Source organism: Notamacropus eugenii, chromosome 2, assembly GCF_028372415.1.
Source record: "Notamacropus eugenii isolate mMacEug1 chromosome 2, mMacEug1.pri_v2, whole genome shotgun sequence".
Taxonomy (NCBI): domain Eukaryota; kingdom Metazoa; phylum Chordata; class Mammalia; order Diprotodontia; family Macropodidae; genus Notamacropus; species Notamacropus eugenii.
The window spans coordinates 299,232,413-299,376,591 of record NC_092873.1 but is presented as its reverse complement, the minus strand read 5'-3'; the positions used below and the strand labels follow the sequence as shown (position 1 = coordinate 299,376,591).

Here is a 144,179-nt window from a genome sequence, read left to right as displayed (position 1 = left end):
TTATCTATTTCTGTCTTTTCCTCAGAGCTTAGCACAGTGCCTGAAACATAATGAGTGTTTAATAAGCTTGTTGATTTATTTATAGTGTGGAGAAGAGGTGATGATATATTGAAGTGAATAGTAACTGTGTACTTAAAAAACAGGTGACAGACATGAGGTAGGATTAACAGGGTTTGGTGATTGTAAGTGAGGGAGACTGAGGAATCAAGGATGCTGGAGTTTGTGAACCTGGGTGACCACAAGGATAGTGTTTACCTCAACAGAAATAAAGCAGTTAGGGAGAAGGGTGGTCAAACCTGTCAAACAATAACCATCTGTGAGATGGCGTAATGGATATATGTAGTTCTGGGTTGAGAGGGGAAATTATCATTTAATTCAGGGGTTAATAACTTTTTTCATGTCCTAAACCCCTTTGTCAGTCTGGTGAAACCTACAAATCCCTTCTCAGATGTATAGTTTTAAAGATATAAAATAAGGTATTTAAAGATATAAAAAAAAGGTCTAAAGTAAGATTGCAAAGGAAACCAATTATATTTAAATAGTTATTAAAACATTTTTTGAAAACTCATAGAACTTAGGGTTAAGAATCCCAGATCTAGAGGCTCCCAAAAGTTAAGATATGACCTACTCAAATGAAACTTAAAATTACTTCATTGGCATAAATGTTACTTACGAAGAAGGAATCAAAGACTTGAGTTAAGAATACTATTTCTTAATCAGGGGCTGGGGTGACAGCAACACAGTTTAAATACAGCTGAGTATACAAATCCTTCCTGAAATACCTCATCCTGCCCTATATCAACACATCTAAATTGTGCCCTCTGCTGTCTAATTTCAATATTGTGTTCCCAGAATGCAATATTTTTTGGAATTATGGATGCATCCTTGACTCTAGATGATATTTCCACAGACTTCGAAGATTCAGCTTAAAATCCTATTCCATGCAGTCAACCCCTTTCCATCATCTAAGAAATATGGAATCCCTATGCAAAATGCCACACACAATGAAAATTGGTTCCCAGACTCCTAGTACCGAAGAAGTTAGGTGGTTAAACTTTACAGTCAAAGGGCCCAGGGAGGGGATTGAGCACAGTTATCTACAGTGATTTAGAGATTACGTAGAAATAAACTTGTTTTGCCTTCCTCAGCTCAGTTTGAATTAATTCAATAAATGTGAATTGGAATACCCACTATATAAGCAAGGTGCCAAGGGGGACGATGCAGGGGATACAAATATCATTTTTTCATTCAAGTAGTTTATAATCTACCTTCCTCACAGAGTTACTCATAAAAATATCAATTCACATTTCTATCACACCTTAAGGTTTACAAAACCCACTCCTTACAACAATTTTGTGAGGCAGACAAGGCAGTATTATTAGCCTCATTTTGTATATGGAAAAGCTGAGACTCAGAGAGGCTGAGTAACTTGCCTAAGGTTACAAAGTTATTGAAGCAGCAATACCAGAAGGTGAACACAGAATTTCTGACTTCAAATTAATTAAATTTTCCAGTGTAACATACTACATCTCCGGTAGTTGTCAGGAAGATGCTCTGTAAATCTTTGTGATTCTTAAATTATAATATTCAAGCTAGCTCCAAAGAAGAAATAGGAAAACATCTTCTTTGCCAAGGTAAGGGGCTATGGGTGAGGAACATTATAAACAATGTCCCGTCTGCTCAGCTACCTTTCGGCTTTTTAGTTCTTTAGGACCTTTAACCCACTGAGAAATGCAGAGAAATTAAAGAGTAAATAAGCATGTAAATATAACCAGGAAATAAAATATCAGCATAGTCTAGAAGGGAAGAACATGAAGAAGACAAAGCAAATAAAAACTTTTTAGAAAAATGTACAGTAAAAAAAAAAAAGATAAATGGGAGATTTCAAAATAACTACTTACTGAACAGGTAAAGAGAAGGAACAAAAAAGAGGAAATAATAAAGGAAAGAAAAATGAATAATTAAAGTAAAACCTTTAAACTAGTGAGATGGTAGACAAATGGAGGTTGGGGGTAGAGAAGCAACATCACTTACTCTATTGCCTGTGGAAATAAGTAACGTGAACATAGTTTAAGCTAAATTAATCGCAGGGAGAAAGCATTGACAAGAGAAGAAAAGTATGAATTTTCAAAGTAAAACTCAAGAAACAAATACAGGTAAGCACAAGCCCAATACCTTAAATGTGTATGGATTAAACAATCTAATAAAAAGAAAGAACAGCAGCTGATAAGAAAACAAAACTTCCTGATCTGTTGCATACAAGAAACACATCTAAAAAGCAAAGATACACAGAATCAAAATGAAAGACAAAATTTATTACATGTCAGGTGAAACTACAAAAAACAAGAGATGCAATGATGCTATAAGACAAAGTAAATTATCTATTCTAATAGGAGGTAGAAGAATAGAATATAAATTCCTTAGAGGAAGGGGCTGTTCTTTTTTTGTTTGTTTTTTTGTTTTTTGCATTTCTTCCCACCTATCATAGTTTAAACTAAGTTAAAACGTCATAAAAGGTTATTGAATTGAAAGGTAATCTTAAATCTTATCCATTTTCTACTTGCTTATATTATCCATTTCCTTGCTTTCCAAAGGTCAGGAGAAAATCTTTTTATAAATATGCAAAGAAACAAATTTAAGTGCTTGATGAACTATCCTATTTAAAATGTTGCCAACAAATTGCATGGAAGCTCTGGGTTGAAAACCCTATCATCACCACATTAGGTTGGGTATCTGAAGTACTAAAAATAGCTTTTAGAAGAAACTCAACACAAATAGCAGGCTTACGGGAGCTGAGATCATGTTTCCATTTGTCCTTGAAGTACAGAACACCACACATTCATATTTTAGGTGAGAAATAACCCCTTCTGCAAAACTATGAGAAGATGGTTGTTACTTGTTAATTCACTATTAAATCTTTATTTGATTGTCTAAATATGTTTTTTTTAAATCAACATATTTCACAAGGGACTTATTTAATATCTCCAAATGCTTTTCAAATATTTGGACTCAATAAAACACAAAATATGTTTTCCCCTTAGGATTTTTTTCCATTGATATTTTTTCAAAACTATGTGTCATGTAAGGAAAACTGACCACATAAATTTCTGATTCATTTCCCTTAAATCATCCAAACATTGCTTTTTTATGAGCTATGTAATATCCAAACAGTCTCTAGAGATATGGTAATATTTTTCAAAGTGTATTTTCAAGCTTCATTTCCTCTTAAAGAAACAAAACAAAACATGATATGACCATTTAGACCCATAGTGAATCATTTTAGTTTATAAAAATTTAGTGGCAGAGTAGAAAGAACATTGACCTGAGAGTTAGGACACCTGCATTCTAGTTCCAGCTCTGCCATTAATTAGCTATCTAATTTTGTGCAGATTATATTGTCTCACTGAGCCTTAGTTTTCTCATCTGTAAAAATTAAACTTTGGACTAGAGGCCTCTAGGATCTCCTTCAGTTCTGTGATTCTTGAACTTACAAACCTAAAAGTACAAGTTCTAAATTCTACCATATCTGGTTAAAAGTTCACCTGCTTATGGAAGTTATCTTGTACAGTTCAATCCACCCCCTCAGTTTACCACAGTGAAAGAATAACATTCCATTTATGGGACAAAGGACCCATTATTTTTGTTCACTTATTGAAAATAACCAATAACCAATAAATAACCGAAAATAGCCAAAAAAAACCCAAAAAACCAAAAAACCCCAATAAAATAAACAATAAATTGAAAATAATTCCAATAAATATTGAAAATTTGTATGTTGAGGTGTTGAAGATCAAAAAGTCATCCAACATGTATTAAGTACCTACAATGTACCAAATATTTTGCTAGGTGTTAGAGACATAAAGGCAAAATACAAGAAAAACTTTGTACTGAAAGAGCATAAGCTTTAAATTCTTTTGGAAGATACATGTTCACAGGTGAAGATGATGGAATAATCTCAATCACCTGCTGATCCTTATTTAGGTACATGCTGTATCCCCTCAGTAGAAGGTAAAATTCTCAAAGACAGGAACTCTTGCATCCTCAGTGCCTTCCATATTTTTGTCACATAATGCTGAATTGTGTTGCAGTAACTGACTAGTAAGCAGGCACAATGTACTCAGCTGATGCAATCACCATGTGGAAGAAACTGGGGAGGCCACTTACAGAACAGTATGATGATGTAATTAAAGGCCTTGCTCCCCAATTTGGAGCATATTCTGATATTCTGTAACTAGTTCTGGTTTGCTTACCAAGTAGTGAAAAAGAACCTTTTTGATTTACTGTTCAGCCAGAACCAGGGAGCATTCAAGAGTAACTAACCAACCAAGATGAGTCTCTTGTTCTCATGCTTTTCTTCCATGGCAGTTTTTGATGAAAAAGGTACACTAGAAACATCAGGCCTTGCCCATGTGTAGCACACGGACATGGGCATCTGTCTTTGCTTTTTGTTGGTTGTCTATAAAGAAGTGATAGGAAGGGAATAACCATTTTCACGATGCCTACTATATGCTAGGCGCAATGTTAAGTACTTTTTTTTTTTTTTACAAATATTTTCTCCTTTGATCCTCACAATAACCTTACAAGGTAGATAGTATAATGATTCCCACTTTTACAGTTGAGGAAACTGCGGCAAACAGAAGTTGTAACTTGCCCAGAGTCACACAACTAGGAGGTCAACTAGAGTCAAACTAGGAAGGGTTTGAGGTCACATTTGAACTCAGGTCTTCCTGATTCCAGGCCCAGCACCCTATTCATTGCTCCAATAGCTATCTATGCATTGAATTAGCTAAAATGAAAACAAAAGTGAGTGATGATTCAGGAGAAAGTATTAAGAACTGCCTGTAGGTATGGAAGGGAAGGAAGCTTTGACTTTGGCCTTCTGACCTAGGGCTCATCCCTTTGACCCTTTCTACCTTTGGTGGAAGGAGGACCTAGTAATCTTCAAAGGGCCCAGAGTATGATGGCCTACCCATTTTCCCTTTGGCATTTTAGCAGCCTCCCTGGATTAGCTGATGGCAATGAGTCTGTACTATGAGCCAAAGACAGAATGGGCACTCACAGCTCTGCAAGGAGGTCATTAAACACACTACATCATGCCTGAGCGAAATTCCTTAAGCCCATCATGAATAGGAGGATTGGACTTCTAGCGTCCAGGAACTATGAATCATCCTTGAGCCATATGTATCTTTGAGCTCAAGTTCACTTTACCCAAGACTATACTTCTGGGAAAATGTTTTCTATGGGGGTGGAATCAAGTTAGTGGAATTAAAGCAGAGACTTGCCACAACTCTCTCTGTAAACCCAGCCAAATACCTGTAAAAAAAATGACTCTAAAATTCTGGAGCTATAGAACCCACAGAATGATGGAGTGAAGCAAATCCACAGCCCAAGACAGCCTGGAAGACTGACAGGAAGTATCTATTGCACCACGCTATGAGCAGAGCGCAGTTCAGCATGGGCTGTGCTATCACAGATCAGACCTGAGCAGGCCTCAGGGGAACTGAATCACAGGTACCTGTGGTGGTTTTCTGATTTCATAACCCCAAAATGCTGTGGACAAATTGGAAGGTCAGTGGAAAAAACCTGTGTGAGAGAGTAGAGTGTTCAGGCTCCAGCCCCAGGGCAGTGGAGAGAGGACCCCAAGGCAGGCATAGCAACAGCAAGGGCAGTAGTAGCAGTTGTTTCCAGAGCTTTAGGCCCACAGATTGTAGGGGGATCGAGTGGCTGACAGTGTACCCCCCATTCCCACTGGAAGAGAACCTTGATAAAGAGCTAAAAAGTCAAGTAATTGTCTGGGGAAATGAGCAAAAACAGGAAAAAAAATCAGACTGTTGAATCTTACTTTGGAGACAAGGAAGATCAAAACATACAACCAGAAGGAGACAACAAAGTCAAAACTCCTACATCCAAAGTCTCGAAGAAAAATATGAATTGGTCTCAGACCATGGAAGAGCTCAAAAAAGATTTTGAAAAACAAGTAAGAGAAGTAAAGGAAAAAATGGGAAGAGAAATGAGAGTGATGCAAAGAAATCATGACAAATAAGTCAACGGCTTGCTAAAGGGGACCCAAAAAATGGTGATGAAAATAACATCTTAAAAAATAGAGTACCCCAATGGCAAAAGAGATCAAAAAAAAAATGAGGAGAAGAATACCTTAAAAAGCAGAATTGGCCAATTGGAAAGGAAGGTCACTCAAAAGCTCACTGAAGAAAATAATTTCTTAAAAATTAAAATGGAGCAGATGGAAGCTAATGACTTTATGAAAAATCAAGAAATTATAAAACAAAACCAAAGGAATGAAAAATAGCAGACAATGTGAAATATCTCATTGGAAAAACAACTGACCTGGATCTAGGAGAGACAATGAGGGGAATGATAAAAGGGAGAGCAAATGGAAGGAGGGGGTAATTAGAAGTAAACTCTTTTGAGGAGGGATAGGGTCAAAAGACAGAATAGAATAAATGGAGGGCAGGATACAATGATGGGAAATAGAGTTAGTCTTTCACAACATGAATTTTATGGAAGTTTCTTGCATGACTATATATATATATATAACCTATATTGAATTGCTTGCCTTCTCAGTGGGGGTGGGTAAACGAGGAGGAATGGAGAGAAGTTGAAATTAAAAGTTTTAAAAACAAATGTTAAAAATTATATTTACACACAAGTGAAAAATAAGGTATACAGGCAATGAGTTATAGAAATCTATCTTGCCCTACAAGAAAATAGAGAGGAAGGGGATAAGAGAAGGGAGGAGTACAATAGAAGGGAGAGCAGATTGGGGGAAGGGGTAATCAGAATGCATACCGTCTTGGGGTGGGGAGAAGGGAGAGATGAGGAGAAAATTTGGAGCTCAAATTTGAAAGTGAATGTTGAAAACTAAAATAAACTAATTAATTTTAAAAAAGAATGTCTCATAGACTTTAGTGGAGGTTTTGTTCTGTTTTTATCAGTTTTTCTTACTGTACCACTTTAGTAAATACTCCTTTCTAAAAACTGCTTAACACCAGCTGACTAAAGTGATTTTCCAATGATAATCTTGGGTGGGGGTTGAAGCCAATGGCATTAAAGAATTACCACCAATTGCTTCTGAGTGCCCCTAGAATTCCAAAAGGTAAGTGTAGTTTGAGAACCTGAGGCTTGTCTGTGAGGGTAAAAATTGGAATCTTCAGTGCTTCACTGTGCTATATTTATTCCAGTGAGTCTGTATCAGAGACAATTATGGTAAGATATATGATTTAATATCTTCTTCCACCAAATGAACAATTTATATTTAATTCATCATTATCTGTGGTAACTGGAAATCCATAAAATATCCTACTTTAATGCCTCGTTGTGGTACGGAGAGTGCCCTGGCTGTCAAGGCTCTTCTAATGAAACTATGCAAGAGAAAGTAACTCAATAAGCATTTAGTATTGACTGACTGATGTTGAATTGTTTACACTCTTTAAAATACTACTGGGCATTGACTCCAAGGAACTCAAGGAGAGAAAGACCCTCCATAAGATCCAGCTTTCATGAAGGACTTCTTTGCAGTAGGAAAAAACCAAAGTATAAATAAAGTGGATGCCACTGATTGGGAAATGGACAAAAGAACTGTATGTGAATTTAAAAAATATTATTTTCCCATAAGAAACAACAAATATAAAGATTTCAGAGAAATTTGGGAAGATTCACATGAAGTGATGCAGAGACAAGTAAGAAGAAACAAAGCAATAGCACATGTACCATCTGCAGTAATGCAAAAGATATCAGATCCAAAGACATCAGAATTGCAACCTTGACTAGAGGGGACAGATGATAAAATATATATCATCCTCTCACAAGACCTTCCTTTTGCTTTTAGAAAGATCAGGGACTACAGGTATGAAGTGAGATAAATACTATCAGGAACAGTGACTGGACTAATTATTTTTTCCTCAGAATTGCACTTTTCTGTTACAAAGGTGGTAGTATTAGGAGAGTGAGGTATTGGGAAATGGTAGAATTGAGTTTTCTTTTTTTAATACATGATTTACTTATTTTTCAGTTCTCAACATTCACTTTCACAAGAATTTGAATTCAAAATTTTTTCCCCATCTCTCCCCACCCCCCACCCCAGGACAGCATGCACCCCATCTACCCCTTCCTCCAGTCTGTCCTCCCTTCTATTACCCACCATTCTTCCATCTCCCTTCCCCTATTATCCTGCAGGGCAAAATAGATCTCTATACTCTATTGCCTGTATATCTTAATTTCCAGTTGCAGGCTAAAATAATTTTTAACATTCATTCTTAAAGCTTGAGTTCCATATTCTCTCCCTCCTTCCCCATCCACCCTCATTGAGAAAACAAACAATTCCATATAGGTCATATATGTGTAACAATGCAAAGCATTTCCATAATAGTTACGTTGTAAAAGACTAGACACATTTCCCTCTCTCCTATCCTGCCTTCATTTATTCCATTTTCACCCTTGACCTGTCCCCCCACAATAGTGTTTGCTTCTGATTATCCCCTTCCCCAATTTGCTGTCCCTTCTATTATCTTCCCTCTCCTGTCCCCTTCCGCCTTGCCTTCCTGCAAGGTGAAATATATTTCCATATCCATTGGAGTATGTATTATTCCATCCTTAAGCCAAATCCCATGAGAGTAAGGCTCAATTATTTTCTTTCATCTTCCTCCCTCTTCCCCTCCATTGTAAAAGCTCTTTCTTCCCTCTTTTATGAGAGATAATTTGCTGCATTCTACCTCTCCCTTTCTCTTACTCCTAGTACAGTCCATTCAGTACTAAATTTTATTCTTTTTAGGTATTCTCCCTTCATATTTAGTTCACCCTGTGCCTTCTGTCTATGTATATATATAATATATATATATATACATACACACATAAACTCATGTACATATACATAAGGGCAGCTAGGTGGTACAATGGATAGAGCAGCAGTGCAGAAATCAGGAGGACCTGAGTTCAAATCTTACCTCAGACACTTGACACTCACTAGCTGTGTGACCTTAGGCAAGTCACTTAACCCCAGTTGCCTCATCCTGGGTCATCTCCAGTCATCCTGATGAATAGCTAGAGGAGAAGTGAGGTTAGTGACCTGCACAGCCCTCCCTCACTCAAAACAGAGTCAATTGCAAGTCATGTCATTATTTCTCTGATGGCATGGTCTTCTTCATCAACAAAGGATGAATACACATACTTGTATACATATATATACCTACACATATATAATATACACATTCATACCCATACACACATATATATATATATAATATATATGTATTTGTGTGTGTGTGTGTGTGTGTGTGTGTGTGTGTATTCTCTCTAACTACCCTAATACTGAAAAAGGTCTCATGGGTTACAAATAGCATCTTTCCATGTAGAAATGTAAATAGTTCAACTTTTATGAGTTCCTTAAGGCTTCTCTTTCTTATTACTTTTTCATGTTTCTCTTGATTCTTGTATTTAAAAGTCAAATTTTCTATTCAGTTCTGGTCTTTTCATCAAGAATGCTTGGAAGTCCTCTATTTCATGGAAATTCCAAATTTCCCCTGAAGTATTATACTCAGTTATGCTGGGTAGGTGATTCTTAATTTTAATCTTATCTCCTTTGATCTCTGGAATATCATATTCCAAGCCCTTTGATCCCTTAGTGTAGAAGTTGCTGAATCCTGTGTTATCCTGATTGTATTTCCACTTTCTTTATTGCTGCTAGCAATATTTTCTCCTTGACCTGGGAGCTCTGGAATTTGGCTACAATATTCCTAGGAGTTTTCCTTTTGGGATATCTTTCAGGAAGTGATTGATGAATTCTTTCCATTTCTATTTTACCCTCTGGTTCTAGAATATCAGGGCAGCTCATTTTTTGATTATGATTTTCAGGTGGACCAATAATTTTTAAATTATCTCTCCTGGATCTATTTTCCAAGTCAGTTGTTTTTCCAATGAAACATTTCACATTGTCTTCTATTTTTTCATTCTTTTGGTTTTGTTTTATAATTACTTGGTTTCTCATAAAGTCATTAGCTTTCATCTGCTCCATTCTAATTCTTAAAGAACTATTTTCTTCAGTGAGCTTTTGAACCTCCTTTTCCATTTGGCTAATTCTGCTTTTTAAAGCATTCTTCTCCTCACTGGCTTTTTGGACCTCTTTTGCCATTTGGGTTAGTCTATTTTTAAAGGTGTTACTTTCTTCAGCAATTTTTTGTGTCTCCTTTAGCAAGGTGTTGTCTTGCTTTTCATGATTTTCTTGCATTGTCTCATTTCTCTTCCCAATTTTTCCTCCACCTCTCTTACTTGATTTTCAAAATCCTTTTTGACCTCTTCCTTGAAATCATTGCATATTTTTGGAGTTTTGGGATGTAGAAGTCTTTACTTTCATGTCTTCCTCTGATGGTATGCTTTGTTCTTCCTCATCTGAAAGGATGGAGGCAAATACCTTTTCATCAAGAAAGTAATCTTCTATAGTCTTATGTTTTCCTCTTTTTTGGACATTTTTCCATTCAGTTACTTGACTTTTGAGTCCTTTGTTAAGTCGAAGGACTCTAGGAACCTGTAAGTTCTCATTTCCTCCAAAGTGGCACAATCAAGAGAGAGGAGTTTACTCTTCTCCTGGCCTACACTCTTTTCTGGGAGCAACCACAAGCACTCTTTTCTGCCCTGAAACTGCCACCACCAACTTCACCATGCCACTGCTTCTCCTCACCCCAGGACTGCTGCTCAGAACTGAGATCTAAATCAGGTGCTCGATTCCCCCAGGGTCTTTAGGTCAAGGGTTTCAAAAGTGGATGCTGCTGCTGCAGTGTCTATTGCTGCCCTGGGGCTGGGGGTGGGGCCCAACTGGGCTCCCCTCTCACCCAGGTGAAAGAGCTTCCTTACTGACCTTTGAAGTTGTCTTTGGTGTTTGTGGGTTGAGAAATCTGGGAACTGCATCTGCTACCCATGATTCCAAACCCTCAGGCCTGCTCCAGTCCTATCCACTCCTCACAGCCAAGACTAGGCTGCACACAGACCATATGATAGACCTTTCCTGTTTGCCTCCCAAGCTGTCTTGGGCTGGAAATATGTTTCACTCTGTCAATTTGTGGCTTCTGCTGCTCTAAAATTTGTTCGGAGTAATTTTTTACAGGTATTTTATGGGCTATGAGGGGAGAGCTAGAGCAGGTCTGTCCTTCTATTCCTTCATCTTGGTTCTGCCCTCTAAATTGAGTTTTCAAATTCGTTTTTATTTTTATCTTGTTTTTTAATATCTCTCTCATTTTCTTTCCTTCAGCCAGAGAGTCGTTCCTTATAACAAAGAATTTAAAAAGCAATAGGAAAAGAAAGTAGTTCAGTAAAATTAACTATATTTATAGTCCCCAACTCTAAAAATAGGGAGGAAAATGCCTGCTTGTTCCTGTTCTTTAGGACAAGCTTAGTCATTAACATTTTAGAGCATTCAGTTTAGAATATTTATTATTACAATTTTTTTTGTCGTTTTCATTGTGTTCATTATATATGTTGCCTTTCTGGCTCTGCTTACTTCTCTTTGCTTCAGTTCATACAAGTCTTCCCTTGTTTCTCTGTATTAATTATATTTATCGTTTCCTTCAGTACAGTAACATTCCATTACACTCATGTGTTACAACTCATTTAGCCATTCCCTTTCTTACATCAACTTTATAATTGTGAAACCTCTGAGTTGCTTTGATTTGCTTTTCCCTTGCTACTACTGATCTTAAACAATTATTTTTATGGTTTTTAATAGTCTGAGAATCTTTTGTTTGATAATTTTAATTTTTGTTTTTGATCCTTTGACAACTTTCCTATTAGGAAATGACTTTTGGACTTATAGACTATATCTAAATGGCAGGAAGCGACTAGTTACACGTATGGCTGCCATTTCAGAATCAACTGTTTACAGTCAGATTATTAGCTGGTTAGAGGAAAGTTCAATGGAAACAGTAGTATTGCCTCACAAAACAGCAAAAAACACTTGAGGAGGGAATGAGCCTGCAGAGACTTTGGCATAAATTCCAACTACAGTGAATAACCCCAGAATCATATGTGGATCTGCCGGAAAGCAATAAAGTATAGACATGTTATGTTCATCCTTCATTGCTGAAGAAGACCATGCCATCAGAGAAATGATGACATGACTTGCACTTGACTTTGTTTTGAGTGAGGGAGGGTTGTGCAGGTCACCAGGCTCACTTCTCTTCCAGAGTCATATGAATCCAGTGACCAGATATTCATCAGGATGACTGGAGATGACCCAGGATGCACTGGGAGATCTTAGGCCCTTTAGGCCAAGGTCTTTGCAGGTACTCACTTAGGGTGAGGCAAGACCCATTCATTGAATAGGTTTATTTAAGAAATAGGCAGGGCATGACCCCTTTAATGATGTCAAGAGAGAGAAAGACATCAGGTTGAGTGGGAAACAGCAACAGTTACTAATGACTCTAAAGCTAGGAGGGTCCAGAAGACCTTAGGTAGGGGCCCATTGGTGTACCAGTTTCAGACTGCAATAGTTAAGGTTTCAAGACAGGACAGAACAGGAAAGGAGCTGTAAAACCCAAGTCAAGTGGGCATCTTTTGGCCATCCAAATTTACCTTCCTTTGGAGAGGAGAAGGGGAGGGAGAGGCAGATAGGAGAGGAGGAGTTGAATTACCCAGCTAGCTGGGTCCCCATTCAGCTGGCTGCTTCTACTCACAGGATTGTGTTCATCCTTCATTGCTGAAGAAGACCATGCCATCAGAGAAATGATGACTTGACTTGCACTTGACTTTGTTTTGAGTGAAGGAGGGCTGTGCAGTTCACCAGCCTCACTTCTCTTCCAGTGTATCTGTAGAAATATACATATCAATAGATGGATATAACATGTAGATAAAATATATTGGTATATAGATTAATCAGTATAGAGATATAACACATAGCTATCAATGGATATAAAGTAGCAAAGATCTGCCAATACTTCCATAGTGATCCAATGTAAGCATCAGTGATGATGGAATCACCACACTTGAAATTCTGACACTGTCGTACATGTGTGGATGGTAGCAATGACATTTAAGAAAGTGAAGTCAGGAAGACTGAACCTGATCCATCATCTTCTTTCCAACAGGTCCTCTTTCTCCTTCCTTCTCCCATTTCTATTCACAAGGCTATCATTTCTCCAGTTATCTAGTCTCAGAAACTGAATTATTATTAATTTTCCTTCATCTCCTCCAATACCCAAGAGTTGCAAGTTTCTATGCCTTACACCTTTGAAAAAATCTCTGGAATCTACCTCACCCTCCCCCCCACTTTTCCACTTAGCACTATAGAAACTCAGAGTTGTAAGGGATCTCAGAGACCATTTGGTTCAACGAGAAACTCCCTCCCTATAAAATCCCTAGTAAGTGGTCATGCAGCCTTTGCTTTAAGACATCCATTGGTAAGGAACTCATTACCTCTCAGGGTAACTCATTCTACCTTTGGAAAACTCTAATTATAGAATCTTTTCCCTACAATTAAGTCTTTTCTTTAACTTTTTACAAATTTCATTGAGTTTAGTCATTGAGTTCCATTCTGAAACTAGAATCTACAAATTCTGACTCCACCCTCTAGTAGAACAGGTGTGGGAGGGGTGAGGGTGTGGGCGGTTGGTAAGTTGTTATGAACTAGAAAAAATGTTCACATAATACACTTTAAAATTTAATCTGCATTATTAACATTTTATCTACCACTTTCTTAAGTCTAGACAATCAACAAAACAATAAATCAAGCCCTGCTTTGTAGCATTGTTAGATTCCTGAGGTATTAATAAATAAATACTCAAAATAAAATTTTAATAGCTAGCTTTCAGCTACTCTGAGCTGGCTCCAGCACATCCTTGAATACTTCTAATCCTTCTTCCTCAATGAAAACACTTCAAATATGTAAAAAGAGTCATTGCATCCTTGTGTCACAATGCTAATTCAAGTTCTCAATATAGTAATATTCTCCTAGGATGGGTAGGTGGCACTGTGAATAGAATGCTGGAGTCAGCATTCTGGAGTCAGGAAAGCCTGAGTTCAAATCTGGCCTCAGGAACTTACTAGTCCTGTGACCCTAGCCAAGTCATTTAACAGTGTTTGCCTCAGTTTCCTCATCTGTAAAATGAGCTAGAGAAAGAAATGGCAAATCCCAAATGGGATCTCAGAGTCAGACGTGACTGAAACAAGTGAACAACTAAAAAGTTTCCTAAGAGGCTGCAAAATCTTCTTAATACAGTTCTGATTACTTTGCTTTCCAAGCTGAAAAAGCTTTACTGATTCTCTTTTACCTATTAAATGAAATCCTCCTTAACAAGGCCCTCCACAATATGCCCCAACCTACTGTTCCAGCCTGATTTCACAGTACTGTCCTTAAAGAACATTGATTTTAAAACAAACTGGTGTGTTGATTGTTCCTGGCTACAGTCCTTTCTTCTTCAACATGTATGCATATATCTCTATCTGTCTATCTTTCTATCCAGCCATACTATCTCCCCCATGATGTCATCCCTGATCCTCTAAGCTGCAAGTACTTTTCCCCTTTTGTATGGTCTTTCCAATGCACCAATCAGTTTCTTATTTGTGATAGTTATTTGTGCACTTGTTTCACTCCTACTAGACAGTAAGCTCCTTTATGTCATGAGCTATTGCATCCCCAATGATGCCAATTATACTGATGATAACAGAACTGATGATACTATTTCCTGCAGTTCTAGTACATTCTCCCTCCTCTGCTTTTTATTTGTTTGCTTGTTTTTTTTTTCCAGAGAAAAGTCCTGTAAAAATATGAATTGGTGTTCTACCTGATTTTTACCTCCAAAGAAGACTTTCTTCTGCCTTGATCATGGTTTTTCACCATTAGCTCACCTTGTCTTTGACTATCCCCTTCTCTACAAAATCACCTAGTTATTGATTTAGCTTCAATGTGAGCTGTTAAGTGCCCAAGCAAAGAACATTTTAAGCATTTGCACATGGGTGTACACATACACAATTAAACAGTGGACCTTCAAGTGCTGGGAATCGTTCAGTTATACCTTATCCACAAAATCACTCTATTCTTGTTCTGCTCACACTAACCTTGCCTGCCCTTTTTCCATCGAAGAATGTTGTCCCTAAGCAAGATGGGTAAACCAAGGAAATATGGGAGTAGAAAAATGAAGAGCAATAGGGCTTTCCTCACGGATAATATCTTTTCTTCCTGATCACAGACCCAAAGCAGAATTGTCTGTGGGTTTACAGCAGCCTGCTTTGGGCCTGTGGGAGCAGAGATTTGTGTTCATTATTAAATTGGGTGGAATTCAGAACAGAACTGCCAAAATGACTAAATAGACTGGAGAGAGTGATTTTATGTGGAAAGATGAAAAGTGCTCAACATGTATAATTTAGCTAAATGATAGTCAAGCAAGGCTGTGATTATTATGACCAAGTATTTGAAGGGTTCAGGAACCAGACATGGAGAGGAGCTGTTGAGAAGATAATTGGGAGGAAATAGAAAAGAAAAACAAAACAAAGAGGCACCCAAACAAAGATGCCTGTATGTCTGTCTCTCTGTCAAACAGACTGGGGAAACAGGGGGCGCCCTGTTCTTTGGGGAAAAAAAACCCTAGAAAATTCTACTAGAAGAATTAAATCATGGCAGTAACCAGCCTCCAGGGGCCAGATACACTCCCTGAAGGTTTCTTTGGGCTTGTTTTTTCCACCTCATATCACAGATTCAGAGTTAGAAGAATCTTTAGAAGCCAACCCTCCCCATTTTACAGATGTGGAAACCAAAGTAAGGAGAAAGATTAGACAGAAAATAAACATCAGAGGCAGAATATGATCACAGGTCATCTAGACTCCAAATATAGTAGTATTTCCATTCTATTCCAGTGCATGTAATACCTACCATGCTCCCTCACTCATGTGGTCTCCCTTGGCCTGATCTGCATATCAGAGTGGTGACTGCATGAAGAATAAGATTCCATTCTTCTGACTGTCAAGCATCACTGGGATTTTCCATTACATCATCATCCACGTAAAGTAAGGTCTATGAGAGGAACTTTCCACTGGTTTTTTGAATGAAGGGTTGTCCTAAATAGCACCTATGGTGGCCAACGGCAAGGATGTTAGAATCTTGTAACAATCTTGATTAGCCTCAGTACTTTGCATACACCTAAGCATACCTAAATAGTCAAGATAGTTCTGGTTTAATCAATGTATAGAACACCCTACATGGAAACTCCATTTATGGAGAGGATAACCCATCTTTGACTTAGTAGGTGTAGTCTGAGAAGTTGTCTGAGGTACAAAGAACTCTATCTTGTCTAAGGGTGACACAGACAAGTGACTCAGGGGAGTTTAAGCCCAGGATTTCCTGATTCCAAAGTCAGCATTCTCTCTACTCTGCCTTTCTGAGAAGAGCTAGAGAGAGGGAGGGAGAGAGAGATACAGAGAGAAATAAATACAGAGAGTCAGATGGACAGAGAGATAAACAGAGACACAGAGAGGGAGAGAGATTATATAATTTTTTCAGTTCCATTAATGGAGTAACTTGTAGTTCTTTCCATCTCCTACACTCTCTCCCCCACCTAACTACCTAGAATTCATCATCCTATCACCTCATAAATCTATTCATTCACCTCTCTTTTGTTGTACAACCTCCAAGACACTCATGCATTCTCCTTCACTAGTATATCACGGAGAAATAACCCTGTCTGATTAGTGGGGCAGGAAGGCATGAGAAAATGTTGATAATGTGGTTACAGTCTCTTTGAGCTTCAGTTTCCTCATCTACACACAATGGCAGCAATACCCGTGTAGTACCTGTCTCACAGAATTGTTGGGGAACAACAAATGGAAAATACTTGCAAAATTTAAAGATTTTATATATACAATATATAAAATACATAATATAATATAAATATAACACATAATACATATATATCTGTCAGCTGTTATTACTATTAGCATCAAACCTGCAATTGCAATTGTTAGAATTGCAATTATAGTAGCAAAACCTAGGTATAACGGTCTATCTGTAGAGGTCCAGTGTGTGACCCTGAGGTGGCAAACCAATTTGCTCTCCAAGGATTGAGGACAAGGGCAAAAACTTTACTATGTTTTGGGCTTACAGAGCAATTTTCAGCTGGGCCTAGCCAAGTGGTAAAGAGGTATGGCCATTGTGGGAGCATAGATTCAGAAGTAGAGTAAGAATGAACAGTCCTGGAGTAAGGATGTAGACAAAAAAGTCCAAATCATAAGATCTAAGACCCACAAGGTTTAGGTAAGAGAGGTAATTTTTCGACCTGGGGTTATGTTGGCTCAAAAATCTTGCTTCTAGAATCATGGAACAAATCAGAACAGAAATGGATTGATATAAACACTTCTTTGTTTCTGTTTAGGACACAACCATTGATGCTATCCCTTGTCTCATCTCCTGTATCTAATCAGTTTCCATATGTTTTCAATTCAATCTCCACAGCAACTCTTCTATGTATTCCCTTCTCTTTACTCATACCATTATTACCTTCCTTGTTCAAGCCCTTATTATCTCTCCTCTGGATGCCTGCAATAATTATTTAACTATTCTCCCTACTTCCTATTTCCCTTACTTCCAACTGATCTTTGATATAGTAATGAAAACAATTTCCCCACACATAGAGTTCTAACAATGTCATTCCAATCCCACTTCTTCAAGTCAAACATTTTTTTTAATTAATTTATTTATTTATTTTAAGTTTTCAACATTCATTTCCACAAAATTTTGAGTTCCAAATTTTCTCCCCATCTCTCCCCTCCCCCAACTCAAAATACTGAGCATTCTAATCTGCCCTACCTTCTAACATCCCTCCCTTACCTTATCCCCATCTTCTCTTTTGTCTGTAGGGCAGGATAAATTTCCATACCCCATTACCTGTATTTCTTATTTCCCAGTTATATGCAAGAGCAATACTCAACATTTGTTCCAGAACTTTGAGTTCCAACTTCTCTTCCTTCCTCCCTCCCCACCCATCCCCAATGAGTAGGCAAGCAATTCAATATAGGCTATATAAGTGTAATTTTGCAAATGACTTTCATAATAGTCATGTTGTGTAAGACTAACTATATTTCCCTCCATCCTATCCTGCCCCCCATTTTTTCTATTCTCTCTTTTGACCTTGTCCCTCCCCAAGAATATTTACTTCTAATTGCTCCCTCCTTCCATTTGCCCACCTTTCCATCATCCCCCCACCTTACTTATCCCATTCTCCCCTACTTTCCTATATTGCAAGATTGAGTGTGCATTTTATTCCTTCCTTGAGCCAAATGTAATGAGAGTAAGCTTCACTTTTTCCCTCTCACCTCCCCCTTTTTTCCCTCCTTTGAAAAGGTTTTTTCTTGCCTCTTTTATGAGAGATAATTTGCCCCATTCCATTTCTCCCTTTCTGCTCTCATTATATTCCTCTCTCATCCCTTAATTTTACTTTTTCAGACATGAGCCCTTCCTATTCAACTCACCCTGAATTCTCTGTCTCTGTCTCTCTCTCTCTCTCTGTCTCTCTCTCTAGATATATATGTGTGTGTGTGTGTGTGTGTGTGTGTGTGTGTGTGTGTTTGTGTGTGTGTGTGTACTCCTTCCAGCTATCCAGATGCTGGGAAAAGTTTCAAGAGTTACAAATATTGTCTTTCCATGTAGGAATGTAAACAGTTCAACTTTAGTAAGTCCCTTATGACTTCTCTTTCCTGTTTACCTTTTCATGCTTCTCTTCATTCTTGTGTTTGAAAATCAAATTTTCTTTTTCAACTCTGGTCTTTTCATCAAAAATGTTTGACAATCCTCTATTTCATTGAAAGATCATTTTTACCCTGAAGCATTATACTCAGTTTTGCTGGGTAGGTGATTCTTGGTTTTAATCCTAGTTCCTTTGACTTCTGGAATATCATATTCCATGCCTTTTGATTCCTTGATGTAGAAGATGTTAGATCTTGTGTTTTTCTGATTGCATTTCCACAATACTCGAATTGTTTCTTTCTAGTTACTTGCAATATTTTCTCCTTGACTTGATAAGTCTGAAGTTTGACTACAATGTTCCTAGGAGTTTCTCTTTTTGGATCTCTTTCAGGAGGTTATCAGTGGATTCTTTCAATATTTATTTTATCCTCTGGTTCTAGAATAGCAGAGCACTTTTCCTTGATAATTTCATGAAAGATGATGTCTAGGCTTTTTTTTATCATGGCTTCCAGGTAGTCCCATAATTTTTAAATTGTCTCTCCTGGATCTATTTTCCAGGTCAGTTGTTTTTCTAATTAGATATTTCTCATTATCTTCCATTTTTTCATTCTTTTGGTTTTGTGTTGTGCTTTCTTGGTTTCTCATAAAGTCATTAGCTTCCATCTGTTCCATTCTAAGTTTTAAAGAACTATTTTCTTCAGTGAGCTTTTGAACCTCCTTTTCCATTTGGCTAATTCTGCTTTTTAAAGCATTCTTCTCCTCATTGGCTTTTTGAACCTCTTTTGTCAATTGAGTTAGCCTATTTTTAAAGATGTTATTTTCTTCAGCATTTTTTTGGGTCTCCTTTAGCAAGATGTTGACCTGCTTTTCATGATTTTCTTTCATCTCTCTCATTTCTCTTCCCAACTTTTCCTCCACCTCTCTTACTTGATTTTTAAAATCCTTTTTGATCTCTTCCATGGCCTAAGACCATTGAATATTTATTTTGGATGTTTGGGATACAGAAGCCTTGACTTCTGTTTCTTTCCCTGATGGTAAGCATTGTTCTTCCTCATCCAAAAGGACGGGAGAAGATATCTATTCACCAAGATAGTAACCTTCTATGGTCTTATTTTTTCCCCCTTTTTTGGGCATTTTCCCAACTAGATACTAGGCTTTTGGGTCCTTTGTCAAGAGTAGGGTATACTTTGGGGACCTGTAAGATCTCATTTCCTCTAAGGTGGCACAATCAAGCCTGCACACTGGTCTTGGAGCAACCAGAAAACTTTTGTGCCCAGAATCTGTGAGTAGTAGAATTTCCTCTCCACAACCACCTCACCTCCAGTTCTGCCATGCCAGCCCTTGGGGCTGAGATTCAGATCAGTTGCTCAATTCCCCCAGGGGCTTTATGATGAGGTCTCCTACAGTGGATGCTGGCTGCTGTCTGCCATGGAAACCACAGCCCACTATGGCCTCTGCTGCTGCCACCTGGGGCCGGAGCTATGGGGGGACCCTGCTCCTTTCTTGGCCAGCTAAAAAAGCCCTCCTACTGGCCTTTGGTGCCTGTAGGTTGAGGGATCTGTGCTGCTACCGAGGATTGTGACCCCAAAGTCTGCTCTGGCCCTGCTCCTCCTGGTGCCATGGCCAAGGCTGGGCTGTACTCCACTCCATGTCCCATGTGATAGACCTTTCCTGTCAGCCTTCCAGGTCATTCTGGGTGGGAATTCTCTTCCGCTCCATCATTCTGTGGCTTCTGCTGCTCTAGAATTTGTTGAGAATGATTCTTTACAGGTATTTTATGGGCTGTGGGGGAAGAGCTAGAGTATATGTGTCTTTCTACTCTGCCATCTTGGCTCCACCCCCTACAAACATTTTCAAAGGATAAAAATACTAATTTCTTAGCTCAACTTTAAGTCCCTCAATTACATGACTTCCACTTAATATTTTTTAAATTTTTATAGGCTTTACATGTATGATCATATTAAACATATTTCTACATTATTCATATTGTGAAAGAAGAATAAAAACAAAAGGGAAAACCATGAGAAAGAAAAATAAAACAACAAAAGAAAGAGAAAAGAGTCCATTTTGCTCTGCATTCAGACTCCATAGTTCTTTCTCTGGATGTAGACAGCATTTTCCTTCATGAGTCTTTTTGAATTGTCATATCATTGAATTGCTCAAAGGAGCTAAGTCTAACAAACTGGGTCATTGCACAATGTCACTGTTACTATATACAGTGTTCTTCAGATTCTGTTCATTTCCCTCAGCATCAGTTCATGTAAGCCTTTACAGGTTTTTCTGAAATCTGCCTACTCACCATTTCCTATGGAACCATAGTATTTCATTACATTCATATAGCACAACTTGTTCAGCCATTCCCCAACCAATAGGCATCCCTCTTTGATTTCCAATTCTTTGCCACCACAAAAAAAGCTGCTATAAATATTTTTGTACATGTGGATCCTTTTCCCTTTTTCTCAATCTCTTTGGGATACAGACGTAGTAGTCCATTTATCTTTCCAGAGTTATTTCAAATTACTTCCAAATGAGTCTACTGGCTAATTCTTGAATTCAACATTCCACCTTCTAGCTCCAAACACTAGCACAAGTCATCCCCCTTGCCAAGAATGTACTCCCTCCTCATCTCAGCCTTTCAGAATTCTTTTCTCCTTTCAAGGTTTATTTCAGATGCTATCTCCTCTGGGATGTCTACTCTAGTTGGTACTCTTTCCCTCTCAAATTATTCTTTATTTACTTATCTGTAGTATATACCTGTTGTATTCCCTCCATTATGTTCTCTCCCTTCTCCCCCATATAAAGTCCTTGAAGGCAGAAACTTTTGTTATTGTCTTTTTCTATTTGGGCCTACCACAGTGTCTGTCACAGGAGAGGTATTTAACAAGTATTTGTTTAATGGGAGTGAAGGCAGCAAGTTGTGAGGGAGCTAAAAGTGGAGAAGATGAGGGAAATGCCAAGCCCTAAAACCCAGGGACAAGTAGCTTTTGGGTCAGACAGGAAGGAGTCATTTGCTTTTGAGAGAGAAAAATAGTCCTGGCCAGACCATGGTCAGGAGAATGAGGATAATATATCATAGGATGACCAAATTCATCCTGTGTCATATAGAGAGCTGAGGAAACAGACACTGAAAGACTGAAAAGGAGAGACCTGGAAAAAAGTGATGTCAAGGCTCAAACAGAGAAGAGAAAAGTTAGGTAGGAGAGAGCTAAAAAAAAAATAGGCTTCTTGAATTGTAGCTGATAATGAAGACCTGTATTAGGCTACAAGAATCTTTATATAGTATGAATGGTTAATCTTGTCATCTGCTATGTATCTCCCTCTGCCCTTCTATGTTCTTTCCCCTGTATTGCTGTGTATTAAAAATCCCTTTAAGTCACCCAAGAGACTGGGATGTCATTATCTAAGAACAAGGGCAAAGGTAACCCTTGGGTACTTCTCCTCTAATGACATCTGGGATTTGGGGAAACACAAGCAAGCAAAGAGAAATGAACCTAATGATCATGTTTCTAAAACCTGGAGACCATTCCAGTGAATTGAGACCATGGCTTGCTAATGAGAAAAAAGAGTTGGGGCATAATATATTAGGAAAAGGCTGGCTATGTTCCTTTGTGTTTGTGTTTCTGTTTGTCAGGATATCTGCAAATGAGTGTGTGTGTATCTTTATATATTTATATCAGCAAATGGGTATCTTTGTGCACTTATTGTGTCTGTGCATAAATGTGCTTATCAGAGTATTTATATATCAATTTTATAATAAATAAGGAACTGATTTAGAGGAAGGGCACAAAGCTTAGGTATTCTAAAGAGGCATTTCTTTATATCATAGGTTCTTAAGCTGGGGTCCTTGAATCATCCCCTAACAGTCTGTGAATAGATTTCAAGAGATATATAAACTTGGATGGGAAAAATATAACGTCTTTATTTTTTTTTTTTTTACAAACCTTTGATTTCCTTTATAATTCTATGTAATTGTTTTGTACATTGGCAAACATTATTCTAAGAAGGCATCCATAAGTTTCATAAGACTGCCAAAGGGTTCATAACACAAAAAAATGAAGAGACACTGTTCTAGATAGAGAAATGTTAATAATAGGGTGTTGGAGGGAGACACAATAAAATCAATATTATCTATGAAACTAACATTTTAGTTGATCCCAATTTTATCTGAAGAGAAATGTTAGCATGAAGAGATGAAGTGAAAGAAGAATTAAGTAATTGAAATAAAAGAAAATTAACAGAAAAGATAAACAGAGCTTCTAGAAGGATGATTATAAGGTAAAGCACTTAAGGGTCATAAGACCATAGATTTAGAGCTTTACAGGGATCTGAGGAAAATACATCTAAACTCCACATTTTTCATTATGGGCTCTCACTTCTCAGTTACCACTGAGGAAAAATTATCTTAGAAATCAACATAGGAAGTTTAAGATAGGCAGACGTAGCCCCAAGGAAGGCATCCTCAGAATTTTGGGTCCCAGTGGCAAAATCAACAAAACCAGTTGGTGCTCACAACGTAGAAAAGTGAACTGAGTGATTGAGAGGTAAATGTAGGAGGTAACTTTTAGAAATAATTTTTCTTCCTGGTGTGGAACATCACATGTAATGGCAGATTTCCCTCCCTCCCACATTAATTCGTTTTATTTATTATTTTTTTCTTCCTTTCTTCTTCTTAAAAGTTATTTGTTATATGACTCTCTGGAAGCAGAGAGAGAGATACAGGCCAAAATCTAGGTGATTTAAAAACAAAAGTAATGAATAAAAATCTACCTTAAAAAAACTACTTTTCGATCTCTGAAAGGAGAATCTGACCAGACTTTGGAGGTGTAGAATCCAGTGGGTGACAGACTTTGACAGATTCGGAGCCCAGGTTGGACTGGAAGGTCCACGGGAAGGATCTGTTCCACGGGGGTAAGCTCCCAGCGCACAGTGCAGCGTGGTCAGCGCAGCAGGGCGGAAGGGACCTGAGAAGCCTGAGAGTGGCGGGCGAAACCAGCAGAGCAGGAGACAGGCCAAACCGAGCCGGTGAGAGCCGCTGAGTGCCAGATATCAGCGCAGCAGCCCTTGAAACCTTCAGCCTGAAGACTAAACTTCGGTAAGTCACCTACTTGAACTTCCAGGAGCTAGGATGGCGGAGTGATCAGTAAATGCTCTCTCCTCTCCCCTGATGACCTTCAAAGAACCATAAAATTCTTCACCAGATAAATCCTGGATCAGTGGGAACAGCAGAAGGGGGCAAATAGTCTCATAACACCAGAGGCTAGAAAAATAGCAAAGGGGGATTCTTCCTACTGTGGCGGAGGCGATCTGGAAGGACAGATGACCCAGGGCAGAGAAAATTCTCACGGAGACCCAGGCAAGCCTCAGAGCCGGGAGACAAGCCCCAGGAGGGGCAGGAACACGCATTAGCTTCTAGGCGTGCCCCAGCCCTCCAGGGGAAAAGGGAAGACAATAGGGAAGCTGGGATCACCATCCCCTGACCTTGCCTTTGCCTCAGGTCAGCTGAGGAGATCTCCTGAGACCAGACCACCCCTCCCACACACCTAACAAGCTAACCCCAGGGTTGATCTGGGAAACAAAAAAAAAAAAAGCCTGCTTTTAGCCTAGACACACATCAGCTCAACTTAAAGATCTGTACCTTCTGACTGAAAGAACCAGAAGCTACAACACTCAGCCAACATCATGAATCAGAAAAAGCAGACGAAAAGTGAAAAAACCATAGAATCTTTCTATGGGGATAAGGACCAAAACACAAACACCAAAGAGGTCAGAGCTGAGACTGTACTTCCATCTGAAACCTCAGATGGGACTATGAATTTCTCGCAAGCTCAACTAGATTACCTGGAACATCTGAAGAAGGATATAAAAGAAAAACTGGCCAATGATTTTAAAATTATAAAGAAAGAATTCACTGATGAGAACATCACTCTGAAAAGGAAAATTGAACAAATGGAAAAGGAAGTTCAAAAATTAACTGGAGAGAATAATTCCCTAAAAGGAAGAGTTAATCAAATGGAAAAGGAAACCCAAAACCTAATTGGGAAAATTGATCAGATGGAAAAGGAAACCCAAAACCTAACTGGGAAAATTGGTCGAATGGAAAAAGAAGTACAAAAATTAAATGGAGAAAATAGCTCCTTAAAGGGAAAAATTGGTCAGATGGAAAAGGAGATGCAAAAGCTAACTGAAGAAAACAATACGATGAAGATTAGAATTGGGCAAGTAGAAATGAATGACTCAATGAGGCAACAAGAATCAGTCAAACAAAATCTAAAGAATGAAAAGATAGAAGAAAATGTAAAATATTTAATTGGAAAAACAACTGACCTGGAAAATAGATCCAGGAGAGAAAATTTAAGAATTATTGGCTTGCCAGAAACCCATAATGAAGAGAAGAGTATGGACAATATCTTCCAGGAAATCATCAAGGAAAACTGCCCAGAAGAACTAGACTCAGAGGGCAAAATAGTCATCGAAAGAATCCACCGTTCCCCTCCCAAAAGGGATCCCAAACTCAAAACCCCAAGAAATATAGTTGCCAAATTCCAGAGCTATCAAGCGAAGGAGAAAATACTACAAGCAGCTAGAAAGAAACAATTCAAATATCAAGGACACACAGTCAGGATCACACAGGACCTTGCAGCTTCTACATTAAAAGATCGAAAGAATTGGAACCCAATATTCCGTAAGGCAAAGGAGTTGGGACTTCAACCAAGGATCAACTACCCAGCAAAGTTCAGCATAACATTTCAGGCAAGGAGAAAGTCATTCAACGAAATAAGGGATTTCCAGAGCTTCCTGACCAAAACACCAGAACTCAATAGACAATTTGATCTTCAAATGCAGGTCTCCAGAGAATCATAAAAAGGTAAACAGAGGGGAAAAAACAAAAACAAAAATTTGCTACTCAATTAGGGCAAACTGTTTACCTCCCTATAAGGGAAGATGATACCTGTTAATCTTGAGAACTGTGCAGCTATTATGATAAAAGGGATATATGTAGAGGGAACGGGTATAAAGTAAATGATGTCATGTCAAAAATATGATTTAAGTATGAGAAGGGATTGTAATAGGAGGTGTGAAAAGGGGGAAGCAGAAAATGGCAAATTATATCACAGGAAGAAGCACAAAACTATAGTAGAAGGAAGGAGGGGAGGGAGATGAGCATTGTTTGAGAGGTACTCTCATCTGATTTGTTCAAAGGAGGGAACAATAATCTTAAGTAGATAATCCTAAATAGTTCTAGGTAGTAGGAGGGGAAGGGGGAAGAAAGGGGAGGGTGGCTAAAAGGGAGGAAAGAAGCAATAAGAGTAAAGGGGAGTAAAAGGGAGGGGGGCTAAAAGAAGGAGGGGAAGGCTGCAGGAGGAGGGGGAGAAAAGTGAATACTATTGAGGAGGGGAAGGGAGACAGGAGAGCTAAAAGCACAAATGGTGGGAAAGAGGTTGGAGGGAAATACACAGATTGTAATCATAACTGTGAATGTGAATGGAATGAACTCTCCCATAAAACGGAGACGGATAGCAGAATGGATTAAAAGCCATAATCCAACAATATGCTGCTTACAAGAAACACATTTGAAACGGGGGGATACACATAGGATAAAGGTCAAAGGATGGAGCAGAATATATTGTGCTTCAGCTCATGTAAGAAAGGCAGGAGTAGCAATCCTAATCTCAGACAAAGCAAAAGCAGAAATAGATCTAATCAAAAGGGATAAGGATGGAAACTATATCCTGCTAAAAGGCACCATAGACAATGAAGCAATATCATTACTAAACATGTATGCTCCAAGTGGTATAGCATCCAGATTCTTAGAGGAGAGGTTGGGGGAGTTGAAGGAAGAAATTGATAGCAAAACTATACTAGTGGGGGACCTCAACCTCCCCCTCTCTGCACTCGATAAATCCAACCTCAAAATAACCAAGAAAGAGGTTAAGGAGGTAAACAAAACTCTGGATAAGGTAGATATGATAGATCTTTGGAGAAAATTAAATAGGAATAGAAAGGAATATACCTTTTTCTCAGCAGTACATGGAACATTTACAAAAATTGACCATGTACTAGGACATAAAAATCTCACAATCCAGTGCAGAAAGGTAGAAATAATCAATGCATCCTTTTCAGATCATAATGCATTAAAAATTACATGTAATAAAAGGCCATGGAAAGAGAAACCAAAAATCAACTGGAAACCAAATAATCTAATTCTAAAGAAGGGTTGGGTTAAAGAAGAAATCATAGAAACAATCAACAATTTCATTCAAGAGAATGACAATAGTGAGACAACATACCAAAACTTATGGGATACTGCAAAAGCAGTTATTAGGGGAAGTTTTATATCTTTGAATGCTTACATAAATAAAATAGAGAAAGAGGAGATCAATGACTTAGGCTTGCAGTTGAAAAAGCTAGAAAAAGAACAAATTGGAAATCCCCAAGTAAATACCAAATTAGAAATACTGAAAACCAAAGGAGAGATTAATAAAATTGAAATTAAGAAAACTATTGAATTAATAAATAAAACCAATAGTTGGTTTTATGAAAAAACTAATAAAATTGATAAACCTTTGGTCAATCTGATTAAAAAAAAGAAAGAAGAAAATCAAATTACTAATATTAAAAATGAAAGGGGTGAACTCACCTCCAATGAGGAGGAAATTAAAACAATAATTAGAAACTACTTTGCCCAACTTTATGCCCACAAATTCGATAATCTAAATGAGATGGATGAATATTTTAAAAAATACAAATTGCCCAGATTAACAGAAGAGGAAGTTGAATACTTAAACAACCCCATCTCAGAAAAAGAAATTGAACAAGCCATCAATGAACTCCCTAGGAAAAAATCTCCAGGGCCAGATGGATTCACAAGTGAATTCTATCAAACATTTAAAGAACAGTTAATTCCAATTTTACGTACACTATTTTTGAAAATTGGGGAAGAAGGAGTCCTCCCAAATTCTTTCTATGATACAAATATGGTTTTGATACCCAAACCAGGAAGAGACAAAACAGAGAAAGAAAATTATAGACCAATTTCCCTAATGAATATAGATGCAAAAATTTTAAATAAGATTTTAGCAAAACAAATACAGCATCTTATCACGAGATTAATACATTATGATCAGGTAGGATTCATACCAGGACTACAGGGCTGATTCAATATTAGGAAAACTATTAGCATTATCGATCACATCAACAACAAAGCTAACAAAAACCACATGATTATCTCAATAGATGCAGAAAAAGCTTTTGACAAAATACAACACCCATTCCTACTAAAAACACTGGAGAACGTAGGAATAAAGGGAACTTTCCATAAAATAATAAGCAGTATCTATCTAAAACCTTCAGCAAGCATTATATGCAATGGGGATAAGCTAGATGCATTCCCAATAAGATCAGGGGTGAAACAAGGTTGTCCATTATCACCACTATTATTCAATATGGTACTAGAAATGTGAGCTGTAGCAATTAGACAAGATAAAGATATTCAAGGAATAAGAATAGCCAAAGAAGAAACTAAGTTATCACTCTTTGCAGATGATATGATGATTTACCTAGAGAACCCCAGAGATTCAAGTAAAAAATTACTTGAATTAATAAACAACTTTGGCAAAGTTGCAGGTTACAAAATAAACCCACACAAATCTTCTGCGTTCCTATATATTAGCAACAAAGTCCAACAGCAAGAGATAGAAAGAGAAATCCCATTTAAAGCTAGGGTAGACAGTATAAAATACTTAGGAGCCTACCTGCCAAAACAAACCCAGGGATTATATGAACACAATTACAAGACACTTTTTGCACAAATAAAGTCAGATTTAAGTAAGTGGAAAAACATTAGTTGCTCATGGGTAGGCCTTGCTAATATAATAAAAATGACAATTCTACCTAAATTAATATACTTATTTAGTGCCATACCAATTAAACTATCAGACAATTACTTTCTAGAGCTGGATAAAATAATATCAAAATTCATTTGGAAAAACACAAGGTCCAGAATATCAAAGGGACTAATGAAAAGAAATGCTTGGGAAGGTGGCCTAGCGCTACCAGACCTCAAACTGTACTATAAAGCAGCAATTATCAAAACTACTTGGTATTGGCTAAGAAACAGAGAGGTAGACAAGTGGAATAGACTTGGCACTCAAGATGCAGTAGGCAAGGAATATAGCAACCTTCTGTTTGATAAACCCAAGGACCCCAGCTTCTGGGATAAGAACTCATTGTTTGACAAAAATTGCTGGGAAAACTGGATAACAGTGTGGCCGAAATTAGGCATAGACCCATACCTGACACCGTACACAAGAATAAAGTCCAAATGGGTACATGATTTAGGTATAAAGATTGATAACATGAACAAACTGGAGAAGCAAGGAATAGTGTATTTATCAGATCTATGGAGAAGGGAAGAATTCTTTACTAAAGGAGAGATAGAAAGCATTATGAAATGCAAAATGGATAACTTTGATTACATTAAACTGAGAAGTTTTTGCACAACCAAACCCAATGCAACCCAAATCCAGAGGGATGTAGTAAATTGGGAAAGAATTTTTACAGCTAAGCTCAGGGATAAAGGCCTCATTTCTAGAATGTATAGGGAACTGACCCAAATGTATAATCATACAAGTCATTCCCCAATTGATAAATGGTCAAAGGATATGAACAGGCAATTTTCAGAGGAAGAAATTAAAGCTATCTATAATCATATGAAAAAATGCTCTAAATCACTATTGATTAGAGAGATGCAAATCAAAACAACTCTGAGGTACCACATCACACCTATAAGATTGGCAAACATGACAGAACAAGAAAATGATAAATGCTGGAGAGGATGTGGGAAAGTGGGAACACTAATTCATTGTTGGTGGAGCTGCGAGCGCATCCAACCATTCTGGAGAGCAATTTGGAACTATGCCCAAAGGGCTACAAAAATGTGCATACCCTTTGACCCAGCAATATCGCTACTAGGACTATATCCCCAAGAGATCATAAAAATGGGAAAGGGTCCCACATGTACAAAAATATTTATAGCAGCACTCTATGTAGTTGCCAAAAACTGGAAGTCAAGGGGATGTCCATCAATTGGGGAATGGCTGAATAAATTATGGTATATGAATGTAATGGAGTACTATTGTGCCATAAGAAATGATGAACAAGAAGACTTCAGAGAGGCCTGGAAGGATTTATATGACCTGATGCTGAGTGAAAGGAGCAGAACCAGGAGAACTTTGTGCACAGCAACGACCACAGTGTGTGAGAGTTTTTTCTGGTAGACTTGGATTTTTGTAATAACGCAAAAACTTCTTATAAAAAAAAAAAATCCCAGTGGTGGTTCTCAAGGCAAAATGCCTTCCACACTCAGAGAAAGAAATATGGAAGTCACTCACAAAATGTAGCAGATCATGTTTGTGTATGTGTATGTGTTTGTGTATCATGTTCTGATTTGTTATACGATTTCTTTCATTTATTTTAGTCTGACTACATAGCATGACTATAGTGAAAATATACTCAGTAGGAAAGTATATGTAGAATCTATACAGAATTTTATGCAGTCGTGGGGAGGGAGGGGGTAGTGGGGGATAGGTGAGGGGGGATAAAATCTCAATTGTATGGCAGTGATTGTTAAACATTAAAAAAGAAAAAAAAATAAAAATTAAAAAACAAAACAAAACAAAAAAAAACTACTTTTCCTATATGACCACAGAAAACGTTATAATTTCATGAAAATTGGTTGTATGGGTTAATGTTCTGAAAATAATCTTTAGATACTTCATTGGATCCATGATTTCATCAGTGTGGGTATTTCATCCAACAATGCAAAGAACAAGTCATCCATTCCTACCCATTCTCTACAGCTCTTTCCATGCCTTCCTATAAATATGCTGTAAGGGACTGTACCAACATGATGTAATTTATTGTCAAGACCTCTTGCCATTGCATGGTTACCACCTGAACAAAAGGGCAGTCCACTTGCTACTCTGCAATCTTCAGATTATATATAACCTATCTTCCACCCTATTTCATATTTTTTTAATGATATGAGACTTTTTTGCATTATCATTGCACAATTTTTAGTGGCAATGTCTCGCAACTTCTCATACCTACCATACTCCTTTCCATTGCCTTTGACATAACCCTCAACTATAATTATTCAGAGAACAACTGAAAATATTTACATGATACTGTGATCTTGTGGCTTTAGAGGTTATCTCCAATTATGGGAGTATAACACATCAATACCTGCTTATCCATATCTTTAAAAAGTAAACAACTGAAAGAAATATTAACAACTATTGATCTGTATGCTTACTTTTTTGTCTGTCTCAGATTTTTAGAAGAATCTTTGACATGCGTATTGAAGGCATCTATGATGAAGGTATTAGTAGGGAACAGGCAGGTGTTTAAATGAACTACTAGGGGAAGCTGCACTTAAGTGAATCAATACTTTATCCTGGAAAAATACCTTCTGTGCTCATGGAACTTTCATTACAGGCATAGATTATGAAATTTCCATTCCTTCCTTATAGGACAACATTTAAGGAAATACTTCAACTGAAGCTAATGTTTGTTTGGTTTTTTTTAAATCAACATATAACAGTCACAACAGGATTTGGTATTCTCTACATGTTTTGGTCAACTACCATTTTCTTTAAGAGATGTAGTTTAAAGAAAATCACGGGTGAAATCCCTTTCATGTTTTAATCAATGATACCTGTGCATGAGGTCAGTTCTCCTAGCATGTTTAGTCAAGTGCTTGCTGAGCTGATTTAATTGGCAGTAGGCATATAGGTCAGTAGTTGCTGATATCTTCTCAGTTATACCTTCTGTTAATATTATTTCCCCCTCTTCCTTAGTAACTCCTTCCCTGTGAGATATCTCTTCAAAACTGTGTTGCCTTCAACAAATTTGTTCTGGGTTGTGTTAGGTCTGGGGAGCTTCTCTAAAATTTACCATCTTAAGTATTATTTATACTTCTTCATATAGCAATGAGATACTAAGGACAGCACAAATGTGGTAGTTACACTGTCATCTTCAATCAGAATAGGATGTTTTAAGAAGCATTGACAAATCTGTTCCATTTTTGTGTCTCTGTTGTCTTCCTTCTAACAATCTAGAAATGCACTTGTAATAATAGTAATAGCTAAATTTGTATAAATTTAAGGTTTGCAAAGTACAATATGTATGTGTGTATTCTGTGGGTATACACACACACACACACATCTTCTGGTTCATTTTCCTTTCTATTGCTTTTAAAAATATCACTCATATTCCTCTGTCTTCTTCCTCTATAATATTTTCTGTATGAATTTGAACTTCAAATCAGTTTTACCATTACTCGTCCTTTTCTCACTTGGCATGATGATAGAGTGTTTTCTGGCTAGTGTGATTTCTGAACACTTGCCCATTGTGGCGATTGTTTTATATCTGTGAAGCTCTTTTAAGAAATGGTGATATGTCTTTGATTTCATTCATTTTTCATAGTTAACAGCCTATTTAAATAGGTCAGTTTTCAGTCATTAAAATTGCATGGAATGATATCTTTTCATCTCTTTCTTTTTCCTTTTTAATTGGTGTTGATTTTGATCTTGTGTGTTATAGTCAAACACATTTTTTGTGATGTTCCTTGGCAACAATATCCTACCAGCTCTCTCCCTATAAAGTGTATGCACGACATTCAGATTTGAATTCTCAAGATTTTGTCCCTTTTATGACTTAATTTCAAACCATATTTTCCTACATATATTTCATCCTCTTCCTCTGTGACCATCTTTATGTTTAAGTTTGTAGGTATCAAGATATATGTTCATTTGGATTGGAAGATCTTTTCAAGTTCTTCACAAAACTTCTCTATTCCTTCATCCTCTGCAACAAATGTTGGCAAATAAACCTTAATTACCTTCAGGATGGTCTTTTTGTTGATATTCATTATGAGTAGTACAAATAAAAATGACAATCCCATGAAATGATAGTTTTTGTTGCCTTTTGGGCATAAGTAGAAACCAGTTCCACTACATGTTTCATTTGCCTTTTCAGGAGAAATGTACCCCCACTAAAGAACTACCCTAATGACTCATCATGGATAGAAGTGAGTCTAGGCTTTAGGCCACTTGAGAACTGCTCTCATAAATCTTACTAATCTGTTTAATCATGTTAACAGTTCCTTACTGAACTGTTCAATTTAGTCCAAACTGTCTAAATATGATCAATATAATAACAGTTGTACACTCCCATGGCTCCAAATCAGACTTCCATAAAACCATGAAGAAATTCACTTTGGGTCTATGAACAATGACATTAAGTCTCCTGCTCTTTACTGGTCTATTTTACGTGGTCTTTCCATGAATGGTCAGTCCTGCTGAGAAACCATGGACAGTGAGCTCCTTGGGGAGTTCCCTTAAACTGGAGAAATGTCAAGTACAGCCTCAGTGACAAGTTATATATGCTGTACCTAAAAGGCATACTAACAACTAGGGTGTTAATACGGTGCTTTACAGTTTATGAATACTTTAAATGAATCACTTCATTTGATCCTGACAACAACCTGTGAGATAAATAGCATTTATTCCATCTTTAAAGATGAGAACAGGCAAAAGAAACTGGGTTACTTGCCCAGGGTCACTCAGCAAACAAGTGGCAGGCCTAGGATCCAAATTGTCTACTGCCCTCAGATAAAATCCTTTGTCCAATATGCCACAAGGTTGCATTTTCACAAGATACAGCACAGTCAATAAATAAGTACGGTTCAAGTTTTAAAAGTAAGGCATGTATGATAGCTGCAAAATAAGTTTTCTCAGATAGACACAGAAATTTTTAGGGGGGAGGAAAGGCACACCCAACATTTTAAGGTTGACATCATGAAAGGAAATTAGGACATTCTTTTTTCGATTATATTTTTTTTTCACTTATCACTTTTTCTCCCTCTGCCTTCTGCCCTTCACTGAAAAAAAAAAAGGGAAAGAAAAACAAAACTCCTACAACAAAAATGCATAGCAAATAAAAACAAATTCTAACATTGGGCATGTCTAAATTTGTGTCTCATTCTGTATATTTAGTTCATTGTTGTCTATCAGGAGGTGAAGTTGAACTTTTCATCATGGGCTCTCTGGAATGATGGTTTGGTCGTTATGCTGATCAGAGTTCTTAAATCTTTCAAAATTATTCATTTTTACAGTGATGCTGTTAGTTGCTCTAACTATAACCTTTCTACATCCTTTCCCCCAATTCCACTATCAGAAACAGAAAAACAAACTAGTTGGACCATGGACCTGATAGAAAATGTTATGGGTTAAGGATTACATGAAAAAAAATTGTGCTAATGAGACTCCAAAATCATTACGGGTAATACAAAAATGTAAATAACTGTGAGTGATTTCCAGCTGGGACCCAAAGAATTCCAAGTAGGACAATGTCCCCAAATACCCTAACGCACTTATGGCTTTACAAGAAAACTTAGGGCAGCTAAGGTGGCCCAGTGGATAGAGCTGGAGTCAGGAAGACCTGAGTTCAAATCTGGCCTCAAATCTGTGTGACCTTGGGCAAGTCACACCCTTTGTGTCTCAGTTTCCTCATCTGCAAAATGAACTGGAGAGGGAAATGGCAAATCATTCCAGTAACTTTGTCATAAAAATCCTTAATGGGGTCACTCAGAGTCAGACATGATTGAGACAACTGAACAACAAATAACAAGGAAGCTACACTCTTCTATTTTAATGATAATGTTCAAGTAGATGTGATGAAAATCTATTATGTCTGACTCTGAGTGACCCCAAGTACTACAGCATATTAAAAAGAATTCCAGTCTTGCAGTGAGAAATTTGGGGGTTCACATTCCCATTAGGATCCTATTATTCATGTGATCCTAAGCAAGTTTCTTTTCTTCTCTGAACCTCAGTTTTCTCATGTATAAAATTAGGATATTTATACTATATACACACAGAATTTAAAGAGCCTTTAAACTTTAAAGCATTTCATGAATATGAGTTATTATTTAGTTTATCTTGACACCAATTGCAATGAACCCCAAATCAAAATCATTTTCGAATTTCCTACAATACTTTCTAAGTATTGAAGCATATAGTCATAGGCGTAGAGGCTGTATATGACCTCAGGAGGTTATCTAGTCCAGTCATTGTATCAAACTCAGATAGAAACAGGGTTACTAAATCATATATAAAGATTCATGCCTGGGGCATATTTGCCTAGAAAGCCACATATTATTAACATCATGTATGTTTATGGTATTTTTATTTTATTAAATATTTCCCAATTCAAGATGGCTGCATATTTGACACCTCTGATCTAGTCCATCCCTTTTAGGCTGTTGTTTGTCCTTTATTCTAGAGGAGGACCATGACACCAGGAAGGTGATGCCATGACTTGCAAGTGAATTGGATTTAAGCGAAGGACCTCTGTACAAAGTCACCTGCCTTGCTTTGTACTCCAGAGCCATCTGGGTCCAGTAGCAAGATATAGAACAGGAGGACTGGAGATAGTCCCATCCCTTGAAGCAGATAAACACTTAAACTATCCTCACCAGATGAAAGTAGCCTTTTTTTAAATTATGGTTTCCAAGGAATTAGTCTCCCATTTCCCTTGGCTACTTGCTCCAATGTGCTACCACCCTGACTATCAGAAATTCTTCCTCTTGTGATTATCAGATCAAATTGACAACATTTAATGAGCACCTATTATGTGCAAGGAACAGTGTCATTACAATCAATTACAGTGCAGAGGTGGTGGAAGGTATATGGGGGATGAGGAAGACAGGAAAACAAATAAATTTAATACAAGGTAAGATGGAAAAGGTTTGAACAAAGACCTTAGAAGAGAGGGAGGTCACTTCTAGTTAAGGGGGTACTAGAGAAGACTTCATGAAGACATCTGAGTATTAAATGTAAACATAATGCTACCAGTTTATTCTTTTCCTTTTGTTTTGTCCTCTAGAAAGACAGAGAATAAAAATCAGGTAAGAGACTAAGGGACAGAGAGGTAATGTGACTTGGCCCTTCCTTTTTTCTTCTAAGGCCAGGCAGAACAGACACAATCCTTCTTCCCATGACACGCCTTTGGATATCTGAAGGCAACTATTATGCCTTTTCTGAATGACCTTTTCTCCAAGCTAACCATACCCAGTTCTATTATCTTATTCTTATATGATATGGTATCTGGCATCCTCCTCATTCTCATCATCTTTCTCTGGCTGCTCTCCAGGGTCCTTGCCATTCTGGTCAGCTTCTTCTGGCTACTCTCTAGCCATCCAATGTCTTTCATAAAACATAATGCCCCAAACTGAATCCACTGTCACATGTGTCATCCTGGTTTGCACATTAGCAGCAGCCCCTTCAGGATACCCAAAGAACACTGGCAAAGGAAATGGGGTATTAAGCAGCCTCGTTGCTTGGGCTGTCCCTGTTCTGGAAATAACTTCTATTTGGGGGCCTAAATCACTAAGAAACCCTTTGAGTTTGCTGACAAAATACTGTTTTTTGTTGCTATTGTCCTGTCATTTTTCAGTTGTGCCTGAGGCTGGATTTGAACTCATGAAGATGAGTCTCCCTGATTCCAAGCTCATTGCTCCCTCTGTACCACCTAGCGGCCCACAAATACTTTAAGAGATCCATAATATTATCATTTTGGGTAGTCCCTCCATAGTGGATCATATAAGCTCTTCATTCTTTCCTTAATAAACAGTTTCATGAATTTTGGAGACCAAGAAGTCATCATTTGTACCATCAGTTGGTTTAGTGTTTTGGGTTTCAATCAGAACCAAATGAGACTCTAGTAGACCAACTAAGAGTTAAGAAAAATGTGGTTTATTTAGGCTTAGCAGAGGAAGGATATGCAGCATGGATACAGAATCAAGTTCAGTTCAGTTGCACTGTCTCTGTATATGCCATGCTGCTGCAGAAGCCAGAGACCTGAGGGAGTCAGCTCCTCATGGGCTGGCTTTGACCAAAGGCCTCCTTTGGCAATGGTCAAAGCATTACTCTCTAATTAATTGAGCCAATTAAATCTCAAAGATGGCTTTGATACATTTTAAGACTATATGGCAGATGCTGATTTTACTGCAACTTGGCAAGCAATTTTCTTACGAGTCTCTTGACATTAATCGAGGTTAGTGCTGATATGACAGGTACAGAGGTTTGCCAGTCCACCTTCATGGCCCTTCTAATTTGTTCAGATCTTCCAAAGGCCCTGTTTCCAGGGTCACTTCTTTGATACGATAAGTTTGTGAAGCAAGGCTCTTGTGGAGGGCTCACTAAACTAAGGGAGAAGAAAATAAAAGGGGAAATTCCACTATCTCTTAAAAATAATGTTAAAGAGCAGCTTTGCTCTGGAGCTGGGATGAAGGCTAAAGGGTGAGTAAGGGGTTTCTGTCTCACCTAGATAATGATTATAGGAGCCCCATAAGGAGATGGTTAAATCAAGCAGTAAAATGACTGCTCTTAAGAGGGGGAAAATATGTCAATCACACTTTGCCTTTGACACAAGGAAATTCCTTGAAACTGAGAATGGAGAGGGAAAGGGAGGGAGAATGTCTCGTCATGTGGGTGGCCAGGAAACTGGAGGCCAGAAACGCATAAGAGGAGCAAGAGAGAAAGAGACAGAGGGGGGAAAAAAAAACACAAGATTGAATTCTAATCAAAATGCTGTGAGGCGTTCACACCAGGCCTTGAGAGAATATTAACAAGGTTACCAGAGGGGGGGCCTTTAGCCCCAGGAATTATTAGTGAATATGGAATTATATTTGCACAAACACAACCAGATGCAAGCAGCTAAATGTCCTGCAGATGTGGAAGGAGACAGAGTGTGTTCCAAATGGGCAGCAGCTTTATTTGCTTTACCCTTTCTCCCCTTGAGCCTGGCTGCACATTTTCAGTGGGTTACATTGCAGAAATGGCTCCGATGCACCAGGCCCCCTTAATTTCCCAGGGGCAAATTAGGATGGCCTGGGAAGGTGTCCCTTCCCAGTGCCTTGCAGGGTGATTCGCTAGTTTTCCCAGGCAGGCCGACTTTCCAGTAAAGTCTAAACCTCATAGGGAAGGAGCATTTGCATTCCAAGAAGAAAATCTTTAAAATGGCAAAAAGCTTGGATCTCTGTAAGCCCAACTATGACCTTCTAACTCAAATATAAAAAGATATATGGTGGTAGAAAAAGACAATTAATTACAAAAGGAAAAAGATTCCTTTACCTCCCTTTTATACTCTAAGCCTCACATCTTGCCTTTGAGACAATTCAATCCAAGAAATATGTGTCAACAAATATTATATTGTGCTTATTACTTGCAAGGTGCTGCTCTAGGAACTGTGATGAATACAAATGTCTATCTATATATATATGTATGTATACACACACAAGAATATACATATATATGTACATATACATCTACAGTAAGCAAGACTGCTCTTATCTTTAAGAGGTTTACTTTGTACATCACAAAAACCTTTTACCCTTTTAGTTTTGCAGATAGGATATCTCCAACTACTTCTGGATTATTGTTATATTATTGGTCTGGACTTGTGATTTCATTGGTACTGGGAGTTTCCCTGTGAAGAAATTTCCTCTGTCATTATAAATCATGAATTGTCTTGAAGCTTCATCAATTGTCTGGGGGCACTGATTGAGTGACTTGCCCAGAATCTCATGGCCAGTTTGCATCAGAGGGGATTTGCACAAGTCATATTAACTCAAAGACAAAGGTACTGTTGAACCGAGATTAGAAATGAGATAAAACACATTCTCATCATCTTTCTCTGGCTGCTCTCCAGGGTACAAGTACAACTGGACTGTTCTGCCCCTGGAATTGTCCTTTGGGCTGATTCTCAATACTGTATTGAGCTTGGTTTTGTCCAGTGGTAAACAATCCCCACTGCCTCCTCCTGCTACAGGCATAGTTGCATAGATTTCACAGTCTGCATTTCTTCCTTATTACTCCTAACTATTCACTCTTGGTCCCCTAGAGCAGTTCTTAGATCAAAGATTGAGGGCTGGAAGGGACCATAGAGGTCATTATTTCTAGAATCAATCACAGAATCATGGAATTTGAAATGAAAGTCAACTCAGAAGCCATCTGGTCCAGCCCATAAACAAAAGGAATCCTCACTATTACACACCAGACAAGTGGTCACCCAGCCTCTGCTTGAAGATCCCAAAAAGGGGGATCCCATCAGCTATCAAGGCAGCCCATTCCACTACTGGACATTCTAATTGTTAGGAAATTTTTCTTGACATCAAACCTAAATTGACCTCTTTGTAACTGCCATTTCTTTCTCCTGGTTTTGCCGTTGGGGCCAAATAGACAAGTTTCACCCCAGACAAATTTCTTAACCTCAGTGACCATGGTTACCCTTGAAGACTGTAGGTTGTAGACAAATTTCTAATCTGTAGTGAGGGGAAGGATTTTCCATATCAGGAAGATCTCCATACTGAAAAATCATGTATCTGCCCTTCTGCCCCAATCCACACGTGCACACACACACACACACACACACACACACACACACACACACACACACACACACCTCAAACCCAACAACAACTGAGGGTATTATAATATTAACATAAGACTTCCCACTCAGTGCACAATACAATTCTTCCTTACTCATGGGGAACTTATGAGTGTTTGAGAGTGATTAATGGGTGGAGATCTTGTGTTGTTCCATATACCACAGTATCCTTGCTGCTCTTTTTAAAAGGAAGGATGAATTAGTCTTTGTGGTATAAAGGCAAAAACCCTATGTCTAGAATGTTATGGGCTTGGTTCCTCCACAAGAAACTAATCGATGGTCCTGGCTCCCCCAAGGGGTTGCAGAGGAAAGAAAAATGCCTCTATCAGTAAAGTAAGGTTGATGTTATTTCTCGCCCACTTAATTCACAGAAGCCTCATGAGAGAAAACAGATTAAAGTGATTAATAACTAAAATTCTTAGAAAAATAAAAATTGCTTAATAAACGTAAGCAACTTTGTCCACTTACATTAGTCATAAGTACTTTTCCAAAACATGCATTATTACATTGTGCCAAATTTTAGGGACAAATAGTAAAAACTGTGAAAATTGGTTTACCTCAAGTAGCCTAACAAGGAACATGAGAAAAACAAACATAATCAGTACAGTGCATAGGTACCAACAAATCAGTGCTGATATTTTTTTAAGGATCCAAAAAACTAGAATAATTGGGAGGAATGCAATGTGGCAAAATGACAGTACTAGCTTTGGAGTTTTAAGTATAGTAATTATAACAACCTTCTCCTACAGCTTTAAAGTGTGGATGTCATATTATTTGTTATTGACATTTGAACTGAAATTATATTTGGGGATAGGGACAAATGGGTGCTATGGAACTTGAAGGGGCATGGGTATCTTAAGGTAGGGGTGGGATAGTCACTAGAGTACTGGACAGAGTGGGTTAAAAATCCCACTAGTGACACTAATTGGCTACGTGACTGTGAGCAAGTAATTTAATTTCTTTGACCCGGTTTCATCTTTAAACTGGAGATAATAATATAGTATTTGTCTTACAAGGCTCTTATGAGTCTCAAATGAGTTAATCTATGTAAAGCATTCTTCACTGTCAAGTATTATAGAAATTTAATTCATTATTTTATCATTCATGAGGGAAGATGTTTGCCCTCAGATTACCTGGTCTGGAGAGAAGGTTCTCCAAAGGGAGATCCTGGAATTTCCTGAAATTAACCCCTTTGTGATATTATATCACAGTAGTAAAAATAAAATATTTTAACAAATACAAAATTACAAAGAATTACTGGTTTAATCATTGATAGCATTTTAAAGAGCCCTAATGTTTGCAAAATACTTTGCATGCATTATTTCATTTGATCCTGACTGGTTAGATCTCACTGAGGGTCATCATATTAATAGTACAGTGTCAGACTGAGGGATCACATTCTTTTGGGGAGTGATTCTCAACTTTTTTGGAGCTGGGACATGTCATATGTTTGATTTGACAGTGAGTACTCTCTGCTTCTAAAAGTACCATATGGCATATTGTTTTTAGAAAAAAGAATATCAATTTACTTTTAAACTATTTAGCAATACCCCTGGAGATAAGTAAAAACTTCCTGGAACGCTAGGAATCAATACCAAAAATGCCAACTAATGTCAAGTGTTAAATGCTAAATGCTGAGAACAGAACAAGATGGTACCAAGATGAAATATTCTCACTTACATGGTGCATGCTTCAAGACTTCAAATGATCCATCACTTTATTGGTGTTGGCACTCTCCAATGATAGATATTGTAACCTCTTTATCTTTCATGGGATTTTTTTCATGAGTTGTGGACAGAAAAATGAATTAATTACCTTTTGATCAACCTTCTGGTGATGAATTTCTCCATATGTAGCTAGGTTGGTCTTCAGATGAAAGACACAGAACTCCCTCTTGGAGCCTCAAATAATACTAATTGTCATAACTGACATTTACATAGTGATTTAAGGTGATGTCAAACTCAAAATAGAAACAGAGGTCATGAAATCATACCTAAGAATTCTTGGGGTCACATAGTATCTTAGAAAACCATATATAATGTTTTATTACATTTTTATATGTTAAATATTTCCCAATTACATTTTAATCTGGTCTGGTCCACATCAGGAATGTTATGGAGGAATACATAGGCCATGTGTTTGCACCTCTGTTTTCATAATAGTAACAACTATCCTATAAGGTAGGTCCTGTTTTACACATGCAGAAACCCAGGCAGAAAAGGATTAAATGCTTTTCCAGGTTATAAAACTAGTTAAGTATCTGGATTTGAGGTAGCATCCTAAGATGTGGAATTTGAATTCAGGTCTCCCTGATTCCAAGTCAAGTACCATCTATCTACTGTCTCCCTTACCTACCTCTGCTCAAAGACTGTCCAACTTTGGGCCTCTTAAAGCTTGTCATCCACAGGCATACCCTTCTGTTGAGAACTCCTCAGTCACTCACTGGAAGAGAACTTTGGTAGATATATGGATTCATAGAATTTACAGTTGGAAGTAACTTTGGAAGTTATCTAGCATAATTCTTTCATTTTAAAGACCAGGAGAACAAGGACTTAGAGGCTAAATGGCACGTCCAGCACTTTGGTTGTAATAGAGTAGTATTTCAAACCCAGGTCCTCTCATTTCAGATCATGTTCTCTCCACAATTCCACCAACAATGTATTAGTGTGACTATCATTCCACAACTCCTCTAATGTTGAGTACTGTCATTCTTTTTTTCTTTTTTGACAATTTGCAGGGTGAGATAAAATCTCAAGATTGTTTTGATGTTCATTTCTCTTATTTTTAATAATTTAGAATTTTGTTCATGTGATTGTGTATACTTTGCAATTCTTTTGATAACTGTTCATATCTTTTGACCATCTATTTATTAGAGAATGGCTTAGTCATACATGTGCATATGTACATATATATGTGTGTGTATATGTGTGTATATATACTATTGTTTATATATTTTAGATACCAAACCCTTATCAGAGAAATATCATACAAAGTTTCATTTATTTTTTCCTCTTCAACCATTTTCCTTTCATCTTATGTGCACTAATTTTCTTCTGTGAAGAAGTTTTTGAATTTTAAATAATCAAAGTTATATTCATTTTTTGTAATTGTCTCTATTTTTGTTTGGTTAAGAATACATCTCTTAACCATACTTGTTAGAAGTATATGATCTGTTACTCTTCCAATTTTTAAAAAGTATAATCTTTAATATTAAGGTTATATATCTATTTAGAATTTATTCTAGAATACAGTTTAAGATGTTGGTCAAAGCCTAATGTCTGCCAGACCCCTTTCCAGATTTATAATAATATTATATTCACATTACTTTTCTAAGTAATTTATATTTTTCAATTTATTAAACACTGGGTAACTGAGTTCTATTGTTTCTTATTCTACCTTGTCTAGTCTGCTCAATTGATCTATATACTTTTAAAAAAACCATTATCTGATTAGAACATAAATTCCTGCTTTCTAATATAGTTTGAGGTCTAGAAATGCTATTTCCCCTTCATCTCTACTTCTTTTCATTAATTCCCTTGATTTTCTAGATCTTTTCTTTTTCCAAATAAATTCTATTATTTTATCAAGTTTAGTAAACTATCCCCTTAGTGGTTTGATTAGAACAGTATTAAGAATATAAATTAATTTTGGTAGTATTATAATTTTTATTCTATTGGCATGGCTTGACCATGAGGGCTGAATATTTTTCTACATATGTGTTGCTGTTGTGCAGTCATTCTGTTGTGTCCAACTCTTCACAACTCCATGGACATTGCAGGCCAAGTCCTTCCATCCTCCTCTATTTCTCAAAGTCTGTTTGAGTTCATGTTCATTGTTTCCATGAAGCAATCTCTCCATCTCATCCTCTGTCATCTTCTTTTTCTTTTGCCTTCCATCTTTCCCAATATCAGGGTCTTTTCCAAAGGGTCTTGTCTTCTCATTTTGTGACCAAACTTTTTAAGCTTCAGCTTTAGTATTTGACCTTCCAGTGATTAGTCTGAATTAATTTAAGTATTAACTGATCTGATCTCCTTGTTGTCCAAGAGACTCTCAAAAGTCTTCTCCAGCACTACAAAGTGCTGAAAGTGTTGATACTGCAGTGCTCAGTTTTCCTTACAGTCCAACTCTCATAGCCATGCATTGCTACTGGAAAAACCAGAGCTTTGAGAATATGAACCTTTTTTGGCAAGGTGATGTCTCTGCTTTTAAGTATGCTGTCCAGATTTGCCATGGCTTTCCTTCCAAGGAGGAAGTGTCTTTAAATTTTATGGTTGCAATCACTGTCTACAGTGAAATTTGAGCTGAAGAATATAAAATCTGACACTGCTTCCATTTCTTTTTTTTTGCCAGGAAGCAATAGGACCAATGGTCAAAATTTTAAGTTTGTTTTTTTTTACACTCTCCTCTGTAAATTTCATCAAAAGGTTTTTCTTTACTTTCTGCCACCAGAGTTGTATCATCTATAAATCTGAGATGGTTGATATTTATCCTGGCTTTTGATTTCAGCTCTTGATTCATCCAGTCTGGTATTTTGCATTATGCACTCTGCATATAAATTGAATAAATAAGGTGACAATATACAGCTTTGTTGTATTCCTTTTCCAATTTTAAACCAATCAGCTGTTCCATGTTCAATTTTAACTCGGCCCACATAGTGGTTCCTTAAGAGATAGGTAAGAAGATTTGGTACTCTAATCTCTTCGAGGACTTGCCATATATTTTTTGTGATCCACATAGCCAAAGGCTTTAGTTTAGCCAACGAAGTTTTTCTGGAACCCCCTTGCTTTCTCTATAATGCAGCAAATGTTGGCAATTTGGTCTTTAGTTCCTTGGCCTCTGAAAATCAGCCTGCTTTTCTAGTAATTCTTGGTTCACATATTGCTGAAGCCTGGCTTGTAGAATCTTAAGCATAATCTTACTGGCATGTGAAGTGGACTCAATTGTTCAGTAATTTGAACAATCTTTGGCATTTCCCTTTAGGACTGGAACATAAACTGATCTTTTCCAATCCAGTGGTCACTGCTGAGTTTTTCAAATTTCCTGGCATATGGAGTGCCACACTTTAACAGCATCATCTTTTAGGATTTTAAATAACTCAGCTGTAATTCCATTACCTTCAGTAGCCTTATTGTTAGCAATGAATCCTAGTTGTTCCTTACTTCTTTAAGGATCAATTTGTCATTGAATCTATACAAGTCTCTTGTGTGTCTTTGTAGGTCAACCTCAGATATTCCATAATTTTATAGTTATTTGAAATGACATTTCCATTCTATGATTGCTTCTTTTGTTTTGTTATTATTATATAGAACTGTTTTTGGTTTTTGAGTATTTATTTTGTAGCCTGCAACTTTGCTGAAGCTATTGTCTCAAATAGTCTCTTTACCTATTCCCCAGAATTTTCTAAGTAAAACTATTATATCACCAACAAATAGGGATAGTTTTATCTCTTTGTTACCTATCTTTATGCCTGTAATTTATTTCTCTTGTCATCTTGTTGTTGCTAGGATTTCCAGAATTTTATTAAACAATAGTGGGGAGAGTGGGTATACTTGCATCAATTCTGTATTTATTAGAAAAAAGTCTCATTTCTCAGATCATAATGCAATAAAAATTATATGTAATAAAAGGCCATGGAAAGATAGACCAAAGATTAGTTGGAAACAAAATAATCTAATCCTAAAGAAAGAGTGGGTTAAACAACAAATCATAGAAACAATCAACAACATTCAATGACAATAATGAGACAATCTACCAAATCTTATGGGATACTACAAAAGCAGTTTTTAGGGGAAGCTTTACATCTTTGAATGACTACATGAATAAAATAGTGAAAGGGGATATCAATAAATTGGGCATGCAGCTTAAAAAGCACAGAAAAGAACAAATTGAAAATCCCCAAATAAATACCAAATTAGAAATACTGAAAACCAAAGGAAAGATTAATAAAATTGAAATTAAGAACACTATTGAACTAATAAATAAAAGAGTTGGTTTTATGAAAAAAACAATAAAATTGATAAACCTTTGGCCAATTTGATTTAAAAAAAGAAAGAAGAAAACCAAATTACTAATATCAAAAATGAAAGGGGTGAATTCACCTCCAATGAGGAGGAAATTAAAACAATAATTATGTATTACTTTGCCCAACTTTATGCACATAAATTCAACAATCTAAATGAGATGGATGATTATTTTTTAAAAAATATAAATTGTCCAGATTAAGAGAAGAGGAAGTTGAATACTTAAACAACCCCATCTCAGAAAAAGAAATTGAATAAGTCATCAATGAACTCCCTAAGAAAAAAATCTCCAGGGCCAGATGGATTTACAAGTGAATTCAATCAAACATTTAAAGAACAGTTAATTCCAATACTATATAGATTATTCATGAAAATTGGGGAAGAAGGAATCCTCCTAAGTTCTTTTTATGATACAAATTTTTATACCTAAACCAGGAAGAAACAAAACAGAGAAAGAAAATTATAGATCAATTTCTCTAATGAATATAGATGCAAAAATTTTAAATAAGATTTAGCAAAAAGAATATAGGAATTTAACATGAAAGTAATACATTATGATCAGGTAGGATTCATACCAGGAATGCAGGGCTAGTTCAATATTAGAAAAATTATTAGCATTATTGATCATATCAACAACAAACCTAACAGAAACCACATGATTATCTCAGAAGATGCAGAAAAAGCTTCTGACAAAATACCAAACCCATTCCTATTAAAAACACTGGAGAGCATAGGAATAAAGGGAACTTTCCATAAAATAATAAGCAGTATCTACTTAAAACCTTCAGCAAGCATTATATGCAATGGAGGTAAGCTAGATGCATTTCCAATAAGATCAGGGGTGAAACAAGGATGCCCATTATCATCACTATTATTCAATATGGTACTAGAAGTGTTAGCTGTAGCAATTAAGAGAAGATAAAGAAATTAAAGGAATTAGAATAGGCAAAGAAGAAACTAGAAAAGAGTCTCATGTATCTCCATTATATATGATGCTTGCTTTTGGTTTTAGATTGATACTTTTTATGATTTTTATTTAAAGGTCCTGTCATGCTTGTACTTTGTAGGATTTTTCTGCATCTATTGATATGAACATATGGCTTGGGAATATTTTGATTTTTAATATGGTTATGTTGATTTTTCTCTCCTGCTTTTATCTAGTTATAGAATTCTTCCTCCTTTTTTCCTCAGTCAAGTACATTTCCACTTCCTCTCCTCCCCTTCCATTAGCCCTGTTCATTTTTTTTAATGTCTCACTCTTCATTATCCATCCTCTATCTTTACTATATAGTCTCATTTTCTGATTCATGATCCCTATAATTAAGTGTTTTCTCTCTTTTCTTTGGATTCCTCATACAATCAGTCTTCTAAAATATACATGTTAGATTCTCCCCTCAAGGTGATTCCTGTTACTGCCTTATAGAGACATGCTTCATTGATTCCCCTTTTCCATTGTGCCTCACTCCCAGAACAATGCCAATTATTTCAAGTGATAGAGGAATACTACCTGGTGATAGGGCTCCTCCCCCACCACATCCCTGAATATGCAGCCCACTACTAATCTATACCTTTCTACCCTCCATCCTCAATTTGCCTCAAAATCTCATGTTCAAAGTTCAGAAATTCTAGGCACAGTTTCTCTTTGGTAATTTGTATTTGCAATTAGCAAATCCAAGGTCATTCATAATGATTGATTCTTTCATTTCCAAATGCTCACAATCTCTGTACTTGTCAGAAATATAATTTTGCCAGAGATTGGAACTGACTTTACTGGCATACAGTTTGAAACATCTATTTTCTTCTTTTGAAAATAAGAACAATAATTGCCCTCTGCAAGTTGTGTAGCCCTTCTGTTATTCTCCAAAACTTCTAAAAGTTCAACAATTACATTGAAAAGTTCTTTAGGTACCTTGGGATGTAGTTGATCCATGCCTAGTGACTTGGGTACAATTCATAGTATTTCTCTACTGCTTCAGCCTCTTTAATAAATGGCAGTGCCTAAGCTGTAGTTATTTTTATGGTTGTCTTTTTGTAAATACTTATTATGAGTATTACAATATGAGATGACCAAACATCCCATGAATTTATACTTTGTGTTTCTGTTGGATTTACAATAAAACCAACTCTTCCAACTCTTTCATTGGGGGGTTCAATAATAATAGAAGCCCAGGAATAACTAAAATAGCATATTTGCATTGTGTTTACATCACTAAATTTCCATAGAAATGATTTTACCCACTACAGACATGCCACTGGCTCCCAAAAGGATTTGACATAAGGAAAAAAGTAAGGGAGGAGGATGGTAATAATATTTTGGATTTGCATACAATGAGTTAGTCAAACACAAATTACAAGAACCTTTAACTTATCGGATATTTTTAAAATGCACTGGCTTTCAAGAGAGAGAAATAGACTACAGAATAAGTAGGTTTGTATTAGGATTTTACACAAACAAATCAATCAAATCAACAAATCTTTATGAAGTGACTACTGCATGTAAAATTAGCCATTGAAAAACATAGAAAGAAGCAGATTTAAAAATGAACAGAATTCAAATCTCTATTCTACCATTTACTATCTATGCAACCTTGGGCAAATTATTTAACCTTTCTAGACCTCAGTTTCTTCAGATGTAAAATGAGGGAGTTACAATAGAGTAGAGAACCTTTAAGACCTCTTTCAGATCTAAATCTCTGATTCCATGAAGGTATTTAAAGAACTGTCTCTGTTCTCATGGATCTTAGGGTCTGCAACAAAAATAACTTCCAAAGTTTTATTGTTGGATCAGGCTATAATTAATCTTCTCTCCTATACTTTCTCTTCATCTTTGATCTTTCATTTTCCACTGGTTCCTGTTTTACTCCCCTACTTTTAGAACGGATTCTGTTTATCTCACACTCATCTTTAGACATGATTCTATCACTCCTTCTTTTGACTCAGAATGTTTCTACTAAATGGACTATCTATATACCCTCTACTTCCTGTCCACTCATTCCCTTCTTCGGACACCCCATAGAATTAAAGAGTTGGAAGAGACCTACAGGGTCATGTATTCTAGCTCAAACCTGAAGCATGACTCTGTATGAAAATCTCCAACAGTAGAGGTCCCATTTTGCACACCTCCCACAAAAAAATCTGATTTCACTACTCAAGAGCTCTAATTATGCTACTACTCATGTGTAGTGTAGTGTATAAAGAACTGAATTTGTTGTCTGGATAACCTGCGTTCAAATCTTGCATGAGACACCAGCTATGGGGCCCTATACAACTCACTTAAACATTGTTTCTCACTTTTTTTATCTGAATAAATGAGATGGGGGGGAGGTGGAAAGATGGTACTAACTTGATGGCTGCTAAAAAACCCTCTTAGCTTTAAACTAATGATTTTATGATTTTCTACATGGCATCTCTTCAAATACCTGAAGACAGTTATCCTATCTTCCTCTAAATGTCCTTATCTGCATGCTAAACATTCCTAGTTTCTTTAACAGACTCTCATGTTGGTGTGATTTTAAGAGCCCTCCCCATCCTTGTTGCATGCTCTGTGCATGTTCTCATCGTTTCGGGGTCATGAAGTTTGGAAACTGCCACAGGTGCCAGAGATTCAGTCACTCCAAGTCCTGTTCAGGTCCTGTCTGTGCCCATGCAGTCCACACTGGACTGGGCTCTGCTCCCAGCATGGTGATAGATATTTCCTATTGGCCTTCCAGGCTGTTGTGGGCTGGAGGTTTGCTCTCCTCCTTCATTCTGTGAGTTTTGCTGTTCCAGAATTTGTTTAGATTCATTTTTTACAGATATTTGGCTGGATTTGGGGGGAGAGCTGTAGTAAGTCTCTGCTTTTACTCTGCCATCTTGGCTCCACCCCCAAAGGTTTTTTTTAACACAAATTTAGGACTTTATTTTTACTAAATACAAAGTTATTAGCTCTTATTAGCTTCACCCACAATTCTAGCCAATTTGGCAATTTGATCTTTTTTGATCTTGACTCTTTCATCCACCACTTATCCTTCCCAGCTTGTCATCATTTGTAAATTTAATGAACATGCTTATCTTGGACTTCATTCAAGGCACTGATAAAAATGTTGAACAGAACATGTCACTATAGACTTCAGTCCTAGTTGAAATAAATTAATCAACACTTTTTTGAGTCCAATCAGTCAAGAACTTTGAAACCCACATCACAGTATATATTATATAGACTATATCTTTCTACCTTGTCTACAAAGATATCAAGAGATACTTTGTAAAATTGTGCCTCAAATTCCAAAATATTATACCTACTGCATTTCTCTGATCTAGTAACCCTGTCAAAATAGAAATTAGGCTAGTCAGTTTATGACTTGTACTTAATGAACTAATACTACTCACAAGTATTGGTTTTTACATTTTTAAATATTCATAAATGATTCCTTTAATTTTCAGTTATAAAATTTTACCAGTAATTGACATGAACTTAGTTGGGCATTAGCAAGTCAGTTAGTCAAACTTTATTAAACATTTACTATGTGTCAGCAATTGTGCTAAGCACTGGGGATACAAAAATGGCAAAAACAGTCCTTGACCTCAAGGAGCACACATTCTAAAGGAAAACAACATGTTAAAAAAAAAAAAAACAACAGTGGGTACATGCAAGATATATACAGAGTAGTTGGAAGGCAATCTCAGGCACCAACACCCAAAGGGATAGGGAAGGGGTCCCTGTAGAAGGGGAGATTTGAGCTAAAAAAAAAGTAGTCCAGAATGGCTGAAATAGGGTTCATGGAGAGTAGCAATGCATATATAAAGGCAGATTGTGAAAAGTGTCCTAGAGGTAATAAGAAATCATGGAAATTACTGGGGAAGCTTCTAAGGTTTTTTCCTAGTATGAATAATGCTAGTTCTTGGTCTTAGATAAATATTGTATTCATATTAAGAAAAATATTCATTCCTGTCCATTTATGATTTTTAAAAATGCTCAGTTTTTCTGTATCTGGTAATAAAAGATATCATCTTACTGTCATTTAAAGTGCTAATTCTTTATCTCACATTTTTGTTATTGCTTAGTGATTTTCAACTCTTCATGACCCAATTTGAAATTATCTTGGCAGAGACACTGGAGTGATTTGCCTTTTCCTTCTCTGCTCATTTTCCAGATGAGAAAACTGAAGCAAATAGAGTTAAGGGACTTGCCTAGGGTCATACAACTAGTGAATGCCTAAGACCAGATTTAAACTGTGGTCCTTTGGATTCCAGGGTCAGTACATTATTTAACTCACCACCTATGCCCTTACCTAACAAATCTATCTTAAATTCTTGATATAATTCCAGCTTGGTTGTATTGAATAAGTTTTTGTATTGCCAATATTTTAAACACTATTTTTGTAGCAATTTCAATTAATTAGTCTAGCTCTTTCTCTAATTTATTTTTTCTTTGGTTTGGGAATCAAGACTATTTGACTCTCAAAAAAAGGGTTGGGTAGAATACATTCTTTATTTTTTGAAAAGTTTTATTTTTGAAAACAGAATGAAAAAGAAAGTTTGAAAGAATTCCATTCTAAAGCCATCTGGAGAGTTCTGGTATTTTTTTTTAAATTCTATGTGAATTCGTTAATGGCTTGTTCATTTTGACGTAGTTATTTCAGGTCTTTTTCTTGCTTTGTTAGTTTTGGTCTTTTTATTTTTGTAAGCATTCATTGCATTTAGATTTTCAGTTTTCATAACCATGTAATTCAATATAGCAATTTCTGATTATTTTCTTTAATTCCTCTCCATTTATTATGACTTCTTTTAAAATTTTGGTTGTTTTGCTTTTAAAAAAAATCAAATTAGCTCTCATCACAACATATATTTTTAATATTCCTTTTTTTCCTTTAAAAATATTATTTGTTATATAGGATGGCTCTCTGGAAAAGGGAGGAGGAGAAGGGACACTGGGAAATATTCTTGTGATGTAAAAAACAAAAGATATCAATAAAATTTATTTTAAAATAAACAAAAATAGTTAAGCTTCTTAAAAAAATCCATCATGTATAACTACATTTACTGACTCAAAAGAGCAGGGAGGAAATAAATCCCCATTTCCCCTTTCCTATATTGGCTACTCCCAGCATGGATAGTCTCTTTACCAATGTGATTCAGCAAATGATCTCATTAACTGCTAATCTTTGAGAATTATTGGGGGGGGGGGGGTAGGTGATTGGCTCATGGCCACATTGCTAGGTACAATTTTAGCCCAGGTCTGCCTAACTGCAAGGCTGAACCTCAAACCATTGGCACATGCTAGCTCTTATTCAGTCTTAAATCCTTGCAAATTATCTAGCACAGTGACATATACAAAGTAGATTCTCAATAAAATACTTATTGATTTTTAGAATATGGCCTAATCAAAACTTAATGCTGGAAACTTTTTCGATAATAATCAAAGAAACAAAAACTTTTTTTTTTGATTAACAATGTACAAAGCATTAATGATAAAATTCAATACAAAAAAATACACTTTCCCTCAACTATCTTCATGACTTTAAGATTTCTTTGGTTATTCTGGGTGCAGTCTTGTACCATGCCAAGCCACAAAGAAAGCAAAATCCTTCCACCTGGCTTCTTTACTGAAATTGAGTGATTTTTTGATGGGAAGCTGGCATCTTAGAGGCATGATTACCAACTCCAATACTTTCTTCCCCTACAAATTTCAGAAAAATACATAGTGATATAGCAGGGAGGTAGGGATAACTGATCTGCTTCTTGGAATATGAAAAAAAGTAAGGATAGACACCCATGCCTGGAATTCTCTCTTTCATGGCTTCCTCAGCTTCCTGCAAGTCTCCCTAAGATCCACTTTCTGCAGCAGCCTTTCCTGGTTTCTCTTAAGGCTTGTGCCTTCACTCTGTGATTATCTCCAGTTTACACTATCTATATCTTTTTTGTGTATCATTGTTGGCATGTTGTCTCCCCAATAGTGTGAGCTCCTTGAGGGAAGGGATCATTTTTGTCTTTTTGCTGAGTACATAATAGTAGGTACCTAATAAAAGTTCGTTGATTTGACCTGTTTCCTACCTCCTTATTCACTGGGAAATGAAAATTTATTAATATGTTGAGAATCACTTGGCTCAAAGGGACGGGAATTTACTATTTTCTCTTTCACATGTCTGTGGGGCTTTCTTCTACAACTTTAAGTTGGGGCCATGAAGCTAAAGGGCCAAGTCAGAGAAGATCTAACCCTACATTCAGTCATTTACCTAAGTGGATGGTATTATTTTCATTTTACAGATGGAGAAACTGGAACAAAAAGGTTAAATGCTTCATAAATGTCACATATGCCTTACCATTAAATACGAAAAATATAACCGATTGCAACTCCTAGCATATTTTAGGTGAGCTGATAAAATTTAATCAGCTGAAACAGTTTGACTCCAATACTGGGGTTGAAGTCATTATCAGAGGTTTGTTTAGAGAGATAGGTGAAGAGGGTCCCTACTATACAATACTTATCCCTCTTTATCTTTCCCTCCCAGTAACACTGTTTTAGACATATGTCAAAGATCAAATCTTCTGAAACGCTGACAGTTTGAGAAGCAACTGAATGACCCTGATAGGCATGCATTATGACTTGGAATTTGCTGAGTGAGCCCAGCAAAAGGTGACAATAGCCAAAGAATTCCCTCATCCCCCAGTAAGAGGACAAATATGTCTACTCCTCTTATGATGTCTCCTACTCCATGTCTGAGACGAATATACAACGGTAGATGAAAGGTCAGAGTTAGAATGGTTTATGCTTGAAGTCAGTTTTGAACACAGATGCCATCCACTCCTTTCGAGTCTGAAAAATTCTTCTAAGTGGATAAATGTGTATGGAAACTCTCTCCATTACCTTGATCAGCATCTGAATGCCAACCTGACACTTTGAATTGAATTAGAGAAACAAAACTGGATACCTTGGGACTTGAGGGCTGTACATAGTACCCAAGCTTAGAGTGTATTTAAACTCTTTCCTTATCCCATTTAAATCTAAGTCAGTATAAACTCTCCATTACTGAGGAATAGAGGTGTGTCTGCAGAGGTACACGTTTCCCTTGATGTTCTCAGGCAAAGAAACCCAATCCTTTCTTTTGACACACATGGTTACAATAGAAACCTTTCCCCCTCTGCCAGTCTGGTTTTAATCCGATTGTTCAAGGAAGCTAGGATTTACAGTGAATGTTAAGAGAGAGAAAAACTACCATAAGTTACAATAAAATAAAATGATATTGATTAAAAACCCATATTACATATATATGTATTATATTTATATACACATACATATATAGTGTATTATATGGCTCTATATTCCTAAATGCATCTTTATATTGGCATATTGACATATGCCAATGTAGTTCTTTTTTTAAATTTTAAGTTCTTTGGATAGTTGTACATTTGTCAAATTTTTGTTGTGCTTTGTTATTGACGTTGTTGGGAAATGAGATGTTGCATATAAGTAGATGACCCAAATAACTGAATTTCACCATTTTAAGCACCAAATTTTAAAAAAAATTAAATAGAAAATTTTGTAAAATTTGTTAGGCCCTTCTTCTTGCTTAGAATAGGATGAATACAATTTATGCTTTTTCTTTAATGACTCAGGAACAACTGAGGTTTATTAGAATGTTTGCTCCTACACTAAGTGGGCCTAAGTGCTGTGCTGAAAAACTAGAGTCTAATCTGCTTTTTAAATAAACTTTCTGTCCCCTTCTATTTGATTAGCTATTATTTCTAACTGCTTATTGTTACCTATTGACAGAATCTATTTCTAAAAGCCAAATATTTATTCAAACTATACTTAGAGTTGTAGGGTTATAGAATATGGCTCCCAAATTAAAACTTTAAATTATATATCACCAATCCAACACTCTTATTTTAAAGATGAAGAAAATGAGGCCTTCAGTTCAGGGACATGGACTTCAATTTGGTTTAGTTTGAGTTGCAAATAGTCAAAGTATGACTTTAGGATCAGAGAATCCAGGTGATCATGTAGTTCATCTCATTTTACGAGACAGAAATTTCAAAATTCTGAGGCCTATCAAGAACTGGAAATTGAGGGGATGCCCATCAGTTGGGGAATGGCTGAACAAGTTGTGGTATATGAATGTAATGGCATACTATTGTGCTTTAAGAAATGATGACTTCAGAGAGGCCTGGAAGGGCTTATATGAACTGATGTTGAGTGAAAAGAGCAGAACCAGGAGAACTTTATACACAGCAAAAAGCCCAGTGTGTGAAGAATTTTTCTGGTAGACTTGGCCCTTCACAGCAATGCAAGGACCAAAAAAATTCCCAATGGACTCTTGAGGCAAAAATGCCTTTGACCTTCAGAGGAAGAACTATGGAACTGGATCGCAGAATGAAGCAGACCATTTTCTCTTGTGTTATGTTTTGTTTTGTTTTGATGGTTTCTCCCATTCATTTTAATTCTTCTATGCAACATGACTAAGGTGAAAAGGTATTTAATAAGAATGTATGTGTAGAAGCTATATAAGATTGAATGCTTTCTCAGGGAGGGAGGAGGGAGGGAAGATGAAAGAGGGAGAGGGAGGGGGAAAAATCTAAGATATATAGAAGTGATTGTTGAAAACTGAAAACAAATTAATTAATAAAAAAAATTCTGAGGTCTAGAAAGGTTAAATAACTTACAGAAGGACCAGAATTTGAATCTAGGTTTTCTGATTGCAATTTTCATAATCCCTGAACTTAAAGTACCGTCAAAAGTTATTTGTTGTAGGAATGTGAGATAAATGAAAAGTTTGAGAGGCAGGGTTTCTGGGTAATTAATAATCAATTTACTAGGCTAGCAAATAATAAATTAATGGTCAGTAGTCTTTCTAAGTAATCAAAGACAAAACCATGGAGATCACGGAATTCTTCAATACCTTTGGAAAAGGAGGTGTCCCTGACCTGAAAATCAATCCTGACTGGTGAATAATTAATTAGGGGGTGGGCACATTAATGAGATAATGGGCTAAAAGTCTTCAGTTTCTCATGCTGAGGATGTGACTTGATCATAAGATTCAGCTGATTCTAGCAATCTGGACAAAGAAATCCATCTGTACCCAGATCACTCTGGTTGGTTCTCTCCTTTATAAACTGGGTTACCTTAACCTCCAACCCGGGGCTGCAAAGGCATAAACTTCCTATGAGCAAGAATTTGTCTAGATTCATAAGGTCTTCTGATTGAATGGGGTCCTGCCCATGATTGCACAGCATGTACCTAGAGGACTTGGGCAATCTCATCTATCAGTAATGTCCTTCACAGACTGACTGAATCACCTGTGAGGGTTGATCTCTGAATGAGGAAACAGAAAGGGAAAAACCTCAATCCAAATTTAACAATTGACAATCAATAGAATAGAGTAATTTCTCTCAAATGTATGCTTAACTTTTATTCCTGGAAAAACTCTATAAAAACAGCATTAAGGGGGTGAGTTGCAGGGAAGCCCATGATCAATAAAAGCCAGCATGGCTTCCGAAAGACCAGGTGATGCCACAGTAACCCCATTTCCTTTTTCGAGAATTGCTTAGGGTAGATCAATGTCTCATTCTCATTTTTCTATGGAAAGCTTCCTAGGAAGAAAGCTTTGCTAGAATTTTGTTCAAGGCCCTTATTTTACATGAGGAAACTGAGGTGCAAAGAGGTAATGAAATAATTTCCCCGAGATCCCCATTAGTAGGTGAAACAGTCAGGATACAACCCAGGTACTGTCAGTTCAGTCTTGTTTTCTTCATGCCAGTCTGCCTCAGAAGACTGTATGTGGGCCAAGAATCATACCTAGCTCACCTGTCTAGAAAACAGTTATGTTTCCTATATTATCACTAAATTAGCAGAGAACATGAAGCTGGGAGGGAAGCTAAAATGTTGGACAAAGAAGTCAGATGTAAAAAGATTTGGATGAGCTAGAATAAAAATTAACAATAATTGTACACATCTACCCTTGGGTTTAAAAAAAATCACCTTCACCCCTTTCAAGGGGAAAGAACAGCTAGATAATAGTTGTGTGAAAAAGTATCTTGGAAGTTTAATATGAATCAGCAGTGTGGTTAAGTGGATAGAATCCTGGACTGGAAATCAAGAATTTCTGAGTTGGAATCTTGCCTCTGATACCTAGTTGTGTGTCCTTAGATGAGTCACTGAATGTCTCTCAGCCTCCGTTTCATCTGTCAAATAGATATAAAATAACCTACCTCACAGGGTTATTTTGAGGAATAATCTACACTCAGGCACACACACACACACACACACACACACACCCTTTGTAACTGTTACAATGCTATGTAAATATTAGTTATTATTATATAGCAGCCAATATTCACTAATACAATCTTAGGCCCCATTAAGACTTTCAGTGCTCCCTGCCCTAGTCAGAAATTATTTAGAGAACTAAAGATTTAGATGATCTAGGTGCATCTAAAGGAAAGCAACCAGGATAGTGACAGATCTGGAATATATGCATGATGAAGACTGATTGAAAGAACTGTGGGTGTTTAATTGGGATGAAGGAAGATTCAGGGAGGAAAATGATAGTAGCCTTCAAACATTTGATGTACTATCATATGAAAGATTTTGTTTTGATCATATGAAAGATATTGTCCTATCTAAGAGTTTTATGGATAGAATCTGCAACACATGACAACTGATTGAATATGGCTGGGGTGGAGTGGAAAAAGTTAAAAATAAAAGTAATGATGGCTAAAAATCTTATGTGTCAGGAACTTTGCTAAGCATTTTATAAAAATCTCATTTGATCCTCACATAGCCTGGGAGGTAGGTGCTATTATTATCCCCATTTTACAGATGAGGAAATTGCAGCAAAGAGAGGTTAAAGTAACATGCCTAAGATCTGAGGCCAGATTTGAGTTCATCACAAGTCCTCTTGACTCTAGGCCCAACGTTCCATCCACTGAGTAACCTGGCTGCCTATTGACACTGTGCTAAGGGCACCAAGTCCTCTAATATTGCAGAATCTCCTAAATTAAACCCATAATCACTCAAAAAGTTTGGCCTAACTCTCCTTAGAGGAAAATCCAAGTGAGCTGAGGATGTCTGTGGTCCAAACCAGGATATGCAGTTAAATAGCCACTGGGCTGTCTCCTCATCTTGAACAGTCCCTGAAAAGATGGTTATATAGGTCAGAATTTCACAGCATTCAATTTTGATTATTTTATTGTAATGCTCATTTACTGCATCACAGTTTTGGGGTGTGTTGTTTTTCTGGATCTGCTTGTTTTGCACTGCTTTATGTTGTCTTTCCATGCTTCATCATGTCCATAGTTTCTTACAACACAATAATATTCTATTACATTCACGTATGTACCACAACTTGTTTGGCCATTCTCCAGTCAATGGACATCTACTTGGTTTAAAATTCTTTACCAGCTCAAAAAGTGCTGCTATCAATATTTTAATGAATATGGAGACTTTTTGTCATTGACTGCCTATATACATCTAATTTTAGAATTTGTGGATCAAAAAATGAACATTTTAGTCACTTTCTTTGCATAATTCCAGATTGCTTTTCAGAATGGTTTTAACAATTCACAGCTGTACCAACAATCCATCACTCTGCCTGTCTTTCCACAAGCCCTATGACATAACTGACCTACCTTCTTTTCTACTCATATCTCTCGTGTGGTATCAGTCAGTCTTCAAGCATTTATTATTATTGTACTTTACGTTGGGAATACCATAAAAAGAAAAAAAATCCATGGTCTCAAAGAATGTATATCTTAATCAATATATTATAGAATATCTTTTATTTTCATTAGTATTACATTTTCAACATTGCTTCTTGTGTACAACTCTTTATTTGATAGCATATCTACCATAGTTCTCATCATTGCCTTCCCACTATAAATAATCCTTAGGAAAATGTACTATTCCATAATTTACAGTCATATGGTTTCCCTGCAAGTATCTTTCAAAGGGTGAGCCTTTATTTCAGGAACAATTTTACGTTGATTAAAAACCCTGTAGATTCCCAAATGCAATGTAACAGGCTAGGCTCCATGAGAAGGCACCTCCTCTGCTTCTTTCAAAAAGCAGGGGATCATAGATGTCCATAAAATATCAGACCTATATGGTAAGTTGTTTAGATCTGCAGAATTCTTTTTCCCTTCCTTTTCTCACTCCTTATTATATGGGTTGGTTCTTTGGGGAAAAAATATGATGGGAAATCTAGGTGATGTAAAAAAAAAAAAAAAGACAGCAACAAAAACTGAATTAAAAAAGTGGGCTTCCTGTGAAAGAGTTAAGGAAAGCCATGAATAAGGGTTGCACAGAATAAAGTATAGATAGGTACAACATGCACCAAAGGAGGAGGACTCATATCAATGGGATAATAATGGCTAGCTAGCAGATACATTAAGGTATTATATTCTTTCATACATGAAGATGATGCTCCTTGAGAGCAGGGATTTTTTTTTTCTTTGTATTGCCAGCACTTAGAACAGTGCCTGGTTCACAGAAGGAAAACTGGGGCTAAAAAGACAGATTTAGAAGTCATTTAGAGATATGGCTGAATCTGATGAAATAGACTAATGAGTATATAAAAAGGAGATGAGAGGGGCTACAAGGAAAGGGGCCTCAAATATCACTTTCAATTGCCTTCTTGGATTTTTGTCCTTATCATACTTCTATTATTAGAGTAGGAGTTTTTCCAAAGTAAGATTGCAAACCCTTGAGAGCAGTGTCTGAGTTCTATTTCTGTGTTTAAGACAGAGCTTTGAGTTTAAAATGCTGCATAAAGGTTGAATTCAAGAATAAAACACTATGTTCCACAAGATTCTGGGATTTAGATGATTTTCCCTAATGGTACAAAAGGAAAAAAATGCCTTTGAAGACAAGCAAAGAATTAGAAAAATGCTAACAAAAAAGGGTACTGGAAAGACTGTTGTACTTAGCAATTAGATCACTTAGTGTCTTTTGTTAGTATGGTGACAAAGTAAGCAAGATTCTAACAGTTGAATGGATGGATCCAAGCAGATGGATAAGGGTAAGTAGATACATCCTTAGCAATGTGAGATAGAATGGCAGCTAGAAGGAATAACATACTCAAGGAAGGGGCCAGTGAGGATGGAGATGGAAGATGCAAGAGGAACGGTTAATGAAAGTATCACAAGAGGTTGAGGGGGATAGGAATCAAGGTCAGGTGGAGGGGCTGGCCTTGATCGGGAGGAGAGGACAGGTATGAACAGTTGTGGAGGTGAGTTAAATACGAAAAGGCATAGCAACTGACATGGCTCTGATTTTATTGGTAAAGGGAATTCCTGTATAAAGGAACTCCCTTTAACAATTCAGGTTGACCCCTTTTCTGCAACCTAAAAGTTTTAGCAGTTGTCAAGAGCATGGAGAAGTGACTTGTCCTCGGTTACATGTGTCAGAGGTAAGCCTTATACCCAGGTCTTTCTGGTTCCAAGGCTAGTTCTCTACTCACTTGGTCATACCTTCTTCAATGTGAATTCAAGGTAATTAAATCTAATGAATTTGTCTTCTCAATATCATTGCCAGCCAGATCGTTTCCTAGGAAGAAGCCGAGGTACTAGTGTACCTGATAGAGGAAAAAGTATTTCAACCACCCCTTATGATAAGGGGGTATAAACAGTCAATAAGATATGAGCAACAGGTATGCTGAATAGCATGAGTTCTCAGTCAGGGGTAAAGATAAAGAATAATTATTGAAATTTTCTGACATTCTCCAGTCAGGGAAGAAAGCGGGTATAAGGGTGATTTCTGCGGGGTTGGGGACTAACAGGGTCATCAAAGTGATCTGAGACTGTAGAAAGGTACCAAAGTTGACTATAACTGGAGTTCATACAGGACAGGGAATAAAACAAAGGCAAATCGGGTGTGTAACTTGTTAATACAAAGATTGCCAATACTTAATGTAAATGGCTGACTTATTTTTCATAACTTCCAAACACCGTGTACAACAAATCACTCTGAACTTTCTTTATTACCTCCTCTAGGTCCTGTATGTTCTAGTACTACAGCTTCTTTCCCGAGACTATCATCTGTTAGGGGTCAGTGTCTTATTTACAAATCACCTACCACGGGGCTTCAAGTGTCAAATATTAATGCCAAATTACATTAATGTCAAACTACAATAAAAAAAATTCCTATATGTTAGCTTTTATTATTATTATTGTGATAAACTGAACAGGTGATTATTGGGTCCCTACTGTCAATCTGACCCACAGTGCTCCCCGCCCCCCCCCCAAAAAAAATCTTTGCAAGAAAGCTGGATATTCCTACTCTGTCAGCTGCTTCTGGATTTCCAATCAGGAAACACAGAAATCTGTGTACTGATAACACCTTAGCAAGTCCTATCTTCAGACTCCCCTCTGGGAAATACCCAAGGGTCCTCCTCCACCTTGGACTAAAAGCCAACGGGAGGGAGGATCTATTACCCCCGAGCCAGTTCCACTCCACAGTGCCTCTAACTGGTTTTTCCCCCTTGGCAACTTCCACCCGCGGCCCCAGGACCCACGCCTCTAATCCCTTTGGCACAAGCCGATCTTCAAGAACCTGAGCTCAGATTCCTCGCGTCCCCCCCAATTCCCCAGCCCCCAGTCTTCGTTCCTCCAGACCAACCCCTCGGTCCTTTCCACCGTGCGGCTCTTTTTTTTTCCCTTTTCTTTCTACATCGCTCCCAGCTGCTTTTCTGAAAAAAGGTCCAGGGAAAGGTCTTCCGCGAGGCCTGGTGAATGAGACTGAAGCGCAAACTCGAGAAGACTCAAGAGGATCGGAGGGAAGTATAGTAGCTGACACGGAGCACGGTGGGGGTGGGGGGAAGGGTTGTCCGAAACTAAACTTCCGGCGCTGGCCGGATGACGTCACCCAAGGCCGCTGGCGCCTGCCTCTCTCAAGATGGCGTTGCACCTGGTGCGGAAAGCGCGTGGATGCCGCAGCTTCATTCGGGCATTACACGGCGGAATCGTGGCGGATCCCGAGCCCCAGGTAACCAAAAAAAGCCTCCCCCTACCAGTTGTCGCTGCCACGGCCCCTCCCTCCCTTCCACGACTCTTCTCAGTTCCTTCTACCTCGCTTTTTCTGTGGGAAAGAGAGGCAGTGGCACAGCGCAGCCCTGCGCTTGTGCTGTAACCTTCTTTTTGGAAGAGTGACCTTTGACCCGGTGCGTGGCGACGTCACGTGACGTGCGGACGTTTAGACCGCGCTTGCTCGGGGCCCTGCGCCGACGCTATCACGTGATCATAGCTCTTGCCTCTAGTCTACCCCTCTGCTGGAGTGGTCGGGTGCGGTGATCCTCGAGTGCCTTCCCCTCCTCCTGGCACTTCCGGGCACGGTTTCTTCTGTTGTTGGAAACCAGAAACTGTTGCTGGAAGGACCCTTAGAGGTCATCTAGCCTAGACCCTTCTTTTGCTTGTGGAGAAACCGAGGACCAGAGGAATTAAGGGATTTTCCCAGGATCACCCCTCTAGCTATCCAGCGGTCTAGGACGGATTGGAATCCAGATCTCTGTGTTCCAGATCCAGCACTTGCATGTATTTTACCCTCTAGCCTTAGGCCTGAGTCTGGGTAGACCTTTACTATGCAGTCGTGCCTTCCCCTCCCCCAACTGGGAGGCTCAGTTGCATCTCCCAGAAAATACGATTGAAACATCAGGTTAGAGCTGGAAGGGACCTGCTCTAAATGCCTTCTTTTACCGAAAAGGAAACGGGTCAGTAGGCTTGTTTACACTGTTAAAGGGGTAGAGCCTAGATTCAAGCTTCAGATTCCAAATCCAGATGATTTCCCACCATACCAAGCTGCTTAAATCTCATAGGAATTTTGGGGTCAGGTGGCAGCTCCCATAGTGGGAAGGTTAAGGGAAATATGAGTAAATAAGATTTTTATCTGATATGTTTACTCCCCCAAACTCGCCCTTTACTGGTACTTGACCCTCAACTCAGAACTTTCCCTCAGTTAGATCTTTCACCCCATAGCCAATGCATTGTCTTCTCCCTGGATTGAGGTGTTGGAATCGTGGATAGGAAGTGTTCAGCATCCAGAGCAGTGATCATCATACTTTTTTCATTATCTAAGAAGATTCATGATTTCAGCTTTATGAGAACTGTACACTCAGGTAAAAGGAAGCCAGTTAGTATCCAGTCACCAGTAACCCAAACCTTACCACTTGGTGGCTAACCTTCTGGTGAAGAATCTACACTTACCCAGGTTAATTCTTGGACAATGTCCATGTTTAAAGGGTTTCCAGCTTAACAGAATTTACCTATGGGAACTTGACAGCCTTCAAAATGCTTAGGATTATCTCCATTCGGTAATGAAATATTGAAGTAGAAGTTAGTTGGAGAAGCTCCTGCTATTGTAATGAGTGCTGGGAATTGTGTTCGTCCTTCGTTTTTGAAGAGGACCGTGACATCAGAGAAATGATGACATGACTTGCACTTGACTTTGTTTTGAGTGAGGGAGGGCTGTGCAAGGTCACCAGCCTCACTTTCTCCTCCTGAGCCATGTGGATCCAATGACCAGATATTCATCAGGATGACTGGAGATGGCCCAGGATGCAATGGGAGACCTTGAAGGCCTTTTCAGGTGCTCACTTAAAGTGAGGTAATGTCCATTCAGTGAAAATACAAATACTAACGAGAAAGTCCCTGCTCTCAAGGAGCTTACATTCTGAAGGGTGGGGAAGAGAAATATAGCATATGAAAGGAAACTGAAAGGTGAGGGGTGGGGTGGGGTGGGGTGAGAGGCAAATTACTGGTACCAGAAACAGGACTTGGTTGAATCAAGACTGCAGAATCTGGGGAGGATTGATGATATGGATGACTTAGACAATCTCTTTAAAATGGAAGTTCTAGGAGGAAGTAGCCAATAAATGGGAAAGGCCCCAGGAGTGGAGTGTGCTTCTGTTGTGAGAAGTCTGGGGATAGACTGAGTTTCCAGACTGAAGAGATTACTTTTGTATGGCTGTTTGGTTGTTATGCTTCATTCTCGAAGAGAACCAAATGATGTCTCTATGCTAGAGTCAAGTTTCATTGTGTCTGACTGTGACTGATCAGACCAATATGAGTTTGGAATATTCTACTACAGATTGGGCACAAATAATCCATGTGAAAATTTGGGGTGGATTCTCTAAATTTATGCATCTTGTGTTGCTTTTGAGCTATTTCAATTCTGCTTTGCTCATAGAGCACACCTTTTCTGATGTGAGCATGCCGTGCTGAGTGGTTCTGTGCCAGTGTCTCTCATATCACACAATTCCAAAGTTCTTTTTTTTTAAATATTTAATTAATTTATTTGTTTTCAGTTTTCAACAATCACTTACATAAATTTTAAATTTTCTTCCCCGCCACCGTTCCTCCCTGCCCGAGATAGCATGCAATCTTCTTATATGGGTTCTACACATACATTCTTATCAAACACATTATCACATTAGTCATGTTGCATAGATGAATTAGAATGAATGGGAGAAACCATGAGAAAAACCAAACCAAAAAAAAACATAACACAAGAGAAAATATTGTGCTTCATTTTGTGCTTTGATTCCATAGTTCTTTCTCTGGATGTGGATGGCATTTTGCCTCGAGTCCTTTGGAATGTTTTAAGTCTTTGCATTGCTGTGAAGGGCTAAGTCTATCAGAAACAGTCGTCACACACTGTGGCTGTTACTGTGTATAATGTTCTGGTTCTGCTCATTTCACTCAGCATCAGTTCATATAAGTCTTTCCAGGTTTTTCTTAAATCCAACTGTTTTTCATTTCTTATAGCACAATATTATTCCATTACATTCATATACCACAACTTATTCAGCCATTCCCCAATTGATGGGCATTCCCTTGATTTCCAGTCCTTGGCCACTGCAAAAAGAGCTGCTGTAAATATTTTTGTACATGTGGGACCTGGTCTCATTTTTATGATCTCTTTGGGATACAATCCTAGAAGCAAGAAAGCTGGGTCAAAGGGTATGCACATTTTTGTAGTCCTTTGAGCATAGTTCCAAGTTGCTCTCCAGAATGGTTGAATCAACTCATAGCTCTACTAATAATGAATTAGTGTTTCAACTTTCCCACATGTTCTCCAACATTTATCATCTTCCTGTTGTGTCATGCTAGCCAATCTGATAGGTGTGATGTGGTACCTCAGAGTTGTTTTGATTTGTGTCTCTCTAACCAAGTGATTCAGAGCACTTTTCATCTAACTATAAATAGCTTTAGTTTCTAACTCTGAAAACTGCCTGTTCATGTCCTTTTACCATTTATCAATTGGGAAATGGCTTGTATTCTTGTACATTTGACTCAGTTTTCTATATATTTTAGAAATGAGGCCTTTATCACAGACACTAGTTGTAAAAATTCTTTCCTAGTTTTCTGCTTCTCCCCTAATCTTGGTTGTATTTTCTTTCTTTGTGCAAAGGCTTTTCAATTTAATGTAATCAAAATTATCCATTTTGTATTTCATAATGTTTTCTGTCTCTTGTTTGGTCATAAATTTCTCCATTCTCCATAGATCTGACAAATACAGTATCCCTTGCTCCCCTAATTTGTTTAGTATCAGCCTTTATACCTAGATTGTGTACCCATTTGGACTTTGTTCTTGTGTACGGTGGCAATTCCAAAGTTCTTACGAGAGACTTTGAGAGTGTCCTTGTATGTGTTCTTCTGACCACTATGTGAATGCTTGTGCTGTGTAAGTTCTCCCTAAAATAGTCTTTTTGGCAAGTATATATTTTTCATTCAAACAGCGTGGCCAGCCCATCAGAGTTGTGCTCTCTGAAGCAGTTTGAATGTTTGGCAGTTTAGTTCAAGAAAGGAACTCAGTGTTTGGTATCTTATCCTGCCGGGTGATATTCAGAATCTTCTTAAGACAATTCAAATGGAAGTGATTCAATTTCCTGGTATGGCACTAGTGTACTGTCCAGGTTTCACAGGCGTACATCAATGAGGTCAGCACAATAGCTCTGTAGGCCTTCAGTTTGTATGGTAGAAAAAGTCTGAAGAGTTAGGAATGCAGCCTGGAAGAATCCCATCTTTTATGAGAACTTGAAAAAATCAACAATTGGAGTTTTGCATTTTTATCAGACTGAGATAATGATGTCAGATAGTCATGTCAGGATTAATTTGGCATCATTTCACAATAGTTGGGGTGCTTCCATGCTGAGGCTGGGAATATGTAGGGAAGACATAGGGTGGAAGTGGGATTGCCCAGAGATTAGGGAGTAGAAAGACAAGAGGGGCTGCCAGCCCAGCATCTCTGCACCACAGACCCTGTAGAAATTGAGTGGAAAACTAGCTGAGGAGGAGGACACAACTCTGAATTATCCTCAGAATGTTAGAATATTATTATAGCATTTTTATTTTGACTGACCAAAAAACTCATTAATGACACACTATATTGGTAAATACTATAGGGCATTGATCCTATAGCTTTGCTTTGATTCTAGATTCCCTCTTTTATCTCAAAAGTTGCAAATGACAAAGTAGAATATAGGCCTATAATTTTTTAATCTTTGGTAGTACACATAATAATAATAGTTATAATTTACATAGCTCTTAAAGGTGCTATAGGTTTACACATGTTTATTTACCTTTATATATATATTATTTGTACATATTTTATTTTACATATTTGATCCTCAGAACATCCTTGAAAGTTAGGTGCTATTATTATCAGATGAGGAAACGGAGGCTGAGAGGTTAAGTGACTTGCCCAGGGTCACCAGCTAATAAATGTCCGAGGTTGGATTTGAAATTAGGTCTTCCTGACTCTAGAGCCAGCTCTCTATCCACTATATCATCTAGCTGCCACATTTAATAGTAGGCACTTAAATCCTTTTTAAATAAATGAATGCAAATCTTGATGAAATAAGACAATCCTATAACATATGTTGGTAAAGTACAGTCTGACTGGTATGAGGCGTTTTACTGATAATAAACACTAAAGAAGTGACATCAGCATCCTCTCCTGTGGCTTCTGTCACATTCATAGCTAAACAGCAGAACTGTTCAGGGTTAGTATTTGGTAATCTAATTTGCTCCAAGACCTAGTGCAATTAGATAGAGAGAATTCTTGCAGTCCACATAAAAAATTGGTTAAAGTTGGGATGAATTTTTAGGGAAATTAGAATTTCAGTAATGCTTCTATATAATGACATTTTGTTTTCAAGGATGAGATAGTGAATCCAAACTATATTTAAATTTGAGAGTTGTAAAAAAAGCCAAATGAGATGATGTATTTCACACCTCTTTTAAAAGTATGAGTTGCTACATAAATAATAGGCAGTATTGTTATCTTTGAGAAATTTCTAGATGTCTGAGAAGCATGTTTGTCAAATGGTGTTATTGTTAAAATGGTCTTAGAAAAGGACCCATAAAAATTTATGGCCACTTTTCCTGTATGTGCCTTCCTCTCCTGAGAAGTTTCCTTTGAAGAGCTCCATGAACAGATGCGGAGATATGTGAGGGGAAGATTAAAACACATGCATTAGACATATTTATTATATCTCATAACATGTATAGAAAGTGAAAATATTTTGTTTGAGCTGAGAACAAAGGAAAGAAATTCATATTTTAGCATTCACAGTTTTAGAAAGGCACAGAATTGAGTTTATCCTGAAATTATGTTCAGACAATCCTTCCCATAACTGAGGGTGTTCTTACTGACAAATAAAAATAAAGGGGTCATAGTGTTATTTGTATTTGTAATAACTATACATACTAAAACATTATGGTTTTTAAAGATGGTTTTACAAGTGGCTTACTAATGGGAGGTCATATTCTAAAGTAGTTAGAAATACAATGTGACAAAAGAAAAATAATTGTTACTGAACTTGTATTGTTGAAACTCAGTATTCTAAAACATAAAGGCTACATGTGGAGTTGCATCACACAATTTTTGGTAACAATATATAGGAATGGATAAAAATAGGCATAGCATTATTAAGTTATGGGATATATGCTAGGTAGAAAAAAATGGTTTCATTTTTCCAGGTGTCACCCAACAAAAAATAGTTGGGGAGGAAGTAGTTAGAAAACCAAAGGAGTGAATGTGCTTCATGGGGATAAGGAATAGGGACTGGGACTGTTTTCACAGGTCTAAAAGTTCCTATACAAGGGTAAGAAACACTCTAGCAATGAGGTTTGACACCCTTTCTGCAACTTGTATTTGTAAAGAATTGCTGAGATCACTGAGAGGTTAGCTGTTAGCACTGGGTCTTGAACCCAGACCTTGAAGGCCATTTTCCTATCCACTAAACCCCTTAGACTTTGGAAATATATCTAATAAATAGCTTACAACCAGTTGCTTGATCACCCGGTGATAAAATTATTTAGATATGATTCCCCATAAAATAAAATGGCTCAGTCCTTCTTACTTCTGCAGTGACAGTGGTCTGAAAGGGGACCAAGGGTCATTGACAAAGATTCATAGTTGTTGAGATTTTGATTTAGTAACTAAATTATCATACCACAGAAGCAGATGAATATTGACATGAACCACATGAATATTGACAATCTCTAAATGAAGTCAGAAAACAAAGTTAATCGGAAGACTGACTTAATAAGTAAACCTCAAAGAAGTAAATACAGAAATTGGAGGAATGTTCCACAATCCTTGTGGACTGGATACCAAGGTGTGATGATAAGAAATTTGGTGGTGTTTAATTGGTTGAATCCTGAGACCAACCGTAGTGTCTCATTGCTGGATATTAAATTACAGAGTATGCCTTGTTTCGTAGAGTGCCTTGGGATATTTTCTGGACATCATTTATTTTGTTTTTGTTTTTCCACCATGACCATTTTCCAACCTACTGTGGCTGGCCCTGTACCCTCCAACTTGACCTCCAGAGACTATGCCCTGGAAAATTTTTGCAACTCCAGCCCTGACTGGGCAGTACTGTTTGGTAAAATCTCTCTCTCTATATCCAGCCAGCCATTCTTTTACCAACGTACCTAGCTACTACTGCTTATATCCTTATTCTTCCCCCGAAACCATGTCAAATCAACACTTCTCTTGTTTGTTAGAAGTGTCAGTTGATTGCTCTACTGTTTTGTTTTCTGTCTCTGGGATTTCTTAAACCAAAATACCTTTTTTTCACCTCTACTTATATATATTTCCTCCCCCAAGCTTCTGTAGGACTAGGACTGGCTTTTATTTTTGTATTTGTATCTTCAATGGTAAGCATAATGCCTGACATCTCAGAGTTGGAGTAGATCCCAAGGACTATGTAGTCCAACCTCCACCCATATAATACTCATAATAAGTATACTGAACTCTTTGTTACTGTTCATTCATTTCAGTCATATCTGACTCTTTGTGATCCCATTTGAGGTTTACTTGGCAAGGATACTAGAGTGATTTGCCATTTCCTTCTCCAGTTCATTTGACAGATGAGGAACTGAAAAAAACAGGGTTAAATGACTTGCTCAGGGTCTCATGGCTAGTAAGTGTCTGAAGCTGGATTTGAATTCAGGAAGATGAGTCTTTCTGACTCCAATCCCTGAGGCTTGTGAGCCTGGGAAGATGGTAGTAGAATAATAAGGGACATTAGGAAGAGGGGAGGGTTTTGAGGAAAGATAATGAATTTCATTTTGGACACATTGAACTTAAGATGTCTATGGAACATCCAGTTAAAATAAGTATTTGCTTAGCTCCAGAATTGAAAGCCATTCTTTGCTGAGATGGTATGTGCTGGATTTAATAAGCTGGTGTTAGGTTATTTGTGGCTAAAATTGGCATAGCTGAAGCAACCTTCTAAAACCTAGATTTCTTTTCTGTAATCTCTTTGATAGCTTGACAGGACTTTGGAGATCTGGTTCCTCTACATCCTTAACTTATTTGGGAACCAGGTCAGTGTATTTGCTATAGATAACTTTGTCCTTTGACCTTGACCTTTCTCCCTGTCAAGCAATTACATCATATTCAATTTTTCCTTCTGTATCCTTCTGAATGGCCAGTGCACTGTATATTTTTTCTTCAAATATCATGGTTAGTGAACATGATCTAGATGAATATTCAGACAACAATGCTGAGAAGGAGCTAGCTGACTGATAAGAGGAGAACTAGAAGTAATGTCACAAAAATCCAGAGAAGAGAGTATTGAGGATAACAGAGTGACTGAGGGAGTTGGTTAAACACTGCTCAGGTCAAGAAGGAGGAAAATTGAGAAAAGACCATTAGATTCAATAGGAGATCCCTGGTGACTTTGGAGAGAGCAATTTCAGTTGAATGAGGTTGGAAGCCAGAATACAGAGAGTTAAGGAGAGAATAAGGGGAAAGGAAGTGGAGGGACTGATTGTAGACAGCCCTGCCAAGGGGTTTAAGGCAAGATAGGAAGAAGAGTTATAGGATGACAGCTAGAAGAGATGGATGGATCAAGTGAGGAGTTTTTATAGGCAGCAGGGAAGCAGCCAGTACAGGGAGAGACTGGAGACTAGCTAGAGAGTAGAGATGATAGAGGGGGCAGTCTTTTGAAGAAGGGATAGAATGGAATCACTTGTGCATCTAGAGGGCTTTATCTTGATAGTAGCAGAAGGGATCTGCTTGAAAGAAGATGGGACAAGGGAGCTCTCAGTGGCTGAGCTCAGTTTTTTCAGTGGAATATGACACAAGATTCTCAGCTGGGACAGTGGAGGTAGGGAGGGCTTTGGAAGATTTGAGGAGCTGTAGTGAGTGGGGTAGAGAGTTAATTAGGGAGGAGTAAAAGGATTGCCCAAATGAGATTATGTAACATAAATTTCTAGTGACCCACTAAGCACAATTTTATGATTTTTCTCTAGCTTTATTCAGCATCATATAAGTAGGAGGTAAGCCAGTGGATTATGAGAGTACCCCAGGGATAGAGTTTGGAAGGGCACATGGAGAAAAAACACAAAATAAATATCAGGTAGTTAAGTATAATTATATTATGTCATTTTTTTCAAATTAATCAGGTTTGAATTGCGTGATACTTTAAAAATCAATTTCACGTAGGCCATTTGCATGTCTTGTTATGGTGGCATGGCACAGCGAAAATTATAAATGTTCTTCTGCCTTTTCTTCTCCTACAAAGTTGTTTGGTCTGGATGAATTATGAGAAAAGAGCAAAACCTCCTCCTGTCCATATCTCTATTTGGCTGTTGCTGCCTGACTTGCTTTGTATAAAATAGAGGCTTTTAACACATGAGTCCCTAGATGCTTGTAGGAAGTTATGTTTACACACAATCCACAGCCAAGAGGTCAGCTTGAGCAGAGCCCCAAGGGCAGAAAAGAGGTGGTAAGCCCTGATGCAGATGGATTACTAGAGAGACATCCATCTAAGTCCTGCTTAGGATTTATAGCTGGAGTCCTTTTTTAAAGAAAAAACAGAGATGATGCGTAGGAAGATAAAAGAGGTAAAAGTCCCTATTTAGACTAATTCCTGCTTGGACAAAATGAAGAAAAATAATAAGAGAAAAATTCTCTTTCCAGGTAATTTTGACAGAAATATTTGCTAAATTATGGTATGAAAATGTATTACTCATTGCAGTGATACTGTATTTATATTGCCCCTAAAATTTCACTTGTATGTGGACTTTTTTGATGTTTCTTTTTTTTTAAACAAAAATTTGATTCTTTCAATTGCTAACTTTGGCTACTTGTGATTCTAAGAGCATATGTTTCAGTCTACCTTTCTAATCCATCCATTCACATGACTGCCAAAATAACTTCACTATAGTATGGTCTAGAACTAACCATATTACTACTCTACTCAGGAAACTTCAGTGTCTCCTTATTGTTTTTAAGATAAAAATCAACAATCCTTTATTAAATGTCTGTTTGCCAAATACTGGGGGCTCAGATAAAAATGAAACAGTCCCTGGCATAAGGTTTTTGAGAAGAAAACAATCTGTACATGCGTAGTTATGTACAGAATGAGGATGAGATAACTTTGGGGAGAAGACACTAGCAACTATGGGAGTGGGAATCGGGGTGGCTTATGTACTAGATAAAGAGCTGAGCAGAAATCTGGAGATTCCAAGGAGCAGAGGAGAAGAGTGAGGGCATTCCAGGCCTGGGAGTAGCAGTGCAAAGGTCAGAATTTGGAGTGTTGTGTTTGAAGAATGGAATGAACAGACTCCTCAGTTTGTCACAGTGTGACCTCAACCTCCCTCTCCAGGTTCATGGCTCATTACTTCCCTTGGCATGCTCATGTCCTGCCTGAATTGAACATATGTTGCTGTTCTGAGAACCCAACTCACCATCTCACTGCTCTATGCTTTTGCCTAGGTCCATCCATCCCCCATGCTTTCTACCTCACCTCTGCCTCTTAACCTCCTTTGAGACTCAATTCACATACATCCTATAAACCTCTCCTGATCCTCCCAGCTGTTTGTGCTTTTTGTCTTCTCAAATTATCTTGTGTATACTTAGCTGTTTACATAGGATCATAGAGGACCTTAGTGGCCTTCAAGTCCAACTTCTTTTTACAGATAAGAAAACTGAGACCCAGAGAGATATAGTGACTTGCCCAAGATCATGCATATAGTAAAAACCAGAGCCACTTTTCAAACTCAGGTCTGCTAACTCTGAATTCTGTATACTCCTTCCAATAAAGCCCTTTGACAGAACCTAAACTTCACAGTACAGATCCCCTTAATAAAAGGATTTCTTCCATAAAACTTGGATTCAGTCAAAGGGCCACACTTGAGAACCTAGAGGGCCACATGTGGCCTTGAGGCCCCAGGTTTCCCACCTCTGGATTCAGGACCTTGATCAACAGTATCAAATGTTGCAGGAAGGTCAAGGTCAAAGAAGATTGAGCAAAAATAAAAATTCAGATTTAGTAGTTAAGACGTCATTGGCAACTTTTGCAAAAAAAAAAAAATTCATTGGATTGTTGGGTTCAGAAGCCAGATGGCAGAAACTCTAAGGAGAAGATGAAGTCAGGGAGTGTGAATGATTGTTTCTAGTACTTTGGTGGTAAAGGGGCGACAGAGAGATAGGATCATAGCTTTAGGGAATATAGTGGTAAAGCAAAGATTTTGTTTTGTTTTTAAGGGAGACCTGAGAATATTTGTAGGCAGTTGTCAGTTGTTAGTAACTCCACTGGGCAAGTGGGTAGGAAGAGATGGAAAATAAAAGAGTAAGAAGGAAAGTCAAGAGGGTAACTTCCCAAAAGGAGGTGAATAGGAAGGAGAAGATACAGTGGATAAAGAGTGTGCATAGAAGAGAAAAAACATTTCATCCTCTGAGAGTAAAGCAAAGGATGAGAGGATGGGTGAAAATGTGGAGGATTTTTAGTTGTGGGATAGATGACATGAAGGAGATTATAATAGATGGCCTTAGTAAAGTAGTAGGTGAGGTCCTTCTCCTCAAGAAACCAAATTATGAAGAATACCATGTCAAAAATCTATACTGGTGGTGGTCAAAATATAGTCTATAGATGGCTTCTACACAAGTCATCATAGCTCTAGTTCTTCAGGTGATTCTGGTCAGAAAGAGAGTAATACCTCACCTAACTGATAATCCTCTAGACCATTTGGGGAGAATACAAAGAGAAAATGCTCCTCCATGGGTTTCAGAATGACTAATGTTTGACCTGGCCTATCATAGACAATGACTACAAAGTGCCCTTCTTTTGTTGAATCTGGGTTGGTTCTAGGGAAATATCACAGAGGTGCAGACTGAGATGCTCCCCTAGTAGGTGAAAAAATAAAGTGATGAGTTAACCACAGGAGACCGAGAAGCATTGTTGTCTTCTGCAAGAAACTGAGCAGGAATTTTATACCAATAAGGTGGTTTATAGAGTACAGAGACTCTATGATGAGGAATGAATGAGTCAGCATTAGTTTTAAATGCTGCCTAGTTATTCACAAGGCAGATCTGTGTTAAAGTAGGGTCGATAGTAAGTCAAGTGTCAGATGAGGAGAGGAAAAGACCAGCTTTGGTACTAAAACAGATTGAGAGATTCATTATTTTTTACCATTTTTTACCATGCTTAGAGAGGTAGTGACACAGAGTTTCTTTTCTATGTAACCTGCTCATGACCACTTTTGCTTTTTAAAGGAGCAAACGATAAGTTGTTGTAGTCGTAATAGAAGCAGTTGTCATAGGTATGGTGGTGCACTCCCATAATCCCAGGTACGAGGAGGCTGAGGCAAGTCATAGCTCCTATCCAAAGTAAGATGAGTCCTGTAAGTAGCCCTTGAACGTCCATACTTTTGGGTGTGGGGGAAGAGAGACTGAATGAATGACCCCAACTTCTGTTTCTTTCTTTTGCCTTCTGGACATATCTTCTCTTCCCCTGCTCTTTCCCTTTGTTGAGGACAGTAATATTCTGAACTATATTCTTATTTTTTCCTGAATTATTGTGTCATATCCTCTCTCCTAGAGGGAGCTCCTAAGAGTGAACCCTGGGAACATGCCTTAATTTTCTTTTGATCTTTCTTAGTGTACTGTACAATACTTATATATAGTAGCCACTTAATAAATGATTATTTAAGGAATGAATGAATGAATAAATGGAGCCTCTGCTTAGCACAGCAATACTTGAGCATATAGCCAGTGGTGGCTATATGTCTCCAAGTCAGGGAAGTGCTAGGTACAGGGGTGGGGAGCCTACAGCCTTGAGGCCACATGTGGCCTTCTAGGTCTTTGAGTGTGGCCTTTTGGCCGAGTCCAAGTTTTACAGAACAAATCTTTTTATTAACGGGATTTGTATATCAGATATAGGCTTCTCAGAATGCTTTGCAGTTTAAGTGATTAGGGGAAGAAAACTCCCTTTAATCTTCCAGTCTGTTCTCTCCTCTAATAAAATAAGCTCCCCCCCCCCCAAAAAAAAAGAACATAAATATACTTTTGTTCAGATAGCAATTTCTTAATTATTTGGTCTCTATCTCTTCAGTTTACACCATTTTAATCCCCATCCCCATACATATATGTGTATATACAGTGTCTCATAAAATTACCTACATTTGAATGCTTTGTAATATTTTTATACCCATTTCCTCCTTTGAATGTAATTTTTTTTTATCTTCTTTTCTTTCTTACATACAGAAATTATAAGAAGTACAAAGGCATGCATGTTTATGGACCCAGTCTTTAAATTTCTATCTAAGGTCTGTGCTGCAAGATTGCCTTATAAGTGAAACTTAGGCTTTATGTAAAGTGCTCTTATTAATCCTATTTTGGATAAGGTCCAAGACAGAGCCTCCTTATGCCAAATTCCTCTCTATAGCAAACAGGGTTACAGTGAAATTCTAGTGTCTACTTACAAGTTAGCACACAGTTTTCTAACCCATATGATCCATCACATTTTGATTACCATCTTTGGGAAATCCTGCAATATGATAGTGCTACCCAAGTATTAATGTAGGAAGCCAAAAATTGTACTCTATCCAGCTAAAGCAGTAGAGGAAATAGAGGAAGAGTGAAAATAATTGCTTTAGAAGAAAATTGCCCAGGATATCAAGAGTAACACTCATCTAAGCCTTGCGAAAAGTGTCATGAGAGTTTTTAATGATCAGAAGTGATCAGATATTTGGCTGTGCTTTTCAACCAGAAGATGGATTTGAACCAGATTACCACATCCATGTTTAGTTTTGAAGGGAGAAAAAAGCCAATTATTTGTCTCTTTGTTCAAAGGCTTTTTGCGTTGCAGACCCCTGAAAAGCTGGTAGAGGAGCCAGCCTTTCACATCCATTAAGGTTAGCTCAGAAACTGTTGAATTTGATCTCTTCCATTTGCCATCTGGATACAGTAGAGAAAAATATATTCTGCATTGGGTTACTGGATACCATCCAGAAAATAATATGTCAGGGGCATCAAAGGATTGAAGCACTTGGTCCAGTCTGTCTAATGATCACAAGCAGTGTCTGCTCTCCAGTTTTGTAGTATGTTTTATTTTTGCAGTGACAATATATATCCCAGGATAATACATCACAAAGATTGCTGCCAGCTTGTCAAATCTAGGATTCCTCCATCATACACTTCAAAAAAATGCACATGCTTTATTTGGGGGGAAACCTTGCTCTTATAAAACTGAATTAACATTGTTTCCCCTACCCTTTTTTTCTGAAAGAAATGGTTTACTGCTTGAAGAGGTCTCATTCATAGGAATAATCTGTCATTTCTCACTTACCTCTCCCCCTCTTCACTCCATTTTAGAGTTCCTTTCTTAAAATTTGACTTTGTTTAAAATTGCATTCATTGCCCCTTGTGTGAAGAAGACATGATATCTGTCTGGCTAGTGACCATACTGGCAGTTTTCCAGGAATCTGACAACTAAATCTCATTATTCACACCAACTGGAGCCAATTGTAGCTGCCCCTGTATTTTTCTTATTTTTTATTTCAAAATGTGGATAGGAAGCAATAGCATGCCATTTGGTCTCTCCTTAGATCAAGAAAGAGCTTTGTATAATGGAACCTGTATTTTCAATAGACCATATGCCTACATTTTAAGATGAGGCCATCCTATATGTGGGCTAAAGAGCAGGATTTTCTGCTTTGGAGCCCTGGAGAACAAGTTATGGTTCAATTTATACTTTCTGTAGTAGCTAAATTTGCAGGACAGTTGCCTCACTTTGTGACCATCACTCTTTTAGGAGGTTGATGCTGAACTTTGTGCCACAAAACTTATTTTGCTTCTGAGATTTTTGCTTTCAGTGTGTAATTCTCCACACTCTACATCCTACATTCTAAGCCAATTCTAGAACCTTTTAGCACAGACTCCAAGAACCTGGAGAGAATCTTTAAGTGCTAGACTAGTTTATTTAAGAGAGGAAATGTGCACAGTACAGGATTCCCTCCTTTTGTCAGGGGTTCCCAATCAATAGAGTTTGATCCTCAAAACCAGTAGATCTTGAAATTTGTTAGATCTCCAGACTCCCTGGCATCTTTCCTTCTCCAAAGTTTTGGGGTAAACTCTAGAATGGGAAAGCCTACATGCATGGTTGTTGTCTTCTTCATTAGAGGGGGCCAAGTTCTGCATATTCATGCACTGGGGTATGTTATTGATATCCACTTGGTACTCCAGAGGGGACAGGGTGAACTGGATCCTGAGTTCAAAGCCTTCATGTACCAGAACTACCTACTGACCTTCTTCTGTGCCAGTGTTGATCTCCAGTTAGAGTCCAAGTTCTGTGAGTCCATGCAGTGGGTAGACCCCTTTTAAGTGTAGAGTATCAGGTATGTGGCTCTGATTACCAACCATCTTGAGGGTTTTAAAAAAAAAAAAAACAGCTTAGTCCTGGATCTTGGATCTGGAATTCTGTGAATGAAGGGCCCCACTAGGACCTAGGAATGTGCCCCTAAGAGAATATCCGTTATGGATCGTACCATTCTTCTTATGTCATGGTTTTATTCCTTCTCTATGCTTGATAAGAAAAGCTACTACACTACTTAGAGTTTTGTCTGTGCCAAGGTTGTGCCAGAGCTGCAGGACCCTGTGAACAGGTACAAACCTGACCTGCTTGGATCTGATGGAAAATAGGAATCCTTTGGCACCTTCTCTGGCTTTGGGCCGTATGTACCTCTCATCTGAACTACTGCAGTAATTTCTCACACGTCTCCCACATTCTAGTCTCCCTTTGTTCACATCCATTCTATACATTTGCTGGATTACTCTTTGTATAATCCAGTTTTGATCAAGTCACTGCTCTCCTCAGACACCTTTAATAGCTCATCCTTGCACATGATGTAAAGACAAAACACTTAATTCTGACAATCAGTGTCTTCTACTGCATTTTCAACATAAGTCAGCAAGTATTTTATTAGCCATGTATTGTGTGTAGAGCATCGTACTGGGCACTCGATGCAGAATTTAGGTAAAATATGGTTTTGCCCTTTTGGGGTCTATTTTGTTATTTTGTTTAGTTGCTTCTCAGTCATATCTGACCCTTAGTGACCCCTTTTTGGGGTTTTCTTGGCAAAAATACTGGAGTGGTTTGCCATTTCCTTCTCTAGTTCCTTTGACAGATGAGGGTTAAGTGATTTGTCCAGGGTCACAGAGCTAGTATGTGTCTGAGGCTGGATTTGAACTCAGATCTTCTTAACTCCCATCCCAGTACTCTATCCATTGGCAACACCCAACTCCACTTTGGAGCCTATAGTCATTTAATAAATAGTGATTTAGACACTTGCTATAGAAAAGAAATCTATGTAGAGCTGTATTAAGTATAATTAACGTACTCAGCGATTTTGTGTATATATTTTTTTAAATCAGTGAACTAAACTTTTCAAGCTTACGAATCAGTCAGTCTCACCAGATGGAATTAGATATCATTTTCTTGTGCTAAAAACATGGCATTCCTCCTTTACTAACAAATTAATGTCAGGATTTTGGTTTTTCTTCTCAAATGACCACTGACATTGCAAGCACAAAAAAGCTTTTTCCTCTCCCTCTTTGAGATGTCATGAACTGTCACAGTGGAAACTCTGACCTCTGGAACCCAAGCATCAGCAGGTGAGGGAAGGAGGAACTGATTTTAAAAATATTTTGCTTTAAAATATTATTTGCTATGTCAAAGCCTGCAAATACCATGTGTTATTGATTGTCAGATTCTTAAACCTTTTTTCTTTTCAAAAACTTTTGTCTTAAAAAAACCTTTCTATCTCCATTTTCCATAAAAGCTGTCGCTTAACTCCATCAAGCACATCCTGCTCCTGCTGTGCTCACCCTTGTGTTTGTCCTGTCTTGTTTATGAACTCTGCTATATTCATAATATAGCAGAGAAACACTTAGCATTTGTCTTGGAGGAAGGGGTGAAATGAAGCAGGGGTGTATGTCATTGTAGGCACATGTGATGTCTCAGGGTACTGGCCTATTTCAAGCAGAATTTCTTTGCATCCTAGAGTATCACATCATTAATTAGAACATGGCCCATCAGCATATATTTACATCACAATGATTCATTAAAATATCAGGAAGTTGCCAAAAGGGGGAAAATGACCTTAAGCTGTAAGGCAAAGTTGCTACTTTTTCTTCCTGAATAAAATGGCAATTTTGTGAAGGTAATCTAAAAGTCATTTTAAATCATCTGATATCTTAATTTTGAGAATCTTCTTGTGGTGTCTGGATCAGCAATTCCTTAACCTGGTGTCCGTGAACTTGTTTTTAAAAATATCACTGGTTTCCTTTGTAATTCTCACTATTTGATTTTAGGTATTTAAAAACATTATTCCAAGAAGGGGGTCCTTAGCCTTCCATTTAAAAAAAAAAAAAGTTTAAGAACTTCTGGTCCAGATTAAATTTTAGCTTAAATTAAAATTAGAACATTGTAACAGAGCATTTTAAAAATGAAATATACCTACATAAGCGCCAAGGCATTATCAACGAAGAGATTTATATTATTTTAGACATGGAGTTCAGATTTTTACCTTCTTGAGGGCAGGCACTGCATCTCCTGCAAATGATGAATAGTTCCCAGTGTGCCACCATCTATCAGCTTGAATTAAAAAATCTTTTGGAGTGATGACGATGAATAACACCACAGTGTTACTTTGATTTAAGTAATCCTTTGGGAACAAAGCTTCTTTTAATAAAATTGGTCCTTACAACAGGGCTTGGAAGAAGTTTGGGTGTCCTTACATGTGATAAAAGTTTCATGATCTGAGAAGGAAGAGACAATGACCTAGGCAGAGCTCCAGACTCTTATTAGACTCCTACTTTCTGAGGGAAAGATCACAGTCACCTATTCATGTGTGATATGTTAACTCAGTAAATGAAGAGTCATCCAGAGAGAGTCTCCAGTGGGACAGAGGAAGCACCTCTCCTTTTGCCACCTGGGAGGAAATATTCCACTAAGGTATGGCTGAGAGAGAATCCTCCTCCTGGTAAGCATTCCCATGCTTCCTATGTTATCTCTACTTCTGGTAACTCATGATCTGAGGATGAATGTGGCATCTTTTTCATTAATGAATGTAGAGAGGTGCTATATTTTAGAAGTCATGCAGCAATGGTAAGTAAAACAATATTTCATTACTTCAGGATAATTTTATTAATGAAGAATGAACACCATTACTTCCACAGTATGTTGTAAGTGTATATTCAGATGGATCTGCGATCTCAGTGATATGAGGGCCCCTCCCAGCAAAGCAGATCCCAAACCAGACATGCCTGTCCAGATTCTCATATTAGTTCCCCCCAGAGGGTTCACCCACCATGCTAGGAACCTTTCTTCTGACATCAGGAGGAGCGAGGACAGCATGTAATCTGTCCGTTCGTTTTCTTTTACTCTTGTGATGTAATCCTCCCCATTCTATTTTTTTTTGTCAGATATTTCTCTGGTGACATCCTTTACTTTGGTTCCTTTTCTTCAGAGTTTATTCATTGTGTGTTGCAACCTTCAACCAACCATATACTTCTTCGTTGTCCTATACTCATTTTTAGTTCTTTGTAGGTGGTGCTACATAACTTGCAGACAGAAGAAAATGCATGTGTTGGTATTAAAAAAAAAAATGAGCCATTTTTTTCTGGAAAGAAGTTGAAGGTCATTAAAGGACTTTTTCAGTTTCCCCAAAGGAGTACAACATGATCTCTTCCTACTGTTTAATTTTGGACCCAATTTGTTGTGTCTATCCAAGTTATATAGGTTGCCCATCTAACTGTATGTCTTATTCTACAAAGTAGCTATTTGTCATTCACTTGGTTTTTCCTGTATGTTTGATTTTGTCAAAATTCTTTTGAGTGGTGACAGGTCTCATGTAGTGAGAAACTTTTCAGTATTCCAAGGTTTGACATGAACAACAAGAAGTCATCAGAAAACAGTCACATCTGTAAGATCTCAACATCTTTAGGGACTTTAATTCTTCACATTGGAATCTGTGTTGGATCTGATTCAGGATAGTAGTGAAGATATTTGGTGTGCATCTGTCTTTCTGTTTATGCCTCAATTTATGGTGATGAGAAGAGAATCATTAAGTACCATTATTTTTGTTGTTATATTTTTCAAGCAATCTTGACAAATTTTGATGGGTACTTGAGAGATCTTTGCTTTTACTTGCATGTGAAATTCCATCTCTGACTCCACACCTTTTCACTGTTTGTCCCCTGTGCCTAAAATTCTCTCCTTTCTCACCTATGCCTCCTAACTCCCCTGACTTCCTTCAAGACATAGCTCACATCTGAGCTTCTTCTGCCAGAGGTCTTTTCTAGTTTTCTTCTCCCTACAATTCCACCTTCACAATACTTGTGCCTTCCCTCTGAGGTCATTTCCTATTTACATTGTATATATCTGATATATTGGGTACAGTTGTTTGAATGTTTACTTCCCCTTTTATAATGTGTATTCCTCAAGGGCAGCAACCATTATTACCTTTCATTTTGTATAACTTATCCTTTTCACATTTTTATTCATTCTTTTAGTTTTATATTAAAATTTTACATTATCTTCCATTTTTTCATTCTTTTGGTTTTGTTTTGTGATTTCTTGGTTTCTCATAAAGTCATTAGCCTCCATCTGTTCCATTCTAATTTTGAAAGAACTATTTTCTTCAGTGAGCTTTTGAATCTCCTTTTCCATTTGGCTAATTCTGCTTTTGAAAGCATTCTTCTCCTCATTGGCTTTTTGAACCTCTTTTGCCAATTGAGTTAGCCTATTTTTCAAGGTGTTATTTTCTTCAGCATTTTTTTGGGTCTCTTTTAGCAGGGTGCTGACCTGCTGTTCATGCTTTTACTTCATGTCTCTCATTTCTCTTCCCAGCTTTTCCTCCACCTCTCTAACTTGATTTTCAAAATTCTTTTTGAGCTCTTCCATGGCCTGAGCCCATTGGGTGGGCTGGGACACAGAAGCCTTGACTTCTGTGTCTTTGCCTGATTGTAAGCATTGTTCTTCCTCATCAGAAAGGAAGGGAGGAAATGCCTGTTCACCAAGAAAGTAACCTTCTATAGTCTTATTTCTTTTCCCTTTTCTGGGCATTTTCCCAGCCAGTGACTTGACCTCTGAATATTCTCCTCACACCCACCTCGCCTCCTGATCCTCCCAGCCAGAGCTTGGGGTCTGAGATTCGAATGCTGCTCCCCAGCCTCGGGGCTTCGGCAGGGGCAGGGCTGCTATTCAGTGTGAGAATAAGTTCAGGTGCTCAGGTTGGGGCAGGGCCGCCTCTCAGGCTCAGTTCCCTCAGGGGGTTTATGCACAGACCTTCAACAATGGATCCAGGCTCCTGCCTGCTTGGGGAGCCCTGGTCTGCCGCTGCCTCAGCCTCTGCCTCCCGAGGGGGCCTGAGTTATGGGGGCACCCCACTCCCCTCTCGACCCGCCAAAGAGACCCTCTCACCGACCCCCGTCACCTGTGGGTGGAGGGACCTGCGCGGCCGCTGGAGATCCCGTCCCTGAAGCCTGCTCAGATCTGTTCCTCTTGGTGCCGCGGCCGCGGCAGGGCTGGGCTGGGCTCCATGTCTGCAGCGCGACGGACCTTTTGCGAGAGGTTTGCAGGTCCCTCTGGAACAGAAATCTCCTTTGCTCCACTGTGCTGTGGCCTCACTGCTCCAGAATTCGCCGTGAGTTACTTTATACAGATGTTCTATGGGTTGTGGGTTCGGAGCTATGTGTATGTGTGTCTTTCTACTCCGCCATCTTGGCTCCGCCCCCCTTTATATTAAAATTTTATATTAAATTTGATATAAATAAGTTAGAGGTCTTGTGATACACAGCTGATTCCAGAATTCATTCCCTTATCAATACTATTTCCTGTCTGTTAAAAATATCAATTCAACTTTTTCAGTGTTACTCAGTGATCACCATATCAATATTCTTTTCTCAAATGAAATATTCAGGATGCATAGGCATGAAGCTCTTGTGTAGTCTACATGTCTTTGACTTCATTCCTTATTCCTGATACACATTTTCCAATGTATTTCTTGCTGTATTCATCTATTCCTATCTTTCCACTGAAGTCAATGAGCATAAAAGTATATACTAATTCCCAGTAGATCAATGGACAAAGGGTATGAGCAAACAATACACAAATGAACAATCACAGACTTTTAACTACCATATGAAAGAATGGTCCAAATCACTAGTAATAACTGAAATGCACATTTTCCTCACTCCCAGCAAACTGGCACACATGACAAAAGATAGAACTGGTGACTAGTCAATGGTGGAGAAGCTATGAAAGAACAAAATAGACTAATGTGTAGTTACTAGAGCTGGAAATAAATACAGCCATTATGGAAAGCAGCTTGGAATTATACAGGTAAAGTAGCTAAAATACTCATACCTTTTAACCCAGAGATTTCATTTCTGGGTGTATACTTCAAGGAGGTTATTGACAAAAAAGAAAGCTCACATGCATATTGGAGGGAAGGTGAAGGGGAGAAGGATAGGTATTTATTAAGCACCTGTGCTGAGTACTTAATAAATATTTTCTCATTTGATCCTCATAACAACCCTATGAGATAGGTGCTACCCATTTTACAGTTGAGGAAGTTGAGACAGACAGAAGTTAAGTGATTTGCCCAGGGTCACCCAGCTAGTAAGCAGCTGTTGTTGTGTTTGTCCTTCATTCTTGAAGAGGACCACGGTATCAAGATGATGACATGACTTGCAGTTGACTTTGATTTGAGGGAGGGAGGGCTATGCAAGGTCGCCAACCTCACTTTCTTCTCCTGAGCCTTCTGGTTCAGTGGCCTGATATTCATTAGGATGACTGGAGATGGCCCAGGATGCAGTGTGAGACCCTGGCCCTTTTAGGCTAAGGTCTCACTACATTCTCAGTTTGAGTGAGATACACCCATTCAGTGAATAGACTTCTTTAAGTTACTCAAGGGATGGCCCCTTTAATCCAAAAAAACCCATCAAACTGGGAGGGTAAGACCCTCAGGGTTCCTAGGTAAAGGAGAATTTTTACTATTAATTACTATTAGACTTACTATTAAGTTATTACATTCACTCTGTGCTAGGTGGGTGGGGACTTGTTTTCCAGTCTGTGAGCTGCAGAGTGAATTGGCTTGATGTTTGAGCAAGAAATGTAGCCAGTAAACCCAAAGGAAAAAAAGGCAGCTTTTGGCTAGAACACCAAAGGAGTTCTAGGAGGAGAGGGGAGGAATTGCTACTCACTCACAGGTTATATTTGTTCTTGATTCTCAAAGAGGACCATGACATCAAGATGATGATATATGACTTGCAGTTGACTTTGATTTGAGTGAGGGAGGGCTGTTCAAGGTCACCAAGCTCACTTTCTTCTCTAAGTGTCTGAGGCTACATTTGAACTCAGGTCTTCCTGCCTCCAGATTCAGTGCTGTATCACTGTGCCATCACTGTATCCACTAGATACCTCAACTAGGTCGTTAAATGGACAGAGCACAAGAAAGACCTAAATTCAAATCCAACCATGGACATTTACGAGCTGTGTGACCTTGGCAAGTCACTTAACTTCCATCACCCTCAGTTTCCTCATCTGTAAAGTGAAGATAATAATGGCATCAACCTCACAGTTCTGTTTTGAATGTCAAATGAGATAGTATTTGTAGCAACACTTTGGTAGATAATTAACAAATTCAACTAGAATTTTATAAAGTTTTCTGAGTAGATGAAGTGGGGAATAAGGAACATGTAAGACACACCTAGTTACATCCATGCATTTTTCTTTGTTTGTACCCTTACAGCATCCCTCTATTTCCAACTTTTTACTGCATTTTCCCCCCTACCCTTTTCTACCCATGAGTTAATCTAATTCAAACCCTTAATTTTATGGGAACTGCTTTTGTTCAAAATATTAAAGAAAGAAATGTCTGTGAGATCTTTCTGAAGCAACAACTGTTTTCTGTGTCATTTCAGTCTCATTAATCAGTGTTTGAGTGCAGTGGGGGCTGTCCTGTCCCTAGCACAGCAGCACCTCCATCTCTACCCCTAGGCTGATGCAGTGGGGAAAAAGAGAGAGGGAAACCATCAATCTTCCCTGTCGCCCATGTCAGCAGTGATTCCTTCCCCCTTCCTGTTCTCTCTGGCTCACTCACCACCTGTGTTTAGAATTAGCACTGAAGCTGCTGCCCAGATGAATGAGAACCACTGTCCTTGTCACCTGCCCTGGTCTGAGCCACCATGACTAAGTTAAAACAAGAAATAAAAAGGGTAGTTCACACCCCTTCTCCTTCCCCCTTTACTTGTAGCACAAGAGAGAGAATCAGACACCTGGTTAGAATTCCATGGCATTGTATTTATGTCAATGTAAATATACAGACACCAGGAGGTACTATGATTTAGTGCATTGGGACTAAGGAATCCTCAGTTCTAATTCTACTTTACCACTGACGTCATAGGAAGCTTTGACTCAGATTCTCAGTGTCATTATTTTATCTGTAAGATGTATGTGGTAATATTAGGTCCATACTCACAGGATGGGGGGACTAATTTTTAAAAATTAATTAATTTAGGAAGTGTCTAGACCTATTAATTTAACTAATTCTTCCTTCAGTACTTCAAGATCTATGATTTCCTCTTTGTATGTATTCCTTTTACAGATATAGCTCGCAACTCCTCCATGCCTTAGTAAAATAATTTTACCAGTTACAAACACCAAAAAGAGTCCTCTCCTGGTGGCCAAGTTTTTGGTGAAAGACCTCCCAAAATTTAGCTAGGTTGGTCCCTAGGCAACAAATGCATAACCCATTGGAAGATCTATTCTCAAAGCCTTTCTAGCTTGGAAACACCTGCTTGAAGTTGTGATATGCAGACACAGCCTTCAAGACCACAAAGTTACCTCTATTCTGTGATAAGACCTTGGAGAAGTCAAGTCAGCAAGCTTCTGTTAAATGCCTGCTGTGTGCCAGGCACTGCATTAACCAAAGGAGAAACAAAGAAAAACAAATACCAGGGTAGGGAGGTCATAATCTAGTGGGGAAACGACATGTAACCAACCATGTACAGGCCATCTGTACACATCTATTCAATATATTCTATGTACATGTATGTGTATGCATACACATGCATGTATATATATGTGATGTATGTGTAAACATGCATGTATATATGTGTGGGTAAATTGGAGAGAGAAGTTGCTAGCATTGAGGGGGAGCAGGAAAAGCTTGCAGGAGAGGATTTTAACTGAGAAGTGAAGGAAACCAGAGAAGTTGGAAGGCAAAGACAATGAGGGAGAGAATTCCAGGCTTAGGGGCTAGGCAGTGAAAGTTCCTAGAGTCAGGAGGCCACTGTTCCTGAAGGACTTTTCTGAAGGAATAGAATTGCTATAAATATAAAATTATATGATTAAGCCTACCTTTCAAAAATCAGATAAGAAAGATTTTACTGCCTAGTTTTCTGTCTCTCTCCTGTTTGTAGCAGAATGCACTGAGCCTCTTTCCACTAAAGCTTATATCCTGATTTTGGTCCTTCTCACTTCTCACTTGGGCTATCACAATAGCTCCTTAACTGGTCTTCCTGCTTCTAGTACCTCCCGTCTCCAATTCTTCCTCCACATAGTTGTCAAATTGATACTCGTAAAACACTGATCTAGTTACTTTACTCTCCTACTGGAGAATCTTCAGTGACTCCCTAAAATGCCTTTAAGATAAAATTCAAAATCCTTAGCTTGGCATTTAAAGCTTGCTATACCTGTCTTTCAGTCTTTTTTCACATTACTCCTCTCCCCATAATTCCATTCCAATCCAAATGCTTTGCCATTTATTCTCCATGCAAAATATTTCATCTCCTCTCTCGGAACAAGCAACAGTTCCCCATGCTTCTCACCTCCACCTCACAGAATCCCTAGATACTTCCAAAGTACAACCTAGGTTCCACTTGATCCCTCCTGCTATCAGTGTGTTCTCCTTACAATGACTTTGTATTACTTGGTACATACTGGCTTTTATACATGTTGCATCCAGAGAAGAATGTGAGTTTCTCAACAGTAGAAACTTTTGTTGTTGTCTTAGCATCCTCACTACCTTGCGTAGTGCTTTACACATGGTAGGTGTTTAATTTAAAAAAAAATGTTAATTGAATTAACTTGTTGGAAATATAGTCCTAACTACTTGAGATCAGGAAATTGTTACTGAGTGCTTGGCACATAGTAGGCACTTAACTATTTATTGACTATTGGCTGATTTTCTCTCTTTTTAAAAAAATTCCCAGCACCTATTGATAGTGCCTTACACATAAACGGCATCTAGTAAATTGTTCAATAATTCAAATTTGAGACTGTATAATGACTCATCTGTGGTTCTGCAAATTGAGATTATCAGGAAGAGAAATGTTCATGGCTCGAGGAAAGAGGTACCCTGTTTACAGTAATACTCACCACACCCAAATAGATGCCCCCTATACAAATGACTTCTTGCTCTCACTTGTAGGGCCTAGAGATTACTTCTCCTAAAATAAATTTCTTTTCTTACCTTGTAATGTTGGTATTTTGGGGGAAGTTCACACTGTGTGTTAAAGAAGCCCAGAATATTTAAGGTGGGCACGAAGTTATTTCACAGGCACATAAGGAAAGTGCCATGATAGTGAATTCATTTGGTTCCAGTAAGAAAAGGGGAACTGGTAGATTTCAAGGAAGAGTAGCCTGAATATCTGATGGCAGTGATAAGGGGTGTGTAGTTGACTTTTTAGAGGCTTTGTACTTGTTTGAAGGTAGAATATGTGATGAGGATGTTATGAATTTAGGTTTTGTTCTCCTGATGTGTCCCTTAGAAATTTCTAAAAAACAAAAAAACCTCAGTTACTCAAACTTAATCAGATAACATTAAAAACTAATCAGATAACTAATCAAACCAATCAGATAACATTAAAAACATCAAAACTATAAAAGCATGAAAAGGAGGAAAATCCTCAAAAGTTCCAAGTTATAACCATCAGAACAATATCACTTCTTGTCAGTCTCCTTGACAGGTAATCAATCTCCTATGCCTTTTCACTGAGGTGATGCCAGGGTCTCTCTAGAATTACTTTGCTGTCTGTTATCGGATCAATGTTTCCCTGCTACATATCCCATGGGAAATTTATGGAAGTAGTTATTTCTTGCTGATCAGTGTCCAGGACCACCACTGGCACACCAGAGTGAGAAGGGCCATGGCTAGTAGATTGCTTCCTTTAAAACATTGAAAGGCTTCTTGGAGGAAGACTTTGAATAGGACTTCAGCAGGTAGAGAAAGGGAGTGTATTCTAGGCATTGGAAAGAGCATGAACAAAGAAAAGCACAGTGGAAGGAAGTCACATGGTGTCCACAAGACTAGCAGATCATTTCTTTTTGCTGGATCACTTGCTCAATGTGTATAGCAGTATTGTGAGATAAGGCTGAAAAGGTAGAAAGGTGCCAGATTGGGGAGGGCTTTGAATATCAGTGAGGAGTTTGAATTTTATTTGGTAAATAAAAGGAACCCCCCCCCCTCCCCCGACTTTTGAACTGAGGAGTGACATGACCATTCCATTAACCATGTAAAAAGTGGATTAGATGAAACATTAAAAGAAATACAAAAGAGAGCAGAAGTATAGACAGGGACACAGCCAAGCAGAACAGTGTTGGTACTGCTGTGTGAAAGTTAGTACATAGTTTAAGAACAAGTTGTAGAAGAAAGAGATTCATGTTTCCATATTTTCAAAATATGTGTTTTTGGTAACCTGGTTTCAGATCCAAGTTGCTTTCCAGAATAAGTGGATCAATTCACAACTCTGCCAGTGGATCTCATCCTTTGTACATCTGTCCTTCCAGCAATTGTAATTTTCCCTTTTTTTGTTATCTTTTCTAATCTGGATGTGTAATGGAACTCAGAATTGTTTTAATTCTTATTTCTCTTATTAAATAATTTCGGGCATTGTTTCATGTGATTGTGGATAGTTTACAGTTCTTTTAGAACTGCCTGTTCTTATTCTTGAACTTATTTGTCTTTTGGGGAATGATTCTTGTTCTTCTACATTTTCATCAATTCTCCTTATGTCTAGGATGTCAAGCTTTTATCAGAGAATTGCCTTGAGGGATTTCTTTTCCCCAGTTAAATGTTTCCCTTCTAGTTCAAACTGTGTTGGCTTTGTTTGTACAAAATCTTTATCCCTTGTTTCGTCAAGAGCCCCTCTCCTATCTATCCACCAAAAATACTTGATCATGGCCTTATCCTTAATTGGTTATGGGTCCATACCACTTTGATTCCTAGGCCTTGTAGTGAAGTGCCTGTAAAGAATGAAGATACACAGGATCTCAAAGTTCTGGTAAGTAGATCCCAGGTGACCTTGTATTTCAATATATAGGCTTTATAGCCTTTGAAAGAGTGAGGAGTTGGACTGAGTGACAAGGGCTATCCATATTTAGGGTACATCAGAATAAATCTGAAGTTTTCTAAGGAAATCATTGGTGTCAGTAGGAAGGTAGATACAATGGCTCAGGTATCTCTAGTCTTTGGAACCAACTCCAGTCTGTTCAATATATTATATATGGAACTGGGCCTCAATACTTAGCTATGCTGGCCTTCTCTGCAGCCTGTGAACAGCTGGATAGAAAATATCTTGAGCCCTGGTTCCTTCAACTCAGAAGTTTGATGTGGTGGGGACTCCATTGCCTGGAGAGCAGAACTAATTCAAAGAAGCCAAGCGAGAGGATAGACATGTTCTCCTTCCAAGAGCAGCATGAGATGTGTTTGATCAGCGTCTCACAAAAGGCCTCTCCCTGATTGATGATGACCTTTTGGAGAGCTGTCTCAGAAGTCACCCTTCTCTGTCATGAGGGCTCTCAGAGACCTTTGGAGAGGACTGTTGGTTACCAGTATCCATTCGCAAAATCTTTTCTAGGAGAAGAGGATGAAGAGAGATGAAAATGCTGATTTTAAACAGAAGAGTCTTCTATTTGGGGAATTTAAAACTGACATTGCTCTTATAGTAGTAAAAATTCCATTTACCTGAAAGACAAAACGTTGTAAGTAGTAGTAGGTTTAGTTAAAATGGTACATTAGTACTACTCTTTCAGCCATATTACATGTTAAGTATGGTTTAGTGAGTTCCCTGGGAACCTGACTGCCCCCCCCCCCCCCCCCCCCCCGCCCCAGTCAGTCAGTACATAAAAATTTAAGTCCTTACTGTGTGCTAGGCGCTATGCTGAGTTGAGGATACAGAGGCAAAATCAATTTCTGCTCTTGAAGAGTGTACATTTTAACGAAGGAAATATTTTAATAACTTGACATATATACAGAATATATACAGAGAAGACAGAAGGTAATCTAAAAGAGGAGGCATCAGCACCTGGGAGAAGTGGGGCAGGAAACACCTTTGCAAAGAGCTTTGCTTTGAACTTAGTCTTAATGGAAGACAGGAAAACCAGTAGGTAGAAGTGAGGGGATGCAGCAGAGTAGGCATGGTGGCCAGCCATTGCAGAAGCATGGAGCTGTAATACTGTGTTCAAGGAACTACAGGTAGGCCACTGTAGCTAGACTGTAGAATGTGTGGAGGGGAGTAAAGTGTGGAATGACTGGAATGGGAGGGAGGGGCTCTAGTTACAAAGAACTTTAAATATCAGGCTGAGAACTGGACATTTAGTCATGGAAGAAATCAGGAACCACTGCAGCTCATTGAGCAGGAGGATGGCATGGTCAAGACTGCTTTAGGAAAACCAATAAGTGTTTCTTGTTCCATTTAACCAAGTTTTAGAAGATAATAATAATAATAACTGGCATTTATATAACACTTTTAAGTTTTGTAAAACAGTTTACATGTTAGTGCTTTTGACCCTCACAACAACGGTGTGAGATGGATGCTGTTATTTTCTCCATTTTACAGATAGGGAACTGAGGCCAAGAGGCTAAGTAACTTGCCCAAGTGCCTGCGATTTGAACTCAGGTTTTCCTGACTCAAACCTAGTGCCACCCAGCTGCAACGTGTTTCTGCATTTGGGGTGATGGTGCCCATTCTGTCTCCACTTAATTTATTCTTTTGGCTTTCATCTGAGGTGAACAAGAAAGAGATGGTATTAGGGACAACATAAAAAAATTGTCATTTTAACAGAATACATGTATATATACTATATACAAACACATGTGTATATATACACATGTGCATATATATCTATAAATATTTACATAAGTACATAAATATATATATCATATATATGTTTTATATGTAAATGTATATGTGTTTTCATGCAAAATTCCTTTTTTTAATGACTTCCCCACTATCCTTAGGGAAAGGAGATGATTATTTTTAATGAAAATATTAACAATATCCAATATAGACTTCTAACCTGTGTTTTCCACTTACTTCCTAAGAATTTTGTCTGGAATGACCATTTTCCTCCATAGATGTCCGGGAAGTAGGAGTTCTTGGAATTTGGGTTGTACAGTGAGTAGGCTACTAGAGTCTAAAAATAGTTAGAATAGCCACTTGTTACCTACTAAAGGTTGAATGGAATTTACTTATCCTTAGCTTATTTATCTAAGCTATCCCTATTGCATTAAGACTATGATTAGGTTTTGTTGTTGTTGTTCTGGGAAAAGGTAGTCTCCTAAACGAGTTCAATTCAGCAAATAGTTATTAAGTTCCTACTGTGTACAAGGCTCTGTGCTATGCAACTACTTTCAAATATTTCTGTTCATTTCTGATATTTTAGCATTTTCACATTTATTCGATATCTTTCCTGTATGTAAATATTCCTCTCCCTATAAAAATAAACTGTGGAATGGTGGCTACATAAGATTTTTGTGGATATAAAATGTTCCTTACTAATTTAGTTCAGCTGGCAGTTTTAGTATAAGAATTTTTAAATCCTCTATATCATATATTTATGTTATTTTAGATATTATGTAAAATTTATTTTTAATTCCATTTCCAATAAAATCTGAGGAACTAATAACAAGGAACAAAATAGGTCTATAAAAACATTCCACTGTATAATGAAAAGGCACCATTGTGGGTGGAGGGAAGCTGCCCAGTCCAAGAAATTTGGTAGCAGTGTAAGTCTAAAGTAAATTCTTTTATAAAATAAAGCTTTATGATTCAATTCAGTTCAGCAGCTTAACTCAACAAATATTTATTAAGTGCCTACTATGTTCAACATAGGTGCAGCTAGGTGGCCCAGTGGATAGAATGCCAGACCTGGTCAGGGAGACTCATTTTCCTGGGTTAAAATCTAGCATCAGACACTGACTGTGTGACCCTGGGGAAGTCACTTAACCCTGTTTGCCTCAGTTTTCTCATAAGTTTACAGAAGTGGGAGTGTTTAGTTGTTGAAGGTATATGCTCTTTCTTTTTTTAAGGTTATATAAAACATATCTTGCTCCTCTTAAGTTCATTTTATGTTTTAGATCTAAACCTAGGTTGGGTCATCTGGGTAGTGCTAATAACTCAGTCTTCTCTTTCCTCAGGGCAAAAGCTTTGGGCAGTTTTCTGGAGGGGAGGAGCTAGAAGTTGGTCCTGGGTAGAAAGTGCCACCTTCAGAAATCAGAAATGTACTTGACTCCTCAACTAAGGCTAAAAGTTGCTGTTGCCCTACTGGAAATTCTCACACTTGACTTCATAGACAACACATTGCAGTAGCTGCCTTTAATTTCTTATTTTTTTTTCCCTTTTTTGGACATTTTCCCAACCAGTTACTTGACTTTTGGGTCCTTTATCAAGAGTAGGGTATTCTCTGGGAATCTATAAGATCTCAGTTCTTCCAAGGTGGCACAATCAAGCATGTACACTGGATCTGGGAGTAGGGAGAGATTTTTGTGCCCAGAGTCTTAGCAGAGTTTCCTCTCCACAGCCACCTGGCTTCCAGTTCCGACAAGCCAGCACTGGGGGCTGAGATTCAGATAAGCTGCATGGGTACGGCTTGCCATTCAGTGTGAGATAAAGATCAGCTGCCTCAGGGCCTCTACACAGGGCTGAGGTAATAATCAGCTCCTCAGTGCCCCCAGGGGTTTTATAATCCAACAATGAATGCGGGCTGCTGTGAGAACTGCTGCCACCTGCCCCATGTGGCCTAAGGCTGGAGCTATGGGACGGCCCTTTTCCCTTCCTGGTCAGCTGAGAAAACCCTGTCACTGACCTTTGGCGCCTGTGGGTTGAGGGATCTGCAAACTACTGATACTGAGACTGGAGATTCCACCCCCGAGGGCTGTTCAGGAGCATGAGGCCAAAGCTGGGCTGGGCTGTGCTCTGCGTCCAGTGCAACAGATGTTTTCCATAGGCCTTTCAGGTCATCCTGGGCTGGAAATCTCCTTCGCTCTGTTGTTCTCCACTTCTGCTGCTCCAAAATTTGTTGAGAGTCCCTCTCTACAGGTATTTTATGGGCTGTGTGGGGAGAGCCAGCATGTGTGTCTTTCTACTCTGCCATCTTGGCTCCGCCCCCCCTCCCGCCTTTAATTTCTAATGAGTGGTGTTGGATATGCTACCATACATGAACCTTAGACTTGACTATTTGGATCTTCTTGTCCCAGTTGCATTTGGGACATTACCACAAGCCCTGACTATCAGCTGTTTAAAAATGCTTGGCCCATCTGTTGAGACAGCTGCTGGACCATTCAGCAGATTATACTAAACAAGTGTTTAAAACTCAATTGTAGGCAAAGTAGAACTGTTTACATGTCAAATATGAAGGAGGTTGAGTCATACCCAGAATTGTAGAGTTAGAACATTCTGCCCACTTTATTTTACAGATAAGGAGCTTAAGGTCAGCGTGGTGAAATGACTTATCTTTGCTTTCATGAACCATATATGTATGTTGTCATAGAAGAACCATACCATCCCAAATCACTAGGCACCAGGCTTATTCTCTAATAAGAGAGAATTACTTTCAAAACCATTCAGAAAGATCAGAGATAATTGATGATAGAGATGGAATAGCACTTTTTATAGCAGCAAAAGACTTCAACCACACTAGAAGAAAATACCTAATACCTAAACTCTCCAGTGCCTGAGACTGGCATTGCTTGCATGTTTTGTCCTCAGATGTGGTTATGAGATACTGAATGCAGAAGCTATAGTACCAACTAACTTTCCAGAAAAAGAACCTCAAGGGGGTTCCTCTTTGTATCATCTAATGTCTTACCAGAATTATTGCAGCAAATTTGATAGCCTCAGAATTTCTTTCAGAGATTAATAGGAGAAAAGGTTTGGAATATTGATCTGATAGGTGAACATAAAATATCCAGTATTTTATATATTTGGGGCACTAGGGTTGAAATATTTTTTTCTTGTTCCATCTTTATACTAACATGCATACGTAGGAATCAAAGCTATTAAATGTATCATATACTCACCCTACACATAGGGTCAACCTATAAACAATAGCCATTCATATACATGCCCCACTGTTAGGCCAACTATCACTCTCTTGCTCACATGAGTAGAACCGAGCCAAATTTTCTTTAAATTTAAAAGCTTAACTTACCTGTCATGACCACAGTAACATGAGGGACAAAAATTCTCTCCAAAGGAAGGTAAATTTGGTTGGCCAAAAGTTGCCCAGTTGACATGGGTTCCTCTCCTCTCTTCCCCTCCCCTCTCCTCTCCTTTCCTCTCCTCTCCACTCCTCTCCTCTCTCAAAATCTTAAACCTAATACATTCTGAAACTGGGACTCCAAGAGGTGCCAAGGGCTCCTGGACCCTCCAAGCTTTACAGTGATTACCAGTAGCAACTGTTGCTGTTCCCCACCCAGCCTGTTGTCTTTCTTTTTCTTGACCTCATTAAAGAGGCCATGCCCTGGCTACTTCTTAAACAGACCTATTCAATGAATGGGCTTTGTCTCACCCTAAGTGAGTGCTTGCAAAGACCTTGGCCTAAAGGGCCCAAGGTCTCCCAGTGCATCCTGGGCCATCTCCAGTCATCCTGAGGAATATCAGGTCACTGGATTCAGATGGCTCTGGAGGAGAAGTGAGGCTGATGACCTGCACAGCCCTCCCTCACTCAAATCAAAGTCAAGTGCAAGTCATGTCATCATTTCTCTGATGGCATGGTCTTCTTTGGCAACGAAGGATGAACACGACACAAGGTAGGCAAATAGGAATATATGTTTATTCCAAGTATTTCCTAGTTAATTACCTTGTAGTAGGAATAATGGCAGGGTTGTAATAGTACCAGTTCAAATTTTAGGGTGTTTTTAAAAGGTTTACAAAGCATTTTTGTATATTATCTTATTTGTTTCTCACGGCAACCCTGTGATGTAACATGCTGTTATTATCCCCATTTTATGGATGAGGAAATAGGATTTGGAAAGATGAAGTATCTTGCCCTTGAGAATACAAATAATGTCTGATTGGGATTCCAGTAGTTGATATGCTTCTGGCTTTCGTACCATGCCAATGATACCTGGATACCTCAAATTCTTTGATTTTCCTTTATTTGTAGGCATGGTATTAATACAATTAGTGGCTGTCAAGCTTGATATAAGTACCACTGGAACTCTCATTGCCTGCAACCTGAAATTTTCATGTGGAGTCTACCTCTCTTTTAGCAGGTGTCTTTAAATGCAACTTGTCCATCTTAAATAAAGATATAAATTTTGCTTAGACATTTCAGAAAATTACATTGGGGAATTACTAATAATTTGTGAATTTTCCATTATATCATGATTTGGTATCAAAATTAAGTTAATTTTGACAAGTCTGCACCTCAGGGCAGGAATAGCAATAGCTGTCTTCACCAAATGGTTGAGTATATCAACTTCACATTTGATTACACCATTTCATTCGTTCTTCTGGAATGTATCAAATTCCAGTTCTGAGACAATCTTAGGTCCTGTGGTTTCCATTGCAAAAGTGGCATACCCAGTAAGATTAGTTTATTGGGAATGGAGTTGATCAGCAAATGCACACCTGGTGTAAAATTAAGAACAATTTTTTGAAAGACTCCATCCTTCATGCTCTTTGGACCAGCCCTTGTGGACCATTGTCTGCACATGGCTGACACTCCAAACATCAGAGTGAATGAATGAATGCCTGTGGGCTGGGCCTGAGCCTGTTTGCCTTGTGGTTTGCTTCCCAGTCCACTGGGAAGCCCATGCTCCTTTCATTTTCATTCTTTTCCAACTCTAGTGCTTTTGAACAGAGGAACCCCCCCCCCCCCATCCTCCCGACCCCTAAACTCCACATTCCAACCCCATGATCTCATGGTACCAAGCATTTCTCCCCTGCCAAGCAGCCAGGCTGCCTGCTGACTCTCACAGGGGGAACAGACGGGAACATAAACTTGCTGTAGAGGAGCAAGACAATTTCTGTATATTTTTAAGACCAAAAATCCAGTATTCATTTAGAGGTTTTATTTTTTTTAATAGCTCCTTGAAAATTCAGCAAAATAATTCATGCTGCCCTTATTTCTTGATAACATCATTCCCTTTGCACTGATGTGTAGAGTCTCAGAAACCAGAAAATGAAAAAGATATATTAGATCATGTCTAGGCCATTCCCAGTGGCCAAAATTCTTTCCCACAGTCTCCTCCAGCACTTTTCCTATTCCAGTTTTCTCAAGAATTGGAATTTCCACCTCTTCTCCTGGGAGATGATTCCTTAGGATTTCTGGGTCTCCATAGGGGAATTTCCCTGCCATTGTGTGGAAATGTTCCTTTTCTTATTTTTAGTTCAGTATTCCTTGTTTTCACAACCCTAAACAGTGTCTTTCCTTGGTCAAGAATTTTTGGATGGTACATTCACCCATACCATGATATCTAGTCTTGAACAAGGTTTAGGGTTTTCCTGTTTTTTTTTTTTTACTTAAACATACCATATAAACACACATACATGTATAAAAAATACTTACATGTACGTACCCTACATAAATGCTCAGAATCATAGATTTTGAGTTGGAAGGTTTTTCAGACTATCCAGTCATACCCATGCATGAAAGGAATTTCCACTACACTATATCAACAAAGGGTTACCTAGCATCAATTTGAACTTACCTTTCCCCATAAATCAACCTCCTTAGCCCTTTCTTACTAAATTGAATTCTTTTTTTAAAGTGTCATCTTCAGCCCTACAACCATGAAAGCCTAATCTGTTCCATTTTATAAATTCATTTTCTGTATCAGTCTGAATCAGAAATTATTTAGAGGAAAGTGATTTGGTATCTAAATGATAGTCTACCGCATTTGTAACTTGGAAGACTGTTTTTGGCTTCACTTTTCATTTATTATTTGTAAAATGGGAAAGATTATGTTTGTCACTCAGCTTTTTAAAACATATATTTATGTTTTCTCACCTCACAACTGCTACCCCCAGCACCCACACTCACCTATCCCTACCTAAAGATACCTGGTTAGAGAGACCTGAAGATGCAGCTAAAGAAACTCTTTTCTGCAGAGGCAGAGATTTGGAAATTGAGGAGATACTCATCATTGGGAGAATGGCTGATCAAGTTGTGGTGTATGATTGTAATGGAATAATGCTCTTGTGCTCTAAGAAATAATGAACAGAATGATTTCAGAAAAACCTGGGAAGACTTATAGAAACTGATGTAATGTGAAATGAGCAGAACCAGAACATTGTACACAGTAATAGCAACATTGTATGATGATCAACTGTGAATGATTTAGCTCTTCTGATCAGTACAGTGATCCAAGACAGTTCTGAAAGACCTATGATTTAAAATTCTATCCACCTCCAGAGAGAGAATTGATGGAGTCTGAGTGCATATTGAAACCTAATTTTTTTACCTTCCCTATTTTTTTTGCTTTTTTTTTTTTGCAACATATCTAATATGGAAGTATGTTTAGCGTGATTTCATATGTATAATTATGTTACATTTCTTGCCTTCTCATTGGGTGAAGGGAGAGTGAGAGAGAGGCAGAGAATTCGGAACTCAAAATTTTTAGAAAATGTTAAAAATACATAAATAATTTATTTTTTATTTTAAAATAGAGCTAAAGGACACAGTTTGGGGAGGGATAATGAAAGAGAGACAATTGAAGTTGTGTGTGATCAAAAGGTTCTTCATGTACTGTGTAGCCAGGCACATAATCCAGTAGTGGAAATTACATCCTCACTGCTTCAATCTTTATATATTCATTATTCCTTTCTCTTTCCCTTCATTCCGTGAGGAAGAGACTGCTCTCCTATTTATCAAAGCTAACACCACTACTTGGATCACGGATCTCACCCCCTCCCATTTCCTCAGGAATTTTGTTCCTTTGGTCCTTCTTTCTCTCTCAGATGTTAAATTTTCACTTCTATTGCTTCCCTTCTCCCTAAAAAAATAAAAGCTCACATGTCCCCGAATAGAAAAAAATAATAAAACTTCCTTTCAAGTTGCTGTCTCTGTTCACTGCCAACTTTTTTAAAACAGTAGTAATCCAATCAATCAATTATTTAGCAAGCATTTACTAAACACTATGGTCACTGGGAATCAAAGACAGAAGTGAAACAATCCCCTTCCCTTGCATAGCTTACAGAATAGCCCAGAGGAAGACAACATGTACACATATAGATTGATTCAGAATAGATATAAGGTAATATTGGAGGGATAGCAATGGCACAAGCGGCTGGAGCCTCTGAAAAGGCTTCATTTAGAAAGTGGCATTTGAACTGAACCTTAAAGAAAACTGGTAGAGGTGAGGAGGGAGTGATTTCTAGGCATGGAAGATGGCCAGTGGAGAAAATGGAGCTGGAAGGTAAAGTTCTGTGTGTAGGAAAAGTAAGAAGGCCAGTTTGGCTAGGTCATAATGTACATAAATGGGAGAAATTCTAATAAGGGTGGAAAGTTAGGATGGGGCCATGTTGTGAAAAGCCCCATATGCTAGAGTTTGTATTTGATCCTTGAAATAATGGAAAACTACAAGAGTATACTGAGTGGTAGAGTGACATGATCACACCTGGTTTTAGGAATATCATACTTTGTTAGTGATACTGAGGATTGATTGGAATAGGAAGACATTTGAAGTGGAGAGATCAGTTAGGAAATTATTAGTAGTAGTTTAGATGAGAGATAATGAGAACATTAATTACCTGTTGGCTGTGTGAGAGGAATGTAATGGACAATTTGGTATGTTCTAGAATTAGAAACAAGATTAGCAACTGACTGGATATGTATGATGAGTGGAGGATGATGACAAGGTTATGAACCTGGGTTACTGGAAGGATGGTGGTATTCTTAACATAAATATAGAAATATAGAAAGTATAGAAATGGAGACTAGATAATAGGTTCTGTTTTGGACACATTCACCTTGGGATGCCTATGGAATATAACAGTTGAAAATACCCAGTTTTTGTAATATAGAACTGGAGTTCAGGGAAGAGACTAGGACTAGATATATAGATTTGGAGGTCATCAGCATAGAATAATAATTAAACCTGTGAGAGCTAATAAGATAGCCCTGAGACAGTGTATAGAAAGAAGAGAAAAGGGCCCAGAAGAGGACCTTGGAATACATTCATAATAGGGAAGCATGTTATGGATGGCGATAGCCCACAACCCTGAGTCCAAGAGCCTTGTTAATAGTAGACTCCTCCCTCCACTCTACGTCACTGGCCCTCCTTCTGTTCTGGGTCCTGTAGCCATCACTGAGGTAAACATTCATAGTGGAAAAGGGGCTCAGTTTCCTTGCTACCACCAATATCAACAGCTACTGATAGGAGCCAAGAGCCCTAGAAATGGCAGCAGCCTGAAAACCACTGATCTGCTTCTAGTCCAGCCTCATAGTCATCATCCTGGGAAGCAGTCCTTAGGGAGATGTGACCTAGCCACTGTTACTGAAGATTCAGAAAAGAACTGTTTTCACAACAAAGTCCTCAGTACTGTCAAATTGTTCAACCTCAGAAATGTACGTTTCTGTTTTGTGTTGATATATGCTTTGCTGCTATTGCCTAAAGACCATGGGACCTTTCTGTCTGACACAGCTGAAGCTCCCCATATGTATTGTTCCTTAGGCAGACGATGCATTTATGTGCAACAAGTGCTTTATATGTTTACAATGTTCCAAATGGTGCAGATGCAAAGAAAGACCAAATAGTCCTTGTGCCTGAGGATCTCAGGTTCTAATGAGCAAGACTAAGGTGATAGTTCTATAAGTAGAGATAAGGTGACTTATAGAGATGTTATGAAAGCAAAGACAGTATTTGGTGAAAGACTGGACATGTGGGGTAAGTGAGAATAAGGAATTAAGAATGACACCCAAGCTGCAAACCTTGGTGACTGGGGAAATTTTGGTTCCCTTTATATAGTAATAAAGAATTTGGGATTAGGGGGAAAGATATTAAGTTCCATTTTTGACATGTAAAGTTTGAGATGTTGGAGAAGACAAGTATTATCAACTCAGCAGATAAAACCAGGGAGGAAAGATCAAGCGTATTCCAATGGTTATGGATATCCAGCCATTGAGTTCTAAGGCTCCTCATATCTACTCCTGTTCTCACAGATAAATAAGGTCCCCAGAGCAAGGCTAAACCTTCCCCTCAGTTTTCCAGGGGCACACCTAAGGAAGTGGAGTGTATCTTTTCTATTATGCCATCAGTTCAAGTTCCCATTCTTGCCTGTTTTTCCCACCAGTCACCAATAATTAGCAACCCACTGTCACTTAAACCAGTTAACATGACTTAGCTCTTATAAAGGGTTATTTACTGTGAAGAACTTCACAAAGCATTTTCTGCCTTATACCCTCAAGGCACATGCTTAGTCCTGGGAATATGGGCTCAAACTCAAAACAGTTCCAAGGTAGCATTTATCCCTATCAGATTCACTTCTGAAATCAGCTTTGATACTAGATAAATCTCTAGAACTTCTTGGCTGCCTTCAGCCTCTGCTGGAACAAGTAGGTTGTTCAGAACTTGGTTCTTCACTGTCTTGGTTCCAACAAATCTTGGCATAGATTCTTCCAGCTGCTAGACTCTGGTCCTCATGATTCTGACCTTTTGAAGCTCACAAGGTGGCATCCATCTCTAAAATATTTTCATTTAAAACGGGGACTATCTTGTTTTCTGTTTGTATCCCAGCATTTAGAACAATGCTGTGCCCTTAATTGTTGTTTGTCCTTCATTCTTGAAAAGGACCAATGACATCACAAGGGTAGTGTCTTAACTTGTGCATGAATTGGATTTAAGTGAGACAAAAGTAAACGGAGTCATCAGCCTCACTCTCTCCTCCAGAGTCAGTGAAGTCCAGTAGTGGCTTAGAATGAGTGAAAAGAGCAATGGTCTTCTGTCCTGGTCAGAAACTCTTTCCTCTCCTAGACTCTTTGTACCCTTATAACAACCACTCAACAAAGGATTTTTCTTTTATTTGTGATGATCCTGACAGACCCACAGTCTTTAACTCCTTGTAATCTACACTGTCCAGGTTCTCTTTCTACTTCTCTGACTCCTTTTTTTCTTATATCCACTAAATTTGTACATACCTCCAGAGTTCAGTTCTTGGCCTCTTGTTCTCCTTTTACACTTTTTCAAAAAGCTTTTCTACCCCCATGATTTCATCTCTACACATATGATTCCTAAATCTATTTTTTCAACTTTGATTTCTCCCCTAAATTTCAGTCCCTGAACTCCAACTTTCTTTTTTGGGGGGGAGGAGGAGGGAGGGCATTTGGAATTAAGTGACTTGCCTAAGGTCACACATCTAGTAAGTGTCTGAGGTCACATTTGAACTCAGGTCCTCTTGACTCCAGGGCTGGTACTCTATCCCCTGCGCTACCTAGCTGGCCCCCTCATCCTCAACTTTCTGCTAGATCTGAATTTCTTAGATAGCCCACTCTCATACGAAGAAGGGCATGGAGGAAGTATGGCTTAATGGAAGAATTCTGAATTTGTCTTTTATTATCTACATGAACCTGGACAAATCATTTCACCTCCTAAAGTTCGAATATTCTCCTTATCTGTGAAGCTAAGATGTTAAACTGATTTAATTTAGAGCTTCTGTTAGATGCTATCTGGCTGTAAACCCTTATTCTATTTCTGTGCCTTGGTTCATGCCATTTTTCCTATCTAGAATGTCCTCTACCCTTTTTACCTAAGTCCTGTTTTTTCAATAACGGTTCAAATCTGGCTTCCCTAATGAAATTTTCAACCTTGGTGATCACTTTGTCCTCCAGACTCCTATGTCAGCTGTTAATCTATGCCATTTATTTAACCCAGTACTGACTACCTTAAAGAGTTGTTTAGCCTTTTATGTGCATGTCTTGAATTCCCAAGCTAGACTGGAAGCCCTTTGAAGACAGGGATTGTCTCTTATAGGTTTATAGTGCTTAGTACTACCTAGCACATAGTAGGTGCTCAGTTTATTTTATCTTTTTTTACTAATAGTGAGCAATAACAGGTACTTCATTGATGCCCAAGGAATGACACAGGGTTTGGGGGAACCCCTTCAGGACTGGGGTAGATTCTTTTTGGAAGATTTGTGGAAGGATATCAATAAAAATTAAACAGTATGAAACTGCATAAATGGATATTAGTCTGCACTACTAACAGGTGTACTTTTATTAATGAGATCACAGATCTACTGAAGTATAAGAGGATGATCAAGGTATAGCAGTATATTAAATCTGTTGCTGTTATAATATTCATCACTGTACCTGGCAGTATAACTTAACAGAAGTGCCTTGGAAATTTAAGATCATTGGCTTTTATGGAGGGAAACAGTTATGATATGTTCTGGTATTTCTTGGTACTTCAAACAAATGAATGAAGCCAGGTATCAAGAGATGACTCAGGAAGATGCTGACTTCAAGTATTTGAAAGTTTGTCATATAGAAGAAAGGTGGGAGTTCTTCTGTTTGGCTCCAGAGGACAGAACCAGCAGCAGTGGGTGAAAGTTAAATAAAAGAAAATTTAGGCTTAGTGTCAGGAAAAGCTTGCTAAGAATTAGAACTATCCAAAAGTGGAATGAGTTACTTTGAAAGCTAGTGGGTTCCCCCTTCTCCTCCTCCTTGAAGGTCTTTAGAAGTTCCTTGGCCATTGGTCAGGTTGCTTTTGTGTTTGGATTAGACTAGTTAGTTGCTAAGGTCTTTACTCTCAAATTCTATCATTTTTTGAGCTGGAAAGCTACCAGCTTTGGCCTTCTCTACACCACTGTATCCCTGGGATTGGATTTGTAACCTCTCTTACTAATACATTTGTGTCATATGGCACCAGAATATACCGTTACCATATCTTTTATGTTTGCTCTCTTTCTAGCTGATGTCTTCTTGGACATAGGATGGTAAATTAAGTAAATACTTGAAACCTAAGTAGGTTTGTGAAACGTTTCTTTCTAAGCCTGCTGATCATTTGCACTGAGATTATCAGTAGTAAAGAAGATAAACTGAGCAGATGATTATGTGAAAAATAGTTGAATACCTATGTTTTCTTCTAGCAGACAACTAAGAAATGACTGATTTCTTTGAGCCATAGATTTCTCCCATATAAAATGAAGTTTTGGACTAGATGGACCCTTAAATTCCCTTCAGGTCCCTTTGTCCTGTAACTATTATATTTTCAGAATCTTCATTCATTTATCAAATATTTTTATTGAGTCCCTTTACTCTTTAAGGCACTATCAAGGATATAAAAATGCACAAAATGATACTTCCCTTCAAAGAGCTACTAGGGGAAATAAGAAATGTTTACAAGGAACCATCATACAAGGCAGGATGAAATATGTTCCATGTGAGAAGGATGACCAGAGTGGTCTAGATCACTATCCTGCACATTTGTTAAAAATGGCAGTAACAATACATTTTATTTTTGTAGCACCTTTCTTTCAGGAATGCACATTTTCTGATAAATGTTCTTTTTTATTGCATTATGAAATGCAGAATTATTCAGACAAATCAAAACCAACTGCTTTTTTATTGCCCATTTTCTTTCATGTTACCATCTTGGTTTCGACCACTAGGAGGTACAAACCAACAAAGAAACACAACCATGACCAAAACATTATAAATTGTAAACGTGCTTCAGAACTCAAATCCTTTGGTCCATAGGAAAAGAGAAATATTATCTTTATTAAAAATAGAGGAAAACTGGAATACAGAATGCAGAAAAAAATAAATAACTTGTCAAAGTGTTGCCAGAAGTAAAACTCAAGTTTCTTAACTCTAAATCTATTGTTCTGACTGTTGAGCCACAAGATTATTTAAATAACCTCAAACACATAGATAGTAGTAGTCTCTAGCTTTGATGACATGATGAAAGAATTTTTCAGGTGCCTTAGCCCAGAGCAATCTCTCCCTTTCCTCTAAATTCTTATAGAACTTGTCCATTTTGTTCATATGCTTCCTTCTGTTTTGTTTTTTTAGCCTTTTGTGTATAAACCCTATCTCCCAAACTAGATCATAAATTCCTTCAACTTGTATTTGTACCTCTTCTAGTCCTTTACAGATTGTAAATTGGCACCTAGCAAATGGCTGCTGGTGGTGGCAACACCTTTTATGTTGGTTAACAATAAAGGATTTCTGGATCTGGCTTCAAAAGCAAGAAGTAATGTTTTCCTTTGTTCTAGAATAATGGTATGCATCGGATATTCTCTGGCATCCAGCCTACAGGGATCCCTCATCTGGGCAATTACCTGGGAGCCATTGAAAGCTGGGTGAGTTTGCAAGAAGAATGCAGTTCTGTCTTATTCAGCATTGTAGATCTTCATTCCATCACTGTCCCCCAAGACCCAGCTGTTCTTCACCAGAGCATCTTGGATATGACTGCTGCCCTGCTTGCCTGTGGCATAAACCCAGAAAAAAGTATTCTTTTTCAACAGTCCCAGGTTAGTTTTACACATCAGGATTCTCTACAACCTCCTTTTCTTGTATCTGAGAAAAGATAAATTGTTCTTCTGTTTCCTGTTTGTTTTTCGGGTGTTTAAAGTTGATTTTGTCAGCTATGGTAACAGCAGCTACATGTTGTTGTGATCCTTTCCTTCTGTGATTACCATTTATTGTTGTTCAGTCATGTCTGACTCTTCATAACCCTATTTGGGGTTTTCTTGGAAAACCACTATTTGTAACTAAAATGTAGTGACTCTGTTCGGCAAATGTTCCTTTGTGATTCAATGTGTTGACAATGGAGTGAGACCTACTATTTTCCATTAATGTAGACATATCCACGTTGGGTATCCCATTCACTGGATATTATCCATTATCTCTAATTAAAAAAAAGGGGGCTTCAGGAGATCCGAGAGAGACCATCTAGGAACTTGAGGTCGTCCAGAGCTCCCAAGTTCAAGCCCAAGTTAAAGTAGACTTGTAGGCAAAGCTACTAGGGTTGCCTTAGCTTATTTTTGTGAATGATTTTAATGATTTCTTTTTGGCCATCAGATAGGCCAAGGAGCCCAGAGGTGTAGACCCTTAGAGGCTTCTAATAAAAAAAATACTAAAGTTTTTTTTAAGATAAATTTTTGTTGATCTCATTTATTTTTATGTTACCTGGGTGGCACAGTGGATAGAATGCTGGACCTAGAGTCAGGAAGACTCATCTTCCTAAGTTCAGATTTGACCTTAGATACTAGTTGTGTGATCCCCTGGGCAAGTCACTTAACCCTGTTTGCCTCTGTTTCCTCATCTGTAAGATGAACTGGAGAAGGAAATGGCAAACCACTCTACTATCTTTACCAAGAAAACCCCAAATGGGGTCACAGAGAGTCAGACATGAAAGAACAACAACTTAACAAAAACAGCATTTCTGATGTATCCTTCTGCCTTCCTTCTCCCAGAAAATCATCCATCCCTTATAACAAAGTATCACTTTTTTAAAGAAAAAGAGAAAGAGAAAAGGCCATAGGCAAAATCAATCCACACATCTGAGAAACATCTGAAAATTTGCAGTCCCCATACCTGTAGACCTCCCACCTCTGCAAAAGAATGACCAGGGTGGGTGGTGAAGGGAGAGGTGAAAAGATTCAAGTTTTGACTGGGTACTGATGTTCCTTGGTCAAATATATGTCACATAGTTTGGTTACAATGTCATCACATGATGTTAGTAAGAAATATACTAGTAATCTGGATGCTCTGCTAGATTTGAAACTTCTGCAGGTTAGAGACAACGTCTTGTAAACTTTGTATCCCTCTTAATTTCTGACACAGTATTTAACGTGACATAGATGGGCAATAAATATTTATTAAATGAATGAATGAATTTAAAGAGAAAATGCATTTATTACCTTAATATTGCTTCCTACTTTAAGGAGAATTTTATTTTTTAATAGAATCATAAAATCTTGAAGTCAGAAGGGACCTTAGAGGTTATCTAATGTGACCACCCTTCCAATTAGGAAATCCTTTCAACAACATCTCTGATGGATGGATATTCATTCAGCTTCTTCCTGAATACTCCAGTGGGAGAGGGGAAGGGGTGTCTTGACTACTTTCTGGGGCAATTCATTCTATTTTTTGAATATCTCCAGTTTTTAGAAAACTTTTTTTATGGTGAGCAATATTCTTCCTCTCTGTAACTTCTGTCTTGGATTAACTTCTGCTCTATTCATTCACCCAAAATGAATCAAATTTCTCTTTCAAATAAAAAGCCTTCAAATATTTAATGAGTTATCATGAGCTCCTTAACCCTTCACTTCTCCAGACTAAATATAAGCAATTCCCTAAACTTTTTTCACATGGTATGACTTCTGTATACTTTATTATAGTGATAAGAGCTATCCATTGAATGTCCCTCTTAAAATGTTCCTAGAAATAAACCACAGTACTACTGGGTCTGTTTGGACCCATCCATCCATGATACAGTTGGGATCATTGCCTTTAACATATGCAGCCCAAGATATGATTAGCTTTTTTTTAGTAGTCTCATTATACTCTTGACTCTTAAGATTCCAGCCAATGAAAACTTTTTCATCCTTTTTTTCACACAAATTTTTGTTCAGACCAGGTTGTCCCCTGTCCATAATGTGGTTTATTTTTAAACCCTAATGCAAAAATTTGCGTTTAACTTGACTATGTTTCCTCTTACTGTTTTAAGCACATCATTGAAAATTGATTAGCTATCTAATATATTAGCTCTTCCTTCCAACTTTGTGTCATCTTCAGATCTGTTAAGCATGCCTTTATGTTTTCATTTAAGTCATTAGTAGTAGTCAGTCTTATCATTCTTAGCTATAGAGTAATCTAGGGAGGGGAAGTTTGGATATTTTCTAATTAAGTATAATATATAGTATTTGTAATATTCTTTTAGACTTATTAAATGTTACAACTACAATCACTTTCACACCCCAAACCTCCAAATTGAAATTTACATTATCGACTTATAATTATAAAATATACATTTTTGTTCTATATATAATTGTGAAAACTCTAAGCATAAAATTACAAAATAATTGTGAATATTTTATGTGAAACATTCTGTAGAAATTAAAAGAAGGAATCTAGCAACTCATATGCTTACTACTTATCTGCAAGACTTCAAGTTAAATGTCTTCATTTTACAAAGTTTTTGACTATGCATAACATATACAGTGAAATAAATTACAACTTGGAAGATGCCTGATATAATATAATCATATATAAATTTACTTTTTATTCTTGTGCTTTATTTGCACAAAGATTTGCAATATTTGACTTAATACCAGACAAACACAGTCTTAAAAATGGTTGTGCATTGAGTTTATTTCTGTATCTTGATTTCAAACAAGAATAAAATGAGAATGCTTGCTCATACAGATACATGGAAAATGATAGAAAAAATTTATAAACTCCCTTGCTGAAAGATGGAAACTCATTTATTTAATTTTTAGCCACCTAAGCAATCAATTAAAATGAACAGCTAATTGCAGTATAAAATATTTGCTTTTCAACTGTGAATGATAAATGCTGTATTAAATGATAAATGTATTTAAAGTTCTCTTGCAAATATTGCTTCATTTTTAACAATGCTTGCATATAAATTCACCTAAGGAAAAAATGCCCCCAAATTTGACTATTTTTTTATCTGCCACTGGCATATCGCCAAGTGTCACAGAAGCTCGGTTTGACAACTAACCAGTGTCACCAACAAGTTTATTTGAAAATCTGCCAGATAGAAGACTAGTAACAAAAGCAGAAGATAAGCTTGTAATCAGAAAGCAGCCTTATATTGCAATGAGAGGTATTATAAGGTTTGTTTCTGCAGAATGTTTGTGAAGGTGTCGAGATTCTAATGCACACGCCCAGCAATCATGGTCAAACATGGATCATTTCAAGCTTCATACTGCAAGAATGCAAACATTTGTAACATCTTTCTCATGTGATTATAGAGATGATGCTGTATGATTACAGGAAAACAAAGGAGAATGCAAATTAAGGGATACACCTGTGCCTGAACATCCGTTGGGCATCAATTTGCACATGAATATAAAGTTCTGTGGCAGTTTGGAAACAATTTGGTGACAGAGTAAGAAACTGCTCTTAGAAGTAGACAGATTTGATATGATCAGCACCCAAACGCCAACATCATTGTGTGCATGACCATGATAGTTTCAAATTCCTGCAGAGACAAACCTATAATACTTCCCACAAGCCCATGTTTATTGCCATAGAGGTAAAACATGTCTGTAACATAATTGGGCAATTATTTACTGCTTAAGGTGCCGCTAAAGAATTTTTAGCATGAATACTTTAGACTATCATTGTGAACCTGCAAGGGGTTCATGAATCACTAATCTAGTCTAGCTCTCATGTTTTATAAATAATGAAATGGAATTAAATGGTAGAAGTTGAACTCAGCTCTTCAGACTCTACACACCTTTGATTTTATATATATATATACACACGTATATGTGTGTGTGTGTGTGTGTATGTATAAAATCAATACAGCTTACATTAAGACCACCCAATTAATTACCACAGTATCTCTCTAGTAGTCTTGTCTCTCCAACCTTCTAATTATTTTGTCCTTCTCTCTTCTTGTTTTTCTTGTTATGTCAAGCAACATAGATCTGGTTGATTTTTGTGAAATCTAATGGGGAAAATTCCAACCTTATTAAAAAGGTAAATGAAGGTTCACTCATCCTTCAAAGATTGGTTTCCCACCCTACTCCATAGTTCATTTATATCATAACTGTTTAAAGTTTTTTGTAGCCACTGTTAATTGATGATGTTACAAATTAAAATAAAATATCTGAAGTTATGCAAATCGATGAAAAATAATATTCACTTTATATATGACTTTTCAGGAACATAACTGTAGCGGAAAGTATGATACACCTGAAATAGTATTTTTTGCTTGGTTTGGTTTTCCTTTAAAAATAAATTTATTCCTGTATATTATTAATTCTGCACATCTTAATTTATTTCTGGAGATAATTACAAGCATAGAATATGTTTTTTTCTAAGCTATAATATGGATTTTGCCAATAATTTTTGTCTCCATTCCTTTGCATTCTTTCTGAACAGTCTGACTGGAACAATTTAGACTCATTGAAGATTTTTCTCATTATTTTCTTTTTCTCTGTCTCTCTCTGACTGCTGGTCATGTTGCTTCCCCTAAAATATGTTTGCCATATGTGGAGAATTTTACTGACTACCTCTCTTCTGAAAGGGGTGTGTGTGTGTGCATGAGTGTGTGTGTGTGTGTGCGTGTGTGTGTCCGTGCGTGTGTGTGTGTCCGTGTGTGTGTGTGTGTGTCCGTGTGTGTGTGTGTGTGTCCGTGTGTGTGTGTGTGTGTGTCCATGTGTGTGGTGTTTCCTTACCATTGCTGGAGTCAATGGTCTTTTATTTCCAGCCGGCCTGTATACAGATCCAATCTCGGATTCTCACAGCTGTCTCTGAATTACGGGTCTCCACATTTTCAACTTCTGCCTTCCCCACATTGTAATCACCGCACATGGAAGATAAAAGGTGCAGGACATAAATGGAGACACTGCCTCACCATCAGAGCCAAGAGAGATGTCCTGATCTGTCAGGCTTGTCCTTGTTTCACTGAGTCCAAAAGCAGTTCAGGCAGATAGATATGCAGGGGAGGAGGAGGAAGAGGAGAATGGAATCTGTGACTATGGATTCCTTCTGAATTTTTTCATTAGAATGGAGTCCTGCATTATTGTTCCAGAAACCAAAATTGGGAAGGAAAGTAAGGGAGAGGGCAAAGTAGAACAAGTCTGCTGTTCTGAATCATCCATAATAGACAGACTAATGAAACTAAATGTGTGAGTCATGTTGCTCATGATGGGTTAATGGAGAATTAGATGACTGTCTTTGCTTCATTCATTGTGGAATCTACATAGGATCCTAGCTTTGGAGATGGTTCACCCCTCAGAAGTTCAACCCCCCTCTTTTACAGATGAAGAAACTGAGAAGTTGAAGGGATTTGCTGAAGTTGCTGGGTATCCCATAGGTAGTAAGTGGTAAAGTTAGGGTTTGGACCTAGACTCTTTGACTCGGAATCTAGTGTTATTCAACACAGCACTGTGCTGCAAACCGTGTTAAAGAACAAAACCTGTTTTCACTTTCCATTCATCAACAAGCTTTGATTAAATGCCTACTAAATGCTAAGCCTTGGGAAAGCAGTGACAAAAATGAAACCATCCTTGCCCTCAGGGAGTTTTACAAGCTACATCCTATCCAGGCAACAAGTGTATATGCAGCACATACACTCTATTTATACTATGTACAAAATAAATGGGAGATCAAGAAACACTTTGTGTTGGAGGTGGTTCTTGAGCTGAACTTTGAAGGAGGCTAGGGATTTAAAAGATAGAGTTGAAAAGGGAGTGCATTTCAGGCGTGGGGCACAGCCTGAGCAAAAACATGGAGACGGGACCATCATGGGTATGTGAGGTGAGGGATAGCAAGAAAGCCAGTTTGACTGGACTATAGAGTGTGGAAAGGGAAAAAAATATGTAATAAGCATGCAAAGATAGGCTACTGGATCTTATGGAATAACATAGACAGACCTCTGTTTTAGAAATATATCCTTGGAGGCTATGTGAAAGATATGTCATTGGAACTGTATCTTCTGCCTTTTAATTTGGGCATCATGCTTCTATGTGAAAAGGGGCATTGGATTTGGAGTTAAGGAATGTGGGTTTGGGTCATGGCCCCAATGCTATTTTTGTGACCTTGGAAAAATCATTTAATCTTCTTGTGGCTCACTCAGTTCCTTCTTCTGTAAAACGGAAATAACTTTTAAAAAATTTTATTATCTTTTATTTTCCCATCAATGTCATTTCCCTAGCTAGGTTCCCTTCTAGCATAGAATTAAAAAGAGAGCTGGGAACTGGAGCTGGGAGTGGGGAGGAGAAACTGTTCAGCACAACTAACTTAACCAATGCATTACCTCAATCTGATAGTATAGGCAGTGCCCACACTATAGGCTCCTACCTCTCTACAAAGAAGGCAAGAGAGGTGACCCTTTCTCCTTTTACCCTTGGGGCCAGCCTATTATAGAACTTTCAACTTCTTTTTCTTTCTTTGTTTATTTTTATTTTGTTTTCTGTTGTTTCTGGTAGTCTTTCCATTTATGTTGTTGCAGACACATACATGATTTTTATAGTTCTGCTTACTTGGCATCAATCTTTTCATGCTTCTCTGGATTATGCGTATTTATCATTGCTTACTGTGGCATAATATTCCACTACATTTATGTACCACAGTTTGTTAGGCAGGAAACATTAATATTTTCATCATCCATTTCACAGGGTTGTAAAAGAAAAGAACATGGAATACCAATGGAAATGTGTCATTCAGTCAAACTTTTAGTGTAGCAGACTATTTGGAACTTTTCTGGAACTGGGCGTTTCATAAGTTTGTTGATCCTGCCTGTGAAACATCCATTTATGACCAAAGAGCAATAACCTTACCTGGAAGAGCATCAGTAATGCAACGAATTTTACTTTCCACTTTTTTTTTGATATCTCCTAAAGTAGAAGGCTTAATTATTGACTCTGTTGATTTCTAAGGTTCTGCTGTTCATACATTGTATTGTATAGAGTGGAGATCTTTTTAAAGCAAAACACTTAATCACTAATGCTATTCCAGGTGTAAGGCAAAAAAGTTTGATTAACCTTGTTCTTTGAATTGGCTTAGAGGACATTTTACTTTTTCATGTGGATTGGATTTCAGAAATAATTTAAACAAAGCTTAGTGTAGGAAAATGCACAACCTCTTATCTTCTAACTTCAGCATGATGCTGTGGAAAGAGTTCTGGATCTGGAGTCAGAAGACCTGGGTTCAGTTTTGGCAAATATTTTGCTACCCCTGGGCCTCAGTTTCCTCATCTGACAACTGAGGGGGTTGGAACACATGACCTCCAAGGTCTACTCAGTTCAAGTTCTGTGATCCAGCAATAGGACTACATTATTTTTGTTTTACTTGAATTCCTAAGAACATCAAAAATACTCCTGTGAGACAGGTACAGTGAATAGAGAACTGGGCCTGAGTCAGGAAAACCTTAGTTTAAACCCAGCCTCTGACACTTACCAGCTGTGTGACACAGGCAAGTCACTTAACTTCTGTTTGCATCAGTTTCCTCACTCATGAAATAGGGATAATAGTAGCCCTACCTCCCAGGGTTATTATGAGGATCAAATGAGATTATAACTATAAAACATTTAGCACCCATAAATATTGGATATTGTTATTCTTATACTAAACAAATGTAAATGTAAAAGTACATTCCAAAATCAAGTTAAATAACAAAATATAATTTTATTCGTTATCAGATTCAGTCTGCCATTTTTAATTATCCACCACTAAATGCTGTTATGTTAATGCAGGTAACTGGACCGATTGTACTGGAATTTTTTAGATCCATAGAAGAAGAAAAGACATGAGAAAAGACAAATCCTGAAACAGAGAAGGTAACCTTTAGTTAGGAGTAAAACAGTTGAAGGCTATTGACTGTGCAAGAACTTTGGAAGTATTGGACTTGGAGGAAATGCAAATGTGCACAAAAGATGATAAATATTGGCAAAACCAAGCAGAAGTGGGCCAATTAAAAACATTGTATATATTCAATGCGAGAGTTTATCAGTTAATACAAGAGCCTTTTAATTAAAATCAGATCCCAGAACAAGGTTCCTGCTAAGGAGATTTGTCATGGGGATGATGAGTCTAGTGAAAATAACTCAGCATGAAATTGCTCGTTTTTGAGAGGAAGTGATAAATGGGAATTTGTGAGTCTGAATAGTTTTCCAAGTATCCTTAGCCAAGCTGCAGGAAATACTTCCTGGGAAGATAATATTTACATAGGAAATAGACAAGTCCTGGGAGACAAGAAAGTATCTTAGGGCTCCCATCCAGTTTTTAATGCCCTAGGTGATTGCTTGAATGGGTTTGATTGATCCCCGGCAGCTGTATCTTTTAGCATCATCTGATATAACATCGAAGGTTTCTTTTGCTCCTCCCAGGTGTTTGGGGAAGGATCTCTTTCCCTCTTCAGTCTAATTGCCTCTTTTCAGCATCTTCTCACATTCTAAATTTTCTTAACTCTTATTCACAAAACTGTCCTTGTAAACTGGAAGATCTGCTTTCCTTGAACTCTGGGAAACCTTTGGCTCCTCATCAGAGCCAATGATTTTGTTGGATATGCTTCTTAGGTCACCATATTTCCCCCACCACCTCCTGTTTTCACCTAGAGATCAGTCTGTTTGTGATTATGAGCCATTGGCATTGGCAGAGACTGTGTCTAGTATAAGAATCAACCACAAACTACAGTCATAATTGATTTCAAAGATTACAGTGCAAACATTCATTATGTACAGATTTTCTGCCATGACGTATGTGAGGCACTCATAGGGCAGACATGACACAAATATCATTAGTTGTCTTTTTGTCCCCAATTCAGACTAACACTTCACCTTAGTACTTGGATGGATCTATGCTGTCATCAGTATGAATTCTCCCTCCAGGAGTCCAGATTGTAAGCTATCCAAAATTGCCTATGCTTCATAGATCTGATTTACATTTTCCCCTAAATCTACCTTGAAGGGTCCACTTCCACACTGAAGACCTTCCACTAAATCTCTTAAATTGCATGGATACCAGTGGAACTTATGGGTCGTCCATTGGTCATTTCTTTTTCTCCACTATGTGAGTAATCCATCTTTTTTTTCCTGGTTGTGTATTTCTTTGATAGCCTCTTTTGTGTTGTGTTGCCTAACCCAAGGGTGGGAACCTTCAGCCTTGAGGCCACATGTGGCCTTCTAGAAGTTAGGCTTTTTGACTGAATCCAATCCAGATTCTGTAAAAATTTGGATTCAGTCAAAAGGATTTAGAATGCCACAGGTCCCCCACCTCTCGTCTTAACTAGTTCCTTATATCTAATGTGCTGCAACAATTTTATATTTACTTTTCACATTGTTAGTTTGTTCATACCTAATGTGCTAAACCAAATACTGACACCGTATTAAAAAAAAAAATTGGAGGATACTCCTCCCCAAATAATATCATTTAGCCAAGTACATATTTTGTTTTTATGAAAGTCTTTTCTAAACAATACCTGAAGATTCCAAGATTCTTTGGTTTTTAGGATGATGTGATCAGACATCCTTGATTATAATCCAATCCCTTCATTTAATTTGCCATGTGGATGTCCAGAAAGTCACTTTGTCAGCTCCATACTTTCATTTTCCCCTGTCTAAAACAGTTTTGGTAGTTTTTCACAAAACCATTCAGATTGGTTCTGTGTATTAAATTCCTCTGTTATCTTCCTTATGTTCTTACAATGTATTTCAGCAAATACTCTTTTCAGACAGCAAAATTTCACATTCACCTGTGATAGAAATCTAAGTGTTTATAGTTTTGTATCAAATGTAAAATGAGCAAAGGAATCAAACCTTCTCTGTTATTTTTCTAAAACAGTTAAGAAAAACAAGATGAGAAAAAAAACTTGTCTTTGACCTTTTGCTTATTTTTCTTCATGATAATTATTTGAATTGTTGATTTCCCCTGTTTTGGTAACACCGAGAGACTCCCCTACAAAATATTAAATGAGTTTCACTCCATATGTTCAAATATAAGTTTTTTTCCAAGGAAAATATTTGACTTCATTGAGACACAGTAGTGGTTTTTTGCAATCCACCGATAATGCATCATATCTAGGCAGGAAAGAGGAAATTTTCTTGGTTTTCCCTATATTTCCATGCTTGTTTGTCTATATTTTCATTCCTTCAACCCAGCTCATTAAAGAAAAAGCGACTCCTCCCTCATTACAGCCTCCCCACCCCATACCAAGTGTTGCTCTTATTTTATTAATTTCTAATGGGAGTATATTTTGCTATAGCCAAGGCCACAGTTTTAGTCTGACATATGTTTGTTTACAGCAGCAGTTAGCAATTTGCAGACATTGTTGTCAAAGCCTCTGCCTTCAATGAAACCCAAATGCTGCCTTGGAAGGAAGGTGATGGAGACAGCTCAGTGACTTGCATAGCTTTATGAGGGAGTCCTTGTCAAACAAGTGAAAAACAACCTTCTTTCTCTGTGGCTAGTGGGGGGAAAAAAGAGAAAGAAACCCTCCTACTCCAGATGGTGAATCTTCCTTAGTGAAATAAGCTTGAGTTGAGGCAATGTCATTTCTCTCTGTTCACTTCACAAAACCCACAAAGAACACATTTGGTGTCACTTTTCAGAGTTGGAAGCAATCTCTTCTTTTATGGATAAGAAGAAGCTGCAGTTAATGAAGGTCTGGGAATCCCAAGGGCTGGGGATGGGATGCCCTGCCCTAAATAAAACTCTAGATCATCAGAAGGAATTTGTCCAGGACCCAAGAGTCACCCCCAACTTTGTTTCCAGCTTTTAACAAAATCTTTTGACAAGAACCCCCTCATAAGTTCAGTGAATTTGGGGAAATAATTTGGAGGAGGTCCCAATCCATTCCCTTGTTGACTGGGGCCCACCTCACAAGGCTCAGAGACTTTACAGCCTAAGTTGGCCCTCTTACTAGTTTTGGGGAGTGGGGGAGGCCCCAGTGAAAAGAAAAAAAGCTGCAGAAAAGAAATATTCCTTAAGGGTGGGGAACACCATCTCTGCTATTTCTCTGACTGATTCCTAGACCAAATGGCTCAAGTTTCTGTGGTTTTCATTCCAGCACCTTTCTCTAACATTTAGATGTATTAGTAAAAAAAAATTTTTTTAATATCCCTTTTTCTTCCCTGATCTGTCAATTATTGAGTATTCTAGGGGTTTGGAGATAACCCTTGATTATTCTTATCTTGTTATTTTATATATGTAAAAATATTCACAATATATTTATAATGTAATTTCTCATTTCTTTAGGTGCCAGAGCACTCAGAATTAAGTTGGATCCTTGGATGCCTGGTCAGGGTGCCACGGTTACAAAATTTACCCCAGTGGAAGGTAAATGTTTTCAAAGCAGGAAGCATGAAATGAACTTAAATGCCATCATTATGAAAATTTTTCTTTTCTGTATTCTTCTGTTTTACTCACTAAATTGGCCTGTCTCACCATATCACAAGAACATCAGCTTCTAGCTCATCTAACAAGCTGTGCTAACTTTGGCAAGTTAGTAAGTGGCATATCACCTAACATTTCTAGCCCACATTTGAAATAAAGTGGTTAGATTCTTAAAGCCTTTCAAGCTTCAGAATTCTATGAATCTATGATTTTCCTTACTCTGAATCTCAGACTGGATGACCCAGAGCTGCTTTTTGTTTAAGTTGCTAATGACCCTGAACCCTCCCTATTATGATTAACAGTCTGGATCCATTGCCCTTGAAATCTGTGTTCCATCCCCACCAGAACTAATTGATGGCAAGGCAAGAATGTGTTCATTGTGGGAAGAAGGGAAATAACATTTTTATGTAACATTTAAACAAGATGGGTCCAGGCAACAGTTCAAATCCACAGTAAAATGCAGGCTACACTTTCTCAAGGAAGCTCAACTAAATAAGTTAAGTTGGGATAATTCACAGCACTTTACTTCCATTTATTCTTGTAATATGATAGCCTAAAATTAGAGCGCCTACAACTATGTTGACACTGATCCCATTTGCAGGCATCTTTCCACCTTGCAAGCTTTCAGGGCTGCCACAGTTTCCCCTGAAACTGATGCCCCTAAACAGGAACTGCACAGAGTAAAACAAATAGTATATTGAAGTACCAGTGCTTAATTAAGAGGCAGTGTTGCCAGTCCTTTCCATATGCCTAGGCAAAAGAAAATAGCAGCGCTCTGAAGTCCTAAGGTTCAGCATGGTTCTCATCATCTCAAATCAGAGTGCCTTCCCCCTCGATAATTCTGAGATGGCACTTACCACTTCTTTACTCTTCAACTCTCCTTTTCAGTATCCCTCATCAGTCCTTACCATCTCTCAGCACATTGCCCCATAAAGCATTTCTCCTTCAATATACCAGTGTATACACAGTGCAATCCTGTCAACATGACTGCTTTCTCTTATGGGAAAGATTACACATCTTGTATTCTGATCCATGTCCTCCCATACATCCTATGTGGTCCTTATAGGTTTTGTATTTGCTTATGAAAGTGTGCGTTGTTTCCCTGCAATAGAATATAAATGCCTTAAAGGTAAGAAAAGGCATCATTTTTAGTTTTGTATCTCTAGTGGTTGGCGTACTGTAGTTGGTTAATAAATTCTCATTGAATGAATGAAGGAATGAATTTCTTGCATTTGTATTGCACTTCAGAGTTTACAAAGACTTTTCATCCACATCTCCTTGGCTCCTTATACTACAAAGCATGTGAAATAGGTAGGACAGGTTATTATACCCATTTTCACCAATGAAATAGCTGCATTTCAAGCTGCCCAAGGTGACATAGAGAGTCCGTAACAGATTTGTGTCTAGAACCCAAGTCTCATTATTCTCACCTCTTTGCTCTCTGCTTTGCTATTTCTCTGGGCTTGAAAATGTCTATAGTTCAATAGTATGATTAGCCAGATGTCTGAGCTTTGTTTCCCCTTTTGTTCTTTCTCACAGGCTAAGAATGCTAGCCAGAAACAAGAGGGGACAGTGGGTCTCTTTACATACCCAGTACTTCAAGCTGCAGACATTCTGTTATACAAGTAAGTCAGGGGTGGGGAGTTGGATCACACCATCTTGTCTATTCTATTAGGAATCTATAAGAAGACTAAAGGGTTTGGTGTTATTTTATTTTCTAATAAATATGAGAGTAGACACAGCAGTTCCATGGGACAGGTTGCTAAAAGGGATTAGAGACTTGAATTATTTTCTGATATTGGCATTAGCTTGTATCCATTTTGAATTAGTAGAAATTAAATTAGACAATACTCAATCCTGAACATGAAATAAATTGAACTATCTCAATCTGGTTTCCCAGTATTAATATTAAATAGATCATACTTACATAATGCTTTAAAGTTTATAAAACCCTTTATAAATAGTATCTTATTTAATCCTCACAACAACCCTGGGAAGTAAGCACTATTATCATTTCCTTTTTACCAATGAGGAAACTGAGGTAGACAGTGATTAGGGAACTTTCCCAGGATTACACAGCTAGTGTCTAGGGTAAGATTTGAACTCAGGTTTTCCTGGCTTCAAGTCTAGTGCTCTATGCCCTATGCCACCTTTCTACCTCATTAATTATTATTCAATTAATAAAAATTTATCAAAATTGATTCTTTACGTGGCTTTGAACAAATGACAACATTTTTGTACCTCAGTTTCCTCAACTGCAAAACCCCTGCAGTGCTTAATACTTACTCTCCTCAAATGGTTGGGATTCCAACAAATGAATTAATACTTGTTTAAAGAGTACTAGGTCAACATTTATGTAGAAATAAAAAGCAATCCTGTTAATAACCTTTATCTTGGGTCCATTGTAGCCTTAACAATGTGGGATGAAATCTAACCATTCTATCAGTAGGAATACATAAAGTAAATAAGACTTCTTATTTCATGCCTTTTAGAGTGGCCATTAACAAAGGCCAGTAGAAGTGATTCTTCATGAAGGACAATAGGGGATGATTTTAGTTCTTTGAATATGGAATAGATAATAGCTTTGAGTTGATAGTATGTCTAGGCCCTGACTGACCATGCTGGTTCATATGAGAGGGTAATCCAAGCTATATTAGTGAAGAGTTCCTCTGCTTCTATTCTGCAAATGTCCAGGCGATTAGACATAACAATAGATGCATATCAATAGGCATATACGGACCACTCCATATATTGATTATAACCTAAGAATTATATTTCCATTTAAGTAAAGGGACTCTGACTCACTCAATAATTCAGATTTTCTTGGTCTGCAAAGAGAATCAAATTGGATCCAAAGACTGGACTCCTTAGTGGACTTGGTTGTTTAGAGTGTAAAATATTTTTAGGTATCTTTTATGATCGTCTTTATATTCTGTGATGAAAACTTTATTTGTAGAACCAGTAAAATGAAGAAATCCCAGTTCAAAAAGATGGAAAACCATGAAAGTTGTGAATTCTCAAGTATTCAAGGATGTTAATGGGAGCCAAAGGCAGTGAGAAAGAAAAGTATTTATTGAACATCTATGATGTGCCTGGCATTATGCCAAGTCTGGTGGATGTACCAAAAAGTATAAGATATGGTTGCTACAACCAAAGAATTTAAAAACTGGAAAGGATCTTAAAGGTCAAATTTACTCTGTTCACCCTTCCACCTCACTCTTTTACCTAGCCAGTGAGGGGCAGAATTCAAACTGGAACCCAGGTTATTAGACTCTTCATTCTGGGGCACTGTCCATAAAGAGTTTAGTTAGGCATACATGAAACAAATAGACATCATTCTGGAACAGTTTATGTTAAAGTGCTGAATAAAATATAATTAGGCGTCAAACTGTATAGAATAATCAACCCACAAGTATTTCTTCAGTGTCTGTGTGCCATGTACTACAAGGCCTTTATCACTTGGGGATGCAAAGACAAGAATGAATAGGTAGTCTATTGGGGGTCTTATAATGTGTTCAGATAAGTAAATACAAGCTGTGTATGCAAAATCAATACACAGTGATGTGGGGAGGTGGAAGTCAGGAAGAACATCAATAACTCAAGAAATCAGGAAACACTGCTTGGAAGAGATGGGGACTGAGCTGAGCCTTGAAGGGCGTGAGAGGAAAGAGAATATCCCAGGGATGGGGGAACTAACCTGCACACATGCACAGGCTTTGAGAGCAATTAATTAATTAGCAGTAAGGAGGGATCTCGGCCAAAATCAGCTACCTGGAATTTCATAGTCCAGCGTAGCCTTTCATGATCAGAGACTAGACTGAGGTTCTGAATATGCGCCTTCCCCTTTCTTTTAAAAAAAAAATATAACAGATGTTACCACATCTGTTTACAATTTACTGTAGACATGGTTGGGTAAGCTCATACTATCTTATTATGCAGATATCCATCCTTGCCAGGCCCTATAGTTATACTTCTGTCCCCCAGGTATTAGTGTCACTTGCCAATAACGATGCCATCTTTCAGCCTCCAAAGACAAGCAAGGTTCTCACAAGAGAGATTTTGTCATGAGAAACATGTGGTATTTCTTCATAATCCCTTGTTATCAACAAGCATTCACTATGTGTCAGGCACTGTGCTAAGCCCTGGGGATAAAAAGAAAAGCAAAAATCAATCCCTGCCCTCAAGGAGCTCACGTTCTTAGGGGGGAGACAACATGCAAAAAGCTAGGTGCAAACAACATGTATACAAGGTAAAATGTTATCTGTGTACTTTACTCAGTAGCAGGATATAGCACATGTTTCTTATCTATTGTGAGTTTTCCTTTCTTCATTTTCAATAATCTGACCAGATATTAGAGTATTAGATAAGTCAGTTAAATTCTTTTTTCTATCCCATCATATCCCTGTTTTTAGAAAGAGAGATACTGGAGAGTGTCTTTCTAATACTGGAGAGATTGTATAGGATTATAGAACTTGAGGGGAGATCAGTTAGTTCAGCCTTTTCATTTTATAGAGGAGGAGGCTAAGACACAGAGAGGCTAAGATTCTTGTCCAAGGCTTCTCAGGGATTAAGTTATAGAATGAGGATTTAAACCAAGATCTTCTTACTCCAGAATGCCATTTTTCTCCATAACTACAGCTCACTTCACTAAGTCAAGGGATATGTTAAAGGAACAAATCAATTCAGCACATTCACCATGGGTTAGGAAGGGTGTTTTAGGTTAGGGTTAATTAAATCAATTCAACACATTCAGCATGGGTTAGGGTTCAGGCTAGGTACCTCAGAATAGTATGGAACCCCTATCTAACGGGAAGGAAAGGTTCTCCTGTGCATGCCAGGTTTGTACCCAAAGATGATTTTGTGGTATATAATACATAAAATATTTTCAGGACCCTGGTGAGGTAGGTAAGGTAGGCAGATTGTTTTACAGAACCCTCTGCAGAGCCTTGGACTAGGGTGAAGTCTTGTAGATCATGGAATTCCTAAGACCTGGAATCATTGGATTAGGGACTGCTCCCTTGGGTTGTAATAGGTTGAGCCAAGCTTTGAATCTGAAGACAGAGCTCTTAGAGTAGCCATTATTTTTCTCCTGCCATTTAAATAAATACCTGGTTTCAAAGATAAGAGAAACTCCCCTACTCAAATTTAAGCTTCTTTCAATCTTTTTTTTAATGAAATTAAAAATAAATATCTCCTGTTCATGTGACACACTCTGTTATTTAGACCTTTTTCTTTTCAAAATAAAATCAAAACTGCCTCTACCCCCTTCTGCAAAGGCATGCATGCATAAATGGAAATATGGTTATGGAAGGCATCTATACTGGCTTTCATTGACCTGATTCATGTCTCATGTATGCAGAACTGAGAACACTTGATTCTTACATATGTAATTTTAACACACAAGGCATAACTCAAAAATCTTCACAAGTCATTGCCAGTATACAAATGCAATTGTATCCCGTTGTCCCAGAGAAGTTGTCTCCATTCAGCATAAAGGGTCCTCTCCTCCTCCAACTGCTCCCTAATCTCATGACTAAGATTCTGAGATCGGTGTCAGAACTGGAAGGAAGCAACCCCTTCATTGTAAAGAAGCATGATAAGTGATGGCCACCTTGGCTTCAAGTTTCAGACAAGTCCTTTTTCAGTTTTGATTACATTGTTTTGGTGTTCATGATGTTTGTGGTCTTTGACATTCTTCTTTAAGTAGTCATCATGTGCAATCTGATGTTTTTGAGTAGTCTACCAGCCTTTGCACACCTTCATTTCTTGATCTTTCTTTTTTTTCTCCCAGGGTAGATTTCCCTATCTTCTCCTGTGCTTGTCTTCACACTGGAGTGAGAGCACTGAGTATTATCAAAGTATGTATTGAGATTTTATATTAGGGATAGGCAAACTATGAGCTGAGGGTCAAATTTGGCCTCTTGCCTATTTGTTTTTACATTTTGAAAAAAATCCTATTGCATTTAAAAATACAGAAATCATTCTTAGCTAAGGCAGTACTAACTTAGAGGATTGTGGGTACGGAGTTGGAAGGGACCTCAGAGGTCATCTGGTCCACACATTGCATTCCACAGATTAGGGGACTGAGCTCCAGGGAGGGTAAGTTATTTCCCCAATATCATGCAAGTAGTCAGCAACAATTGTGGAATTTGAGCTCAGGTCTTCTGATTTAAGAACCATCACTTTCAATCAGTTAATCAATAAACATTTATTAAATGTCTCCTATGTGCTCAGGCATACTGAGGATACAAATACAAACAATAAAAACATCTTCTCAAGAAGCTTATATTCTATAGGAGAAGACAGCAGGTGCCTATGTAAGTATATATGGAATAAACAAGTACAGAATAAATAAATAAAAGTTAATTAGGGAGAGAAATCAATACCTATTGAAGAGATCAGGAAAAACTTTGTATAGAAGGTGTTATTTGAGCTGTATCTTGGGGGAAAGAGGATTGGTTTAATCATCACACACTAGGAAAACAAAATGCGTGAAAATGCTTATTGCCCAATTTGTTGCAAGTAGCTGGATGGGCAGATCATTGGGTTATTATATCTCCATATGGATTTATCTTGGACAGGTACTGGAAATAGTGAGGTGAGCTCAAAATTACATAGGAGAAGATTGAGTTAAATCATATTAGGAAATTACTCAGCATTATCAATGATTTCAAGCTGCTATCTGTCCCTTGCCCCCAAAGTCCATCTCTTTAACATGAGTTTTCTCTCAGTGATGCTATAAGACTGAACTTTGATGACTGAGATCTCAGAAGAATCAAAATGGTAAATGATCTAAAGGACAGTGGGACAGATGCCTGTAACATTATCACCAATAACTTGCTAAAAAGTAGATAATCCCTGCCCTGAAGACACTTAGTTTCCCCTGGGGTGGTGCATCATATTCAAAGATAAGTAATTACAGGATTTGGAAAAATAAATATACATTGATTGGGGCCCAGGCAGTAAAAACAGTCCAAGGGTTCTAAGAGGCAGAGATAAAGGGGAGGATAACAACAGGGGAGGGGGAAGAGGGAAGAGGGAAGCCTGGGCAAAAGCAGAGAACCAGGAGGCAGAATATTGTGTACAGGGCAAGTGAGCCAATTTGGTTAGCAGGTAGAGTATTGATCAAAAGTAACGTATAATGAACCTGGGTAGGGAAGCCAAATCCAGAGTGGGAAGGGCTTTATAAATGACAATGAAAAGGATTTCTGTTTTATCCCTGAGTCTATAGGGAGCCACCAAAGATTCTCCAACTGGGAAGTGACAGGCTCAGAACTGGTCTTTAGGAATATCAGTTTAGCAGTTGTGTGGAGGGTAGACTGCTGAAGAGACAGGTTGTATGCACATAACGAAGTTAGGAGGCTATTGCAATACTTCAGACAAGAGGTGGGTGTGAGGGGGGTGCAGAGCAAAGATGGTGGAGTACAAGGACATACCTGCTCTAGCTCTACCCCCAAAGCCCATAAAATACCTGTAGAAAATGGCTAAACAAATTCTAGAGCAGCAGAAGCCACAAAACGACAGAGTGAAAGAGATTTCCAGCCCAAGACAGCTTGGAAGGATGACAGGAAAGGGCTGTCTCACTGGCTTGGAGCTGAGCACAGCCCAGCCTTGGCCATGGGCATGGCAGGGACAGGACTGGAGCAAGCCTCAGGGCACAGAATCACATGTAACAGCTGCCATTCCCAGATTTCTCAATCCACAAACTCCGAAGACAGCTTCAAAGATCAGTGCAAAAGCACTTTCACCTGGGTGAGAAGGGAACATGGTCTGGCCCTGGCCCCAGGTGACAACTGTCATTTTTGGAGCCCTCAGCCTAAAGACCCTGGGGGAATCAAGCAGCTTATCTGGATCTCAACCCTGAGTGGCGATCCTGACATGAGAAGAAGCACTGGCTGGTGGAGCTGGTAGAGGCTCTGGACAGGGAATTCTACTTGCAAATCCTGGGCAGAAAAGCTTGTGGTTGCTCCCAGACCAGAGTGCAGGCCAGAAGAGGAGTAAACTCTTCTTCCTTCATTATGCCACCTTGGCAGAACTGAGAACTTACAGGTCCCTAGAGTATACCCTCCACTTGACAAAGGATTCACAAATCAAGTAACTGACTGGAAAAATGCCCAAAAAAGGGGAAAAAAAATAAGACCATAGAAGGTTACTTTCTTGGTGAACAGGTATTTTCTTCCATCCTTTCAGATGAGGAAGAACAAAACATACCATCAGAGGAAGACATAAGAATAAAGGCTTCTGCATCCAAAGCTTCCAAAAAAAGATTTGCAATGGTCTCAGGCCATGCAAGATCTCAAAAAGGATTTTGAAAATCAAGTAAGAGAGGTGGAGGAAAGAATGGGAAGAGAAATGAGAGAGACGCAAGAAAAATCATGAAAAGCAAGTTAACAGCTTGCTAAAGGCAACCCAAAAAAATGCTGAAGAAAATAACACCTTTAAAAATAGACTAACCCAAATGGCAAAAGAGGTCCAAAAAGCTAGTGAGGAGAAGAATGCTTTATAAAGCAAAATTAGCCAAATGGAAAAGGAGGTTCAAAAGCTCACTGAAGAAAGTAGTTCTTTAAAATTAGAATGGAGCAGATGGAAGCTAATGACATTATGAGAAAACCAAAACAATGTGAAATATCTCATTGGAAAAACAATTGACCTGGAAAATAGATCCAGGAGAGACCATTTAAAAATTATGGGACTACCTGAAAGCCATGATCAAAAAAAGAGCCTAGACATCATCTTTCATGAAATTATCAAGGAAAACTGCCCTGATATTCTAGAACCAAAGGGCAAAATAAATACTGAAAGAATCCACCGATCACCTCCTGAAAGAAACCCGAAAAGAAAAACTTCTAGGAATATTGTAGCCAAATTCCAGAGTTCCCAGGTCAAGGAGAAAATATTGCAAGCAGCCAGAAAGGAACAATTTGAGTATTGTGGAAATACGATCAGCTTCTACACTAATGGATCAAAGGGCTTAGAATATAATATTCCAAAAGTCAAAGGAACTAGGATTAAAACCAAGAATCACCTACCCAGCAAAACTGAGTATAGTACTTCAGGGGGAAAAATGGTCATTCAATGAAACAGAGGATTTTCAAGCATTCTTGATAAAAAGACCAAAGCTGAAAAGAAAATTTGACTTTCAAACACAAGAATCAAGAGAAGCATGAAAAGGTAAACAAGAAAGAGAAATCACAAGGAACTTACTAAAGTTGAACTGCTTACATTCCTGCATGGAAAAATCATATTTGTAACTTTTCTCAGTATTAGGGTAGTTGGAGGGATTATATACATATGGACAGAGGGCCCAAGGTGAGTTGAATAGGAAGGAATGATATCTAAAAAATTAAAATTAAGTGGTGAAAGAGGAATGTATTGGGAGGAAAAAGGGAGAAATGGAATGGAGCAAATTATCCCTCATAAAATAGGCAAGAAAAAGCTTTTTCAGTTGAGTGGAAAAGGGGGGAGGTGAGAGGGCAAAAGTGAAGCTTATGTCACATTTGGCTTAAGGAGGGAATAACATGCATACTCAATTTGATATGAAAATCTATCTTACACTACAGGAAAGTAGGGAAAAAGGAGATAAGAGGGGTGTGGGGGGATGATATAAGGGAGGGCAAATGGGAGGAAGGAGTAATTAGAAGTAAACACTTTTGGGGAGGGATAAGGTCAAAAGAGAATAGAATAAATGAGGGGCAGGATAGGGTGGAGGGACATATAGTTAGTCTTTCACAACATGACTATTATGGAAGTCTTTTGCAAAACTACACATATATAGCCTATATTGAACTGCTTGCCTTCTCAGTGGTGATGGGTGGGGAGGGAGGAAGGGAGAGAAGTTGGAACTTAGGAATGAATGTTGAGAATTGTTTTTGCATTCAACTGGGAAATAAGAAATACAAGTAATGGGGTATAGAAATCTGTCTTGCCCTACACGAAAAGAGAGAAGATGGAGGTAAGGGAAGGGAGGGGTGTGATGGAAGGGAGGGCAGATTGGGGGAAGGGGTAATCAGAATGCATGGTGTCTTGGGGTAGGGGTAGGGGAGAGATCGGGAGAAAATTTGGAACTCAAAGTCTTGTGGAAATGAATGTTGAAAACTACAAATAAATTAAAAAAAAAATCCAAAAAAAAAGAGGTGGATGTGAGCCTGGATTAGGGTGGCTAAAGTATAAAGAGAGAGATGGAAATGAACATGGTAGATGGTGAGGACAGGTAAGACTTGGCAACTGATTTCATATGAGAGGTGAGAGAGGACAGAGTTGAGAATAATGCCTACACTGTGAATATTAGCAACTACAACAGGGGTTCTCAACTTTTTTTGTGTTATAGATCCCACTGTTAGTCTGGTATGTTGGACCTCTTCTCAGAATTATATTTATTTTATTTTATTTTTCTGGGAGATTAGATCTCCTTATTTCACTCAGGCTGGAAGTGCAGGAGTCTCTCCTAGGCCCAGCCCCAATGCTGCTCAGTGCAGAAGCTTGGACCTGCTCCATCTCTGACTTGGACTCATTCACCCCTCCATAGGGAGCCTGGCACCCCCTTCCTCCACTCCAGGGGATCACTATATTAGTGCCACACTTAGTGTGGACATGTAGTGTGCCCTACTGACATTTACAGCTGTGTGACCTGCGCAGGTCATAAAAACTCTGGCTGCTTCACTTTTGTCATCTATGAAGTAGGGATAATAATAATCGTGCCTGCCTCCTTCAGTTGTTATGAGGATAAAACACTTTTCCATCCTGAGAGCTATTACATAAATGCTAGCTATTATTGTTAGGTAGATGTACCAAGAACTCACCAACCAACCTCGATTTTCTAAAGTGATGTACAGAAGAGAAAAGCAAGGCCAGGATAAACATAAGAATGTGGCAAAATTCTGTAAAAGTGGTATCAGAAGAAGATGACGGGGTGGGATCAAAGTATAAGGAGAGGGCTACCTTATCCTCTGAGAGTGGAGCAAAAGAGGAGAGAATGGGGAGCATGCTAAGGTGACAGACACTAAGCGTTTATCCCTAGAAAGTTAAAGACAGAAAGAAAGGTCTCATGTACACCAAAATATTCATGGTAGCTCTTTGTGTGGTATTAAAGAACAGATGTGCACTGAATCAGAACTGTCTAATCAAACAGTGATACAAGAATATAATAGAATGTTGATGTACTCTAAGAAATAGGGAATATAAAAAATTTATTGAGGTATCAAAGACCTCTAAGATACCAGATATGAAGTATCAGAATCATGGCAACAGTACCCATGATTACACCAATGTATGGGAGAGAAAAACAAAACACACGAGAATGAAACTGAATACTCTGTGATGATATGACCAAGCTTGGCCCCACAGAAAGGTTGAATGAGCCTGTCTCCCTCCCTTATTTGCAGAAGTGGGGTACGAATGGTATGGAATATTGTAAACATAGGCCCATTTGATGGGTTGAATGGTTTTTCTTATTTTTCTTTCCTTTTTCTTCTTTATAACAGAAGAGTTATATTTACAAATTAAGGTGATATAAAAACAAATGATCAAGAAAACAAGATTATAAAATAGCAAATTCTGCCAGCATCCTAGATGCTACAAGAATGTGGGGAAAAGAGAGGTTAGTAAGCTGGAGTAGTGATGGAAGAATTTGTGAAGCAGGAAAGACTTGATGTTGGCATTGAAAAATGGGTGATATTGGTTAGATGGAGAAGGAGGAATATAGTATGTGGGGGGACAGGAGGAAGGAGACATTCCCAAAGGAGGGAACAGGGAATTCAGGCCAGGAATAAACATCAGCCAAAGTCAAAAACAGTAGCAAGTTTTAGCAAGTTTTGGAGCTATACTTGATTAGGCTAAATGAGACCAGATTGGAAGGGCCTTGATTAGTTCCATCAGATCATGCTCTTATAATATTATTACTCTTAGAAGGTTTCATACCTTAAAAGGTAGTATCAGTTCTTTTATGAGAGAATGTTTCCATATCCAAAGTAGACTAGAAGGAAGTTTGAAGTAGAAGTAATTGAAGAATGAGGGTTAAGTGACTTGCCCAGAGTCATGAGAGTAGTAAGTGTTTGAGACTGGATTTGAATTCAGGAAGAGGAATCTGACTCCAGACCTGGTGCTCTATCCATTGCGCCACCCAATGGCTGAAGTGCTAGATATAGAAATTTGAAGAGAAAGTCCCTGCCATCAAGGACCTTACAATCTGATGGGGAAAAACAACACACACAAAGAAGATGGAAAGGGGGAAGTATTAGACAAAGGGACATGGCAGAGAAGTCCCAAAGTAGGGTGGGAGATGAGATATCTGTGCTGAATCCCCTCTTTGAGTGGAGGCTTTGGAGTTCATGGTCCAGCCTCCAGTCAGAGGGCTGGAGGTTAGACATGAGGTATGAATACCAACCTTGCAAGATGATGAGGTGTTTGCAGTGATAAGTTTCCTGGGCCAAAGTAGTGCAGCCAGGTGGGAAATAAGGAAAGAGAGGAGTAGAGATTGAATCTATGATTTCATTGGCATAGGGAGCTCCCAGGGGAGGAAACTTCCTCTACCACTGCAGGCCAGCACCTTCTCTGAAATTTAAAGTCTTAGTTGCCTTCCCCAGAGTCACACATCCAGATAAGGAAATGTTTATGTTATGGTAAATTTTTAAAAACCTAATTAGGATGAGTGAAAGAAATAAAAAAGAAAAAAAGGACAGATGTCATGGTTGGCACCCCAGCATGCAATAATATACATGAATAATGAGTAAAGCCAAAACATCTGAGATGAAAGGAAGAGCTGAAAGAGAAAGGTTGAAAACCCAAACAATGAGCCGTACAACTGAGAATTAAACAGAGACTGAAATAATGTAAAGTATAAAAGCAGTAGCAAAAAGTGAGGGCCAACATCTGTTGTAGGAGATAAAAAGAATCACAGAAGCAGGGGAGGAAAGGAGAGGGGGAAAAAGACTAAAATAAGATGAAATGGCCAGGATGTGTGTAGTAGGACCAGGTGAGAAAGATTAGTTGTTATTTTTTTCCTTTAAAAAACAAAAACCAGAAAAATTGTTAGAAAAGAGGCAAGAAACAGAGACCAGGCAAAGATACCCAAAGAGCTGTTATAAAAGTTAAATGTGTTTTCTGTTTAGTTTGGTTGCTTTGTAAATCTGGAACCATTTTGACATGTGGAAATATTCATTGTGATGTGTTTAAAGTGTATTGATTATGGTCATTGTTTTTTTCTGTGTTAGTTTCAGGCCATTGTGATTTCCTATGGCTACTGCAATTGCTTTTTAACTTGCCCTGCAGACTATTTTGGAAGTGAGGGAGTTCATGCTGACCTCTGGATGTCAATTTTACTATAATTACCAAGAGGAGAAGTCAAGTTTGGTCAAAGAATAGAAATGATTCCAAAATGGGGAGTATATATCTACATGCCAGAAGAGCACTTTAGATCATAAACAGGGCAGTAGACATGAGGAAATAAAATAATAAGGAATATTTTTATTACTAACACTTGTTGAGCAACATCCCTAATTCAGCTCAGAACTGCCTAGGACACAAGAGTAAACATAGCCCTGATAATTTTATCTATTATATTTTGTGTATGCATCCTTAAAAACTAGCTATCAACTTTATATTGACTGCAAATATTCCAAAAGTGACATCCTTGTCTAGCGACCAAGATGTGGATGTTCTCCTGGAGGAAATGAATCAAATCAATCTCGACATCCTAAAAGCAGAAGAAAGAAGGTGCCACCAAATGGAAGGAGAGCTCACAGATATTCCTCAGAGGGACTTAAAAAAAGAAAAAAGAATGTCCAGAGTTGGTTTTCTCATACACCCAAAGGCAACAAGAAACATTTCTTGGGGCATTTTGTTATCTCATGTTGTAGTACTCATGATAAACATTTGCAAGAAGACCAGCTTGTAAATAATTGCACCATATATACCAGTAGAGAAATTCTCTGAAACTTTCAGTAAGATCCCCTCAAATCAGTATTAACTTTAATATTCAGTAACTTCAGAGCAAAAATTAGAATAAGGATGATGAAAGATATATCAGAAAGCACAATTCAGGAAGAAAAAATGAAAGGCCAAATACTTGTAAGGTGCTCAAAATCCTGATGATTTTTACAACATCAACACTTTCTTCAGAAAAATAACTGGTAGCATCACCAAAAAAAAAAATGCAGTTGGTTATATTTTTCCAGATAAGAAAAGTTATTGATGTGAAAGACATCCCAGAATTAGCAGCCTGTGTAGTCAGACTGCCGGCTGTCAGCTGATCAGAATTAGTAAGAAGAAAAAAGAGGAGAAAAAGAAAGAGGAAGAGAAGGAAGGAGAGATGAAACAGTAACTATGGCATATAACTGCAACAGCTCAATCCTGAATTATTTAAACCAGCAATTGTTTATGAAAAATGGGCAGTGGATGGCAGAAATGACAGACAGTATTGCAAGGTATAATATTATGCAGATTAGCCAATGCAAATCAGCTGCCACAGCAAGATTGAGTCACCAAAGTTCCTTAGTCATTAAACACTTGACTTATTTGCCAAATGAAGAAATATAGTAGCCAAAGGTTAGTCACTTATACCTTGTTTGAGGATTTTTAAGGATAATTTTTTTCCCCCAGTACTCAACAATACTGCAATATGGGATGACCAAAAGTCCAAAGAAATATTTCCTCTTGATTTTGGATGTATGAGAAAACCAACTCTAGTAATTCCTTTTCTGTTTTTTTCCTTCACCAGGGAATACCTGTGAGTTATCCTTCCATTTAACTGAAACTTCTTCTGGCTTGGTTTATAGCAAGAATGTCAAAGTTTGTCTGATTCAGTTTCTACAGCAGTATGACGACTTCTTGAACATATATGTGCTAAGTCCTGGAGATACAAAAAAAGAAAAAACATTGCCCTTGCGCCCAAGGGTCTTACATTTTGTTGGGGGAGACAACTTCCAAATAACTATGTACAAACAAAATATGTAGAATTAATGAACAAAAGCAACACTGGTTTGGAATATAAACTCATTTGTACGATCTTATGAAAAAGGGTAATGAATGATATAATTGGCATTATCTCATAAATCAGAGATAAGCAGTAGACGGTAAAAAGCCAATTTAAAGAAAGGTTGAAAGGATCAATCCATCACTCAGTCAAGTGTTTTCTAAGCACCTGATATGTGCCAGGTCCTGTGATGTCAGGGATACAAACATAGTAGATGAAACAATCCCTGTTAACAGAAGTTTACATTCTAATGATGGAGGTATATCTTAGGTATATCTAGGTATGTATAGAAGAAGTACAAAGAGAATACAAATTAGTTAAAGTCAAGGTAGTTTTAAAGGGAGGACACTAGCAATTGCTGGACTGCACCTTGAAAGAAAAGGCTAATTCTATGAGAAAGGGAGAAGGGAGTGCATTCCAGGCATAGGGAACATCTAGTACAAAAGCATTAGAGATCAGACTTAGCCAATTCACCCTGTAGGCATTGAAGAATAAAAATGGAAGGACAACGAACAGAAGGAAATGGAAGATAATCTGCAAAGATTTTGACAACAAACTATTTTTTTGCCATCAGAGACTATGGAAGTACTCCGAGTCTAGTGTCAGTCCCAGATGGGATTATGGGTGACATAGAAATTGTATTAAAGAGAACAAAGAAATTGAAAAGCATCCAGCATGGAGATTTATGCTGGAAGTGACTGACACAATTGTGAGGACAACAAGGGATCTTCTCACAAGGTATCTGAAGAAGATACCAAAGGAATAAGGGGGAAAAAAACTTAGACTTTATCAGTAGTAGAAAAGGGTGACTGAGAGAACATAATAGCTGTCAAACTGTAAGGCTACTATCTACTCGATACAATATTTTCATGAGACTCATTTCCACATGAATCAGTGGCATCCCCAGGGGGGTTATTAGTTGGGAACAGACTTTCAAAAGCTGTATTTTACTATGGAACTCATCTTTACCTTTTACAGTTCGCTGAAAGATGTAGAGAATATGAAGTTAGACAGTACTTATTGTTCGTTAATTATGGGAGGGTTGGGAATGATCCTTAAAGTTTCTCTTCCAAAAAGGTGACTTTGATCTATACATCAGAATTATTCGAGGTTCCTTGAGTGATATAACAACAGAGATAACTTTGTTCAACTACCCTCTCCTGCTAAATATCAGGCAAGGCATGAAACAGGGAGACATGTTCACTAAAGGTGTTTGCACCTGTGTGGAGGAAATCCAGCACATATTTCAAGTCACAGAGTAAGTTCCCATACAATCCTCCAGATATTCCTATTTGTGAAGGACATTATGACAGTTGAGTTGCATTTAGCCCAAGAACTCTGCAAAGCTTCCTGGAGCAGATTCATACCCATTGAAAAGAATTTAAACTGACTGTGCTCATAAGAAAGACCAAATGGATGAAGAATGCTATTGCTGGAATTATAAGACACAGTTAGATGGACAACTTAAAGAGCTTGCCCATCTGTGTGTGTGAGTCTGTGAGACAAACAGTACAAATGGACAATATATTGGGCCCCAAATTAAACAGAAGGCAGGGAATAGGTTTCATTGCCTTCAGGAAATTGCAGAGTTCCTTTAATGACTCCAGACACAAAGACCCATTTTGTGAATACCAACATCTACCAGTATTACTATGTGACTGTGAAATATGGAATACAACATTCTTTGAAGAATGAAAATGTGTGTCTCACAGAGGGTAATGGAGAAGTATGTGGTATTATAACAGGTTACAATATGGAACTAGTAAGGAACTTTGAAAGAGAATAGAAGTTTAAGATGTCACAAAGAGCTGGTCATATAACAAAGGTAAGGGATAACACATGGATGGACACACTATCAAGTGAAAGTAAAGAAAGTCTCTACCACTTTGAGTGGACAACCTTGGATTAACTTATGGAGAGCAGAGAAGAAACTGTGGTATAGAAAAATGGCTATTGAGATACCCAGAAGATGAAATCCAAGAGAGGAGCCGGTAATAAAACACATGGTCTCATCTCTATACACAGATGCACAAAGTGTAAGTAACAAGCAAGGTGGACTAGAGGTCCTAACATAAGGAGACCCCATAGCTATCACTGAGGCTGTGTGAGATAAGCCCCATGTCAAGAATATAGCTCTAGGTAGATAAATTGTATTCTAAAGAAACAGGATGTTCAACAAAAAGAAAGGAAACAGATAACTGAGGGAGATCTCCAACCCCAAAATTCTGTGATTCCATGCACTATGTAGTCTCCACTGTGCTTAATTTTCTTTCTCTGGTGAGATTACTATTTTCCATATTTCCATAATATGCTATATTCACTTTTAAATTGTCTGCTTTCTGAATTTCAACAGAATTTTTTTAGCCTCGTAGGTGATTTCTCCCTTCTACTAGCATGTGTTAAGATTTCCTTCTCTACCATGATGGAGTGTATTTACAGTACCAACAAAGTGATGTTGTAAAGGAATGGAGCTGCTCATGTTAAAGGAAAAGGAATTATGGGATAGGGGGAAGCTTTTAGAAAAACTGTTGAGACAGGATTCTGAGAAACCCATTTTGGATCTTTTGTCATCTCTTGTTTATCAGGAAATAGCAATTCTGTTTGGGGAAAACTTCTTTTAGTAGTATCCATAATCAGGAGTTTATTTTTGAACCAAGAGATGGAGCCCAATCCAGGGTGAGAAAGCCTTTTCCTTAATTAGAGGGCTTAACTGGGAAGATTGACTATAAAAGCCTGAGTCACATTAATTAGTGCCAAGCTGAAGTCAGTAGTAAGATTGAACTGTTGATAATCTGTCTTTATAAATTGAGTCCTGAGATGTCTACACTCTGTGATAAAATAATTTTGGGCAGTCTGCAGGCTTTGTGCTACAGAGGAAAAGGGGAAACGAGTTACAATAGGATAAAGGCAGCAGTGCCGGGCACAAAAGTGAAAGTGCTGCTCTGATTGAGTGTGTTTCTCTAATAATATTCTAAAACTAAATGGAAATCATTTGGAAGAGTGTGTTACTTTTTTGTAATCTCTATGTCTTCTCTTTCAGCACAGATAACTATAACTTGAATGTACATATACATAGGACTGCAGGTCATAGCTCTAAATGAACTGGAAGTAACGTTGGAGGCTGTTGAGTATAACCCCCATATTTTCTACGTAGGGAAACCAAGGCCCCTAAAAGTTAGGTGACTTATCCACATTCACACAGCAAATAAGTGTGTGACATAAGATTTGAGCCTGTCATCCTAACTTCAAGTCCAGGACCCTTTTCACTATATCATGCTGTGTGACTGTTACATGATGAGGTGCTCTTTCCCCATTTTTAAACCAAACATTCTAAAATATATGCATTCAACATTAGTCCTGTCCCTACCAAAGCAGGTACCTTAGCATGTTATGAACTCCTTCCAGGAATGCAGCAATCCTCAACCACTCTTTCAAAGGGACTTCAGAGCCCCTTCATTTACTACACGTTGTTTGATAATCCTATTTGGTTTTTGGCCTAAACAAGATTATGCAGCCTCATCACCCATCTGTTTGCCCAGCTTGGCTCTGAATGACTTTTGATTTTCCAAAAATTAGATCCACTCTCAAGGGACAAAAAATTGCCACCATTTAGAAATTTAATTTAAAAAAATGTGCCTTGGGACCATATAGGACCACAGTGGCATTTTTATGAATTTATACAAAAAATAAGTACAAACATACTATAAGCAAGAAAACAAGTGGAAAACTATATGTGACTATAGAAGATGGTAGTAAAAAAAATGAGTTTTTTAAAAGGCGTTATGATTTGTAATCCACGCTTCAGTTTTAAGGCATCTTATGAAACAGTTAAAACTTGGTATTGATCTCTAGGTAATTCTTTTTAATTAGTGCTAGCAAAACACATCCTTTACCCTTCCTTAATGTTTTAAAAGATACAATATCAGTGTTGTGTTGGCAAACACCCACATTAGCTGCTTTGAATTGTGACACATTGACAGTCCTTAAATTGATGAGATAGATGACTTGCTGAGGTTGGGTATGCAGTCTCTAGATTATCTCTGTAGATCACAAGCTGAACTTTATTGTTCTACTTGAAAGTTAAACTTACCCCTTCTCCTCTTTAGTTTCTTACTCTTACCAAATATATCCGAATGGATCCCTATAACCTAGGGGTAATTATTCACCAAGAAAATGAGGAGAACTCTGGCAGCAACAGCTTCAGCTGTCTTTCAAATGACACTAGTTCACTCTTCTGAAAGCTCTGTTCAGTCATCCTCCAAGAATGCTGGTGGACTCTAATTTTCTCTGAGCCTTTTAGGATTCTGTGAATATTTAGAGACAAAAATGAAATCAGGGACTCAGATATTCAGAGTGGAGGTGATAAAGGTATGGGAGGTATGGATTTAAATTGCATCGTGCCAACTTAATATACAGGATAGGCTATTTCAGGTACCTTTCGTCCCCCCAGGAATAGGTTGTTGCTTGGTATTTATAACTATACTTTATTGATCTAGGGAAACAGCCAAAACAAAAAAGAAAAAGCTCACAAAACTTGATTGGACAACAGTCTTCTTGTCATTTGTATACATGCTGAGCTAGACTTGGGTTTTCTCTCCTGTTGTTGACAAATATTTGTGGAATACTAATAGTGAAATAAGTCTAGAAAAAGCAACAGTCTGGGTATCAGCTTCTCTAAGACTTTCTGTCTTTTATTAAAAGGTCCACACATGTCCCTGTTGGGGAAGATCAAGTCACACATATGGAACTGGTCCGAGATCTAGCACAATGTTTTAACAAGAAGTATGGGGAGTTCTTTCCAGTACCCAAATCCCTTTTAAGTAAGTAGTAAGTCTGTGATTATTAGATTGTGGTTTATTTTGAAGATGCCAATATGTACTTGCAGTCATGTTGATTAAATTTGGGGACTATGAAGAAGGTAAAAGACTAGGTGACTGTCTCAACTTGTAATATACTGGAGTCAAATGTAGAGAAAGGAGAGAGGGAGGGAGGGAGGGAGGGAGAGAGAGAGAGAGAAAGAGAGAGAGAGAGAAAGAGAAGGAAAGAGAACTAAAGGAAGGAAGGAAAGAAAGAAGGAAGGAAGATTTCTGAAAATACCCTCTTACTCGGATCCAATTGAGCTCTCCCTTTAACAAAGAAAAGCAGTTAAGTAAAAAAGCTTGATAGCAGTGACTAAGCTAACGATATACATCACCTTCTGCCTTCGAAGTTTCCTCTTTCTCTCTGCCATTAAGAGAGATTACATTGTTTATTCTTTAGGACCATTATTGCTTTTTTCAGTTACTCAGTTTGGTTTCTTTTAGTGAACTTTTCAGTTGATATGTTGTAGGCATTGTGTTTGTTATTTTTTGGGGTGGCATTCCTCCTTATTTCACTTGCATCATTTTGTACAAATGTCCTCATATTTCTCAGGATTCTTCATATTAGTCATTTCTCACTGCAAAATATTCCAGTCCATTCATATACCACGATTTGATCAGTCATTCTCTAATCTGTGGCTATCCAAATTCATTCTTTGTAGATCTGAGGGGTTTTTTTTTTTTTTTGGTCTTTTTTTGTCCTTTGCTTAACACAATGTCAAGCGTACGTTAAATATTTAATAAATACTTGTTTTGAATGAATAAATGCCTTGATTTCCCACGGGCAGTTCATGATTTAGGAAAAATCAGTTTCCTACTTTCAGCCCTTCTATGTCTCATTCTTTTTTATAGGAATGGTAGGATAGGACATAACATTAGAAAAAATAAATTATGAGGTTTTGAAATACATACATGGATTTAAAGTGCTCTCTAAATGTCACAGTCATAAGAACCAAAAGAACTGAAAACCCGAAGAAGCAAATAAATTAAAAGAATGCTCATGATATTATAATACTGATAGCATAGCTAGCTCTGGATGATTCTCTTTGCCTTCCTAAAAAAAAAAAAATCACAAAAATGGAATGAGTCCTATGTTACTTACATCCAAATCCTGAACTGAACTTTCCCCACCTTACCTAGTCTTTAATTTCTCTTGAGAAAAGATGATATTCACTTATATTTTGGTATTTAGCATTTGGTATCCCTATTTTGGTAATAGGGATAAACTTACGACAGGGGTAAAGAGCACTGCACTGTAGCCTACTCATCTTTACTACAGCTGCCAAGCAAAATTTAACTACCTAGAGTTTGTATATCATGTTCATTATGTAAATTTGTGTAGCACCAATGTGATACTCACAGCACCCACAGTGGCCATGAATATCGCAGCGCAATTCTGAATTGTGAAATACAACGACTCTCCACATGGAAGACAGAACCAAAACATTTATTCAGACACCAGAAAGTCAAATCCATCATAGTAACAAAAATCTATATACAGTAACAATGCAGAGAATAGCACCATCCCCAAGCCTTCCCCCTGCTTGGCTTCCCACAAACTAGCTCCATTAAACAAATCACAAATAGGCTTCCCTTAAACAAAATGCCCTTCTCACACTCACAGCCAACTTCTGGCTTGCCTGCATCCTTCTGTTCTGACTGCTCTCTCCCTAATTTCCCCTGAGTTCTGCCCTTGCTCCACCTCTTCCTGTTCCCCCCATTCAATAGACTCTGCCTACCACAGATTCCATGTGACTCAGGTTTCCATGTGACCTAGAGAGGTCACATGGGCCTATTAATGAATGAGAAAGATCTTCTCATTTTAAATTATCATTACAACTTGTAAATTGTGGGTCACCTTAACAATTGGTACAGAAATACTTTGGTAAACCCATACACATTCAAGGAAAAACTTCATTTGGTAATGAGTTGTATTTTCGTGAGTTAGGAAAGACCTTGGAGTCAGTCAATCAACAAGAATTTATTAAGACTCTCCTATGTACTAGGCATTGTGCTAAGCATTGAGGATACTCCTGCTCACACGGAGCTACTCAGTCTAGTGGAGGAGACAGCATTCCAACAGCATGTGTAAACAAGTTTTATACAAGATAAAGTAGACACAATGCACAAAAGGAAGACACTGACATTAAGGGGAATTGGGAGAGCTTCCTACATAAGGTGGCATTTTTGATGGAACTGGGAAGCCAGGAACTAGTGAAGAGGATGGAGAGAATTCCAGGTATGAAGGATAGCATAGTGTCAGGAGATAGATTATCTTGTGCAAGGAACAGTATGGGGCGGGGGTGAGGTGAGGAGGTTGTTACTGCATTACAGAATACATGGAGTTGAATAATGAATAAGACAGGAAAGTAGGAGGAGTCAGGTTATGAAGAGTTTTGAGTGCCCAACAGAGGACTCAGAGATTATTTAGTACAATCCTTCCCCACGGTATGAAGCCCCTCTACGTTCATTTTCCATGAATGGTGATTATCCTATCTCCACTTGAAGACTCCCAGTCAGCTTGTTCTCAAGGCAACCATGCTATTTTTGAACAGTCCAAAGTAAATGGGGTAGCATGGTATGGTGGAAAGAAAGCACCAGATTAGGAGAATGATTTGGTTGTTTACGTTGTTCAGTCGTTTTCAGTGTCTGACTCTTTCTGACCCCATTTGAGGTTTTCATAACAGAGATACTGGAATGATTTGGCATTTTCTTCTCCAGCTCATTTTACAGATGAAGAAACTGAGGCAAATGGGTAAAGTGATTTGCCCAGGATCACACAACTAGTAAGTGTATGAGGCCAGATTTGATCTCAGGTCCTCCTGACTCCAGGCCCAACACACTATGCACTGTGCCACCTAGTTGCCAGATTACTTATAAATCCCATTTTTGCCATTAATTAACTGTGTCAACTGGGACAAATAATTTAAGTCTATTTCCCTATTATGTAAGAAAGAAAAACAAATTAAAAATTCTCCCAGCTCAAAAGTACTATTATCCTATAATTGGTGGGAAGTTTTTCTTATATTTGAGTCTCCCCCAAATGATTATGTATTATAATTTTTCTATTGGTTAATATTTGCAAGTCATTACAGGATTGATAAATTATTAGTAAACTCCTTTAAAGCATACTGCACAGGATGCACCATTTTGTGAGACAAAGCCAAATGTTCTATTTCTGCCCAAACAACAAATAAGTCATTTCTGAATTTAAAAAATTGTCATATATACATTCTCATATATGTTATCAACCAGTAGGGAAGAGCCCACTGAAACTAAAATAAAACCTATTTTTGTTCTTAGGCTTCTCTACCCATTAATATACCAAAACAGCAACCCAAATAGTTCAGTAGTTCTGTAGTTACGTGAAATAAAGAAATTCATAAAGCACATAAGATTTAGAAGATTCAGAGAAGTTAAATTAAGATCTTCCATGAACCACTACAGTTTCACTACTGTGGTAATCGGTAATACTCCAAAGACATCATTAATTCATTAATAGGCACACAAGTTTCCATTCCATTCGTCAAATGTTCATTAAGTACCTATACAGCACTAGACATTGGAGATGACAACACTGAGGTTTTCTTCCCACCTTCTATCTGATGCATTCTTGCTAGAGAAGAACCACAGCTGCTGGTTCAGTATCCATCACTTATTTAGAGAGCTAGACACTAACCTTTCTTGTTCTTGTTCTTAGCCTCTATGAAGAAGGTAAAATCACTCCGAGATCCTTCGGCCAAAATGTCAAAATCGGACCCTGACAAACTAGCCACCATTAGGATAACAGACAGCCCAGAGGAGATTGTGATGAAATTCCGTAAAGCTGTCACAGACTTTACTTCAGAGGTGACCTACGACCCATCCACTCGAATGGGTGTCTCCAACATGGTGGACATTCACGCTGCAGTGACGGGTCTCACAGTAGAAGAAGTTATTCACCAAAGCGCCGGTCTTGACACTGCTCGCTACAAAAATGTGGTGGCAGAGGCTGTTATTCAGAAATTTTCACCAATTAAGAGTGAGATTGAGAGACTGAAGATGGAAAAAGACCATTTGAGAAAAGTTTTACAGGTTGGGGCAGAAAAAGCCAAAGAACTAGCAAAGCCAGTGTGCCAAGAAGTCAAGAAATTGGTAGGTTTTTGATAGGAACATGATCAAATAATCATGAATATCTGTAATGAAGGCAGCTGACTTCATACGCAGAAGACTGTACTGTTTGTAACCCTTTTGTTGGACCACCCCGACCTGCTGGTTTCAGATGAGGAAGCAATGTTGTGTGACCTTAAATAAGTGTTACTAAACAAAATTTTGCAGTCAGAGAAAAAGAAAATTAAAGCAATATGCATGGCTAAATAGTAAAAAATGCCATGCTTCTCCTTCTCCTCCTTCTTCTTTTAAGGCTTTTTGGGGTCAGGGTTCATGTAAACCTGCAGGTTTGGGGGATTTTTTTCCCCCACCAATCTCCATCTAGTTCATTTTACAAAAATAATTTTGAATAGATCAGGAGCATATTCTTGACCTGATCTCTTCCATGAGGGTAGAAAACAAGACTTTGGAAGACAGACGAATCACTTGGATAGTTAGGGCAAGGATGAGGTGAGGGAATAAGCATTTATATAGTACCTACTATGTGCTCAGCCACATATTTAGATTAAAAGTTCCTGCTCTTTACAAGTTGTTCAGTTGATTGTTTGTGGTGCTTAACACAGTTCTTTGCACATAGTAAGAGCTTAATAAATGCATTGTTCATTCTTTCATTAGATATGTACTAGCTTTCCTTTCAAAGACACACAGTTAAACGTTAAGTGAGACACTGTAGGTCAGCTGGAATATTGTTCTTCAAGAATATTACAGCCAATTTTTACCAATACTTTTAATCAAGAAGCTAAATCAAAAAATATATGTATGACAATCAAAGCGAGAGTGTCTTGTTTTTATACTGCTAGTATATTTTATGGACGACTGGAACTGATGAACCCAGCCAGCCATCTGTGTAGTATCAGTCAGGCAGTTCAGATTTCTATATGGTGTTAGCTGAGGGCAGGTCTATCTCACCCTCAACCCAGAACACACTGTAGGCTCTCAGTAGATATCTAATGAAAGAGAAAATAGTCCAAAGAGTGATTTTTTTAACTTGGCAATTTCTACCAATGCATGAACTCAGTTCACATCTGTAAGAAAGGGAAGCATAAGAAACAGACTTTTCTCTCTTCAGCTCTTAGGGCTTCCTCAAAGATGTTCAGGCACAGGCTTCACTGGTCTATCAGTCTTTGCAGCCTTTTGGAATGGTTGCCTAGGAAATATGTGGTGCTACCTTCTGTGTGTGTGTCTCTCTCTCTCTCTCTCTCTCTCTCTATCTCTCTATCTCTCTCTATCTCTCTATCTCTCCAGACTCATCATTAGTTTGGAGGGTTATAGTTTATTACCATGTCTCCTAGATCTGCTGTCTTAACTCACTGCCACACATTTGCCTTCTACACTTCAATCTCCACACACAGATGGACAGAGTATTTGGATGTTGGCAAAAAAAAAAAGTTGAGTTTAACAAATGTAAGTTAATATCTTGCTTGCATTCCTCTGACCCTGTACCAAGTCCACAGTTGTTCTCTTTTGGAAATTTACTCTTCAGAACAGAGGAAAGAGACAAAACATGATATATTTTATGTCTCCCATCTGATCTTTTGTGACAGTATTCAGAATTGGCGGGAATAATTTCGTAAATTTACTATATCGTTTCATGACATAGAATCCAGGCTTTCATTTCAGGTTTTGAAATGAAAGGGACTAATCAGAAAGTGACCATCTTTAATACCTACCACTCAATTAACGCATTGCTGTGTCCTATTGGAGAACCTATTGAGAACAACTGAAGGTTGTAGTAAAAGAGACTCCCTAAAGAGGCCTCAGAAATTGAGAGCTGCCCCAAGAAGGGGTGACTTGGCCAACGACCAACTGACATTTGACTAGCCCAATTATAACAATGAAAAATGAACTCTAGAAAAAGGCATGTGTGGAGTGGAAACCAGAGGCCAACATGGGTGGGCAGATCTCTTCTGATATATAGAGAGGCGTACCAGAAATCTCTTGCACCTGAACTGAAAGCGAGTACTCACATTGATACAAGACCACAGGCGGATTTTATGGCAGCTCTGAGAGAACAAACCTTTCCTCTCCAAGGCTCATGGTAGAAAAATAGCCAACAGTGGAATTTTTGAAGTTGATGGTTCCCCAGTGAATGATTTTATTTTTTCCATTGATTTCACTGCCTGCCTTTTCCCAATGACTTTGTAATACTTGCTGTTTCTTATTCATGTGATCCTTAAGGCTCCCACATGCTCAGTACCGAGGAGGCATGAACTGTTACAGCTTCCTGCTGACCATAACCCTTTGATAATCACACAGCCACCATGTGTTTGACCCCAAGAGCATCCTGGAAACCATGCTCTTTACTCTTCAGATCCATGTTGATGCCAAAGCCTGCTGCTGGTGCTTCTTTTCCACCATCTGTGGTGGATCTGTTCCTTCATCTCCATAAGTTACTACAAAAACTCCACTTCTCTTTTATCTATTGCACTGTTCCTAGTAGAGCCTTCCTGTCTTTAGCCTAGTCCCTCTCCTTACAGAAAGTACTAGTCAATATCCTCCTTGCCTTCTGTTTTTGTCTTCTGAACCCCAGAGGTAATTTCCTATCCCTGCTCTTAATACCCAGTTCTCCTTTTCTCTCTGCTGTCTCTCCTTCATACAGTCACTAGCACCCCTCCTAGCTCCTAGATCCCTTACACCCCTGCTATTTCTTTACACTCTTTCTTCTCATCCCTCAGCCCTGTCTTTTAAATCTTGAACAACTTCTCAGAGGTCACACCTCCTAATTACCTTTCAGTAAGTCCTTTTTGCACATACACTTCTAAGAAGTGTATCCTCAAACCTTTTAGACACTTTGATTAGCTGAGAAGAAGGGAAGCATTAACAACTCCATTTTATCCATCCTAATCCAAAAATGTCAGCCACTGCCACTCTTCTGAAATTCAGATATAATATGCATATTGTGTCTATGTTGTATATTATGTAATACAGATTATAGAATAAAATATGCATGTATATAATATATAATCATACAATATGGGTATATTTTGTAATATAGATTATAAAATATAATATGTATGTACATAATACATATATATTTAATACATATATAATCATGTAATATATATGAATATATTGTATGAATCATGTACTGTATTATAAATCAGTATATGTATACACACGTACTTCTCTGGTCCCTTTTCCAGATTGTGACCATTTCCTGTGACTTGTCCTACATTCATTTCACTAACCACTTTCACAACGTTCTCTTCTGCCGTGGTAGTGAGATGCTGGTAATTGGATCACGTTCTTGCTCACTACTGTTTATCACATTGAGACACTGCACTAAACCTCATCAATCACATGCTGCATTTAACTGAAGGAAGGTCATTCAGTTTAGTTTATATTTGTCTTCATGTGTATTTATGTGCAGATGAGCTAAAAATGTAGACCTTGGGGACCTATCTGTACAGAGGTTGGAAGGAGATGTGACCAAAGTCTAAAAAATCCTAATGGATAAGGATTAGAGTGACCTCGGAGCAGTGCACTAAGTCCTAGAATACTGGAAATTGGGGGCACTGCCTAAATCTAAAAGGACACAAATAAAGGTAGTTGCTATTCTTGATAGTAAACTGATAGAGTGCAGGGATTATACAAATGGAAAATGTAAACCAATCCAAGAAGAATTGAAATCCATGGAGGAGAGATTCACAAAGTTATGTTAGTGATGTTCAAAAACATCTTTAATATATTGAAATCAGTATCATGAGAGGCAATTGTCCTGCTCACCCATTAACATCTCTTACTGGCACTATTGGCATCTGTAAACGTTTACTGAGTATATTCAGAATAATGTGCTACATTAATCACTGAGACATGGAGGCATGGATAATGACCTTATTTATGTATTTTTCTAAGATGTAAGCTATTGTTTTTAAAGTCCTTTTCGGTTTTTTTGCTGCCTATTCACCTATGCTATTCATCCTTGAAAGACTTTCATTTGACCCTACCATCCTTTTAAGCTACTATCTTATATCTCTCCTCTCTTTCATAGCTAAAGTTCTCGAAAAAAACTCTCCACACTCATCTGCTTCCTCTTCTCTCATTCATTTCTTAACTCCTTCCAACCTGGTTTCTAACCTCATAATTTAGCCCAAATTTCTGTCTCTGAAGTTATACTATTAATCTCCTAGTTGACATCTCCTAGGGTGACTTTTCTGTCCTCAACCTTCCTGACCCCTCTGCAGCATTTGACACTCTTGACTCCCTTCTCTTCCTGGATTCGTATTCTTCTTGGTTTTCCTCTCCCCTACCTGACTGTTCCTTCTTACTTAAGGGTAGGTATATCCAAAGCTCCATTGTGAGCCCTTTTATCTTTTCCTTCTACACCTTCTCTCTCGGTGATCTGATCAGCTCCCATGGGTTCAGTTATTCCCAAAGCAGTTTAAAAAGCCCCTGCATCTCTTGGCCTCCAGTCTCACACCATTGACTCTTTATTGCACAATCATGTGAATGCTCAGTGGGCATCTCAGACTCAACATGTCTAAATCAGAACTCCCTGTCTTTCCCTCCACAACCCATCCCTCTTCCTAATTTCTGTATTCCTGTCAAGGACACCACCATTCTTCAGTCACCCATATTCACAACCTCTCTCTGCTCTCTTTCTTTCTCACTCTTTATAACACATCAATTAACAAGTCTTGTCCATTCTACTCACAAATCTTTTGTGTCCAACCCCCTTTCTCCCCTAGCACCACAACCTTAGTTTAGTCCTTCATCACATCTCTCTTGAACTAATGCCAAGCCTCCTAACTGGTCTCCCTTTGTCAAGTCTCTACTTTCTCCAGTCCCTGCTCCACAAAGTTTCCAAAGTGATGATATTCCCAAAGCACTGTTTTGACCATATCACTCCCTCACTTAAAAAGACCCTATGGCTCCCTGTTGCCTCTAGATTAAAAATATAAACTCTTTTTAACATGTAAAGCCTTTAGCAATTTCACTCCAACCTACTTGTTCAAGCTT

The 144,179-nt window shown here is 38.0% G+C and overlaps 1 protein-coding gene across 3 annotated transcripts; it reads left to right on the top strand.

Moving 5' to 3' along the window:
• Nucleotides 1-60,999: 60,999 nt before the first annotated feature.
• On the top strand, nucleotides 61,000-139,991 carry WARS2 (tryptophanyl tRNA synthetase 2, mitochondrial). Of its 3 annotated transcripts, none has more exons than XM_072644517.1 (6): nucleotides 61,000-61,162; nucleotides 103,424-103,681; nucleotides 115,107-115,187; nucleotides 116,784-116,869; nucleotides 134,914-135,032; nucleotides 138,772-139,991. In XM_072644517.1, exons 1-6 carry the CDS (start codon nucleotides 61,073-61,075, stop codon nucleotides 139,215-139,217), a joined length of 1,080 nt encoding a protein of 359 aa, XP_072500618.1. In that variant the 5' UTR covers nucleotides 61,000-61,072; the 3' UTR covers nucleotides 139,218-139,991. The 3 variants fall into 3 exon arrangements, with proteins under 3 accessions (XP_072500618.1, XP_072500621.1, XP_072500620.1); XM_072644520.1 differs by having other exon boundaries at nucleotides 61,002-61,162; nucleotides 103,424-103,510; XM_072644519.1 differs by lacking the exon at nucleotides 61,000-61,162 and adding an exon at nucleotides 61,437-62,776.
• Nucleotides 139,992-144,179: the final 4,188 nt, after the last annotated feature.

Bases quoted from the DNA above. Each gene is read 5' to 3' on its own strand.
- WARS2 (XM_072644517.1), top strand. From the start codon at position 61,073: ATGGCGTTGCACCTGGTGCGGAAAGCGCGTGGATGCCGCAGCTTCATT. The intron at 103,682-115,106 runs GTTAGTTTTACA...TCATTTCTTTAG, and splicing joins TTCTTTTTCAACAGTCCCAG to GTGCCAGAGCACTCAGAATT. The intron at 135,033-138,771 runs GTAAGTAGTAAG...TCTTGTTCTTAG, and splicing joins AGTACCCAAATCCCTTTTAA to CCTCTATGAAGAAGGTAAAA.